This window comes from Diadema antillarum, unplaced genomic scaffold (genome assembly GCF_040938485.1).
Source record: "Diadema antillarum isolate AM-2024a unplaced genomic scaffold, OU_Dant_1.0 seq00001012_RagTag, whole genome shotgun sequence".
Lineage (NCBI taxonomy): Eukaryota > Metazoa > Echinodermata > Echinoidea > Diadematoida > Diadematidae > Diadema > Diadema antillarum.
In genome coordinates, this window is record NW_027271848.1 from 286,624 (window position 1) to 425,917 (window position 139,294).

The 139,294-nt window shown below is 38.1% G+C and overlaps 2 protein-coding genes across 2 annotated transcripts; one reads left to right on the forward strand and one right to left on the reverse strand.

Moving 5' to 3' along the window:
- Positions 1-40,023: 40,023 nt before the first annotated feature.
- LOC139742652 (protein retinal degeneration B-like) lies at positions 40,024-94,981 on the reverse strand. The gene is made up of 21 exons (XM_071653178.1): positions 94,855-94,981; positions 83,927-84,059; positions 82,983-83,186; positions 82,154-82,402; positions 81,255-81,432; positions 75,749-75,981; positions 69,284-69,382; positions 58,999-59,082; positions 58,332-58,617; positions 56,666-56,876; positions 53,922-54,540; positions 52,434-52,604; positions 50,595-50,732; positions 49,188-49,348; positions 46,981-47,097; positions 45,681-45,800; positions 44,875-45,023; positions 44,154-44,303; positions 43,228-43,411; positions 42,073-42,201; positions 40,024-41,315 (listed from the first exon to the last, which is right to left on the reverse strand). The coding sequence occupies exons 1-21, from the start codon at positions 94,930-94,932 to the stop codon at positions 41,028-41,030; spliced, it is 3,981 nt and encodes a 1,326-aa protein (XP_071509279.1). The 5' UTR covers positions 94,933-94,981; the 3' UTR covers positions 40,024-41,027.
- A 37,314-nt stretch (positions 94,982-132,295) lies between these two features.
- On the forward strand, positions 132,296-134,145 carry LOC139742657 (uncharacterized). The gene is made up of 2 exons (XM_071653185.1): positions 132,296-132,351; positions 133,584-134,145. The coding sequence occupies exons 1-2, from the start codon at positions 132,296-132,298 to the stop codon at positions 134,143-134,145; spliced, it is 618 nt and encodes a 205-aa protein (XP_071509286.1).
- Positions 134,146-139,294: the final 5,149 nt, after the last annotated feature.

Sequence of the window (139,294 nt, forward strand, 5' to 3'; positions counted from 1 at the left end):
GCGATATTTCTCTGCAGAAACAGTATGTAAGTAAAACAAATCAGACAGTGTAGTGCCTGAAGGGGCATTTTACGAAACATTTTGTCGGCTGTTTTTCTTTTTCAGACAAATTTGCTCTCAACCAATCAGATGAAAGGATTTCTGGAGCTTACAACAGTTTGTCGGAAGAAATGTCTGACAAAACACTTTGTGAAATGCCCCCTGATTGTCGATAGTTTTCACCATCATGATAGTAATGATTGTTAATTCCGAATTGAAAAAAGTGACCCAGTGGATAAGAGCTAACAAATTATCTCTTAATCTTTTGAAAACTAAGTATATGTTATTTAGTAATTCTATAGAAGTTTTACGTAAAGAGATTATTTTTGATGATACTCAATTAGAACGCGTATCTCATATAAAATTCCTTGGGATTACAGTAGACGATAAATTTTCATGGAGGCCACATATTATTAATATTAGTACAATAATTTCACGTAATATTGGTATCATTAATAGACTTAAGTTGCATATTCCATTGTCTTCTTTGCTGACGTTATATTTCTCTTTAATTTTACCTTATCTTAATTACGGTCTTTTAGCATGGGGGAACGCTCATCAAACTTTATTAGATAGATTACTGTTATTACAAAAAAGGGCACTTCGTGTTATTTGTGGCGTCCCGCCACGTTCCCATACAGATCCATTATTCACTGAATATAAGATTTCAAAAATTAAAGATTTGTATTTTTTTCAACTTAGACAGTTTATATTTAATTTCAACACAAATGTACTTCCCTGTATATTTAATTCAATGTTTACAAGGAACTAATTTTTCCATAATTATCCCACCAGACAATCTACTGAGTTTCATCTACCCCTTCTGAAAACATTATTGGCACAGAATACATAATTCATATACACAGGCCCTAGATTCTGGAATTCATTAAGTTGTGAAATAAAAACTTCTCCTTCTTTGTTTTCTTTTAAGCGTAAGTTGAAATCCTTTCTGTTAAACCATCTCTGATGTTCGTTTTTATTAACCAAGTCCCATCAACCACAGGGTTCACCATCCAACCATCAATCAATTAATCAGTGAACTCATTAATTCATGAAATAGCTATCATATTCTTTACACGGCTGTATGCAACCACCGGCTGTGTAAAGCATCTCTTCAATTCCCTCTTCAATTCCCTCTTTCGTTTCTTTGATTAGCGTGTAGGCATTCTCTTTCTTCCTTCCTTCCTTCCATTTTCCACCTTTCTGTCTAGTCGTGTCATGTTATTGTGTGTCTCCTGCTTTGTTCCGTCTTGTTTAAATTATACTTGTGTTAAGCATATTTGCAAATAAGTATTTTAGTGGGGCAGCTTTGCAAACTTTTTGTGCATTTTGTGATACAAGCACCAAATTTGGCACAAATGTACATTAACATATTGCAAACATTTTCAGATATTGGGCCACTTGGAATTCTCTCTTTATGTCCGCCATATTGGATTTCAAAATGGCCGCCATTTGAAATCTACACTTGCGACTATCTCTGGGTCTAATGCTGCTATTGACTCGATTCTGGTGTCTAAATGTATGTTTTTGGGGGCAAGATATCCAATGGTAACAATCTGCATTGCGTATTTTCACCAATGGGCCGCCATATTGGATTTCAAAATGGCCACCGTTTGAAATCTACATTTGCGATTATCTCTGGGACTATGCTGCTATTGACTCGATTCTGGTGTCTAAATGTATGTGGGGGGAGGGGGGAAGGAATCCAATGGTAACAATCTGCATTGCGTATTTTCACCAATGGGCCGCCATAATGGATTTCAAAATGGCCGCCATTTAAAATCTACATTTGCAATTATCTCTGGGTCTAATGCTGCTATTGACTCGATTCTGGTGTCTAAATGTATGTTTTGGGGGGCAAGGAATCCAATGGTGACAATCTGCATTGTGTATATTCCCCAATGGGCCGCCATATTGGATTTCAAAATGGCTGCTACTCGATCTACATTTGTCGTTATCTTAGGATCTAATGACTTGATTCTGGTGGTGGTGGTGGCAGTTGTTGTAGTGGTAGCTGTAGTGGCAGTAATGATAACAGAAATGTTACATTGTGTCATTCCAGGTTCATTGTGATGTATGCATGCCTGTAGACTGACAGTGCTGGTTTTTTGTTTTTGTCAAAGAGGTTCAGGATAGCTCATGCTGAGGGAACTTCACCATCAATATCACCGTACCTCACCACAACTGACTGGAAATTATGCCTCATATGTCAAGAAGACAAGATGGCGACACTGACCAAACCTGACCAATCAAAGAGGAAAGACATTGGTAGTGGGTAAAGTTTACTCGCATAGAACTTGCTCAAATTCAGTGAACTTTGAGAGCTTCGAGGATCATTTCACTTGGAAAGACTCAATGATGATCATGGCATTAAAGCTGCGATGGTTGCACACGGTGCACAATATCACCAGACGTGTATGCTCCAATACAACAACACAAAACTACAGAGGGCACAAAAGAGAGCACTCAAGAAAGAAGGACAGAGCGATGAGGAACAATCTTTATGCAAACGCATCAGGGCACATTCATGTTCATCGAGTACAGAGGTCCCAGAAACGTGTTTCTACTGTGGATAACCTACTGGGGCTAACAGTCTTTGGAAAGCTGCAACATTCTAAATGGACAGACGGGTAGAATTGCTTAGCCGTCTCAAGTGATGGGGACATGGTAGCGTTGGACGCCCAGTATCACCCACAGTGCCTTGGACTTTACAACTGCACCAGAAAGGTCCAGTCAACAGGACTACAGGACTCAGACTAAAAGCTTGCAATGTCGGCAGTTATGTTCGCTTAACTAGTCCTCCACATTGAAGAAATCAGACAAGATGAGGAGACGACACCAGTATTCAGATTGGCTGATCTTGTCCACCTCTATCAGCCCAGCACCAGCACCATCAACAGTTTGGAGTGTAGCTCGACACGAAAGTCCACTCCACACGACTGAAACAGAGACTGCTATAAATCTCAGTTTCCTGACATGCGGGCGCACGCCAAGGGGAGAGACATCCTGATGGCATTTAAAGAAGATCTCGGTGCTGCTCTTGACAAATCCTACTAGCTGGACAGTGATAGTGATGCAGTCCATCTTGCCCGTGCTGCACACGTTGTTCGCCATCACGTTTGGAGAAGCCAAGCCCTTCACAGGATTCCCTGAAGGATGTCAAGAAGAATCTGTGCCACCGTTGCTGCTTGCTCTAGTCAGTATGATCCTAGAGGAACCCAGCATCAAGGCCCATACCGCAGACACTAACCCTGCAGCACTTACCGCAGCCCAGATACTGATGTTCAACAGCATCAAACACAGGTGAACACGTGGCACCACATCATCCACCTGTGTCAAGCACAGTGTTGCACAGGAGACCCCACTTCCAACATATATAGGGATGATGTTTCTGCATGCTCATACACGCAAGAAGGAATTGGTCGACAGACTGACACACGTTGGCCAGAGCATCTCTCTCTCTCGTCATCTTGGGCTGCATTTCATGCCAGCCAATAGCCACCAGATGCTTGAGTCATCTGGCCCATGTCGCTGCTTCCACTCTTCCTGGAAAGTGCCCACTTTGTGGCCATGATCCGGCATTCAATGGATGTTGTGAAAAATGCTGCAGGACACCTGAATCCTGGACAGACACCTGTGGTCACCGTTGATCAGTTACTGTTTGCTTTGGTCAAGCAGATACAGTGGAAGTGGCAAGAGAGTTATGGTGAAGACCACATAGTGGTGATGTTTGGTGGTCTCCACATTGAGATGGCGGTACTGAAAACACTGAGGGACTGACTGCAAGGGAGTGATTGGGTGCAAGCACATGTACAAACTGAGATTACGATCGTGACAGCAGGGACAGCAGACTCATTCCTGCGAACATTTCATGTTTTGCGCACAAGAAGAGCACATCAAGTGACCGCAACAGCACCGTACATCCTGCAACACCATGCCTACAACCACTACTGTCTGGGAGAAATTAGGGACGCAGAGGACCTTCCTACGTTTGAAGACTGGTGTCGCCAGAGACGAGACAACATCCCCCAGTTTCGCTACTGGGCAACTGTGCTAGAACTAGAACTGTTGGTTCTAGTGTATGTGCGTTCTTTCAGGCAGGGAACATTGATGATGTACCTCGATGCTCTGACAGAGCTGGTCCCACCTATGCTAGGTGGATGCCAGAGCACCTAAAAGACATGGCCGAACTCACTACCAAACACCCAGACGTAGCCAGGAAATTCAGTGAAGGCTACTTCACAGTTCAGAAAACACAGAGGGTGTTCTCTTCAATCCCGATTGACCAGGCACATGAACAGGATAATGCCTGCATCAAAGGAGACAGTGGCACACAGTTGGGCTCACTGACAACCCTAGCTAGTGCCCTTCATCGCTGGATGGTTGCGGGAACGGAGGTTATTGCTAGGATGATCGAAGGATTCCAGGATGGGAACCAATACTGTAGACCGCAAACAGCAGACACACAAGACCAACAAGTTTCTGGGACCGTCTCTGTACTCAATAAACTTGAATGTGCCCTGGTGCATTTCCATAAAGATTGTTCCTCATCGCTCTGCCCTTCATTCTTGAGTGCTCTCTTTTGTGCCCTCTGTAGTTTGGTGTTGTTGTACTGAAGCCTGCACGTCTGGTGATATTGTGCACCGTGTTCAACCATCGCAGCTTCAATGCCATGATCATCATTGAGTCTTTCCAAGTGAAATGATCCTGCGAAGCTCCAAAAGTTCACTGAATTTGATCAAGTTCTCTGCGAGTGAACTATACCCACTACCAATGTCTTTCCTCTTTGATTGGTCAGATTTGGTCAATGTCTCCATCTTGTCTTCTTGACACATGAGGCACAACCTGCAGTCAGTTCGCTTGAGTTGTGGTGAGGTACGGTGATGTTGATGGTGAAGTTCGCTCAGCATGAGCTAGTGTGACCCTCTTGGACATGCATGGTGGAACTGTCTTGAACAAAAACCAGCACTGTCAGTCTACAGGAATGCATGGATCACGATGAACCTGGAATTACACCATGTAACATTTCTGGCATCATCAATGCCACTACAGCTACCACTACAACTACAACTACTACCATCACCACCAGAATCAAGCCATTAGATCCAAAGATAACAACAAATGTAGATCGAGAAGCGGCCATGTATAAAAGCATAAAAAAGCAAAAGCAAAAGCAAAAAAGTATAAAATGTAGATTTCAAATGGCGGCCATTTTGAAATCCAATATGGCGGCCCACTTGTAAAAATACGCAATGCAGATTGTTACCATTGGATTCCTTGCCCCCCCCCCAAAAAAAAAAAACCAACAACATACATTTAGACACCAGAATCGAGTCAATAGCAGCATTAGACCCAGAGGTAATCGCAAATGTAGATTTCAAATGGCGGCCATTTTGAAATCCAATATGGCGGCCCACTGGTGAAAATACGCAATGCAGATTGTCACCATTGGATTCCTTGCCCCCCAAAACATACATTTAGACACCAGAATCGAGTCAATAGCAGCATTAGACCCAGAGATAGTCGCAATCATTTTAAATGGCGGCCATTTTGAAATCCAATATGGCGGACATAAAGACAGAATTCCGAGTGGCCCAATATCTAAAAACGTTTGCAACATGTTAATGTGCATGTGTGCCAAATTTGGTGCTTGTATCACAAAATGCACAATTTCTTCAAATTTTCGAGCTAAACCGCCCCACTATTTCGTTAGAGTTTCTTGAGTGGTTCACAATCTACAAGCTTGCTTTTTAGTGGACCGCTCAGTTCTTCTTTTTTTTTTCCAACTGAAACATAGACTTGTATTATTTTGCTTATACATGCATATATATGTAACTTTATCATTGTATCATTTGATATCATTTCCAAGTTGTGTGTATACGATTGTGATAATAACCTAATTCATACTGTGTTGTGTTCTGTTGGATAAAGGAAAATGAAATAAAGTGAAATGAAAAAAAAAATGATTTGTAACCATATACGATTGCCCTACTTTGTGAATGAATGATATAACTTGACTTTGGGCTAAAAACACATTATGGGTACAAGTAGCTCGCCTAGTACCTCTTTGTCAATACCGTGTCCCCCGCGCTGTGCAAAAAATAAAAGACGAACAGCAGAACCGCCAGTGTCTCTGGCAAAGTATTGCTAACAAAATTTGTGTGCAGCGTATAAGGAGGCTAGACGTTCAACTATCATACAACTACTAGTAGATGAATCTATTTGTGTTCCAGAAACTTGCACTATTCATGTAATGTATCATTTCTTCATCGTCTGTTCAATAGGGTCCACTGTGTAATTTCACCGATGAGAAATCGGGCTTTCCATGGTTCTGCCGGAAGCCTCAAAACTTGTCCTGCAAACATCGGTTCGGGCATCGCCTCCGTCCACCTCCTGACGTGTGGAATGAAACGCGCTTCAATGACAGACACAGTCAACTCCCTTTTTTGAAGTAAGAAATAATGTATGCTTAATTAATAGTGCAAAAGATCTAGCAATTAACAACAAATCTAGATAAATATATGATAGATATAAACCTTTTCTTCTCAATTTTTTATTTCGATTTTGACAAGATGAAAGTGTAAAAACATGTACTTCATAACAAACAAACATATACGTCATATTCTAAAATGACAATTTCCTGAATAAAACTGTGCATTTTTCATTTTATGATTATTGTTATTGTTATTATTGTTTGATTGTGGGGTTTTTTGCCAACACAGAAATCTAAATTGCGGGAAAAGTCCTGCCTGATCTGTTAGAACCCGTGTTTTTGTGTTTGACCACCTCACCAGGAAATGTAAACACTCTTCACGAGAGAAGTCAATTTACTTCTTTTTTTTTTAGCATAGAGTATAACTCTCGTGCACACAAGACCAATCGCCTGGCGTCTTTCCCGAATAAAGATCTGTTTTGATCGAGCAGCTGAACGGTTTGTAAACAAAAGGCAAATGTCGAAAAACAAAGAACATTTATAGAAGTCTCCTCTTGCCCGTAAGCATTCACCAAACGTTCGCATAACGTCTCAAAAGATATGCGACAAGTTCGCAGATATGTCATAAAGTGATTGGTAGAATATCGCTGCTTCTGCTGAACATACGCGAGACATTCTCTAAACTTCAGGGTTTCAAAATATTTTGCGAGCATCGTGGATGTCTTGTGTAGGTCATGCGCGTAATGTTACGAGGCTTGACATTTCCAAGAGCAAATCACGAGCAATTCACGACCTAGAATGCAGAAAACGTTCTCAAGAAATACAAAAAGGTAAAAAAAAAAAATCCCCCAAAACTACCCACGAACCCACGAATAGGTGTCATACGTTTCCTAGTCCCCGGCGATCCTAGCAGGTTATGAAAACGAATGTTGGACTACGCCATTTTTTTCAACATCGCATCCTTCGAAAATTGTGCGCATGCTTTGTGAGGCTCCACACTGTCCTGAAATTGAGGAAAGATGGGCACACGATAAAGGAAATGTTCCATTTCGGCTCTGATTCTTCGTGAGGGCATCGTAAATCCATCGTATAACCGCCGGTGGAGTTTCTCAGGCTGCTAAAGTCAGTTGCTTGGGATATGTTTGTAGGTTAGCTTTAAATAAGGTTTGTTACACCCTTTGCACGAAAATTGAAAATTCCTTGATCGTGTGGCCATCCTGTGCCAATTTCTTGACAGTTTGAGGCCAGCCTTACAGTAAATGTGTGAAAGGTGGCGGCACTCGATCCAGTCCGCTGCGTGTCAATCAAATTGTTAATATTACGTTGTCATTTTCATCGTTAGGAACATAAGATTGACTGTTCACGTTTGGTTTTTCTGTGATCACGTATCTGTATCTTTGACAGGGCAAATATGAGGATTTCAGGAGCCATCCCTTCAATAGTAGTTCAGTCTCAACGAGGTAAAGGATTTCTTACAGTTTGGGTTTTAAAATTCTCAATGCTTTTCCTTTTTTGCTTCCCCGTTTTTGTTTTTGTTTTTGGTCATTATTTGTCTGTCTTGCCTTTGTGGGGGGGGGGGGGGGATTTCGTTGTTCCCAGCCTACGAGGACGGCACTCTAAAGACCCATTGGTGGATGGTGGATTACGCGGGGGGGGGGGGGGACAAATTGGGGACCAATTTTCGTTTTTCATTTATGTCATATCCAGTTTTGCCCCTGTTGGGACCCCAGGGAAGGAGGGGGGGGGGGCATGTAAAGAGGGGCAATTTCACATACAGTAGTTTGTTCAGCATCTACTGGAAAACATTTGGTCTATTTTGGCAGCCATTGTAACTTTGGTGAGCTCGGAGAGGAAAGAGATAGCGCCAAGAAAAGTATTGAAAGCAAACTCTCAACACTATAAAGAATGGCCCTAACGACTGCAAAATCATTGCTGGGTGATTTCTATGTAAAACGTTTGACACTTATGGCGCCATGGTATGCAGATTATTGATTTAAATGCGAGGTATTTAGCTTTAGTGGCTATAGTCTTGACAGGACGAGAATAGCAAAGAGGTTAAAAATACCGCAAGTGTAACATTTGGAACTGGAGGATAGCCGGATAGACATTTATAAATAGTGATATGCCAGGTAGAGATGATTTTTTGGTTATCTGATTTGTCCCTATAGAAGGTGCTTCTTCGGTGGTCCACAGCAGCGCTCTAGCTCGGCTGCCTTCTTGCCATCCCGCTGCTCTGGGTAGCCAAGCCGATGTCTCTGGCTTCTACTTGGGAGAGCACTGGTACTCCAGCACCTGTAAGATTCGTCATTTCTCAACGAAAGAAGCTTTAGAATGCCTACAAAGCAAAACAGTTTTTCTGCTCGGCGATTCGACCATCCGGCAACTCTTTAAATATTACGCCGAGACATTCAAACTAAAGACTAGCACTAAAGAGAAGTCGTCAAATTGGTACATCGGACCGATGAAGATGTTGGAAAATGACTATGATATAAACATAACTTATCGGTTTCATGGCTATCCGATCGCTCGTGCCAGAAACTGGGAGATAACAGCAAACATTGACTATGTAGTAAATGTCTTGAACAGTATCCGTGATTACGAAAATGTCACTATAATAGTTTTATCGTTGGGGGTGCACTTTATCAAACATCCGCCGGTAGTCTTTGAGGCTCGCATTCAATCTATCGTTGGTGCCATCCATCGCTTGCATGAGAGAAGTCCTCAGACTTTAATGCTCTTCAAAAGTGCAAATACCAGAGAGCACAAACTTGTCGAGCACTACGTGATGAATAGCGACTGGCTTACTCGGGACCTGGACTGGCGACTGAGAAGAATTATCTCCGAGGAAAATAATGTGGGTTCCATAGATGCATGGGATATGACTAATGCCCAATTTGATAAGCATGCCATACATCCACGCGGGCCACACGTACTGAATCTCAGCAATCAAATGCTGTCTTATATTTGTCCAGAGGTGAAATAGGGGCAAATAAGGCCTAGCAATGCTAATTGTAAAAAAGTTTGTATCAAAAGTATGGTATATCTCAATTAATATTCACATCTTTCGTCATGGGTGTATGGTATTGATACATTGTACGTCGTGCGTGGTCTCCGGCCATCATCACACTATGATGTATTTAAGCAATTCGTGTCAGGTCATACCAATTTGACCATTACTCAAATAAAATCTTGTCTCGAATGTGTTTCTTACTGTAATTAGTGTACATGAACATTTATAGAACGATATTGTTAATACACTTGTACTTGTACTAACTAGAACTGCACGAGGGATTATTAGTATTTGGAGTTCTACGGTCCAGTACTGGTGGCTGGTACATGCATCAATAGAACATCCACGAACTGTTATTCATTGCACTCCCGTTATAACGAAATCCTCGAAATTTCGTTATAATCGAACAGTAAAGTACATAAAGATATATAGATGATAATTTTTAGACCCGAGTTTTACCCCGCTGTAACGAGAATTTCAGAACTGAGACGAGGATTGTGTACATATTGTAGCGAATTTGGCCTTACGGGGTTGATTGTAGGCTCGTTTTCACAAAAATATATTGTGATCTTGCACATTACCATCACACCCTCACTCTGCACTCCGCACATCACTAACCATAAACACCCATCACAAACATCGCATAGCAGACAATCAACGACAGTGCTTACAACTACAAAGTTGACATCAAAGACTGAGTCATGGAAAATAACATACCGTTACTGTGTGTTTATTAAGCAGAGCCTGTGCAGTCGTCCTTCGAGAAGGCGGTATTACAGTTTACAAGCAAAGATACAAGCAATGTGTGCGATAGCAAGCCAAGCCACCAGAAAGTTTAGAAAACATATCTCCCAAACAGCTCTATCTACACCCCAGGGCAGAGCCCTTCTCCCTACAGCTCTGTGGCTATCTACTTTCACTATCTACTACTCTAACTCTAACTCTCCAACTATCTATCTCTCTCTTCCCTCTCCGAGCAGGGTCCTTTTATACCTCTTGCACTTAGACCTTTGTACCCGCTGCGTGTGTCCCTTGACACCATCTATACCCCGTACACACTTTCATGTGCACACACACTGCACACCCTGGGTTGGTCCATTATCTTGAAAGGGGTGTCTCTATACCAATTTTGTCACATTACCCCCAACCAAGTTTGAAACGTCCCCGTTTCAAAGAAATACAAAAATTATTGAAGACAAAATTGAGAACGTGTGCGAACGGTATACGGAACAAAACGGAGGAAAACAAAAGGCTATTTATGTCTCCTTTCTTCCACACTTCTTATCTGTAAACTGATAAGTAAAAATTATATAATCTATACCATCTTCAAAATCGACAAATATAATGGCAAATACTCTGAGGCTTAAAATGTCTTTGGCAAAGTTTCTAAACTTATATCATCGTGCATTAAAAATTACATTTACAAGGCACCAAATAATACAAAAGCATTGGCAATTTTGAAAAACAAATACGGGTGTCGTGCAGCTTATAACCTGTATGTGTAATAAACTATAACATATCATTATAACATACACAGACACAAACATTATCAATTTCTATATTTCTATAGAAAGGTACTGACATGCAAATCAAATACGAAGGGCAATTTCCTTCCTCTCGTTCCTCTTCGAATACGATTCCTGTTACATAAGTGCGATTGATTTCACAAAAGAGAGGTAATAAGCAAAAGTAAGTATAACTACTCATGTTACTTAAACAACACAATGACAACAAAAACTCGCACTCATCTATTTACATAATGAAAACAGCAATTATGAGCATCTGAGGTAACATGTCTCTTAACCTTAATACTGTCGCGGTTACAAAATTGAATGTTTAGTAAACCTTTACGGCTTGTAGCATCTGTTATTGCATTTTTTTTTTTTAGATTGCCATAACAACCAAAGGCAAAATCAAGTTCACAGATTACCTGAATGAAAGTATTTCAACTTCAATTTGTTATAAAAATAGGCAAGATGCCATACTTTCCATGCAAAGATATACTGCAAGCGGTCTATCTGTCTTACAGCGAAAAAATACAATTAAATCATCATAAACTGCACATGAACTTTGGTCAGAGAGTTTTGTGTACTGTACAATGGCATAAATTGAATACCATGGTTTGAATCACACACTGTGTCAGTGAAGTGAATTGCCTGCGTTTACTGTCGAGGAATGCGTCCAAACAGCATAACAACTTAATCTTAAATATATCAAAACACAATATAATATCATATTTGTTCTCTTTCAAAGAAAACAACATCAAGGTGCAAAGCGAAATAACATGAATTGAATCATATCAAAACAAGCAATATGCAGAAGTATACATTAACATACTTCATTCATTAACCTAAAATTTGTACAAAATAAGTGACAATGTCTATTTCCTCGGCACTAAAGCCTCCTTTGGCAAAAGTCATTCATATAGTACCTATCACACTTGGACAGTCATACCAATATATTGATATAAAATATCCACATGAATACACCTTGTTTTTGTTTTTCTTTTCTTTTCCTTCTTCAAGATTATGTGTAATAAAAACAAAACAAGGGCCCTCTTCATTACTTTGCGTACCTTATCAATTATTGTTTGTGCTTATCTTCTTTGAAAAATTACCATACATATCACCGACTGGTTTCTGACCTCATCCTTATAATTAACCAGGAAACAACAAAATATTCCCTTAATCTTTCATTCCATAATTGCATGGGACTGACTTATCCCAGTTGGCTGGTACATATACTGGATATGTATGAGTTGTTTCAAATCGCTTAATACAAATATTGCCCGAAAAATATTCTATGGTTTTGTGTTCGACAATAGATACTAAAATTCTATTCTCACATGCATTTTCATCTAGTGCTTTCCCGTTGTCATGGCGATCATCTAGCTCTGGCGAGGAATCTGTACCCGGTATTTGGTTGCTGGTTGAGTCGTCGACGGTGGGCTTGGGTAGGGCTGGTGGTGGGGAACCATCCTCGTCGGAAGAGCTGCCTGGGTCTGGTTCCACACTACTTAATTCGTGAAGCATCATTGCTAGGGGTTTTCCCGTCAGTGGTGGCGACGTCGAAATGGGGGAGCAGTACACAGAGATTGATACCGGGCTGCTCTGTTTCTCACTTGGCAATCTGGTGGTGGTTGGTCGTGGCGTCCGCCGTGGTGATTGGGGGGACCTGCTCCTGCCTCGACTGTGGAGATCTTCATGCACATGGTGGATGTGCCTCCTGAGATTACTGGACTTAGTTGATGAATACATGTAATTACATTGACGGCAGTCATACCCACCCTTATCGTGGTGGCATTCGGCGTTGCTTAGTAGGGGATTTCCTTCTTGCGCACAAATTGCACATTCTAATGAACGAACGTACATCAGCAGCCATACCGCTCCAGTAAAATCTACCCTTCACGTTTGCCAGCGTTTTCCTCTGCCCGAGGTGTGCACCCAACGGGCCGTTATGCACATCCCTAATAGCATCCATCCGGAGCTTCTCTGGCATAACAAGTTTTCCTCTTGATGGTTCTCCCGTCGTCGGATTCCCATCGACGACATAATACCCCATCATTAACTTCTAGCTGGCTCCACTGGGCCCAGTATGTTTTCACTGCTGCTGATTTCTGTGCAATCTCTCCCCACTCTGGCCTAGCCTGGTCCTTCTCTTTTAATTCTATTATCCACTGCATGGAATCATCAGCAAGCTGAGCTTCTCGCAAGTTTGCTGTGCTCATAGACAGTTGAGTAGCGATACCTCTGACACTTGATCCTACCTGCTCCTGCAAGGGAGGTGCAAGTTGAGTGTTCAGGATTCCAGTATCGTCTTCCTCTTCCTGTCTTCCACACTGCTTACATCTCATGCGAGACAGTCCATCAGCATTGGAGTGATTCCTGCCAGGTCTGTGTACGATATGAATGTCATACTCGGCGATCTGTTCAATCCATCTAGCCAATTGCCCTTCTGGGTTACGGAAGTGAAGGAGCCATTTTAAAGAGGCATGGTCAGTCCTTACCTTCACTTTCCTACCATACAAATACTGTCTGAATTGTTTCAGACCAGGAATGAGGGCTAGCAGCTCCTGTCTGGTACCAAAAGAGGTCGCTGTGGTTTAACATGTCCTTGCATGCCATGTGGAGCATGTGACATCATGGCCGAGCGACATTGGGTGCGGATTAAATTCTGGTAGCATTGATTTGTTCAGGTCCAATTGCGCTACATGCAAATCTTGGGGAGTCGATGAAATAGGGAACAACTGCTGTTGCTGCGGTGCAAAAGTAACATTCCTACCCATTGGAACTGTCGACGCATTTGAATCAAGTCCAACAGTTTCTCTTTGAGCATTGGGACTACCAGGTACATTGAATCTAACCTCAGAGTCCGTGTCATGACACTGAACCTGTGTCAACGTGTCAGGCCTTCGTGGACTTCCCACGGTTCCTCCTGAACACTCTGGGTTCATTTCAGTACCACCTTTCCTTCCCAACTCCTCCTGAGCTTGCACTTTCTGCCACTCCAGCAGGTCTTTTTCAAGTCGACACTGACTGATCTTTTCTTTTAGTTCAGCCAATTCCCTCTCAAGCTCCTCCACATGCCCTGTTTTCTTGTTCATGTTTGTTTCAAATCATATGAACTTTACAACATGAGTAACTTTGGAACACATCAGACAAGTAGATTATTGGCTATCACACAGTGACAGTGTCCACTTTTACCGACTTACATTGATAAACACATTTTGGCATCCATCGAAACATAACCAACACTTCCAAATTCATTGGTGTCCATTAGGGGATTTAGCGCACCACACTTTGCACACTACTCACTAGACAACAAGCTGTCAGTAATTTGATCCTGTAAACCAAAACTGAAAATCAAGCTTGCACAATGAGCTAGCAAATCGAGCTCATAATTCCAGCTCCCTATTTCAGCTCACAAATTAAGCTGACAAATTGAGCTCACAAATTGAGCTCGCAAGTCGAACTCCTTGATCAAGCTCACAAATCGAGCTCACAAATTGAGCTTGTCAAAACGAGCAGACAAATTGAGCCTGCATATTGAGCTTTGCCATCCAGCTCACAAATTGAGCCAGCTCAAATTTTGAGGTATGGGATCCCGCTCACAATTTGAACTGCGAAATGAGCTCACAATTTGAGCTGCGAAATGAGCTCACAATTTGAGCTGCGAAATGAGCTCACAATTTGAGCTGCGAAATGAGCTCACCATTTGAGCTAATCAATCCAGCTCACAAATAATCACTGTTGCACTTCGAGCTATTCAAACGAGCTAATAGCTCACAAACTGAGCTCTGACGTTGGGGTAGCTCACTCTACATATCGCTTGTGATATTGCATCAATTAGAGCCATCTATAGGCATCTTTCAGAGCACTTTGCTTCACTTCTGAGCACTTCCAATTCCATATCATATCCTTGTCGAGATGAGCTGAGGTATTTCAGTAATGTATCAAGATCCCACCGCTGCCACCATTTGTAGCGAATTTTTGGCCTTACGGGGTTGATTGTAGGCTCGTTTTCACAAAAATATATAGTGATCTTGCACATTACCATCACACCCTCACTCTGCACTCCGCACATCACTAACCATAAACACCCATCACAAACATCGCATAGCAGACAATCAACGACAGTGCTTACAACTACAAAGTTGACATAAAATACTGAGTCATGGAAAATAACATACCGTTACTGTGTGTTTATTAAGCAGAGCCTGTGCAGTCGTCCTCCGAGAAGGCGGTATTACAGTTTACAAGCAAAGATACAAGCAATGTGTGCGATAGCAAGCCAAGCCACCAGAAAGTTTAGAAAACATATCTCCCAAACAGCTCTATCTACACCCCAGGGCAGAGCCCTTCTCCCTACAGCTCTGTGGCTATCTACTTTCACTATCTACTACTCTAACTCTAACTCTCCAACTATCTATCTCTCTCTTCCCTCTCCGAGCAGGGTCCTTTTATACCTCTTGCACTTAGACCTTTGTACCCGCTGCGTGTGTCCCTTGACACTAGAGGATCACATTACTCATCAGTGCATCTGCCCTTCTCTTTCAACCTGCAGATACCGTGTTCATTGTTGGCTATAGCACCTGAAGGTACGCAGCTCTGAAACAAAGAGACAGAGTTCTTATTTATGAACACGGTATTCTGAACATTGTTCTAACTTTGGTTTGTTTTCGCGTTCCTACGTTCAGCGTTGTTATTATGGATTTTACTCTTTTGCCTACGGAACTTTATGGACCTACATTTGTATTCCCAGCGTTATTATTACCACACCGCGGTATTACTGGATCAGTCTTTGTCACGTTTTGGACTCTTGACATTTTCTTCATGCCAAAGACTTGGGGGGAGATAGAGGATTACATTACTCATCAGTGCATCTGCCCTTCTCTTTCAACCTGCAGATACCGTGTTCATTGTTGGCTATAGCACCTGAAGGTACGCAGCTCTGAAACAAAGAGACAGAGTTCTTATTTAGACACCATCTATACCCCGTACACACTTTCATGTGCACACACACTGCACACCCTGGGTTGGTCCATTATCTTGAAAGGGGTGTCTCTATACCAATTTTGTCACAATATACAACATACAGTGCTAAGTAGAGGATCAGTAGGGAAAGTGAAGAGCAAGCTAGCTAGCTAGTGAGCTCAGTCAAATGTCTATTGCATATTTTGTCCTAGCTCGTACACAGCTGCAAGAAATGAATTATTATTCACATCTTTACTGCAATATGACTCTTGTTTGGATACATCATTTTAACACTGAAACAAAAGCACGCATAATTGGGGTCCATTGAGTCTCAAATATCGGATTGTTCAGCTGCCTCTACACGTGTTAGGTGCACACAATATTCTAATACTCGCACACTTTCAGAAATTCTACATGAGGGTTCCGTATGACATTTGCTCCTGCGACAATTGCTCGCATGAAATACCTGCACGCTAAGCCAAACATAAAGCTTACCCACAAACATAACCTTAATCCTAATCTTAACATCGAAATAAACCTTAAACCCTCATCACAACCCTAACCCTAAGTCCTTGAAGAAAATAAGACCGGAGCAATTACCGCAGGAGCAAATGTGTCATCCTACAAGAGATCTGTTCACTGTGAAGGTGCTGTCTCCTACAAAAGAAGCAATCTAAGACCTCGGAACAGATGGAAATTTCAGTAATTTTTAAGCCTTTGTTGTTGAAAGGCCAAGTGAAGAACGTCAATGAAGCTAGAACCTTGCATGAATAATAAGCCCTAACTTCAAGGCGTCAGGCCTGGAGGATAGCTATATCTTCGAGAATAAGCTCGTATCTAAGCTAAATGTACCTTAAAATTAGTTCGAAAATAGCTATCCATGAGATATCTCAAGGTTAGCGCTCCATGAGGAGCCGCAAGGAATCTTCACTCGTAGTTAAGCATTGTGTGGACATAACTTGTTGATAGGAACTTGTACATAAGTGTATAGTTACGGGGGGCAGTGAGCCTATCCTCAAGGATGGCTACCTTCGAGGAGAAACTTCGTCGTGTGAACGGGCGTCGTAGGCATTGGGCCAGAGTTTATCCTCGAAGTTAGCTGTATCCTCGAGGTTACGGATCACCGTCTGTACGTACATAGAGAAACATAAAATAGGAAGATCAGAGACATATTTTTCTTGTGCAACACCTACCGAATACTGTACAGACGGCAATGACTCGAAAATACTGACTTTGAAAAACACTCAACAAAGAAAGTGTGCACCAGATCATTTCTGGTGCACAATACTATTCTAAAAAAAATAATTAGAAAATAAAAAAAAATAAAATGCAAAAGCTCCCTCGTAATGAAGGGGGAGGGATATACCCGCTCTACCAAGTGTTCAGCAACCGCCTATACAGTGGCAGAGACGTCATGCATAATATCATTATAAACTATTTGCTTATCTAGTAATATGATATTAATTTTGACACTGTGATTCAGACATACACTGTATATCTATAGGCCTACTGTACTTTTTTTTTTCTGATCACGTACATTGTGTATTGACATTTTCTGTCATATATTACTGAAGAGAAATTCGATTCACGTGTGTTATCACATTGAAAAAAAAAAATAAAATGGACTGCATGGCGTATAGGTTTACACCGAGTTAGACAGGAAGCTTCCTGTTCAACTACTAACAGGGACTTAGAATTCCTCAAATTATGAAATATAATTGGTGAACATTTCTATTTTTGTTTTCCTTTATATATAACACGATGACTTCTGCTCCGAGTATCTCTCCCTTTTGGATTATTTACAAGGTACAAGAACTTGTGCTATTACTTTTGATGTCATATTGATACACAGGTGTACATGTATACGAGAAGTATGACATAAAATTGAATTGAATTGAATTGAACTGAATTGAATTCTTTCCTTAGTTTACCTTGGCAAGAGCTTGCTAGCTATTTGGTGGGAGGTATTACATTCTTCGCTGTGAATACGATATATATTAGTATTAAAATCAGGGCGAGTCCTCGCTCTATCTGTGGGAAACCCGCTTTAATGAATAAAAACGGTCGTGGTGAAAGATGATAATAATAAAAAAAAAAATACCAACCACTGCTTCAGCCACCCGGCCATTTATGCGTCATTTCCTTATACAGCTGTCCTAGTGTTGATTAATCACGTGTTAAAGATAAAAGCACATCTAATTCAAGTGCGCTCATACATCCTCTATACTAGTATCCTATACTTGCTCAACAGGCAACAGCTTAACATTCTTCGCTATACAATCAGCAACAATGGGCATGGAACTAAACCTTTTTTCTTTTTTTTCTTTTTTTTTTTGCAAACAGCAGCGAGAAGATATTCACGCACCTTTTTAATGTAATCTGTGGGTGCCTTTTCCCTTGGTTTGCAATGCGTGGAATTGGTAAACATGCAAAAGCGTATACTCTCTGTCTCTCTTTCTCTCTCTCTCTCTTTCTGTTTTTATAAGTGCACATAAATGATATTGTGAATGTTTTATGTGTTAAACATTGTCATTGTTTCTCTTTTCTTCATTCAACAAGCACACACATTTCGTACTATTAAAAAAATGATCATAATTAACATTGTCATTGGTGTTATTACAGCAGTCACCATGATTATTACCATTCACGTTATCAATGATATCATTACCACAAGCATTTGTAACTTTTAAAGTGATTGAAAGCATCATACTTTAATCATCATCACTTTATACTGATATGTGATAGTAAGAGTTTCCTTTCTTCACCTCCAAAACTTTCACCGTGTTGGTCGTTAGTAAAAAACAAACAAACAAACAAAACAAAAAAACAATAGTCATAACAGATGGGAATTCATGTTTCAATTGATTTTGATTGATAATATTTTTTGTAATGTTTTAACTCTCCCAGATTCTTCTATAATTTTGTCTGATATTACTGATCATTTTCCTGTTATGACGCATTTTAAGTATAATCATATTAATGTTAAGTCATTTCATCGTCAGGAAAGGCGTAGAGTAACTCAAGAAAACTTGTTTTCTTTTTGTGCTTCTTTAGATAAGGCTAATTGGGAATGTGTGTTTGATACAGATGACATTAATTTGTCTTTGAATAATTTTTTTGATGTTTTGAATAATCATTTGGATATATGTATTCCCAAAAGAAAATACAAACGGGGGGATTATAAAACAACACCAAGGCTTCCCTGGATTACAAAGTCCATTTTGCGATCTATTAACAGAAAAAATAAATTGTTTTATTCATTTAAGATGAAAAGTACTGAGCAAGCACGTTTGAAATACACATCATATAAAAATACCCTCACAAAAATATTACGTATATAAAAGAAAAAATATTATCACAAGCAATTGCAGAGATATAGATATGATATAAAAAGTACGTGGAATGTGTTAAAACAAGCTATGAATACATCTACCGAAATCTCTGGTATATCAAAAATTCGATTTGATGACAAGATTACTGATAATTCTCAAGATATTGTAAATATTTTCAATAAATATTTTACAACTATTGGAGAAGATATTGCTCAAGAAATTCCCAATACTGATAAACATTTTACTGATTTTTTGAATCAGTATAATACACATTCTATATTCTTTACTCCTACCACTAGGTATGAGGTTATTGATATTGTTTCTGGTTTGAAAAATAAAAAAAGTGCAGGTTATGATGATATAAGCAATATGATTTTAAAAGGAGCAATATATTCTATTGTGGATCCTTTGGTGTATATTTTCAATTTGTCAATGTCAAACGGTCAGTTTCCGGAACAAATGAAAATAGCAAAAGTTATTCCTATATTTAAGAATGGTGACAACCTGGATATTAGTAATTATAGACCTATTTCTTTATTATCTTGTATATCAAAAATCTTAGAGAAAATTATATATAAAAGAACAATGAATTTTTTGAAGACGCATTGTGTTCTGACAAACTCCCAGTTTGGTTTTCGAGAAAAGCATAGCACCTCTCATGCATTTTTGAATTTTATTGATAAAGTAGCACATGCTTTAGATAATCACTCTCATTTGATCGGTATCTTCCTGGACTTCTCCAAGGCCTTCGACACTATTAATCATAATATATTGCTTTATAAGTTGTCCCACTATGGTATACGTGGGAAGGCCTTGGAGTGGTTCAGGAGTTATCTAACTGATCGTAAACAATATGTTTCAATAAACAATTATAACTCTGATATGAGAGAATTAATGTGTGGCGTGCCACAAGGTAGTATATTGGGGCCGTTGTTGTTTATTGTTTATATTAATGATTTATGTGCTTCCTCCCAAGTGTTATCATTCATACTTTTCGCCGATGACTCAAATGTGTTTTATTCACATGAAGATCCAAATATTCTTGTGCACACAGTAAATGCGGAGTTACAAAATTTACGAGATTGGATACGAGCTAATAAGCTGTCCCTGAATATCAATAAAACCAAGTATATGTTTTTTAGTAACACTTTAGATAATTTGAATATGGATATTTATTTTGATGACACTGTTTTAGAAAGTGTTTCATATACAAAATTTCTTGGAATCACAGTAGATGATAAACTTTCTTGGAAATTTCATATAGATTATGTTTGTAAAATTATTTCGCGCAATATAGGCGTCATTAACAGGTTCAAATTGTTTCTTCCCCAACATTCATTATTCATACTGTATTCGTCTTTGATACTACCTTATTTAAATTACGGAATCTTGGCATGGGGAAACACGCATCAAACATTATTAGATAGGGTTTTATTGTTACAAAAGAAGGCACTTCGAATCATTTGTAATGCCGCTCCTTGCTCTCATACAGCTTCTTTGTTTTCTGAAAATAAGATTCTGAAAATTAAGGATTTGTTTTTATTTCATTTAGGACAATTTATGTATAGTTATAATAATAACTGTCTTCCGCTTATATTCGATTATATGTTTCCTCGTAACCTGACATACCATAGTTACCCAACAAGACAGTCTAATGAATTTCATTTGCCCCTGCTTAGAACGGTTTTAGCTCAGCAGACATTTATATATACAGGCCCAAGATTCTGGAACTCCCTTAGTCCAGACATAAAAAATGCTCCTTCTTTGTTTTCATTCAAAAAAAGATTGAAATCATTCCTTCTTAAGTCTTATAATGTAACAGAAAGAAATTAATTTTGTTTGTTTATCTTTTTCAGTAAGTAGGTTTTGTAAGCACCAGGATGCTATTGATTTTTCATAGGCTTGTTAGGTCGCGTCTTTCGCGGAATTCCGCATCGCATCCCCTGTTTTTCTTATTGCAAACTTACGTGCCTTCACAGAACAGATAATGTGTTCTGCTATCAGCAATTCCATACAATTGTATATATCACTTTCTCGTCGCTTTTAATGCTCTACACTTCTATGTATGGCTAATAGTCTCTGTTGATTTGATCTTGAATGTACCGATTGATCTAGGCTTTTTCTTCTTAGTTGTCTCGTCTCTTTACTTGTATTTATGCTTCTTCCCTTTCCCCTTTTCCACTTCTTTTTTCATCCCGCACACTTGTAGTTAAGTTTTCACCTTCTTTTTTTTTTCTTCCTGTGAGGTGCCCACGTTGTACAAGCATATATAGTCTTTTGAGTGGGTACCTCCATTTTTTTTTGGCAGAATGTATAAATATGTCTGTATGAAAAATGCCTAAATTTGTAATGATTATTGACAAATGTTATCCTTTGCTATCTATGTATCATTCCTTCAAACGTATGTCGAATCTATATTTTTTGTACATTCTGTTGAAAGAAGTGAAAATAAAACCTTTGAATTGAATTGAATTATATCACAATCGTATACATACAACTTGCAAATGATATCAAATGATACAATAATAAAGTTACATATACATGCATGTATACTTGCAAAAATAATACAAGGTTATGTTTCAGTTGAGAAAAAAAAAGAACTGAGCGGTCCACTAAAAAGCAAGCTTGTAGATTGTGAACCACTCAGAAAAATCGGTAAATTATCGGTTGGGCTATTACCACTTGGTCTAATCACCAGGTGGGCTAACACTATTCGGGCTAAACCCAATTGGGCTACAACCACTTCGTCTATTTCCCATTAAATTTTCGTCTAATTTCCACTTGGTCTAATATCCAGTTCGTCTAATGACCTGTTCGGCTAATACCACTTAGTCTAATTCTCAGTTAGTCTAACACCACTTGGTCTAATTTCCACTTTGGCTAATTACCACTACGTCTAATTTCCACTCCGTCTAATTTCCACATGGTCTAATATTCACTTCGTCTACATGCCACTTGGTCTAATATTCATTTGGGCTACTCCCATTTCGGCTATTACCACTTGGTCTACATATGACTTAGTCCAACTTCCATTTCGTCTAATTGTCATTTGGTCTAATTACCACTTAGTCTAATTACCACTTGGACTAATCGTCACTTGGTCTAATTTCCATTTCGTCTAATTCTCACTTACTAGTTCTAATGCCACTTGGTCTAAATAAGAAACATAACCATAGATTTAAAGAAGGAAGTGTTAACAACCGTTACATATTATACAACTCTATGATACACACACACGCATGCGTGTGTTTTTATCTTACAGCCATCTTACAGCAACCTAATACACAACTGATCATTGCAGAGTTGAGCGGAAGGTGGGTGCGGGAGGGGGGGTATCCCCTTCCTACACCAGGGACTTTTTCAAAAATCTGTCTACAAGACTTGTATTTCAGAGCATCCAAAATGGCATATTGCGCTTTATAAATTGTTTTTGACGGAACCACAGGCGTAAATGTACAGTGCGTCCCAATAAAAAGGAAACCGGAATTGTCAGTTATTTTCCCAGTAAAATAGAACAGTTTTATTCATGTCATATAATATATATCATCATAAAGTTTATATCTTCCTCTTTTAATATGACACTTAAAGTCTATTCATTGACGAGCAAGGAGAGTTTAAAATTTGAATGTCAAAATCAAGTTGCACAGTATAGATCAGGGGCGGATCCAGGAATTCTGTAAAGGGGGGGGGGCGTGACTGATATTTCTGGTGCCACTTCCGGGTTTCATTTCATTGTTTTTCTTTTTATTTCTTTTGTTTTTTACGAAAAATAAAGGGGGAGGGCGTGCGCCGGTTGCGCCCCCCCCCCTCTGGATCCGCCACTGTAGATGGTCATCAAGATTTGAAAGGATGCTGCAACGTTTGTTAACAAAGGGAGGGATCATTTTTGAATTAGCAATTCTTTCACCAAATTTCTCAATGAGAATGAATACGGTTTTAAGTACAAGAGCTTACAAGCTTTCATTGTAGCTAACAATACAGCAAAGAGTTTTCCTTGTAGGAGCCATGAGGGGTAGAGCACAGATGTGCGCGCAGATGGACAGGCATGGTGGACATGTTGAGCGACCTTAATCATGTGGGACTGTTTCAAGTCGATAAAACACGCAAAAAATGCATCAAATTGCACCATTTACAACATCAAAATGCAAAAAGTTCTCACCGTGGGAGGGGGATCCCCCTCCCACACCTCTCCCCCCCCCCCCAGCTTGCTTCGCTCCCTCGCATCTAACCGCTCCCCCTAAGATCAAATTCTTGCTACACCGGTGATGGGCCCCACTGATTAGTACGGCCTTCACAGTAATCTCGCTCAGGCAGAGCAAGAGCTAAAATACCACTATTTACTCATTCAATGGTATACTAATATTTCATTTTCTTACTTATTTTCTTTTTTAAGAAAATCCAATACTTCACCAAAAGTGTGCACCATATCGCTGAATTTCAGGTCTGGAAATGCAAAATCTTCCTCGTGTGGGAGGGGGGATACCCCCTCCCACAATCTCCCCTCGCTTGGTCGCTCCGCTCCCTCGCACAGATATTCCAAAAAGAAAAAAAGGTCTTCATACTTTTAAGGTCTGGTTTTCCACCGAAAGTCATCTGACAAGCAAAATAGATATTTCATATTTCATATTTTTGCTGCCACTTTCCTCCCACTTTACATTTCATGCAAAAGAGTGGGACATTCGATCCCTGTAAAGTGTGTGTGTGTGTGGCGGGGGGGGGGGGGCACCAAGCTTTTCTCTCCCCCCCCCCCCCCCCTTCCCCCCACGGTGCGCCGGTCCGGTTATGGGCTTGTAATTGTGGTGATGGTGACTATCGCCGATCATCCCCTACTCCTCAGTACAAATTTACGCCGTTGCTATAGGGCCTACTACTAAATATTGGAAAAAATGAATGAATTAGAGTAAATAATTCAAGCCCAATTAATACACGCATTTAAATTGTGGGCTTTCACCTGGACCCTTTCAAGAAAAAAGATAAGTAACCATTTCACCTATTTACGCAATATTGAACTTGAAATATAAATCTGTTTTTGAGCCAACTTAATTACCATATTAATCGACACCTACTAGGTGTTTCAAAAAACATTTTCCACTTTTGATCATTAATAATTCTGAAACTGTTCATTCGATAACACTGTCATTGATATGAGTAATAGCTGAATAGTGTACAATTTTGTTGAAGGTAATTTGAATGTGAAAGCATAAATCAGTTTCATTGAATCTAAGATTTATTTTGAAGTAAGGTTTCAGATTTTGGTCAAATTTCAACCCTCTGTACAAAAATGAACTTTACACAGAAACCAATGATGTGTATGTGAGTGTGTGCTGACAATGGCCCTGAACAATGGACATGCCTGAACCACCTGTTCTCTGGGCGTCAGTCTGGCGCTCCCTGGCACAGGAATGCTTAATCAATAGCCGGGTTCGCACGTACAAATTAGCGGGATGACGATCGCGATGCAAATCTCGAGATTTGTATCCCGCTAATTGGTGTACGTGTGAACCCGGCTAATAATTCATGTTGATTGCCCTGGGCACTGCTAGTCTGAATTCATGCACGGTAAAGGATAAAATGCATGCACATGGAAAAAGTAAGGACATGTTTCCATGTGCTTGCAAACACCGCATTTCATTCCAGCTGGCAATCATTTTCAAATTTTGCTTCACATATCACTAAATTTGGGATATAATTAAGCATAAATGATCTTAAGTTCCTCATTTCTATACAACTGTCTACTAATTAAATAGTGTGACAAATTTTTGCTTTTTCGATAAAAAGAGATCATTTTTGGTAAAGAGTTCAGCAGCATTTATCATTCATTGGGACGATTTGTTTCACAGTAGATTTGTTTAAGGCTCCATATACACAAGTTATTAGTGTATACTCTAATTGATTTTCTTTGCTTCCTGTCACCATGTTTACGATAGAACAGAAGGTATTCATTGTAATTTCGTTTTTTCAGAAGTAGTTTGGAGAGCACTGTCGCGACTCAAAGACAGTATCGGCAGGTGTTTGACTTTACATAGATACTGCCAGAGGCTGAATAAAGACTAGTTGTGACAGTGGAATTTCTCATAAATAAATAATGAAGCATTCATACCCTGGCCATTGTTCAGGACCATTGTCAGGGTGTTAACCACACACTCCCATACACACCCATTGACCCCTGTGCAAAGTGAAATTTTGTACAGAGGGTTGAAAATTGAGCAAAATCTGGAACCTAACTGTGAAATTAATCATGGATTTCATGAAACTGATTTATGCTTTCATATTTAAACTACCTTCAACCAAATTGTACAGTATTCAGCTATCACTCATATCAATGACAGTGTTATCTGATATATAGTTTATGAATTATTAAGAATCAAAAGTGGGAAATGTTTTTTGAAACACCTAGTAGAATCAGTAGTCTAGAATATGTGGTAGCCCAACTGGTCATTAGCCAAAGTGGGAATTAGACCAAATGATGATTAGACGAACTGGCAATTAGACCAAGTGGCTATTAGACTAAATGAAAATAGACCAAGTGAGAATTAGCCCAAGTGGTTATTAGACCAACTGGTTATTAGACCAAGTGGGAAAAGACCAACTGGCAATTGACCAACTGGTGTTAGACCAACTGAACATTAGACGAACTGATATTAGACCAAGTGCAATTAGACCTAGTGGCAAAAAATATATATACATTAGACCAACTGGCAATTAGACTAAATGGGAATTAGACAAAGTGACGATTAGCCCTATAGTGGTCATTAGACCAACTGGCTATTAGACCATGTGGCAGGTAGACCAAGTGAGAAGTGGACCAAATGGGTTTAGCCCGAATGGTGTTAGCCCAACTGATGATTAGACCAAGTGGGAATAGACCAAGCGGCAAAAAACCAAAAAAAAAAAAACTAATGAAATTCTATTTTGCATATGCTTAGCACAAGTATAATTTAAGACAAGACGGAACAAAATAGGAGACACACAGCAACATGACACGACTAGACAGAATAGATGGAAAAATGGAAGGAAGGAAGAAAGAGAATGCCTACATGCTGATAGAGGAAACGAAAGAGGGAGTTGAAGACGTGCTTCAAACAGCTGGTGGCTGCACACAGCCGTGCAGAGATTACGATGGCTATTTCATTATAATGAATTCAGAGATTAATTGATTGATGGTTGGTTGATGAACCCTGTGGTTGGTGGGACTTGGTTAATGAAAACGAAACATCAGAGAGGGTTTAACAGAAAGGATTTCAACTTCCGCTTAAAAGAATACAAAGATGGAAAACTTTTTATTTCGCAACTTAATGAATTTGAGAATCTAGGGCCTGTGTATAAAAATGTATTCTGAGCCAATAATGTTCTGAAAAGGGGTAAGGGAAACTCATTAGATTGCCTAGTGGGATAATTATGGAAAAACTGATTCCGTGTAAACATTGAATTGAATATACAGGGAAGTGCATTTGCGTTGAAATTAAACATAAACTGACCACGTTGAAAAAAAAATACAAGTCTTTGATTTTTTAAATCTTATATTTGGTGAATAATGGATCTATATGGGAACGTGGCGGGACGCCACAAATAACACGAAGTGCCCTTTTTTTGTAGTAACAGTAGTCTATCTAATAAAGTTTGATGGGCGCTACCCCATGCTAAAAGTCCGAAATTAAGATAATATGAAATGAGAGAGTAAAATGTCATCATGAAAACTTTGTATACATCTATCAAAAAATATGAAATAGTGGAAACATACGGGAAACTAGAAATGTCGCTAGGCGACTGATGCCTCCGCCATAATGCATGATTCTCCCAATAGGCGTATAGTACAATGTCCTCACAATGTGTGATCCATGACAGTTTCACATAACTGGCAAAATATTGAAATGACAGGTTTGTCAGAAATGTCTTGAACTGGGTTTGCTTTAATTTTCTAAGAGTGCAGGTACACATATTTGGGGAATTGAGAATTTTTACTTGAATTCTGACAGACCTTTTTATAAGTTTATGCATTGAGTAATTTCCAAGGTATGAAGAAAGAGTGTAATGACTGTACAAAATGGATTTTTTTTTGGGGGGGGATTGAAACCTGGCCTTTGACCCTTAACCTTTGACCTTTGACCTTCTGGCTGGAAATTTTCAAGAGAATCTCCATTAGGTAATGCATGTAATAAGTTTTGAAACTAATAATGCAAGCATTGCATATACTAGTATATGAGGGAAATAGTAAAATTTTGAGGAGTTGACCTTGACCTTTGACCCCTGACTATTGATCCATGGCCCCTAAATTCCCTAGATAATCCCTGCCAGTCGGTACATGCGTATGTACCAAGTTCCACGAAGAAACATTGAACCATTTGTGAGAAAAGTGATATCGCAACATTTTCACCTAACCTTTGACCTTTTGACCTTTGACCTTATGACGTGAAACTCTCTCTGGAGAATCTTTACGCAGTAGTACATGTCCACACCAAGTTTCAAGAAAATACCTTTGGGCATTGCATAGATATGGGGGGCATTGCATAGATATGGGGGAAATTGCAACATTTGTAGCATTTGACCTTGACCTTTTGACCTTTGACCTCTTGCCAATGTCACTAAAATCATATCAACTAATTGTCCCATCATACATCATCCTTGGACCAAGTTTGGTGAAAGCTGCTTCATCCAGTTTTGAGTTATCACGTAAACAGATAAATTTTAGGATTTGACCTTGATCTTTGACCTTTGACCTCTGTCCGATTTCACTGAAAAACTAATCAAGTAATTGTCCCATCATACATCATCCTCCAACAAAGTTTGGTGAAATTAACTCCATCCAGTCTTGAGTTATCGCGTAAACGGATACAATTTCATGATTTGACCTTGACCTTTGACCTTTGACCTTTAGCCGATTTCACCCAAAATCTAATCAAATAATTGCCCCATCATACTCCATACTTGGACCAAGTTTGGTAAAATTCCAGTAAATATTACTCAAGTTATCGCGTAAACGAAAGCGGACGGACGGACGTACGGACGTACGGACGTACGTACGGACGGACGGACAACCCGAAAACATAATGCCTCCGGCACCACTTCGTGGCGGAGGCATAAAAAAAAGGAATCATATAACTGGAATCACTGTAGTTATTTGTATTTTGGAACAAGTAGTATTATGAAATACCATGTTTATGATTATAACCTAACTGAATGTAATAGCACTAATCTGTGTATTTTGTAACAACTTGAATGAAAATTAAATCGCTGGTCATTACAACATTTCACTCACCTGCACGCTCATGTGTGTATGTGTGTTTGTGTGCTTGCGTTCATGAAAGGTTTAGGTTAGAATTTCTATATGCATACACAAACCTCAATGCATGCATGTTGGACAAATTCTGGAAACAGAACAGCTAAAATAATTGCTTGATCAAATGAATCAAATCGGCGAATGAATCCTTTAGTTTTTTATCATTGTAGTATTGTAAGTAACAACACTCGGAGAGGAAGATGTTTTTCTTAATATGTTAATTTTTTATATGTTTATGTTTTTCTTAATATGTTAAAAAAAGGTGTACAGTCCTCCAGTAAATGGGTTCGGTTTCTTTCGCGAGTTTCTGAAAACTGAACGTCAGAGTGGCGTAATTTCCACGCTTACTTTTCAAGGCTTGCTCTTTGTAGTAATAGCAAGCAAAGACTACAGAGTCGCGAGGAAAATATTTTGATGAGCATCCATAAACATTGATGATGTAATTTTTATTTTCATAAGCACCCTTCTAAAAGTCAATACAACAAATCTTACAAGGGAAATCTATTCCAAAATATGAGGTTATGACATGGTCAGCTCACTCATTTGCATATCCATATCCACTGTACAAGAAGTGTTTTGTAAACATTAGCAAAATTTCAAAATTTCACAACTTCCTTATTTTTCATCCGATTTCAGTAATTTTTTTTTTTTACAGTTGAATTTGTGAGATTTAACTCTTTTTTATCAGGCTAACTTATTTTTGGACTGGATTTCCTCTTTAACTGGGTGCCCGGCGCGAGAATTTTAGCAATGAGGCATGTTAGCATGCAATCTAGGTCAACACAAACAGGTCAATCTATACTTGATCGAACAACATTGCCAAAGTATTTGAAAAAATATATATATATGAAGAGTTTGTTTGCAAAAACCGATAAGTCCATTTTCGAAGATTTTGAAGTACGGTCTTTGTCATAAAGTACAAAATAATACCTTTCAAATGATATATTGGTCACTGCATATAAAGGTACATTTTTGAAGTTATGGTCAAAAGAAGCAAAAATGTTCTTATTATTCTCTTTATTTCTCTTGACCTTTAATCGCAAATATCTCCATTTGGCAAATATGGACTTATTGGTTTTTGCGAACAAACTCTTCATATCTTACACACGCTATATACACACTCATTGCTGAACTGCAAAACAATTAATCGTAATACTATATTGATGAAAAAAAGTGTATTCCTACCTCCTTCATATGCCCCCTCCCCGGCCTTTATCATCAGGATGAGCCATAAATGACGTACAAAATGGTTATTGTTAGACACAACTCAAAGGGGGAGAAAATATAGAAACAAATGTGTACTGACCCCCTCCCCCTTTTTTTGAAAGAATCCTAGGTACTCCCCTGGCCATGATACAGTAGTGGGATAGATCAGTCCCAACCATCATAACTATACGCGACAGAAAGGGCGTACAGGCAGCCCTCCCATTTCCCCACCTTCGCCAAAAATTATTTCATTTTCATTTCAACGAACCTTTTTTATTTTTTCCTCTCTATTCAATTGCTATTCAGACTAACAATCCATATTTCAGTTTCGGAAAAACAAAACTTTCTCTGTATTCTAGGACAAACGAATTCTGTATTATTTTCAGATTCAACATTCGGACTGATGACAAAGTATAATTATATCTCCGATTGCGAACCCTCAGAATAACGCAATCTATTTCATTTTCGGATCAACAAACTTTTTCTTTTTCCTGGCTAACGAACAATCGTAATAGAGCACCTTATTCAATTTTTGAATTAACCGACCTTTGGAATAATGAACATCACCCATTAGATATCGCAAACACATTATCACACTAAGTGAAGCACAAGACATTTGGACAACATTTCACTATTTCATGACAACTACAACAACAACAAAATCATGTGACATCCATGCTTTGTTTCTCCATTTTATTATGTTCAATAAAAGTGCCATTACACTTCTTATCTTTGCACATCAACATACAAGAAACAATATATTACTTCAATAATTTGTGTAAATATATTAATTTTGGTTTATTTCCCTTAGCTAGTGACTGCCTTGAATGCTTTTACATATGAGTGTCCTACATCGATTCGGACGTCAATGAAAACACAAATCAAATAATGCAATATCACAGTCAAACTTGCAGCTACACATACATGTGAAATGAAAAGAATAGACATGAAAAGACAGGTTCTGGTGTCAGAAGAGAGATTTCCCTCTCAAAAAACGTTGGTTTCTCCTCATATCTAATGATGTTGGAGCAACAGACAAGGGAAATTGTGAGCAAAGTCAGACTTGCACTGAGAAAGTTTTGTCTAACAGTTGGAATAACTGAAAATCATCAAATACTACTGTCAAGAAAAGGAGCCAACATGCCTTCCCTAGACATGTTACAGCTTACCTCTAGTACATATTTAGCAAAGTTAGAAAAGAAAGATGTTATATAACATCAAGATCACTAGCACTTCATATACAACACAAATGAGAATTGTTCTGCAAGGGAATCCCTAGTCATCTTAGTCATAATATAGCTGGTATTTCCAACAAGGCCATCGCACCACAAACCAGACAATTTGGCAAATTTTGAAAAAGTACAGATTCTTCTCTGTTCGTCTGAATTTGCACTGAATTTTCCCCGACTTGTGATTTCTGTCCAATCAAAATAGCCTAAAATTTCTCTCGTGTGTTAAAGTGAAAAAGAAGAAAAACTTTCAGTCCACAGATTGTTCACTCCATTTTCACACAGTGATCATCTGATTACATAAATAATACTGTCGCAACTGAAATTTCTGTTTTTGTTTCGTTTTAGCATTATATAGTCAGATTCTTAATACTTGCATTGTCCATTAAATTTCTGTGTGTCAAATATTGACGCTATCCCTAGCTCAATCTCCCTGTAATCATCCCCTTGTTTGAAAAAAATGTGCACAATTTCATTAATTTTCCGCTTATTTGTGGATAGGATTGATTCTGGATATGCACCCAGGTAAAGGAATCGCCCGACAATCCCCCCCCCCCCCCTCTTATTTTTCCCCCGGGGAGGGGGAGGGGGAAGAGGAGGTGGACTTGTATAGATATTTAAATTACCTTTGCAGAAATTCAGAGTTCCTCATAACACCAGAACATGTCTTACCATCAAAACAAATCTGAGTGCATCCAAACGCCCAGAACATATATATGCACATCTCAACTTAGGTGAACACACACACACAATAAAAATAAAAACCAAAGTAAACTACTTTCTTTGCAACAGCAGAGCAACAAAATATTCTTCTTAAAAAATATCATCAAAGTACAAGAATGCACTCTCCTGTATAATCATAATCTCGTAGTATTTGTTCACAGAGCGCAAGCACAGCTTGAGCGTCATATATGAATGCAGAATTTAAAAAAAAAAAAAGAAGAAAAGTATGGCCTGCACATGAAATCACAACTTTCAATAAATGATGTTAAGTCAAATGGTGTGAGTCCAAGCCACAGCGACGATCTAAAGTGCATTGACCCACACAAAGTTGACAGTCATTTCCAGGGGAAGGAACCCAAACAAACAGACAAGGCCATGGATCACAGCAATGATCGCAGTGAACCAACAAACAAAGAGAAGTCATGGGAGCAATAATGCGACCACACGTCTCTTACTGACATAATAAATATCTACCCAAAGATCAGCTCTTCTGGTATCATGGATACATCATTATTACATTATAATGGCAGCTTGGAATCGGACATCATCACAAGACATGCATGGGGACCAAGATACACGAGCTTTGGGGAATTTACTCTGACTGATATTTCTACATTTGTTGAATTTACACCCTCCTCTGGTACCCAATTGGGTTAGCGGTATAAAGACACCACCAATTTTGTAATTAGCAGCTGTGAAAGGTGCATAGGCCAAATTCTATTCTGACTGAATTGATATAGTGCAGTAATTCCAATGATTTCTCAACGCACTCACAAAAACTACATCCACATCTTTTATGGGGTGTAGTATGGGGTCAGAACATAATGTGCTATCCACTACACATACATACAAACACTCCGAGCACTACTCTCTAAAGAAAGAAGAGTGAAAATGTTCACTCTTGAAGGAGTGAATGACAGAAAAGAGTGAGTTTTGAGTGAAATTGGAGTGAAAATTATTTAAAAAGTTCATTTTCACTAATTTTGGAGTGACCTCAAGGATCACTCGAAAATTTTGGAGTGATCCCTGAGGTCACTCCAAAATTAGTTAAAATGAGCATTTTCACTCAAAATTCACTCCAATTTCACTCAAAACTCACTCTTTTCTGTTATTCACTCCTTCAAGAGTGAAAATTTTCTCTCTTCTTTTTTTTTTTTTAGAGAGAGTACGGGCGGAAATACGCAATTTGATTCAGTGTTGAATTGCAATATTACACAGGTCTTTTGCGGATAAAAAAAAAATTGAGGTCACCATAAAATAGGCAAGCTTCTCGACAATACAAATACACACAAACCTTATCTCTGCTTCCACAATCACGTACAGTATTTAAATACATAAAATAAGTTATGCTGTGAAAATCGGTGCAAAATGGCCCAACACAGAGTGCCAATTGAGAAGGTACACAATATTCGATGACATAGAAGAGAAGAAACTCTGAGTGATAAATAGTACTTTTGTCAAAAAGAGAATGTTATATTCATATCTGACTAAAAAAAAAATACACTATTCAATCTAGCGATATTACAATACAGACAGCTCGGAAACTACACCAAAGCCTAATTTCATTGCAAAACAGTCAAATGTAGCTATACCATCTTCAACAGTTTTTCTGGGAGAAAGAAAAAAAGAAGAAGCAATCAAGTGTTTACTTTTGAATGAATTCTGTACACATTAAGCATTTAAAAAACTTGTTTTAAGAAGGAAAATGCTGATAAATATTTCATCACAGCAGATGTCTGGTTGCATACCTGGAGAGATGAAACAAGCACACGATGACACAAAACTCACAGTGAAGTATATCAAATATACAGATTGCCTTAAGTTGTCACTCTCTTCTTCCATTTGAGCTCTCCCTAGCAAGAACATTATTTACAAAAAATGTTTCTGAAACATGCATATGAAGGCCTCATCATCAAGCCATTAAGACCCTGTCAGTGCCACAAAGAATCAAATACAGAAATAATCCACAGCTGACCGCCAAATCCTTGCCATTATCAAGCTAGTTTACACCTTACAAATTTGAGGGGACGTACTATTTAAAATCACGCATGGGAAAGGACTGTTCTAGAAGGTTCTGGAGTTCTGAATGTTTATTATAGCCAATAACAGGGGCAGATCCAGGAATTCCATAAAGGAGAGGGGCCTTTACAATATCAAAGGGGGTGCACGCCCCCCATTTTTTTCCTGGTTATTTCTTTTGATCTACGAAAAAATAAAGAGGGGGCGCGCACCCAGTGCCACTTCCTCTGGATCTGCCACTGAATTGTACAAACTGGTCTCACCTGACAAAATACAACAAAATACAACAAAACAAAAATGAAATAAAAAAAAATATAATGAATGGCTGAAATGCTTAGAAAAAGAGTGATCGGCCAATACCCATGGGGTAGAAAGAAACACCCCCAAAAAATATAAACTTAATAAAAATGGGGTGGGGGACAAAATAAATCTGTATCCTTAGTATAAACGAGTGACCATGAGATATGGTGTAAAGTCTCGATCCATAGCACATAACTATATTATAGTCCAGAGCCAAACAGCCTCTTTCAAGCACAAAAATAAGCAATAAATACCATACAACACTGCAGTAGATGGACCTCTATTTGTGCACTTTAAGAAAAACACAAAATTTAAACATGTCCAAATTTGTGACTGTTCACTGCATTCATGGGCACATACCTGAAGACAAATACACGTACAGTTCAATAAATAGATAATACACAGTTTGGGTGTCTGAATGTCCAAGTTATGAAACTGTACACAAGATTTTGGAGATTCCCTCAAAATGCAAAGAACAACCATTGGAGAGTTTGAAGAAGCTACACACAGAAGACACTTCATTTTTTCTCGACATCTGTCTTCAATTTTGCAATATCTCTAACGGAAACCACAAATATGATAGGAGTACATGATTTTTGGAAGTATTTTGAATCAATTTTTACATCTGGCATTCTGAATTGCATTAGGGATAGGATAATGTGAAGTACAGCAGCACTTGTAGCAGCCAAAAAGTGGGGGAATATAGGGGAGATTCTACTGCAGCTAAGGCTCTGCACTAAATGGGGTTCTAGCGATATAAAAGATGCTCTAAGACCATGCACATCTTTAAAAAAGAAGACAATAAACAAATAAATAGATAAAAGATTATGTCCACCTCAGCAAACCTTGGCACATAACTCTGTCTGATCTCAAGAGATCCAACTCTGTAAATGTTGCAGTTAATGACTCAAGTTCACAAGAACATAATTATTATTGTGGAAAATGAAAAAAAAAGACAGAAAAAAAAGTTAACACACTTGTGAAAAAAAGTGAAGTAGTGACATGAAACCAAACAATAACGCATAATGTAAGCAAATGTCTACATGCAGGTACAGGAACTTGTTATACTTCCCAATGCTATCAATGACACTTCCTTCTTCCAACATATCACATCTTCCTGCATGTTAAGCTTCATGAGAAATAGAAGAAGCATTGAAACGATGTCACACACCCGTTTGTGACCTTGTACATATACACCCTAGAAATAACACTTGCCATTGCACCTTTTTAGCGTTGACTAGCCGCCAGTGACGGAAAGTTTCTAAATGTCTACTCCATGAAAAACGCAATGTTGGAGGAAGAAAAAAAACAACAGATAATCCACAACTTCTACACTACCATAGTACCGAGCATTTCTTAACAAATAGCCATGCCATAATGAGAGTGGGTATATTTTTTGTCCATATTGAAGAAGTTTACAATATATACAATCTTATTAACAATTGTACAACTTTTACACTTTGAAAATGTGTGCAAAAAAAGGAAAACAATTTTTTGCTCAAGCAATGCTTTTGGCATATGAAGATTAGACAGAGCAGACACAATATTCAAATATCTGTGGTGTATGCACGCATACGTCACACAAGTATGCACATCATCATGTACATTTGAGACAGCATGAATTACATGTGCTATGTTGTCATGGCAACACAGGCCATGCAGACCATGCTCAGATCTCTTGATGACAGACAGAAGTAATCACATGGTGCACTATACCTAATATAACATTTATTCACAATCACAAGTAAATTTCTGCCACATACTTTCTCTGTACACACTCAACTCTACCAGACTCCATAATCTCACCCACATAAAGTTCTAGCCTCTTGATATCGCAACATCTTTCTACAGACCTCACAAGTGACCTTCTGCACATACTACTATGTCTGTGACAATGGGCATCTAAGCACCACATCTTCCATGTAGAAGCAGAAGGATGTTAGTTCCATTTGATAAAACTTGCAAGGTGCATCTCTTGCCCCTCACTCTGGCTTCAACTGACACGTACTTCTGCCCCTGGCTGCTGGAGCTAAAACCTCTTCACTCTTCAAGAAATGGGATTTGAAAGTGGACATTGTACCTCAAATATGTTAACAACACTGGCAACTCACAAAACAGTATTATATCCTCAATTCTACACACATCATTAACACACAAACAGACATGCAAACCATAAAACCCTGCTTATGATGTATCATAGTTTTCTTGCTAATTTCCCTTCCTCATCTTCATTTCTATTTTTTAAATCTCAGTCATGCTTCCTTCTTCACAAAATACAATTCACCTGTTTTCTTCTTCCCATTAAAGGAGTCATCATAAATGATTTGTAATATATCTTAAATCTCTGCCAAGGCATTCAATTTGCATACAATATATACATAGTATTTGCAAGATTTTTGTTTTTCTTTTTACAGTTTAAGTCGTTGGTAGAATACAAAGACATTGACGGAACTATGCAGCAAAAGATGCTTGTTTTCCATGCCTGACAGTGTTATGGTTTGAACACAAACCTTCACTGCACAAGACTTTGCTACTCACACAACAAATACAACAGTACTTGAGTGCCTACGTAAGGCATGTCTTCCCGTAGATATGACTTTTAAATATTCTGTGTTTTCAGCTGTCATAGAAACTAGTGTATAGAGAGTGGGACACAACAAAAATAGTTTTCTAAATCTCAAATTCACTCACTGTGCGGGAATGAAATAGCACACCTTAGCCCCAGAGGTATTAGGTAACTTACACATTCCAAACAGACACGGCCTGTGAATCTAAATTCAACTGCAGTCCCCCCCCCCCCAAAAAAAAAAAAAAAAAAATCTCTTTCCAGTTTTTATCTTCTTTATCGCACACTAAGTTGTCACTGCAGTAACACTAGTCAGAGGTCAAGTCTTCCTCTTGTGAAATATTTCTAAAGTATCTCACATTCCTTTCCATTCATGTTTTCATGCCATATTTTACAACAAATCCTCTACAGTCAAAGGTTGGTTTGGTTTAATCTCATATTTACTCACAAAATTCCACTTCCACTGAAATGGTAGCCCCGTGGCAGTTACAGTGTGACATGTGGTCCCACACATTAAACTCCATGTAACTTTACAACCGACTAAATTTCTGATCTCTTGTTTAATCAGGATAGTTGCTACATGGGAGCATGGACACATCTACATGTACCTAATCACTAGTATTGAATAGTACTCATGTGTCAAAAGTGACAAACCGTTGTGTGAAAATTCCCCTATCGATTTTAAAGGGGGAAATCAATTGTGTCAAAGCCAACACTGGAATCACAAAACATGTATGTGATAGATAGAAGAGTTGTTACAGTTTACAGTAAAAAGAAAAAAGGAAATCTTTATCACTACAGATGCACAAATATTTTGATTCATTTTGGAATGGTGCAGTCATAAAAACATACATTCTGTATCTCACCTTATCAAAATCCAACGTGACACCACAAAACAGCTGAACCCCACAAATTTTGGCAAAATCTTACTTCACATGGAGACAAATTTCAAGGCTTGTAATTGTTCGGAGTTGCAGAGTGCTGAAATGATGAGTATGCACCAGTAGATCGAGATACACTGACTCTGCACGACAAAATATTTGGTCGGCAATTTCTTCCTTCTTCACAAACTATACGTCTCTATCTTTTGCTTTAAGAATATATTCCACACCAATATAATTTCATGTGTTTTTTTAATAAATTCATTTGTGTGTTTCAGGGAAACTTTGGTGTTGATCATCAGTCTACATTGTTTCTGTCTAAGTCATATATTCTAAAACCATATTGGATATAGGTTTGGTCCTTCACAGGCAAATGACTGTTAAATTTTAGGACAAGCCACTCAACTGTGAACATTTTGCAACAATGCACCAATGACTAGAATGTTGATCAGCTGTGTAAAGTTACACAACTGTGAAAATGCTTGGATTATACTTCAAAACCTCACTCCATGTTTATCAAATTCACAAGACAGACACTACTACATCACTACAGTGCAAACACTGGCTAAAAAATGCTAGGCAGGAAATATTTAACATTACCACAATGATGTCGGTGTGCGTCACTACCCTAACATTGACTGCTGGTGATGGGAAATTCAGAAAAAAAAAAAAGAAGAAAGATGAGAAAAAGGGTATCCAGCATCCCAATTATAAAAGGTAGACGTCTGAGAGGCTCTCTTTTTTTTTTCTTGCCACTCCAAACCATGCCATACAATAAGGATTTTGCATTCACTATTGGCAGAGAAATGGGAAAAGGTAATCCAGTCTCGTCCATTTCAGGGATGGTCAAAGCCGTGCAAAGCCTAATATGAACTCCACCCACACTGGAAGCAGTATAAGATGTCTAATTAGTCCACCCCGCAGCTGATATTTTTGTTCATACTGCATAAATGCAATAAGACCGTGGGCTTCCATGCATGTACGAGGTTCGATTCCCCGCCTGGCAGTAGTGACCTTCAGCAAGGCACTTTTATCCTCATTGCTAAGTTTTTCGGAGGAGATTTGAAGCAGTCGTTCCCTTGTGTTGGACAGCATTACCCTGGCATTATGCATAGAAAAGAACCCACTACACTTCTCTTGCAAAGAGTAGGCTGAAGTGGCCAAATGCTAAAAAGACTGGCCGATATCTGCAATAAATTTTTTAATGGAAGGAGGCAGTTTACCCTCAAGATAAAGAAGAGGAAGAAGAATATAGTACTAATACCCCTACCTTATACTATGTGTGGACAACAGCCACAGTAAATTTTGCTCAAGAGGAAATTTCATGAAAGCAGTGACTATGGCCATGGTAGGTCATCAAACAGACATGTAACAAAGGACTAGGAACTCATTCTTTGAAATGACTTTGGAAACAATTTGATGCCTACTGCATACATGTTTTGTACATTTGTCAAGGGGAAGCAGATCTTTACTTTTGCCTCATAGATGCCACCCACACAAATGTGCATCTCCTTTCACTGTTTAACATTGGTGAATTCCTGGCCATAACACCTTAGAATGCAAGTGATCAGACCTACTCATTACTTAACCTTCCCCAGTAAAACAGTTGATTAATTGTGATAGAGGTGCTTAAACTTCTCTTACATGTTGCTTAAACTTTTCTGGTCTGTCATTAAAATATTTTCTTTACAAAAGAGAAAAAAAGAAAGGAAAAGATAAAAAGATGACATTTTAAAGATACGTTCTACCAAAAGATAGAAAATGGAAACTTCCTGGCAAGGTTATTCTAATGAAATACATGTAATAATAATGCACATTATACTCCCCTAAATAACAAAGGATAAGGGTTTGGTATGATTGTGCCTTATTTAGTGAAAACTAGGTAGATTTATTTTTCTATGCAGATTTCTTGTTTTGCTTCATAAGCCTTGAGGTAAGGTTCTGCAGAAAACATTTCCAACTCTCTCGCACTGTCATGGCATGACCCTTGGCATACTCGATGGTACAGTCGTCAAGGGCAGCAAGTGTTACCACGTATTGCCAAGCTGGTAACGAAGACTATGTCCCAAAATAGAAAACTATGTCCAAAGAGAATTAACCCGTTGAGGACTGGCGGATTTTTCGACAACACACATTGCCCATAGATGCCTATCCGAGTATACTCGGGACCAGTCTTGAACAGGTTAAATAAGAATTCTATCACTGGAAGTAAAGTTTTATTATACCTCTGCTAGCCTACATCAAGGCTGCCGAACATTCACACGACAAAACCACAAGGGTTCCAAGGAGCAATTAGGAAGATGATTGCATGTTATGTGCATCTCACTGGGCAAAAATAACCCCAAAATAATCCCAAAATCGGGGGAGGGAGGAGGGGGGAGGGGGGAGTACATTATGACATCAAGAAATAGTAAATCTTTTGGGGACGGCTCCTTTAGAATCAGGGAGACTCAACAGCTTCGCTAGGTTGATATCCAATATTGTGTTCACAGACCCTCTGATTCAACGAGGTATAATCGATATCTTTTCCTTTGTCTTTGCAATGAGATGTCAAAATCGCCATATCAAAAAAATGTCTGCTCTGCCTCAGTTTCAATGCGGGAGCTTTGTACACATACATTCATACATTACTCCTTCATGCCCCTACACTGAACCACTTCCCAACATCAATGCTTAGAATACATGTTATACATCTCTGTAATTACACTAAAAATATATTTGTATTCAATCTATAACTTTCTCTTGCAAATGATATATCTCTCTGCTCTTTAGCAAATATACAAAAAAAAATTTATCGATGTCATGTGATCGTTATCTTATATTTTTTTTTGTTGCTATTTGATCATCACATTAAAACACACAAGCAGACTAGTGTAATTTGCAAAACAAAATAGTACAATCCTTTAGATTACACTCTATTCACAATTAACTTAAATATGGAATGATTTGACACATAGATCTCACAATGTCTGTTTGCTGGTAAAGCTAATCCTTCTCGCAGTGTCTTCAAAGAACACCTAACATCACACTTTGCATTAGATGTACAGCTTGGTCTTCCATCTGTCAATCTTAGTATTCTTTCCTTCGTCTTTCTGATCTCCTGCGGATAAAAAACCCAGAGATAAATACAGGCTGCAGTCTTATCTGATTACTCTCGGAGCATCAAAGGTCTCAGACCTCTCACCCCACGTCGTCCCCTGGCCAATTAGCCTCCGACAGAGAGTGGAGTTTTCATTCCGAGTGGCGGCAGCATGGATGAATTTTTATCGACAAACCGAATCCATCATCACGTTTCATTTCTTCATCAAAAGAAGGACACTGTCCTGTTTTTGGGGTGATTTCGGCAGCTTTTTGGCAGCTTTCAATCACAGGCGGTTCCAATTGCACTCCAGATAAAAGCAGAAAACTGCTACTTAAATCTCTTCCAAAATGTCTGATTCCTCGATAATCGATTCCGACCGATGGCTGGACTCCATCCATTGCACGTTGCATTCTCAAAATAAAAAAGCAACACATGCAGCAGGCAATGCCGTCTGATCTCAGACCTCAAACTTGACGGATCCCTGTGTGGCCCGGCTCAGCGTGCGCCCGACGCTGCCGCCAGTGGTTGTGGGGCTGGACCCCGCCCCGATTCCCGTGGGGCCGACGCCCCCGGCCCCGTGGTAGGACGCCGTCCTGGTGGCGGGCTGCTTGGCTGCACGCACCGGCTTGGAGCGTCCCGGCAGGCTGAAGCAGCCCTTGCGCAGCACCACCCTGGCATTGCCGACAGCCGGACGAGAGCAACGGCTCAGGCCATCTAGGTGTGCTGCATAGCCATCACTCAGGATCTATGAGAGAGAAAGATAGGGAAGAGATGGTGAGGCAGATAAAGACAAACAAACAGAAAGAGAAACAGAGAGATTATATTTCACGAAAGAACAGAGATATATATTTCACGAAAGAACAGAGAGATATATATTTCACGAAAGAACAGAGATATATATATTTCACGAAAGAACAGAGATATATATTTCAAGAAAGAACAGAGATATATATTTCATGAAAGAACAGAGATATATATTTCACGAAAGAACAGAGAGGAAGAAAAAAATATGAGGAACCTTGTATCACATATGACATCTTCACAAAAATATGACTGGTGGAAATCAGGATTACTACAAACATTAGAACCCTACTACTATCTTTTTAGAAGGCAGCTTGTTACATGTATCCTCCATTTAAAACCTCCTACCTACTTCAATACCCATTGTTCAATTATTACTACTGCTATTATTACTATTATCATTATTCATTTATCTGTTCATTCACGTATTCATTTATTTATTTATCTGGCATTTCAATATAAATACAAATGAAAATATTCATCAATTAATTAATATAACACAATATTTTGAATTCACTCCACATGAATTTGTTTAAATTTTGCAACACTTACCATAAAGCAATTCACTTACAGATGTAAATATTTGAGATAGTTTGCAATCATACAATTGTGTTCATGACTGTACATAATTTTGCTGGAAATGAAAAATCAATGAGATGACGAAAGACTGGATTCAGCTAGGAAGATTATATGATACTCACCACGGCTTGGTTCTGGTATTTCTTGGAGACCTTGCCGACAATGTAGATCTGGGATGGTTTCAGGCCAATGCTGGAGTAGATTGGGATGTCTTTGCTGGAACCGTATGCAGCATGGATTATTATCTTGTTCTGCAACAGAGAATAAGGATAAGTGGAAAATTTGACACATGAAATTCAGTGCCTCAATGACAGAGGGATGGCTGAATGCATGAAAATGGATGGGAGAGGCAAATAAAGGATTCAATACAAAAATAGACATATCAGTCAATTAATATAGACTAAATCAATGTATGGAGCATGATATTAATGATTATTATCAAATGAGCGAGTGACTACATGAATCAATGAATAAGCGAATTAATGACTGCATGAATGAATGAATGTACAAATGAGTGATTGGTTGAATGAAGCAAATGATGGAACAAAGACTGAATGAATGAATATCAACCCGTTGAGGACAAGTCCTGAGTATACTCAGGCATGGGTCTATGGAAAATGCATGTAGTAGCAAAATCAGTCCTGTCCTCAACAGTTAAAAATGGAGAATGCATATGGTTAGTTACCATCACAACATCAATGTAGAGTAGAACAAATATCTGCCTTAAAATATGTAATAAGTTCTCTAAATGGTATAAGGGCCAGAAGGAACTAATAAATTGAACTTATGCTGGTCTCCAGATACACATCTTCTTGACAAAAAGCCTGAGACTCCAACTCTCAAAAATTTGAGGCCATTTTCTCAAAATCTCCCACTTTTCCTCTGTAGTTTACATTTCTCCCGCTCTAGCTGAGTGTCTCCTGCTTAAAATCTAGCTTTATCCCATCCAACTGTTAGTTTTGTCATGTTCAAAAGCAAAGGCTAAGATAGCATGAGAGAGCACCTAGAACACTCGAGATTCAAGAGCCTGGACCCCTGCCCCAAGGGATGTCGCACTTAGCACTCATGATATGTACTGCATGTAAGAGTGCATGTTCGTAAGATTAGAGTCCCCAGTTTGCTAGAGGGTTTGGGCAGGAGAATCTCCAGTTTAAGAGATGTTTTGGGTTTGGAGTCTCTAAGAAGGTGTGCGAGACAGAAAGAGAGGAAAGAAAAGAAGAGAGAGAAAAGGGAGAAAGAGTAAAAAGAAATTTGGGGTGTTCCCCTTGGAGCCCGACCTGCTCGATGAGTCCCTTGAGGTAGTTGGCCTTCTGGCGGAGAGGGTCCGTAGTGATGCTGTCACAGAAGGAGACGGCGCCGTGGGGAAAGTTGTGCTGGGCCAACCAAGAGACCACCTTCTGTTTCTGCATGCTGGGCCTTGCCGTCACGTAGATGATCAGGTAGTTCAGCTCCTGCCAGTGCCTGTAGGGCGCCATCACAGTCACCACGAAGGACAGTCATGAAAGTGGGTAAAAAATATATTTAGTGGCATGAATGAAACTAGAGACATCAATTCTATTGTTTGTTAAGCTTTTTTCCTTCCCACCTATTTCCAACTCATGTTTGGTAGGTAGATTATTTTTAACAACAAGAATACAAAAAAGCTGCAGTGTCTAATGCGTGCTTTATTACTAGTGACTATCTGTTAAGTGTGTAAGTATAATATTGTCGACAAAGTGAGAGCAATTACAATGCCAACTATATTGTTTTCAACTCATTTGCATCTTCAAGGAATGCACTGCATTAATAAAAAACAAAGCCAAAGTACGTAAAACAATACTTGAAATTTGATGATGCTATCTACACGCTTACTAGGCATAAAGCTCATACAATATCACACATCAGAAGCAAATAGCATTCCTGACTTGCTGATGAATGAACACTTGGGAAACCGTATCACGGCAATTACAATGAAAATCATAAGACAACAGCAAATAATATAGACACATAAATAAAGTTTAATTCAGACATGAAATATACAGATAAAGTATTCTTTACCTTCTTGCCTAGCTACCTGTAGGCTACCACTTAAACAGGTTAAACAGGTAAAAAACACGGTTTTACTCCAAATACTGACATCAACAGTTTGTTACTGATGGACACTTCCCAAGGTTAAAAGGACGGTCCACTCACACTGACCGCTCAAAGCATACATATGCCTCACCTGACTACATCGACGGCCCCCGCCCTGACCTTGGGGTCACGACCCATGATGGAGACGCTGGCGGTGAAAGACCCGTCGATGCTGAACACGACACATTCAGTATTGGGTGGGACTACAGTCAAGTAGGCATCGGATGACGTGTGGTCACCTCTGTGAACAGTGAAAAGATGCACAAACACACAACAGGTCAATTCTGTGTCCAGATATTTTTCAGTTTATTTGTGGGTTGTTGTTTCTTTGTTTTTTGGCAAACCCAAGGACTCAGTAACAAGGTTCCTATTGAATACAATTCATACCTTTGAACACAATCTGAAATCATAAGAATTGATATGTCTGTCAATTAAAAAAAACAAGTCAAACAAAGAACCCTGAATGCATGTAAATGAATAAGAGACAATTCAGTTCACTTCGTTATTATTTCCATAAGCCTAAACTTACAATGAAATCAATTTCTTGAGGTATAATACACCAAAACAATCTACAATCTACAGAAGTTGAATCAATGACTGCAACACAGAGAATCATACTCTTTGAACAAAGAAACAGACATCTCAATAGGTTCATTCTTTCATATGCTCAGATATAAGTAGCAAATCCTCATTACCATTCAAAATCATCTTTAGAGGAAAGCAATAGCTTCTAATGGTCCAGACCAGGACATTGAGACAAAAGCACCACAAGTGGATTGATTGACCACTAGGGAATTCTCCCCAGTACACACCTCACTACCATCTTGACCGGATAGATGCCCTGGCCGAGTCTTCTGGACTCTGGAATGGTGTAGGAGACCCTCCCGTTGCTACTGGTCACTTCGGTGGCAAAATGCACCCACTCACCGGATGGGGGCTGGGTCATGATGTGAATGTCCACCTGGCAAAAAATGAAAACACCACAAATTAATGTGGATGCCAGGGAAACCAACTTGAACAGTGGAAATCTATTGCTCCTTGCAGTATAATTTCTCAGGGCTGAAACAGGAGTAATGGATAATCCTATTCAGTCATTTCCTTTATCTTTCAGTTTAGCATGTGGTCACTTTTGCTTCCAAAAAATGAGGTTTTGCAAATGATGGAAAGTATTTCAACGTGAGCTTGATGATGACATATCTTAAAAGCTAATGACCAAGTCAAATGCACACTACACTTAAGATTTTTGCTTCAAAAATGCACAATAGCTGAGTCGGAATGTCAGCAGCATTGTCAATGTAGAATTTTAACAAAATGTGTGATACAGTCACAAACGATGGACTATGAATGTTTCACTTTACATAAAGCTCTCAAACAATGGATTTGAGCAGGAAATTTACAACTGCCAGAATTGTTTTCTACCGTGTCATTGGCTAGTTTACTAACACACCTACACCAACACACACATACTTATGGAGGTAAAGTAACACATTGTACATACAGTGTAAATACATGGGTATATGGAGAGGCACATCTAGATAAACAGATACATGGATAGATAGAAGGACAAATGGATAAAGAGAAGAAGAAGAGTACGAGGATGATCAATGAAGTAACCAACCTTTTCCCCAGTGAGAGTGACCATGTCCAAGGTGCTGTACATAAATCTACCAACTAGTGTTTGAGGAGCCCCCTCCATGACTACTACATCCTTGGCCCTGTGGTTCGGGTTCACACTTTGCTGTGGAAGACAAAACACAACATTTCATCCACACTACGGCATACTAGCAAAGCAGATGTGAACTGAAGGGTTCCATGACATTTGCTCCTCCGACAACTGCTCCATTAAAATATGTGCACGCTTAGCCAAAGGTGAGTTCTACCCAGTCATAACCCTTGCCCTAATCCTAATCCTCACATCAAACTAAACCTAAAACCCTATCAAATCTATAACCCTAGCCCTAAAGTCCTTGGAAAAAATTAGACCGGAGCAATTGTCGCAGGAGAAAATGTTGTGTCACCGAACTGAAGTGACTCATACATGTACATCAGTCAAGGAATTTCCAACTACATTTCAGTTTGCACTGTTACTACAAATTAATCATTGCACCACAAGACTCAAGTCTTAGACTGTCACATAACTACATTGTAGTTTGCATCATTTGATATAGAGTGTGAAAAACTTCAGTTTGCGGAACAGAACAAAACTTACCTTTACATTCTATCAGTGTTTACCAATTTACATGTACTTTGGAGATTTAATTCCTGATGAAAAATAGATCGGTAACATCATTTTCGCATCTACATAATTCATCCTGCTCTCAATTTGACATTTGTTGCAAGGCCATTGTGTTACTGCCATGAACAGGCTTCACTTCTTACAGTGTTGTGGCTGCCTGGTATCAGCAAGTCATATATTCAAATCTCAGGCCGATTCTTTGTTTTTCACTAGGTTATATATAATATACAGATCAAAGAAACAAATCATACTTACTGAGAGCTACAGCAAATATGTCTGTCTTTGATGATTTTACTTCAGGTTCTTATGATAATTTGATCATTTTGCTATGCTTCAATATGGACATGAAGAATTTTATCACAAAACGAGCTAAATCCATTCTTGGTAAGTTTAGATATTTGTGATTAAAGCTGCTAAAAAACAAATAAAATAATAAGAAAATTTAGGAGAGTCTTAATAATAACTTATACAATATTCCTTAATATGTTACAAGTGAGGTATCTATACTGGAAGGGTTTAATTTTCCTCTGATGATGGACTTACTTTGAAATGTTTAAAAATGGTGTTTAGACCATTTTGCAACAAAAGTTTTTCATTAATCAATAAGGTCATAAATAAAACAGAAAAATCTGATATCTGTCAAGAAAACTTTGTTTTGTTTTGTTTTTGGTTATGTGACTACCTTCATCTTGACTGACGTCCTCTTCCTCTGCCACTTCTCCCTGGGCTGGGCTGGTACAAAGTTTGCCATCACTGACCCATCTCCCCCATGGCCACTGATGCTGTCGCTATGGAACACCTGGAAGACAGGAAAATATAACAATAACTAGAGAAGCACTCTGAGAGCGCAGACCTCCGCCAAGCATGCAGCTCATTTCCACCACTGATCTTGTTCTTCCATAGAGATATCAGTGATTTCCACCCATATGTACTTATAGCATGCTGAAAGTGTTTATAGTGTGCTGAAAGACGCCGAATTTCCCAATATAGAAGCTTCTGTTACGTCATAAACCCTCAGCTGCACGGCGCGCCTCGCCCTAGCAGAAACTAGAGCACGCACTTTAGTGCGTGCATGCAAACCTCAAATATGCGCAGCCTGAACTCCCAAGTTCATTAACCCTACCTGCCAAAATATCAAAAATCCTTCATAAATTCCCCAAAAATTCTTGGATCACTACCAAAAGTCAATCGTTTGTTACTTGTGTCATTCTCAACCTTTCCTGCAAGTTTCATCCCAACCGTTAACTACTTTTTGAGTTATTTTGCACATGGACAAACTAACTAACTAACTAACGAACATATATTGTACACACAAACCAACGGTAATGAAAACATAACCTCCTCCCTTGGCGGAGGTAATAATAATAATAATAATAATAACAATAATAATAACAATAATAATAACAATAATAATAATAATAATAATAATAATAATATTAATAATAATAATAATAATAATAATAATAATAACAATGATAATAATAATAATAATAATAATAATAATGATAATAATAATAATAATAATAATAATAATAATAATGATCATAATAATAATAATGATCATAATAATAATAATGTCTTATTTATCAGGGTAGCCTCTTCAGTATTGCCACTGCTCTACAAGAGGGCCCTGCCATTATAATTACCCTAGCGTTGCCAGGCACCTATTTATACACCTGGGTCAAAAGGGACATACAGGTTTGTAGTGGGTTAAAACATCTTGTCCAGGGATGTAAGCACTGGGCAGAAATCAAATTCGAGTCCTCCGATTCAGAGTCGGGAGTCTCATCCACTACATCACAGTGCCCCTAATACACAATGATTCACTCAGCATTTAGAATCAGCAATTCCTTTATAACATGTAGAAACACATCAAGCTACGTTATCACCACATACAGTTCTCACTACATGTGAAAGTAGAATATGCTATAAAGAGAAGTAGAACTCTGCAGATCATATTTCCTTTCACACACTTGAATTTCTATAGTCAGCGACAAGCAAACTTAGGGTGCTAATATACCACACACTCTGTACTACTTGTATTCCACAGTTTACTTTCAGTTCATTTTCTCTATGTGCAATTTGTTCTGCATCACACATAAACATGCAATTCTGCATTAGAAAATTGGAAGAGCTTGCCTCACTGTCGTCGTAGGGAAAAAAAAAAAAGAACGCACAAACCACAAATGCAAACACGCTCAGGGGAACGGACACTTAAGGAAAGCTGTCACACTATGGAACCATCACAAGAGAAATCTATTGACAGTATCTAGTTATTAAGTTTATACCCCTGCTTCAAAAACTCTACAGACATTGGTTTTTTCCATACACCACAATAGGCAAATTTACAGCTTAACATGTTAAATCTTAGACTGATGGTTTGTATACAATACTTGCAGATGGCTACTATAAAAGTGAAAACATAGTTCTGGTAAGGGTTTGAGAACCAGTTTCTGATCGCTACATATTTTATACATAGGCACATGTTCAGTTTGTATGCGCGCCAAAGAAGTTCTTTGATGTGTATGTTGTATCGGCCCATAACTGCGACCAGCCAGAACGTGAAGCACTCCCAGAATACAACACTGTACAATCCAGAGGGACAACTCGGCCTTGCTGTGATGGCGGGGCCGAGGTGTCCCTGAGTCTGAGTTTTAACCAGACCCCCCTCGCGTAAGTTCTCAGTTTTGATCAATATTTCACATTTTTGTCATTACCCAACAAATATCTTATTACACCATTATTCCACACATTTCTTAGGCATAAGTGTATATTTTGGAGCAAAATTGGACAATTCTGCAGGTGTCTTAGAACCATGTTTTGCTTTTCATTGTTCAATCATGACACAAACATTTTTCTACTGTCTTTCCAAGTGTGACCCCTCATTACCTGTCTGAGAATGAATGCAATCGTGTCGGTCGACTCCCAGTAACTGGCATGGAACAGATGTGGGAGGGCGCCCGTCGGGAATGCTTGTAGAGCCTCGGGACAGTAGAGGGCATAGTCCAACCTCTTGCTACCCCACCATTTTGATGTGATTGCATTGACAGCTAAAATAAATGCATAAATAAATTTCATAACTGCCATGTTTAGTTGAAGGGGTGGTACAATGTATTGGTGCTGGTATTTCCATGCATTGCAAAATTCACATCTCAGATTTTGTACAAACATACTGCCTTGCAAATAAATTGTGTATATTCAATGCATGTCTTTTTCCAGGAATTTTTGCTTCAATTTATTCACTACTTTAATATTGCATCAATCAAATGCTTCACTTGAATGTGAATAAAAACAGCAAATGAAATTTCAGTACAATTGTCAATTATTCGAAAACATATTCACATACATCATGATACAATGATAATTTCTAAAGAATAAAGTAAGCAAAGTGTTCAAGAATGAATGTATACAAATTTACACACACACACACACACACACACACACACACACACACACACACACAGATATGCATACAAGTCAACTTTCCACTGACTCTTACTTTACAAAGAATATAACAGCAAGTCATTGTTGATTCATATACTGCAGCTGCCCATACAAACTGTATCTAAATGTTTTAAACAGTTGATACTGATATGGCTTTTGGGTGGGAAAAACAGGATATGTGGGCTATCTCTCTAACTGTACTTCTTCCTGAAGTACCTGGATTTCTTTTCCTCCCCATACATTCACACTAGTAAACTGTTTCCATACTAAACGGCTTAGATAGGTGTCAAAAACTATCAATGCCTGACTGGCTCATTTTCTCATTGTAAATAATTCATGGCAAGACACATTTTTAAACTAGAAAAATGAAGGTTTGGACATTATATATCATCACATCAGGTTTGATACATTTCTTTTATGCAAACAAACTTAAAGGCATTATTTATCATTTGCAGATAAAACAAAAATCTAACATTAGTGCTTCAAAATAGTTCTAAAATATGAGTTAGGGGTAGAAACAAGCAATGTAAAAAACATTAATCGGTATAATCAATATTAAGTAATAGTGTATTGTTAAATATACAAAATGTGAACAAGATCTATGATACAATTATCTCTAGAATAAGTCATCTACAGTAACATATGGTTTACTGAGAAAAATAGTGAACTTTCCTTACATTTTTTTTTTTTTTTTTTGGGAGGGGGGAGAAAAGAATGACATATACACACATAATTAATAAGAGTTCCGTGTTGGGTCACTAAACTATCACCTCAACAAGCCATCCTGGGCAACTGCACTAAAAGAAGTATAAGAGGAGAGAAGTAAGTATCTAAAGTTAGTGGAATAATTACTGTGTAATGCTGGTCCAGAGAGGACACCCTCCGTCTCTCCCGCCTCGCTGGCCGAGCTCGCCACGCTGGCGTGCCTCCTAGCGAACCCATCGGCTCTTCCCTCAGAGAACAGCAGCATGTTAGCAGTGATGGCATCAACTAGAGTGAGAGATAGGAGAGGAATGGGGAGAGATATGAATATAGACAGATTGATAGATATATAACAGACAGATAAATAGATAGATAGATACATACATACATACATACATGCATACATACATACATACAGAGAGAGAGAGAGATGGATAGACAGACAGATAGATAGATAGAAAGATGAGTAGATAGATAAATAGAAAGTGGTTAGATAGATGGATATGAAGAGTTTGTTCGCAAAAACCGATAAGTCCATATTTGCCAAATGGAGATATTTGCGATTAAAGGTCAAGAAAAATAGAGAGAATAATAAGAAAATTTTTGCTTCTTTTGACCATAACTTAAAAAATGTACCTTACTATGTAGTGACCAATATATCATTTAAAAGGGATTATTTTGTACTTTATGACAGAGACCGTACTTCAAAATATTCAAAAATGGACTTATCGGTTTTTGCGAACAAACTTTTCATATATAGATAAATAAAAAGACAACACAAATAGATCGACAGAAAAGATACATACATACATACATACATACATACATACATACAAAGAGCAAGAGATAGATAGATAGAAAGATAGGTACATAGATAGATAGATAGATAGACAGATAGATAATTAGATCCTACAGATAGATAATTAGATAGATAGATAGATAGATAGATAGATAGATAGATAGATAGATAGATAGATAGACAGATAGAGAGACAGACAGACAGACAGAAAACGGATAGAAAAACAAGAGAAATAGAAAGACAGAAAGATAGAATAGACTGACAGAAACTTGGATAGACAGATAATAGATATATAGATAGACAGGTAGACAGGTAAATAGAGAAAGAGAGAGAGAGAGAGAGAGAGAGAGAGAGAGAGAGACAGGATGAGAAAGACATATATATTTGTACCGTGAGAAAGAAAGGCAGTAAAATCATTTCTCTATTCATGAAAACCATGGCCTCAATGTAGAAACCAAAACTAACACTTTACAGAGATTACAGTACAGATGGTAACATTAAGAATTCAAATAGCTCATTGACCAATAGCCTGATAGTTACGGCAAAATTATTGCACCTACGTAAAGAGCATGATAATGCAAATCAGAATAGGTAGAAAACTACATCAGCTATTGTCCTTAACGAGATTACATTATCTGAAGCAAGAGAAGTATATTTCTCTCCACCCCAGCAACATTGAAACTACATGTACTCTTAGATTATAGTCTTCCCCACAAAATTACAGATGAAGACAGTCATGGACATCTTATAATAAATTGTAGCCACAGCCAGTATTTTCTAGACCAAGTTATACCCTGCTGCTACGTAGCAAGAGCAAAAATCCCAGTATAGAGACACACATATCGTAAATAGAACACTTGAAATATTCCCTTAAAATGACAAAAATGTTACTTTTTCAGGCTGGACAATCATCATTACCATAAATGTAAAACTGGATTTAACTTTTGAACATCAATCAATGTCCCTCATTATGGGAACGTGGTGTATCTGTAGTCTACTTTGATGAAAATCAGTAATCTATTTGTTGTTCACACAAGAATATGCATATGTGAAATTTTTAAGATGATATTAAATTAGTGCAGGAAATTCTCACAGCATACAATATAATTTAATGAGTAAAAAGAAAAAACCAAAACCGACAACAATACACAAAAACAAAAACAGAAAGCGTAAAAGTGGGATGCACTCACTCAACCCGCTCCGTCGCCCATCACCAAGGGGGTACTTCTGGTACCTCTCCACCGAGAAGGGCGTGACCAGGGAGAACTTGCTGTGTAGGAGGGGCTCGAGGCGGGCCGCTGAGGGGTCTGTCCGGTGGAACAGGTTGTACAACTGGCTGCAGACTGGCTTTATGGGCTGGGCTAAAAGATTCAGGAAAACAAATTTTTTTTAATAAATTTAAGCAAATATCTAAAATCAACAAAATCAAGATGATAGAGGACAAATATTATAACAATTAATTATGTTTCATATTTGGCATTATTATTACAAATTTGAAACTGAAATTTTGCAATGGACTTGGCATTAAGACTTGGTTATGTCTGTCAGAGTGAACAAATGTGCATTTGAACATGGACTATTACAGACCAATAACATATAGCATTTGATATCAGCTTGCAAAGTGAAAAAAAAAATCTGATGGATTCAAAATAGTATAACTCCTGCTTAAAGGGACTGTACAGTACTGGTTGAGGTGGGGATTCATGTTTTGAACATTCCTATGTGACATAATGAGAAACCTCTTATGAAATATTAAAGAGCATGAAATCTTAAGAAGGATTCAATGTTTATTTGATGAAAATTGGTTTTCAAATGGCTGAGATATCCAAAAAGTTGATAATAATAAAAGGCGACAGGCCACAACTTTATTAGGATCTCTTTGTTTCACCTTGTTTTTGGATATCTCAGCCATTTCAAAACCGATTTTCATCAAATAAACTTTTGATACCTCTGAGAATTGCATGCTCTTTGACATCTCAGGGAGTGGTTTCTGAATATCTCGCAAAACGTTAAAAGCTAAATCCTCACCTCAACCAGAACTGTACATACCCTTTAAACTGGGCATATCATTAGATGAAAGGACATACAACTTACTGTATACACCATATGTATATATATATAGCGAGTCTAAATTTTCACAAATCGGGACTACCGAACGATTTCATGAGTGGTTAAATTTCCGATCACAGACTACTGTACTGAACGAAGAAATGTATACGCGCACATCACATTCATATCAGGATCAGAGCCAATATTTTTGCGTGTCTTTAAATTTGTGAAGAGCATTTGACTTGCCAAATTTGTAAAAACTAAAAACTTGCAAAATATTTGCCATACAGTACTCCATGGGTAGAGGGCAACATAAAAAGGTACAACTGGTCAACCTAATTTCTGACACCACTGAAAGACATTGGAAGATAATTCTTGTTCTCTTTTTTAACATGAATAACGGAGGGGGGGGGGTTCTCCATACTTTTCTTTTATTGAATTTGAAGCGTCACTGAATAATCAAGAAATTCTCAGAAAATTCAAACACCCACAAGAGCCATTCACTATTTCTACAGTAATTTTAATGACATGAAGCACAAATTACAGTCATTGATTTTGAAAGATGGAAAACTATGAACAACTACGGGAATGAATAAAGGGGAAAAAAAGGAGAAGAGAAGAGTGATTACCAGGTCTGAAGTCTTGAAGGGACCTCCTGTAAGCCAGCACCATGCCCAGTGGTGAACCAAACATGAAGAAGTGAGTCACCTCAAACTCCACCTTGGGTACGATCATGTCAGAGGTCATACTGACCTGGGAGCAGAGGCTGATACGACGGCCATCGGGGCCGACGTCGACCCCACAGCCTTGGAACGAATCCCTCGTGGAGAAGGTGGGGTTGGAGAAGCGCTTGGCACGCTCGTACAGCACGCCGGTCGGAGAGCGCCCTCCGGCGGCCGCAGCGGCATCGTGCATCGACTGCAGGTTGTTGGTGCTCATGCTGGTGTGCTTGCGGGGGGTGTCGTACTCGGACGAGCGCAGCATCTCCACGGCGGTGTTGCTGGGGCATTTGTGAGGGGGCGGCGGGGACATCGACGCCGCCGACTGGGCACTGTTGGGGGTGGGGGAGCTGCTAGGGACCGGACTACCAGTGGGGGTGGATGGGGCTGGGGGAGAGATAGGGGCATCATAGAAGCTGCTGCAGTGGCTACTGGTCGGTGATAGATACTGGTGGCCATGCATCAGGGTACCCCTGGACAAGGCGTCATATCCCAGAATGGACCCCATACAATCTGCCACTACACACACCTGCAAAACAGAATATAGGAAGAAAATATTGATCATTTCACATACGAGGTATGTCAGAAAAGTTCCAGGGCTGGTGTCATAAAGGATCTGATGGCTGCAGAGAGTTAAGATCACAGTTACAATGTACATACTCCAAATAGATTGCTTTGAAGGTGAAACCTCTTAGTTTGAAGTTTGGGTTTGATATAAATCTTTTATGACACCAGTCCTGGAACTGTTCTGACACACCTCGAAAGTAACTGAGAGCTAATTTCATGAACGATAGTAATTAAAGGCTTTCAATTCCAAGGTGAGACAGCGCAAACAATTGACAAATTGTTCTTTTAAATGACAGTGTGGAAATCTTCAATACCACAATGTAGTAGAAACTTCTCACAGTGATGAATACTGGATGAAGCAAAGTCTTTTCTCTGTGCAACTAGAAGATGCCTTGATCGTTCAAATACTCCATGTGACCATGCATCACAAAACCAACCAAAAGTGTTACCACCTGATTATCTGTGAGGACTCAAAACAGGTGAAATGGGTCAGCCTTGCCAAATCTTGGTTGTTGTTTTTTTTAATACATTCTGAAAAAGTTATTCTTCTGTACATTTTGAAAGTTTGGGATCATTAAACGAATGGGAAATTGTCTTTTTGCAGTTTTTCTAGCAAAATTTGAATTATCCGACTTAAGGGCTTTTTACACTTGTACATTTTTCCTTAGCCCCACCGTTGGTACGGGACTATCCTTAGCCCACTTTCTTTTTACACTGTCTCGTTTTTGCCAAAGTGGGCTAGCCCCACCGATAGTCCGGTACTATCTGGCCCTGCAAAATTGGTAGGGTTAGCACCGCAATTGCTGTGCCAAGCAAGTGAGTGTAAACAGAACGAAAAAATAATCCGGGGCTAAGCGACGGAGACAAAGTCCGACCCCCACTGACCAATCAGAAACGAGGTCATCAAGTGCTGCCGGTGCGTGCGTGTACGTGTACAGTGCACAGCGTAATCATGAATATTCATGTGGTTTGGAAAGTCCGGGGCTAAGAAATACGAGTGTAAAAAGGTCAGTTTTCTCCTTAGCCCCGGACAAGAGATAGTACGGGACTAATTGGCCAGTGTAAAAAGCTGAAAAAATTGGTACGGGACTAACGATAGTCCTGGGTCAGAGAAAGTCCGGGGTTAAGAAACACAAGTGTAAAAAGCCCTTTAGGCTTCCTCATATTTACAAGTTTTGGAGCACAAGAAACTCTTCAAACTATCTTCACTTTCAACTCTAATAACCTAGGAAGGATGTTGCAATGAAAACAGCGGTCATGAACCTACACAATGTACTTCAGACTGTGGGAATTTTCAGTTTCGTTCGATAATTCTTCAAAAGTGGTTGCTATGGAGTTTTGTATCGTATTCTTTGTTCCATTCATTGCACAGAGCACAACTGAGTGAGACTAAGCACTTGAATACTGTAGTAGACCCTACACTTCAAAGCCTCTTTTAACAGTAAACACACTTTTCCAAAGTGTGTACTTTCTTTCAAATCTTTGGATGGGTTGTAATAGGAAACTAAGTCTATTTGCATTGAATTACATGTCACTTCAAAGCTTAGAGTCAGCTCTTTTAGAATCTGCCCTTAACTAATAATCTGAATTTGGAGACATTTTTTTTTGATTTTATGATGCAGGGTCACATTTAATACAGAGTAAATTGATTAAAAAGAAAAAAAAAAAGTTTTACTAAAGGATAGTTTGAGGTAACTATTGGAGACACTGTAACCAATGCCATCTACTGACAAACTTAGGTCGAATTGGAAGGACTTGTTGAAAGAAAGGAGATCCTCCAACAGGGCAGCCTGTTACATGCTACTGTGATACCTGTCACAGGCACATGCTGATACTAAACAATGTTATCAAATAAGTTTTTGTTTTGCATCTGACATTCAAAAATTGGGAAGAACTTTGCCAAATAAGCCGAAAATATCCTCCAAAGCACATATAATCTAAGAAGAGCTTTATTCAAAGCTTTTTTTTTTTAATTTGTAAAGCCCGTAGAGATGCTGCCAGTACAAACGAAGAACTATTACGTAAGTTTCCGATTCACAAATTGGCAACACTTTAAAAGATGTTGCCATGGAAACGAAGCTTCTTACTTGTCCCTGGAATCTGTGCCCTTCTTCTGTCTTGATGAACTCCTGGTACGCAGCGTTCATCCTCGACACTGTCGTTGTCACGGCCTCCACGTAGTCCGGGGTCGACGTCGCCATGATGGACAGTGCTCCGATGGGCACAAAGTCACCCGTATTGGTCTGGAGTTTGTTGTCGAAGGCTGATGAGCTACTGTCCCCACCACATGGCCCTAGGCTAGAGGGGTTGAAATAGTCAATTCTCAAATGTTATCTTGCTCTGAGTAAATGCATCACAGCAGCATGAGAAGTACCCCCTGTTCACACTAAACCTCGCATCTCGAGGACAGTCATCAGAGATCTTATCTTATTCACGACTGACCGTCCAAACTGCTATCTTGACTATCCCCGAGCTGTGGGAGCTATTGGGGCTTGGGGCAAGCCCTGCTACTTGAAAACAGACTTCGCGCATGCGCACATTTGATGAATACAGCTAGGGCCAAGGTCACTCTCCCCCAAGCCTAGACTTGCCTCACAGGGGACGGGGAGATGACACTATGGTTTTGGAGGGGAAAGTCCAGCACCACGGACTTTCCTTGCAGGGACTAGAGTGAACGCAGGGGGCAATGACACTATTTTTCTTGACTTTACAACAATGCAGGAGAAAAGTGTTTCAAAGTTAACTTCACTCATCATCATAATGAGATATAAAACAGATACAAAACCCATACTATTCAATTTCCAAGGACATCATACAAATGAATCCTCTATTTAATCACAATTCTTGCCAATATCAAGGCTTTTAATGGTTTGAATGATCTCAATCTCTCTAACCAAGATGCAAAACAGATACATGAACATCAATAGATAAAAATGTACTTTGAGTGTTTACAGATCAAATAAAAACAGTCCGCTCTCCAGAGAAAACCTTCAATCCTTCTGATATCGTTTCACGGCAAGTCTCCAATTCTTTTAATTTGTGCATTCTCTTCTCAAACAGAAACATAAAACCTGCCTAAATTAGTCCTACCTTAAGACTAATAAATCACAATCAATTCATACTGCTTTTCTTTCATTTCCTCCTCTGATCCCACAAACATCCCATTTCACACTGACTTTATTACCCATTTCACATTGTAATCATTAGCCATTTCACCCTTTCACCCACACAGTCACCAGGGCTCGACACTAACGGTGGCCCGGCGGCCCCGGGCCACCAAAAATGAAAGTCGGGCCACCAAATTTCAAAAAAAGGGCAAATTTGGTGGCCCGCCTCGGGCCACCAAAAGTTTTTGAAAAGTATGTCAATAAATTCGTAACTTTTTGCGCCGGAAATTAGCATTTAAATTTGTTCAAAGGATGGATGAAAAGGACTGAATGAATGCCTGAGAGTGAGTGTTGCAAGTTTGTTGAAGTTTATTTATGAGTAGATATGTCCAACTTCTAATTCTTACTATCATAAATCTTAAATATTTGACTCTTAAAAAAAAAAAGGACTTTTAATGTTTGTTGTTGTTGTTGTTTTTTTTTCGGGACACCAAATTTTTCTCTCGGGCCACCAAAAATTTGAAATTTAGCATTTTGGTGGCCCCATCGGGCCACCAAACAAAAAAGTTAGTGTCGAGCCATGCAGTCACTTTGGGACTGAATGGGTGGAGAAAGGAGCCATGCAGCACACAGCGGGAAGACAAACCTGGTAATGAGGCTGACCGCCTCATGGCACGTGGACGGACAGGTGACTAGCTTGACCGCAATCCTGCCCTGCGCCATAGGGAAGTGCGCCCTCACCACAGCGTCGAAGGCCATCCTGAAGGTGTTGATGTCACTGCTCTTTGCGCCGGACTCCTGCATGCCGTCGAGCACGTTGCCACCGTGTAGCACCAGGAAGAGTACGGTGATGTCTGAGGGCATGCTGCCCCCATCACCCATGTGCAGGTGGGAGGCCCCACCCTCCTCAGATGCAAAGTGAACACCGCCCCCTGTGTTGCAAATTAAAAAGAAAAATACAGAAACCCCGGTCAATATCAAGGAACTCTTTTGTATCTTTGTTGGCCCTCACTCCAAGGTACAAAAGCTAGCTATCAAATATGGAAAATCTATCCAGAGTATGAGCTTAGTGCTAGGTGAGCATATCTGTCAATGATTGCAAAAGAGGAATCAATTTTCAGATGCTTGACTATGATAGCCAATAATCAGTCCAGGTGTATTTTAATTCAATTTGATCTTTCTCTCCTGAATTTTATGTGTTTGGAGTCTTGGCAGGATGTGACAAAAAGTCACAAAAACGCCTACCATCTACCATCTTGTCTTGGCTAACTCAATACAAGACACCATGGAAGAAGATGATGGGCGTGTCTTACCTTCCATGGCAACAGGACTGAGGACATCCTCTGAGCTCCAGTGAGACAGCATCGGGCCATCCTCCTCCTGGTCTTCTTGCCAGTCTGTATTGGTATCAAGCAGAGACGAGGGCAGCATGTCATCTATTGAATCCCTGTGAGCGCAACATGGCCTAACCTAGCTTCAAGGCTTTTAGTTTAATTTTCCCCCTCTCAATATCTCTCAATAAAATGCAGTTCATTTGGCTGATAGCAATGTAGATTCACATACAGATGACTACTACTTCATCGTACAAGGTGCCACAAGAATTTTGATAGTAGTGAAGCTGAAGTTTGTTAGCTCCACTGAATCTATGCAGCACTGCATTATTTCTGCTTTTCAAGTAATGGCGGCCACCTGAAAACTATAGCATGCAGCACTATAAACCAACCTGTGAAAATAGAGTGGCACTCATACACTGTTGAGACTTCATAGAAGCTATTGTATGTGCTGTGTCATGGAGAACATGGATTGAAGGCTATGCTACTCTAACACATGCCATCTACTTCATTGATGCTTGAGAGAGTGGGCGAAGCATGAAATGAGGCTGGTACTGGTATATGAATTTTAATACGGCATGTAACTAAAATTCTTCAATTTCCGGCCAAACCAACCAACAAACAAACAATGGAGTCTGTAGTTGTATTTCCCACTGAAGCATTTGTCGAGTCCCATACTTATTAAAGAATGTAAAACCAATTAAGAAAACACAGTGTAAACTTGAGCTTGTAGCTCAGGTGCCACCATCCATTCAACATAAAATCCATCCCATCCCGTTCTATGCTCGTTAATGCTATGTGGTCTGTAAATTCTTAATTTAGCACATTGACTGCTCTAGATTGGCAAAAGGACACAAGTAACAAAAGTGACACTTCTTATACAAATGCTATGGACATACTCAAGAATACAGAACCTGCATGAAATATGCCGTTCCTGTGCACCAATTTAAAGTATCAATAAAAGCTATTTGATATCTCTTATTTGGATGATTTGTTACTTGCTTCCTTTTGCCACCAATATTGATGTCAGTCAAGAGTAAGAAAAGATTATTCTGCTGGTCATGTGACTTTTCATTGGCACACAACACTGCAAACTTATACTGCCTTCATGTCGTCAACTAATGAAATGCAAACTGCAAGCCATAACACAGCTTGGGGTTAGTTGTTAGTGGTTGAGAGAGTACCTAGAAATGTTAATTTGTTTATTAAAGCAGTAAGACATGCAATTTTTTTTTGTTTAGATACCATGCCATTTCCTCTGTAAAATCCAGACAAAATTCTTTGGGCATTTGGTTTGTGCAAGCTAATCAATATAAATATTCATGAGCAAGTTCATTTGACCTCTGGTTTTTATTTTAAACAAAACTTAGCATATACAATTCACACAAACACACACACACACACACACACACACACACACACACACACACACACACAAACAGGTACAGACATCCACATCAACCTCCGATATGCCAGCCTGCTCGGCTCTGCTACCATTATTGTCAGCACTGCTGACTGAGGAGATGGTTTTTGAACAACTGAAATAATGATAATTCATAAGCGGCATTTGTGAAATACTTCAATTCAAATACATTTCAAGGCACAGGCACTGTGTCTCTGTTCTGGGCAAAGCAAATAATGCTGATCATGTGTGCTGCAGAGACTTCCAAAAAAATGATCTTGGGTTAACTCTTTTTCATTTCTATACAAAGGTTACTATGAAACCTTACCAATTCCCTTCAGCAAAAGGAATAAAATCTTTGGAAGATTGCAGATTAGAGAATCAAATTTTGATGTGAGTATGCACAAACTTCAAGCATGACCAGAAATTACAAATCTTGAGATATTAAAAGCAATGCATTCATACGAATCGTACTATCATCGAATGAGGAGTGGAGCAACTCTTTGTGGTTACTGTCACCCTGCACAAGCATTTCAAAAAGTTTGAAGAACTTCAATTAACTTGCCATGGAATTTCTCATACCCCTGAATACCAACCTGTACTAAGTGTTGCCACAACCTAATGGGATAAATTCTTGATCAATATCTTGATCAATATCTTGATCAATATCATAGCTTTCATGCAAAGTAAAGTGTTAACAAGTCTGCAGATGTCTTCAAACTGAAAAGGAGACTAAATCTCACTCTCCATACTATTGTCTGATTGAGATTGCTACAAAAAGCTGGTTTCCCATGGCAACAAAGATGAGGGCTATGACTGCAATGTAAATGAAGACAATCAACAAAATTAGACATGACAACTACCGGCAAATATCTATACTAGAGTCTAATGGAACAGCCAAAATTATACTAATCACCATGAGAGCCTGATAAAGTTGTGGAGTATATATTTTTTTATCTTAATAACTTTAGAAATTCTAGACTCTATGCTCTTCAGCCATATATAATTTAACCCTCTTTTAAAAAAAAGCAAACTTTACAAAAGTGTTAAAAAACAACAACAACAATATGATTGCCAGCCTCCATTAGATACAGAGAGGTTTAGGAACTGAAGGTTAGATGCTTTTAGGCATATTGGGATTAGGCATTGAAATTCATTAGAAGGACAATTCAGCTTACGGCAGCTAAATGCTTCACGAGAAATGCTTCAGGAGAAAAGCAGAGCATCTGACATCAAATTATCCAAGGGCTTTGAAGTTCATATGGGAAATACAATCAATTGTACACCTGGTTTTCAAATTTTGATCTTTCATCTCCAGCTTCACACTTTTCATTAAGATTGCTTTGTTTGACAATTTGGGAGGATTTAAGGTTGTTGACTTCATCAGACTCATATGGTGAGAGGGTCACAGACGTATGACAAGAATTGTTTGGTTGTTTTGATTTCAACCGTCTCTGACAGTGTTGGAAGAAGAAAAACTACAGACAATTACAGGCTAGAACAAGCCTATGGATTGAGAAGCTTGATCTGTGCTGTTCATCTAATTGAAGTAGAGTGTGCTGAGAGGTAAGGGTCTTACAGTTAAAGGCATTTGAAATTGGCACCAGTAATATGCTGGAAGAGAGGGCAAATTGCTCATATTGACCGACGACATTCTGTAGTCACTGGGATCTGATCTCAAACTTACAACACAAACCTTTTTGAGTGGGAAAATTCATTTTGAAATGACTTTTGAATCATTCTCATAAAGGGCAAATCTGATGCTCAAGCATAAAAAGAATTTTCATATATACCACACAAAACTCATTTCCACTGAAAATATATCAAAGTATGTTACTGATATAATCATGAACTTTTTAGTTGTATGCCTGCGAGATAGAATCATGCGGGTTAGTTGCATTTGAAGAACTGCAATTTATCTCTACCTTAGGGCATGTTAGCAGTGAAAAAGTACATCAAAGTTTGATATGATGGAGCCACAGTTCAAGGAAACAAATCAAATTGATTGATAAGTTTACCTTCATCAGCCATATCAATATGCCTACCACATTGTACTACTCCTTCTCATACCTCTTAACTTGACAGTTTAAAGTCATATTTTGGTTTCATTCAGGATGGAAGACAATCCTCATAAAACACAGATACAAGCAGCAATATCTTTTTTTTTAATTTCTTACAAGGGAAAGAGAACAAACATTGCTATGTTATGTGAAAAATTGAAGTACCATTTAAGTGCCATTAAAGTTGCCACTTCCAGTTATCACCTTTGTACAGCACAGTGTGTATTATCTACTCTCTGGAATTATTGAAGTCTTTAATCATGTCATTCACTCCTATAATTTCACATCTTACAATATGTAATGTCATTTATCTCTGATTCATAGTACAGACATGCTATCCTGGCCACGCACTGTACGCAAAAATTTTAAAAGGTGAATACAAGTAACAAGATTTGTAAATATTTGTTTTAACCTTGTGGAAACAGACTGAATGGTCTTTACAAAAGAATTCGAAGAAAGTGATATTTTTCCGTTTTTAATGTATTGCAAAATTACACTATAGCTTTTATGTATTGTTTCAATCCATCAGTGCAAAGATATAAATCTGTTACAGAGCATCCTCATGAAAAAGACATTTCTTTTATAAGTTTGAAGAATCAGTATTTTCAGGTCATCAAAAAACTCCACACTTCACACAAAAGAGTGGTCATTGTAACTGTGAATCAAGCCACAATTCATGGTGGCCCTGTCACAGAGAGAGAGAGAGAGAGAGAGAGAGCAAAAGATCAATTGAGTGTGGCACATCAAGTACATGTATTGAAATACTATTGTGGATTGAAAGTGGCAAAGATGGCACCATCACAGTGAGCTAAAGATGTGCTATGGTATCCTTTAATCCCCAAAAACAAATGCAATCACATGACACTCAGTGGTATCACCAACTCCAACGTCAACCAGTACTCATTTAGTGACCAGCAGCTGAGAAGTTAGGGATGTTAAAAGAAGATTACTACCGATGGAAACAAACAAAACCCATAAAGAAAAGATGAAACGCGAGAAAGCAATGCTGATATGAGTATTTGAATTCAAATATGTGTGAATATAATATACATATATGGTGGTTAAGATGCACTTTCCTTCAACATTATCAGAACTGGAATCGGATTCATCAAGTTTGAAGTGTACGGACACTGGAGACTCTAGATGGAGAAAAACATGTGGATAAAATCAGCACAAGACAACACAAAAATACAACTATTGATACAAAATGCTTGATATCAAATTTTTAAAACTTTTCTGGGGGTTCCTTTCTAGTTGTTTTGGGGTTTGGGGCTACATGCTGAATTCCACTTCCCTAAGCAGTGATTCACACTGCCCAAAACTTTCTTTCTGTAATGAAAATGTAGGATTTTAGTACAATCCTTAAATCCATATCTATGATTAAGGATCTTATTTATGCAAATTTTTGCAGTGGTTTCCTAAATCCATGAATGTGTTTATATAGAAAATGCACTGTGTGATATTGGCTTTTGTCTTCCTTGGTAGCAGACAGACAAACAAATACATACTTTTATGCTTGTATTGTTAACTTAATGACTCTGGGCTGCTACATGTATTTTCAGTCAATAAACCATGCCAATTACATTTGAATCTAAATTCAATTCAACACTCCTCCATTCTGTATGAAGTCAATATTACATACCTACAGAAAATCTTACAAAAAACCTAATGGCATATCTATATAATACAAACACTCATATTTATATGTGTACCCAAATCACAAGATATATCCCCCCCCCCTTTTTTTCTAACAGCTTGAGGGGTTCAATATTTTATGTCAGCCATTGTAATGAAATGACACAGTTTCAAAAACCGGATATTGTCAGAACAACGCAGACAGAACTAATGACTTTGGTTTCATTTTCTATCAACCAACTGTCTTCCTCCAGAGCCCGGTGGTATTGCTGATCACAGGCAATTAAACCCGTCAAGCAGCTGCCACTTTCGCACCGGGCGCACACCGTGCCGGCGTCACGTAATCTACCCTGCCATGCACACACCACAGAAACCGACCCACTTGACGCGCATAGATGCAAGAGTGTTCATATTTCCATCATTCGAGGATCAAAAAAAAAAAATCCATAACTGATGTTTCACGGTTGTGCAGAATGCTAAACAAGAGCCAATCATCTGTGAAGTGTTCTAGAAACTTTTAAAGCAGGAGAATGTTCTGCATTCTGTGAAGCATAACCTACATTTAGAAGCCTTTAGGGTCATCTTGGGCACTAACAGATATTTTCCTCTGCTTACAAAATGAAAGTGATCAGATGCTTTTCAATTTACGTGAATATTATATGCCAGTTTGGAGATAGTGTATGTGCACATTGGTACAATTGACCTAGAGTTCTTTTTTTCTCAGTTGGTTAGGCACTTTATTTGTTTTAAATAAACATGACAATGAGTAAGTGTGCCTGACATAAGAATTTTTGAAATTCATCAAGCATATTCAAACAAAGAATGATTTTGCGTAGACCAGGTAACCAGAATGGTCCCTCAATGAACATTTAATGGGCAAGCTCCATTTTGTTGCTTTGTATTGACTGCATCAATTTCAACAAACTTCTTCTATTTCTTTATATCAAAATTGTCAAACTGTGATTTTAAACTATATTGTAAAGGAAATCTCCATTTCCAAGCCCTAGGCTTTTGCGTGATTTCCTCTTTTGACTCACACATCTCTGTAAATATTTTGAATGTGATTTGATGAAATGAATAAATTGAATTGAAATTGAAATTGAAATACCAGGCTTGCTGTCAGATGGATGTGCTGACAGGCACTACCCCTCAATATTACATATCAGTGAATTTAGAATCCTATTACTTTAAACAATGGATCAAGACATAAAAAATGATAAGCACCTGAAAACACAATCCTAAATCATAAATACATGTTCTAGCTCAAGGCACATACATTCATTATTTTAGACATTTGAAAACATAATCTTACTACACAAACACTGGCTTGAGAGATACATGTACCGGTACACCAATCACACACACAAATCAACACAATCCTCTATTCATAAAATCCAGAGCAGTGACAATCTACACTCCACATTCCATGACAGTCCTACCCTTTATCTGTCACTTGGTCCCCCTGCCCCCTGCCCCCCCTCCCCACCCCCGCCCCCTTCCAGAATACTGACACTACAGGCCTACTTTATTGCACACTGCATTACGGCGCTCACATGGCCAGCCACTATAATGAAATCAGCTGCACTGCAAAGCAAAAATTACTCATAAAGTCAAAGTAATAAAATTATTCCCCATCATGCCAGGCCTCATTACCTTCAGGAGGCAGCACCTATCTCCTCCCCCCCCCCCCCCCATCCCTCTCACCTTCCCCCCCCCCCATCCCCTCCTCCCCCATCTTTACCCACTCTCTTCCCTTGAGCGTAACATACCGTATGTCTAAAAGAAAAAATACAATGGGATCCTCCACAATGATAACTTAAAAATTAGTGAATCAATCAAGATGCAATTTCAGGATATAATGACACTATAACTTATTACCCACATCTTGCAGAAAACCCCATCTGATTTGCTTCAGTGGTCAAAGAGAAATGAGGATTTTTGTTATAAGCATGTCAGGAATCCCTTCCCTCCAAGTTCTGTCCAATGTGTTGACACATTAATAACATGCAGTTCCAAGTGCATCTAAGCGCTAAACTTGGAAGAATCAGACCCATGGCTTGCTTTACAAGAATCCACATTTCTCTGTGACCACTTTCCCAAACTGAATGGGGTTTTCTGCAAACTATAGCTAAGATGTTATATTTCAAGACTCTGAAATAGCATTCAGACAGTTTAATCATAATGGAAGTTATCAATGCGAAAATCCAATTGTAATTTTGGTTGGGACATTCTGTACAGAGATGCCAAGTTTCTCTACTGGCTGGGAGTAAGAAACTGCGATTTTGTGAAGCAACTGAAGGAGACGAGGGTATTGTGCATTCCCAATCAACTCTTTATGTGCCACGTTCGTACGTCCGACTCAGTTGATAGCATGCCAAGTTCACATATTTTACTCAAACGCAAAAACCCGCTAAAACTGATCGATAAATCGCCAAATGCCACAGTGCGATGAATGGTTCACTCGCAATCCCGTTCTTGTCATATGTACGTCTTGCAATGTGTGGCAATTGAATGTTCAGGGGTGTTTTCAATTCTCCCTATCGCATATAGCTCTCCGAATCTGAACGCATATGGCGCTCTAATTTTTTTTAGCTTTAATTATTGGGATATAAACTTCCGGTTATGAACGCGCGATGTGTAACTGTACGCTTCTATGCACATTGAATGCTGAAGTACTAGTATTCACAGTTCATATTTAATTCTGTCTTATAATCTGTCGAATAATAGAGTTATTTTCTAATCTGTAACATTACATTTCATGAATGGGATTCTTCTGCAAAGCGGCCCAATGCTGGGCCATTGATGCAAAACAACAAAATTATGGAAAATATCTATAGATGAAGGACATGACGTGGGTAAACCGCAAAACCGGGGGTGTACATTCCAAGAGCGATCGATCAGATATCGGTATCGCAAGGTGATATCGCTTGATATCGGCTATACAGTAGATATGTGATGAGGAGAATTAAATTCTGATCATACATACAAGTATTTTCCATGCTTGTATGAATACTGTAAAACCAACAATTTTCACATGCTTGAAACTTTCACCAATTTCGTGAGGAGCCAAGATTCACAATTTAAGTACAATGCATGAAAGAGTGTTTTTTTTTTCTACACAATGCATTGAATGCTAGTGGCAATTTGTGACAAACTCTCATGCTGCAAATATGTCTGGTCTTACAGCAGCTTTTATAAAACACGCATACACACTAACATAATTTGGCACAAAATGCAGTTTCACATTTTCAAGTACTAAAGAAAATCTAAAGATAACAAATATATGTTATCAAAATGGAAGATGGGCTGAATTTCTTGACATTAGGCAAGCTAACAAGATAAATGCCGCGATCTTACTGATTTTATGGATTATATAAATCTAACCTGTTCCCATCTAATATTTCTTCCATAGATGACTTGCTGTGAGAGGCAGAGTTGCCAATTTGATAAGAAAAGAAATCAATATACGTTCCCTAGTAAAACTCCCCCTAGAACTGATGGGTCAAAGCTATAGTTTTACTCCCACCAACCAACATCCATGCAGAGCACCCATCACAGATTAACCTTGAGTCCAAAACCATGAGTATGATAATTATCATTACCATTGGGGAATATTTCACAACGCGATAGATGGGTTTATGGAGAGCAGAGTAATGTTGATATATGATGCAATAAATGTAATAGATATGGATAATGTCAATGAATGCATGAAATGAATTCAAATTGAATATCACCAATAGGTATGTCGTAAAACCAGAAATTTTCTCTGCATGAAATTTTTGCAAATTTCACAAGCAGTGAAGGTTCGCCAAATCAAAACTGCTGCAAAACTTCTTGTCTACACTGTGCAATATGCCAGTGGCAATTCCCCAAAATTTCATGCTGTATATATTTCTGGTTTTACAATATACAAGTACCTATTGTATGTTCTACACTTATTTTACATGCAAGCATGTACTTAAAACCACACCCCCGAAGTTGACTGAAATGTACGTATAGACCTTTGGCAAATTAGGATTTTTATGTTGTTGTGGAATAGTCTCAGGACATAATTCATTGGTGAAATGTTTTGTCACCTGTACACTCAAATACTCTTCATAATGCCCATTGGCACAGACTATCCACAACGGCAAGGAATCACTGTCTTTATACCCCTACAGAATAAAGATTAAGATTATTTCTCTCATATCATTTAACTTAAATATAAAATTAGAAAGGCATTAAAATCGGTTTGAAATGAAACACAACACATATAATTATGGCAAGTAGCAACCACAACCAGTTCAATCCTTTAAGATGCATTTATCACTCATTTATGTGACTGCATTATCCTTTCCAGCACTTGTTAAAAATATTTTGTTAACATGACACTTCAATTTTAAGAAGCCGTATTTTTTTCCAAGGTCACTTTTTATCACAATACAGTTGAACCTCTCGTATCCGGACAAGTCGGGACCGGGGCTCATCCGGATAAGGGATTTGGCCGGATACGGGAGACTCAATGCTTTATACATGTACATATACATACACATGTACTGATGTAGCCCATTGTAGTACCACATGTAGTAATGTGTATACTGCAACCTTTTCATTGTTACATTTGGGGATGTTTCGGGATGTTGAAATGTCTGAAGGTAAGCAATTTGGAAGGAAATTTGATGCAATGTATGTTAATCATATTGGAAGTAATATGTAATTCATGTGTGTTTGGGTAGGAGTTCTCAAGGAATTGGGAATCCCCCTTTCTTCCCGTAATTATTTTAAAAAAATCACGGCGAGATTGCGTCCGGATAATAGAGAGATCCGGATAAAGGGAGGCCGGATAATAGAGGTTCAACTGTAACTAAATTTTCTTAAAATCTGTTTCTAAAGCTTTGTACCTAAAACACAGGACTGATACTGTGAATGGTACATCCACATATATTTTGAAACCTGCTTTGACCTGTAATAAAGTGGATCAGTTTATACATATCATATCTCAAGCATGCTCTCTACTCAAATGTTGCCATGGCAACCCCAAAGATTGCCTGAGGCTTTCCCATGTCTTGCCTGACTTAGCAACACAAGAAAATAATGATAACTGCTACCATTTCAATAGCAAGGTTTTTGTTTTGTTTTTTTCTAATCAGGTTTCTAGAGTTTTACGCTAGTCCATGGCTTCACAGCTCACCTTTTGCATCAAAGAATTCTTCGTCTGAGCTGTCGGAGTCCTGCTGTATGCTGTCCATGTGCCAGTGGGCTAGCATGTGAGTATTGGACTCCCTTGAACCTACGGTGGCATCAGAAAGCAGAAAACACTTGAGATCAGGGTATGAAGGTGGCACGCTTAAAAAGTTGGTAAGATACTTCTATAATCTTTATACTTCGGTTATTTTTCACATAATCATTGTCTTTAATTTGCATCTATTACATTGGTCACTGCCCAGAATAAACATACAGCTGTACGGTTTACACAGTTACACACAGTAATCATACTACAGGCAGAATGAATTATCACTACACACCACACAATAATCATCCAACAGATCACATACTACTTTTGGACAATATGAAAAACACGAGTGTATGTGTTTGATAAACTGAACACAATTCTCCATAGTTTGTCAGGAATCTCACTTCCAGAAGAAGTCTTTAACTCTTTCTGTGTCAACAAGCCAAATGTGCAAAAATATCACACACAATTCTATAGGCAGGAAAATAATGGGGCAAGCAGAGTGTTAATGATGTTGCATCTCAACTCATTCACGCTTACAGCTGTTTACCACTATGTTCAATAAATACCAAGCCAATACACCAGCTTAACAAAGAATACCTGATCATCATTTTTAAAAGACGAAGTACCTACATATGATTTTAAGAGACAGAGGACTACAAGTTTTCAATGACTATATGACCCTATTGAATTTCAACATTGAAGAAAGAAAAATTCAACTTTGGAATATCTAAAACAAAGAATGCACCATGTATATCAAGATTCCACTGAAATTTCAAGTTTTTCTAGTTTATATTCACATATTACGGCATCGTATGATAATAGACTTTTACGAGGGCATTATTTGTGAATATTTCACATTTCAATCAGGCAAATATTTGCGTAATTCCCTCCCTGTAGAAATATATAACACAAGAACATATGTTAAGATGGATAGATTATGTCTTAATCTTACTGCTAGCGTGCCAACGCACACACCCTAGTGTTTGGCCAAGAGATTTACAAGCTTTTAGTAACTATGGTACGTGTGCGACATTGTTGTATGACTCAAGCTCCTGTGCAAATATTTAGTGGCTTGCTCCATAGACTACAGGAGATGTTGCTTTTAGATGTCTTTGTCGAATCTTTCTTGTATAATGGCAATTGCCTCAAAATATAGATGGTTTTATCAATATCAACCCTGTACTATTGTTCGTATTTTATTGTTTGCAAAAAGTGCTGTAAATGGGCAACATTTCTATCATACAAAACCATGAGAATGAAAAATAGTGTTTATTTTTCTAAAAATTCTTGTAATTCTTCCCTGTATAGTATCTGGAAGCTCAAAATAGTTATTGCTTTTAATATATGCACACACATACACACAAACACAACTTTACACAGCACAACGTTAGATATGATACACGTTGGACAACGCCCATCTATCTTTGCAGTATATTCACAGAAGGTTTAATTTAGCAATGATAGTCTATGTAAGTCTGTGTCTGTGTGTGTGTGTGTGTGTGTGTGTGTGTGTGTGTGTATGTCTGTGTGTGTGTGTGTGGGGGGGGTAAGAGACAATCAGGGACACTGTCAGTGCTAGTGGGAGACAAAATAGAGAGAGAGAGAGAAAAGGGAAAGGTAAAAGAAATCCATCAGGTGAATGTCACGTTGCCATGACAATTACAAAGCCAGTGACGTCAAGCACAATTATCCCTGGGCGACAAGAGAGATAGAGAGAGAGAGATAGAGGGAGAGATGGAGAGAGAGGGAGAGATGGAAGAAAATGGCAAAGCAGGACAGAGTGGGGACACACAGTACATAATTTACACACAGACACACACATACAACACACTGGCAGAGCTATAATATACCGTTACAAGAGAATGCGCTAGGAGAAGCACAGTTCGCGCTATGGCTGGTCATCCAGGTTGAGCGAGAAAAGGATATTACGGTTCGAGTCTTTCCTGTTTTTTCACACAAGAACTCACAATCAGGGCGAAAAATGGGGCATGTGGAAATCAGCTTGCTTTTTCATGCCAGCTGAACAGTGGTTGCAAGTCCCAGTCATCCAGAATGAACGACATCTAGGAAAAAATATTCCTGCAGACTCTTCTGGTCTTTCACTGTACAGAGAGAATACGGACTGATGCAGACTACTTTTCCATACTCAAAGAAAGCATTCCATTCATTGTTTTCACCTGGGACATAAACATCACAATTTGTTTTTCTTTTTGTTTGTTTTTTTTCTTGTTCTCTTGACAGAAGGGATAATTCATAAAGTACCTTGGCATTAGTTTGTTTTGACAGGAGGTATAGCCCGGACGGATTGTATCAAGTTATAAGCAAACATGTTTATGGAAATATAAGAGAGTAGTACCTGAGAATGGAAGAGATCCTGAAAAGTCTGCACTACACATAGAAAATAGACACAAATAAAGCAAGCCCAGATACACAATGCATCCACAAACAAGCAAATAACAAACAAACATGTTGTCAAAGACCTTCAAACATGAACCAACTCGGTGTGTATGGCTTTATAATAGATTCTCTGGCAATTATGAAAAAGCCAGACATGACCATATAGCAAACATTACACTAGAAGACAAAATATACCCTGCCCACTCATAGCTACCTTACTGCATTAATACAGTACCCTATACCTCTGTCATCACACCCTTGAAATATTTTTTCAAATGCAAAGCTCACATTAAAACACATGCAAAGATTATGTACATGAACACAGTCCATGGGATTATACTGAAATTTGAATGTATGACACAAAACACCTGTTTTTTCATTGAGAAGAAGACGAAGGGTTAACACTGACCCCTAGTTGTGCTAATCTAGCAAATTGTTGGACCCACAAAGCAACAGTTTTGAACTCCTTTTTACATTGGCAACACTTTCAGGCTTTTTTGATAATACCAAAACCATTATACAACTTGTACACTGAAGTATCATTTAAGTATGAGACTTACGTCTGCTAGATTACATGATAAAGGTCATGTTACAATGGAGTTAGCTTCGAGAATAAATGGCTTTCTACCTTCAGCATGAAAAACAACTTAGACAAACATATGTTGCTGCTTTTCCACTAATTCATGCTTTTTCAATTTCATGCTTTTTTTTTGGGGGGGGGGGGGGGCTAAAGGTGAGTGACATTATCAAAGGAAGTTAAGGTGTACATCTTTTAGCCTTTTTTTATTGTTGTTCCTCATATTACTATTATTGATAAGCATTTGTGTTCAAATGGAAGAGAGACCCCTCTTCTGTGATTGATGGATTACCTTCTCACTGTGACAGTTTTGGAACAAAATACCTGACCTACCCCCCCCCCCCCCCCCCATCCACTAATCTTTGTCTTCAAGTTTAATTTTTGGGGGCTTAAAATGTAAATTTTAAGGAGTATACAAAGAAGAAAGACTTTAAACAGACTAGTTGATCACCTGGTTCTGTTAATCGAACGATCGCATTATTAATAATTATTTTCCAAATACATCTTGAACGACAGTGATATGCAATGCGCGCACACAATCACCGATCGACATGAAATCTTGATACAATTTGTAAAAACTTATGCGTATAGTTAGAACGTGCACCCTTCAGTACTGGGGCTTACGGAGCAGAACTTAAACATACGGAGCACAAGTGCCAACGGAGATATGATCTTACTTATCGAAATATGCATACCTTCAGGGGCTATCACAGGTGAATTATGGCTGTCTTTTTGTGTGTTTTAGTTGTCCACAAATTTGATTTCCAGGGTATTTCACACTTTCAGTCTATCCCTCTCTTTCTCTAGCCCTTCAGCTTTCTATCAATCTCTCCATATTACTCTCCTGTAAGAATATATCATAATTGTCGAATTCAGGAAAAACATGCCTTTTTATGTAATATGTAACACTCTATGGTTATCTTATTTTTTCCCATTTCTTTAGTGTTTTTGAAAAATAAATTGCACATTTATAGATATTTATAGCAAAGTCTCCTCAGGCTTCAGAAAATAGTCTCCATTCCAAGGTGGCCATTAAAGATGAAAAATAAAATAATACACACAAAATATGGGAGACTGAAGCCACATAAAAGGCTGAAAGTAAGGCCAACAAGTCTACGTCAACAGGAACTACATAATACAGGACTTTGAAAGTTGAGTTTTGCATTTATAAGTCAAAGTTGCATAAGTTGGACTCAGCCTAAAGACACATCATTTTTTTTTTGACCAAACTGTGCAAGGCATGTATCATTTACACTTCTCAAGTTGAATTTGCAGAAGTTGAACTATCTTTTCATTTCCTTATTATTTTTATTATTTTGTGGTTACTCACCCAATTTATGCAGATTTTACCTGTATTTTTGGCACATAATTTTGCATCACTCCATGTGGCGATATTTCTACGTCTACATTAAACCTACTACCTTTGCAGTCATTTTCAGAGGCATTTTCTTTAAATACGCAATACAAACATATCACCATGGTCTGGACGTTCTCCCTTCGTATCATCTACAATAGCACTACCTCTGTGCATTGTTCATGAGGTAGCTTAATAGCAGTAAGAGCTATTTCCCCCAAAGTCCATGGTATCCAAAAGTTATACTAACAATAGTAGTTTAGCTTCTAATGAAGAATTCCTGCATCTCTGTACCATGATTAGGACAGTTGCAGTACTGGCACAATATGGTAATCTTCACTAAAGGTGACCAAGTACTTGGAGAATTGGTGGGTTAAACAGTTAGCCTCATACCATATACCGGTAGAAATAAAATCAACAATTCAAGCATTAATCATTGTTGTTGATGATGTTGTTTTTATCAAAGCTGTCATTACCAATTATATATGTTTTTTTCTATCTCATATTCTTATCTCATACTATTATTTATGAGAAATTTATCGCAGTGTATTAGATTATAATATCATTAGAACTTGGATATCAGAATTATTAGAATTCTTAGAATATCAGTAATTAGCCAATAATAGCACCAATTTTCAGCCTTGTCTATACATTATGCAGATCCTGCTCTGAGTCTGAATACCAGGCAAACAACAGACTGGGCTTCCAATGAGAAAACAGTCACTGGGCATTACTCTAATGGCTGCTTCACATCAACTGATTTAATTTTGATGGGCAAAGTGGCAATGGGAAATAACAAAGAGCCATGAGATGCTGGTCGTTGGCTCCGTACGCAAATTACCGCCGCCGATACCGAGTGCACGTTGCGACTTTACAAAGTACAAGTGCCCGACTGCAACGTGTAGTGGAAGGTTTTGACATGAGAATTCTAGAGGCCCAATGAGTCTAAATGATTGAGTTATGGTCAGATCATAATATCAAAATACACCAAGGATGGGGGGGGGGGGGGGGTGAGGGGCTCTTAGTAACTTCTACGATATTCCTTATGCCATGTCATATGATTTGAAAAAAAGAACACTCCTCAAAAGTCGCACGTAATATAAACTTCTTTGTGTTACAGCAGTTTGGGTGGAAAATCTGATTAAAGCTATTCTGACATAAAGTAATTTCTACTGCTGGAATTTGGTCAAAATTGACTTTACTGTGCATGAGGTATGCTTAACATTTTAATAGCAGAAAAAAAAAAGTCACAAATTTGATTTCAATGATGAATACTGCAAAGAAATTCATGGTCAGAACAACATATGATGAAATAACAAAAATATTAAACATTATAGTCATTGAAGAGGTTTCCATTCAAAAAACATGTTTACCACAGGAGCTCTCATTTGCAAAGTATTTTGGGATTCCAAATCTATCAACTGAAAAAAAAAATCATTCCCTTCAACAATGTTACCTCTCTACGTCAACATGAAGTAAACACAGTCTCACCATAACCATGACATACAAAGACAGACACTTTCTACATCATGACATGTGAAATTGTATGATGCTTTGACTCTGTAAAGAACGCCATCATGCAAAGCATTGTTGTCCTCTGTTGCCTATTAAAGCTAAAACACAGTTCTCAGAATGACTTTTATATTCAACCACTTGGAATAGAGCAAAACTATGCAATTTCTGGAGGCATTTAGAAATGAAGTTTTACCTTTAAGGGTGAATTAGGGTCTCAAGATTGATACATGGAACTGCAGCACTAATTACAGTTTGCTTAACTAGTTACAATACTAAACTTGGAGTAGGGTTTTTAAAATGCTGTTTTTGTTGCTTTTGGAGTACCAATGACACTATAACGCGGCACTGCATGAAAAGTATGAGGTTGGTAAATACATTGTGCCTCTGATGAAGATTCTGCTAGGATAGAAAGCTCAGGCCCTTTTGGCCCCATATTACTCCACTGGCTTGCCACTATTGGATAAGCAGTTCTCAGCAGATTTTTTTTCTTTTTTTTTTTTGGCTACACTTGTATACAAGTAAACAATGTCCTAGGAAGAAAAAGAAAATGCCATAAACTTGTGACCTTTGACCTCACCTCTGCTTTCAGACGACAGCCGACTAGATAACCTCCTCTTTGCCTTGGCTGCTGCGCTCTTTGCCGAGCCTTCCGTCAGCTTGGGTGAGAACACCGCCTCCTCCAGGCCAAAGTCGCTACCCACAGAGTCCAGCCTCCCGTCATCAAGGCGACTCTCTGACTCTGACTCCGAGGCGGTGGTCGCCGAGCCGTTGCTGTGCTCGAAGCGCTTCCTCGACGCCATGCTGTCGATTCTGGCAGAGTGGGAGGGAAAGATTTACAACAAAAACTGTTTTAACACGATGAAATGCCACACATGGGTACTACGAGGATCCTGAGAAGGCAAAAACGTATTAGGGTTTCCCCAGACTACTTATATCATTAGAATATTTGAGAGTGAAATACATTTTAGCAAACAAAAGGAAACCAAAACCCAAGTAATATATGTGGTTTGAGTAAAATTAGCAACATTAATGGAACACATCAGTGAATGTTTGAGGAAAATTGGACAATCGATGCAAAAGTTATGAATTTTTAAAGTTTTGGTGATGGAACCGCTGGATGAGGAGACTACTGGAGGCTATGATGTCATGTGTGGACAACAATATAAAGAAAATATAACGGGAATTCCACAAAAATTCCCTTTTCTAGCATAATGAAAGAGCACTTGACTTACTGCTTTCAGAAAGCAGGGGGGAATAATTGCTACCCTTAACATATATGTCAGTATCACGTTGATGGAATGTGTAATTTTCATAAAACATGAATTTTGAAAATAAAATTTTTTAGGGGGTTTTGGTTTCCTTCAAGAAAGGCTAAACAATGTTTACATCCTGCAAATAAATGAGGTAGGGGCAGTCAAATACATCTTAAAGATGACAATACTCTGGACTTGCAATTTAAGCACAATGCCAGCAGTAGGTCAAAAGTAGTCATATAATGTGGTGTCTTGCTACATAGAATCATCATCACAATATCCCAACATCAGTGGCACTAGAATCATTTAGAAGCATGGCACTCAGATGCGAAATTGTGTCTGAAGTATTTACTCCCTGTAGAGTGGATCAGAAAGTGAAACCACACATTTCCTCTACTTGTTAAAACATGCACACACATAAAGGTATAATGCAGGCCTAAATGCCACAGTCAAAAAATGAAAACTGGTGCTAGAACATGAAGATTGCTCAAAATCACGATGTGCATAAAATCACTATGTTACTCATTTTCATCAATGATACTGTATTTACCACTGAACGATCATCAAATACCACAGATTCTACCAGCATTTACAGAGCTTGGTGCTATATTTCATCTACTTCTTTGTGGGAGGGTAAGGGAAATAAACCTGATAGCTGCAATGCAACAGTAACATTAAACAGCATACTGAGTAGTTTATGATAAATAGCAAATATGTATTCCGGCAGTCATTCACTCTCATAAAAATTGAAGTGTGGAAAAAATTCTTTGATAACACGCCAGCTTTTTAAGAAAGCAGGAAATACTGATTCTTATCTATATAGAAAAAAAAATAACTCTTGAATTAATGACACATATATACATACAGATATTTTTTTTTTTTTTTTTTTTTTTAAGTAGGGAGTGTATATCCTACGAATTCCCTGTAGGCCTACTATGTACATTAAACATAGAATTTGAATCTAAACTTCTGACTTATGAAAGGGCAAGACATGTGAATGCGTAAATGTCTAAACATTATTTAGACATTAATATAAGAAAGGATAAATAGGATATTAAATAAGAATTAATAGGATGACATCATAAAGCTGACTGAGTACAGTGGAACCAGAAATATTCACAACACGAAACTTCTGCGAAATGGAGCCGATGGACTATTTTGTGGCATGAAACTTTTTCAAGAAGCAAGTGGCATTCAATGTACTGTGTAGTCATGAACTGTCCATTTTACTAATGCAAATCTTGGCTCCTCGCAAAAGTCACAAAAGTTTGATGCATGCACAAATTTCTGGTTTTACAGATTGTATCAACAATCATAATACTCCTGCACATAATGAGAATTCTAATTAGGTAGATACTGTGCATGTGGTAGACATAACATTAGTATGTACCAAGAGAAAGCTGACATTTATACATGATCATCCAGACTTAGTAAAATAGATGATTTATTTCTTGATGTTTCTTGTCCAGACATGTTGGGAGATTTTTTTTTCATTTTAGTGTGCTTTTCACTCTCTCTCTCTCTCTCTCTCTTCAAGGGGGTGGGGATATTGGAGGTTGAACTTACCATTCTGCTAGCGCATTTCCATTGTGTATGATATACATGCTCATTATATTGGGAGTTAACCAAAATATTGCTATCTATTTCAGTAAATGTAGCTCACAAGCAAGCTCACATGCAAGGAGTGCAAGTTACATAAAAGTCGACCAGCAAACCACCTCTGCTTGCATTTCTGTGTTTAATTAACAATGTTAGATAATAATAATAATGACATTCAGCAGTCAAGTTAAACCACATAATGAATATATTCACAAGACTCTTTGATATTATACCCTTGTGATATACATCACACTTTGCTTGCAAATTATCATATCCATGAGGTTCAATAACATATTCTTAGGATCAATATCAGGAAAATGTTGACAAGCACTATCAATGCAGGTGACAATTTGTAACCTTTTGGTTGTGTATTATGCAACCAGAATAATGTAAAGGGCAGTAGAATTATCAGTACGGTAAGTGAACTATTAAAAGGACCCATACAAATCATTTTCAAATACATCTCCCCTGAATGAACAAATGCAGTCAACCAACATAACTTGCAAGTTAACTGGTCCAAAAAGTTCTTTATCAGAATATGACAGTGTACTTTTGGTAGAAAAAACATGAAATCAGGGAAATAAAGTAAACTGGTAAAGTTACATGAAGGTGGGAGAAAATGCACCAACTTTAAAGATGAAACTGTAAGCGCTGACATTTACTGCAAGTTTGCATGCAAATGTGACCCCATAGTGACTGAAATATGTCAAGTGTGTACACATGAAATGGTGCACTTCATCCCAGTACCAAACTTGTTTCTTCCTTTGCTTGCTGTTGTTTTTAATATGTTAGATAAACAGGGCACACACTGTACATGGATAAGCTACATACAGCTGAGTGGCTTTTGAATTGTGCTGACTTGGTTTAATGAAAATCAATGGGATTATTTTGGATCCCACATCTAGAGGAGTACAGTTGAACCTCTCGTATCCGGACAAGTCGGGACCGGGGCTCATCCGGATAAGGGATTTGGCCGGATACGGGAGACTCAATGCTTTATACATACATACACATGTACTGATGTAGCCCATTGTAGTACCACATGTAGTAATGTGTATACTGCAACCTTTGCATTGTTACACTCAGTAACAGACCCCAAAATAGAGGTTTGTGTTTGCAAGAATGAAATCATTTTCTTTTATAAATTCTTGGGATGATTTACCTAAATAATTATTAAGAAATGTATCAAGTATATGTAATTCACGTGTGTTTGTGTAGGAGTTCTCATGGAGTTGGGAATCCCCCTTTTCTTCCCGTGATTATTAAAAAAAAAAAAAATCACGGCGAGATTGCGTCCGTATAATAGAGAGATCTGGATAAAGGGAGGCCGGATAATAGAGGTTCAACTGTACTTGAAGGAAGTAACCAATCAATTACTGGCAAACTAAGTGTGAAAACCTCTGAACTATAATGCACACAACACACACACACTTACATAATCATGTACAAGACACTATAGGGCATCTCTTCAGGTACCAATGCATTGTACATTCCAGTCTTATGCACACTTTATTTTTATATACTGCACTTTTTATTAAACAACCCCCCCAAAAAACCCACATATTTCTTAGGATTTAATGGAGGCTCAATTGAAATAAGAAGCGCAGAATGTGTTCACAATAACCTTTAGTGACCGAAAATGTTTGAAAGAAACATAATGAACATGATTAAATCATAGCTGTGTGGTCAAACGTTCATGTAGAGAATACAATCTGGGGCTTGCTTGTGACCCACAAACTTAAGAATGTCATTTCTTGCAGCTTGCAAGATTGCAGGCCAAACCCCAAAACCAAAATTAACAAAATAGAAGTGTTCTCAACAAAGGGACTTGTATGCACTTATGACTTTCTTCCATTTGACATCAAAGTACTGGAGAAAATACTGTATATATTATTTATATTGGGCACATTCGTAAGTCATACCACCAATCTTTTGATACTTGTGACAGTACATATGGGTCTGTCATCTGTTCTCTTCTTCAGGACAGAATTACAAAGAAAAAAGAAAGAAAGAAATAAAGAAAAATGTACCATCAGCCAACAGTAAAATGGGTGTTAAATCTCCATTGACATTGTACTGTAGAACTAACCCTTGAAAGTTTTATCCTGCGAACATGGTCAGGATGTCACCCTAACAACACAGGATATTGGAGAAGAGCTTTGATAGACCCTGAGAGCACCAGATACTGACCAGATACTGACCACACACTGACCAGATACTGACCACATAATGGACAGGACACCTGTTGAGGAAGTACATGTACTTTCTGTCATGCAGTAATCTTCACTATAGACTAGAGAGAATCAATGCAGATTAAAGGGAGTCCTACGCTGTGTGCTAATAGACATTGTTACATCAATCAATTGTCAGTCAAGTGTGAAATCCACATGGTGATCCACTACACATTTGACACAAGCCAAATGCACGAAGGTCCATTGTACTGGCACTGTTGATGGGTGCAGGGAAAATGAAAGTAACTGGGGAAGGTAATATTACCTGACATGTTTGCTGATGTACTAATATCCATATATGTTCTTGTCATCACAACTCTGAGCATTACCATCTGTAGCCTAACTACAGGTATTATCTTCATCATCTTCAATATCACCATCATTACCACCACTGCCATCACCATTACTATCATCACCATCACCATCATCACCATCATTGCCATCATCATCATCACAATCATCACCATCACCATCATTATCACCACCATCACCACCATCACCATCATCACCATCATCACCATCAACATCATCATCATCATCATCACCATCATCACCATCATCATCATCATCACCATCATTGCCATCATCATCACCATCACCATCACCATCACCATCACCATCACCATCACCATCACCACCATCACCATCACCACCATCATCACCATCAACATCATCATCATCATCATCACCATCATCACCATCATCATCATCATCACCATCATTGCCATCATCATCACCATCACCATCACCATCACCATCACCATCACCATCACCACCATCACCATCATTGCCATCACTATCACCATCACCATCATCACCATCACCACCATCACCAACACCACCATCACCATCACCATCACCCCACCATCACCAACACCGCCAACACCACCATCACAATCACCAACACCATCATCACCATCAACACTACCATCACTGTTTTCCATTAAAACATGTCATGATAATACAGAGGAAACCTTTATGGTGAGAAAGTGCGGCTTACCTATTGAGGACATTCTGGACGGGGATCTCCTCGTCCATGTGAGCCTCAGCCATTCTCTCCTGCAGCTCTTGGGCCGCCTCCCGCTCCAGCTGCCTGATGTCATCGATGCTGAGCCCATACCACTCATCCTGCCAGCACCACGCCTGTCGGTGGGCCATCAGCATTGTCTTCTTCAGGGCTGCAGGTGTGGAATGGTAGTTGGACACAAATTTTAAGATATCATCTCACAGATCACGATGCATAAAAACTTCAGGGTAATTTATAACACACAAACCCTGCTTAATCATCACACAGTCATGTATATACTACAAATTTTGCATTTGAAACACTTCACTAATTGGCGCTTGTAAGACAATTTCGTGCATGGCTGAACTCAGCATCACAAATCACATGTAGGAATGAGATATGAGTAATTAACACTGTTGCTGTCATGGCAACTCTTGTCAATCCATGGTCACCAAAAATATCAGTGTGATGGCCCTGAGAGGCTTAAAGGGACGGATCAACTTAACCAAAACACTTGCTAACCAGCAAGCTGAGAACATCATCGTCTTTAGAGTAGAACACTTGGGAATAATTTTTTTTTTTTTAAGTAGGCCTCATGGAATGATAGGATACGTAAAGCAAAAAGTGTGATGCAAAATTTGGTCAGAGGAAAGTGGGTGCTTCATGTGAAACTTAAACTCTGAGAATGTATTGAAATGCTCACACACAGAAAGCAATTGGGACATCTATGAAGAGACATATGACTATTCAAAAATACTATACATAAAGTCGTGTAACACAGCATTCCCCCTTTTATCTTTCATACCTTCTATGTACACTCAGTCTGAAAAAAAAATGAAAAGAAAAAGAAATCAGGAGAAAAAAAGAAAAGAAATAATGTTTGTAGCACTTACCCACATCATGAATAAACTTCTCTATCCTATTCTGCATGCCCCAGTACCGAAACTCCACGCGACACAGCTTGTAGGCACACATCACGTTGGTGCAGCCGCTGTGGGGCACAAACTCGTAGTTTGCATCCAGCTGCCGCCAGTCCTCATTCAGCGGACCACGCCCCGTCTTCTTAGACTGGAAGGTACGCGGATCTTCCTCTTTGGTATAGTCGCTGCTACTGATGGGATCATTTACAAAGTCAATCAGATCTGATACCAGACACAGGTGGAGAAAGAGAGAGGGGCAAAAATGAAACACGACATATTCTTTTTTGATGGCATGATTCGGTGAAACTTTTTGATACACTGTTCTTTTGTGTGTGGTTTGCATTTTGACATAACCTTAAATACCTCCATTAAAATGTCAGTTTTAATACTACTGTACTTCCAAACAAATAAAGCATTTACTAAAAAGGAAGAATAATCTGTAACGTGAATTTACCCCTATTTGGCAGCGCCATGAAGTATTCATGATCTGATGTATGCAATATCATCCAAATGAGCGATTTTCTATAAACATGTCTACACATTTCAAATTCTTGCATAATGCAGACTGTCACACTAACCTGAAGAAACAGTGATCTCGTCCACTTTCTCAACTGTGTTTTTGTTTTTCAGTTGGCTGTGCACAATTATTATGATTTTGCATTATTATCATTTTTAGCAAAAGTGAGAGAGGATCCATGATTGCTCATTCCTGGAAAATGATTAAAAAAAGCAGGTGTGATGGACACGGCTGACAAAGAGCTGACCTCTTGACATTTGAAGTCATGCAATCGGAGGGAATTACCTATAAATCTACTCTTGGCTTCTGCGCTGGACAGGTTAAAGACATTGTCCTGATGGCCAGCATCTGGCAGATACTTGGTCTCTACTTCTAGCGAGAACTTCTCAATAAAGGGGCAGGTGTAGCGGGTCTTGGTGTAGGGGTAAGCATTCCAAGACTCCTCCTCCACGCGGAGAGCAGTTTTGGGTAATATTGCACGAAACCATCCTGGAAAGGGAAAAAGTGATAAAACCAATCAATGATGAGGGCAGTAGGACACTTGAAATGCTGCAATCAAACTACCTAAGTCATGGGGAATTTTGCTGCAGACATTAGTCATCTTGTAAGATTCCATCAAATTGGCAACTCTGAATTTCACTTATATCTTGTATTTAAGAGAGAGATTAGAGGAACTAGACAATGTCATCATATCTGCTTAAAGAAAAAAAGAATCAGAAAAACATTTTCTAATGATTGCCAACTTGAGAGAGAAACAGTAACATTTATTCTTTAAGAATGAATATCTTATGAATTTAGAATCGGTGATAAATTCAGCAAATAAAAAGCTTTGGAAAAATCTGCAAATAAACAAATATATATGAACAACAAAGAGTTTGTCAGAAACAAGATTTTGACTATATCTCATGACAAACAAACAATGAATTGTAAAATTTGTAATAAAAAAGGCACAAAACTATAGAAATGCATTTACTTGTTTATTTGTTTGTTTGCTTGTTTATTTGTTTGTTTGCACAACAAAATCTATTTGAATCTATGAGCCATGGGCTTATCAAACAAAGAGTTGTGACAAAAACCTTTCTCATGATGAAAGCGACCTGTCTGACAATATTATGTGCAAAAGAGGACAACATTCTTCTATCTACCAGCCACACCCTACTCCACTGCACCCATTGCACATACACTTAATGTACACCCACTCCTCTTCTCCACCCAGATCCCAGCCTTACCTGGCAGATGGCTACCTATATGGTAGACTTTGTGGGTGTACTGCCCACTCCCACCTGGGCCATCCTCATACGGCTGGTTGATGAGAATCTCCACTCCACTCCCAGCTCCTTTGCTCTCTTGCCGAGACTTTTTCTGCCAGAAAACAAAGAATGAAACAATAAAAAGAAAAGGTGGTGGGAATAAATCATCTGCAAATCTCTTATTTCCAATATTTTCATTTGAATTGCATTACAGAATCAGTACCAGATTTAAATGATTTGGTGATTGACTTTCCCTGCAGCAATGTGAACGTTTATGGTTTAGTGGATGAGACCACAGGCTCTACATCATGAGGTCTGTGGTTCAAGCACCCTAGCAGTTGTGGTCATGCTCCCAGGCTAGGAACTCTATCCTCATGGCATAGCAGTTGTGAGGGGACTGGTGGTCTCATGGTATAGGATGTGTAGTTTGCTCAAAGCATTTGAGTGCTTCCTTATCCCATTGAGGACATGCAGATTTCACTACAACACGCATTTCCCATCTTAGACACTTGCCGAGTATACTTATGACTCATCCTCAATGGGTTAATAGCCATGTAAAACAAGTCCAAACATGACAAACAGCAAATAAAAGACGAATCAATTATATGAAATAATCCACTAATCTTTCATCAGATCTCTTGGCCCAAGAATAGCATCAATTCTTGCCTGGCTTTGAGCATCCTCCAACCATAACAAACCCTTCTTTTCTAGCTATACACTCACAACTTGGTGCACTGCTTGAGACAAGGTTATAACATATAATGGCAACGTGCAGTGCATTTTGGGATCAAAGTCTGGATAGAACAACAACAACAACAACAACAAACAAACAAACAAAACCAACAAAGAACAAGCATCATATCTGTTTTCTCTATACACTCATATTTCTGCCGAGTCAAAATTTCAACTCTCAATTCGAGTCAAAAATTTTTCACTCCGATCCGTGTAAATTTAACACCAACCGTGTACTTCTGACTCAAATCTGAGTTATCGTTTTGGTTATCGGACTTTTTACACCTGCGCAGAGTCACATCAGAAATACCCAGCACGGTGTACATGACATATGCACGCTACAATTGGACAAAACATGTCATGTGTCCTATGTGACGAAATACCCCCGCGAAAAAAAAAGCGTCATTTCTCGACGATCCGCCGCGGCCGTGAGATGTCTTGCAACTTTTTGTCTTCAAGATGAACAATTTTGCATGCACTTTTCTAGAGGAATGCGGAATGGAGATATACATCTAATAGGAGTTTTCATCGTTGAGTACCCATCTCATTCACAACACTCATATAAATAATTGCCTGAAACATGGTCTAAACAGTCAGTTTTATTTAGGGCAAAATGAACTTTCGATACGGACACATTGACTGGTAATGGCGTAGCCGTAGGTGGCCGTACGGTAGCTCATACCTTTTGTACGTAGCCCTGGGCTATATGCTATACGTTAGAACCAATCTACAATAGATGTGAACCTACATGTACCTAGCTACACCTCCACTGTACATGCATAAAATACACATACATTGTACGATCTTGACTGCTAATTCGAGCTACCGTACGGCCGTGTCGAAAGTTCATTTTGCCCTAAATAAAACTGACTGTTTAGACCATGTTTCAGGCAATTATTTATATGAGTGTTGTGAATGAGGTGGGTACTCACCGATGAAAACTCCTGTGTATTCCTCCATTCCGCATTCCTCTAGAAAAGTCCACTGCGACCAAATCCGAGTCATTACTACACCAAAATGGGTTACTAATACAATGCGGGAAATGACACCGTATCAGAGAGAAATTGTGATCTTTTAATTCGTAGATCCGTGTCATTTTGCTGGAATAGATTGCACCTAACTGACCCCATTTCCGAGTCAAATATGACACTTTCCGAGTTAATTTGACGCCACAGAAATGACTCGGAAAGTGACTTGGAATCCGAGTGAAATCATTTGACTCGGAAGTCCGAGTAGCTTTCACTCGGAAGGGGTTGACTCCCAGCTGGCGCCATTTCCGAGTCACATTTCACACTTTCCGAGTTATTTTTGACGCCGCAGAAATAAGAGTGTACCAGACATACAACCGTACTTTCACCCGCTGAGGACGGGATGACTTTGCTACAACACGCCTTTCCCATAGAACTCTGCCCGAGTATACTCCGGACTCGTCCTCAACGGGTTAAATATCATTGAAGTAGACAATGGCCTTAAGGCAAGATAACTGTAATTTTCTTCACCACACTCCTCAGATGTGTGATGATAATAAACTAAATTGCAAAATTGATATTTAAAAAAAAACAATATTCTGCTTTTCTTGAAATAATTTTTTTTTACCAACTATGAACTGGGATTCTCATCTATTTTGATTAAAAAAGATATAAAATTCTTATCTCAATGATGATGATAATAATGAGATGAATGTACATAGATGATGTATACAGAAGTATACAGATCCAACATCAATCTGTATGCATTGTTTTTTATATGACTTTTCCCATACAAGTAATTTTTACAATACAACATGCATTAATTAAACAACTGCTACAACAGTTTATAAAACAAACAGAAGATCCCACAGTTTATGTTTTGAATAAGCTCTAGAAGACACGTTCAATATCCTTACTGCAGTGCTATAACAAGTAACAGGACAAACAAACACAAACAAACACTCTACATATTCTCTTTACACTCTTTAAAACGCACACAGGGGAAAGACAAAAAAGTGTGCATACCGGCAAGCAAACCTGATCCATGGGAAAAGCACAGAATCTCAGAAGAGGGGAAAATCTCTGCATAATGCAGACCATTAGAAGGTATTTCATCTATTTATAGAAGGGAAATTATAATTTTGTGATCAAGGGTACATCGAGATGCATCAGTAATGCAGTATGGATACACCAAGTACTTTGTGAAACAGACTCACGGGTTGAACTAAATCACCATCTTCTGCCCAGATGGGAGGAAAAAAGTCAGGCATACCACTGTGCTATAAACATGAACATCCACACAAAAAAGAAAAACTAACAAGTACTTGTAACATGTTTTGTCTTGTGTGTGTGTGTGTGCGTGTGTGCGTGTGTGTGTGTGTGTGTGTGTGTGTTTACCTGTACAGCTACCTTACAGTGTTAAAGGGATGGTATAGTACTGGTGGAGATGATGATTGAGCTTTTAACTCTTTGCGAGATACTAGGACACTATTTATGAAATGATACAGAACATACCACTCTAAAAATGAGGAATTCAAAGTTTATTTGATGAAAATCACTTTTTAATTAATGTCAATGTCAATGTTTGTTTCTTCATAGATGAAGTCAATACTTCCAGGTATTCACATGATGGGCATACAACTCAAACAGACTACTAGTGTGTATTGAATCTTTACCTTAAAATATTTTCTGCCCCAATTCCCACTGATAAATAACACTTTCATCTGGGAATCTCGTGAGTTTGTTTCTTTTAGATATAAATGGGGACTTTTTTGCCTACATTAATTGCATGCACGTGTGTGTGTGTGTGTGTGTGTGTAAAGAGAGGGCAAGTCATGGTTTTAATCTGGGACATTCTAAGGTAGCAGAGATGCCAACTTCTTGACATATGGAATATCCCCCAAAATCAGATTTTTGAGAGGAAAATCAGATTTTCATGAAATCTTGACACCATCACTAGCCCCTTGGCTCTGGGCAAGTGAAATGTCAGAAAAAATGTTCCTCGGTAAGAACAGACATCTAAAAATGTCGCTACTTCATCAACATTGATGAGAAAATTGTAAAGCATAACTGTGCATTTCCCGCCCATTTAGGCTCGTCTTTCAATGCTTTTGTAGGGGTTGCAGGTATTTAGTGGTATATCTTTCTATATGATAATATTTTCTGTAGTTTTCTGAGGTTGATATTGGCTTCATTTTGAATTTTACTCAAGTTTAATACTTGAAAGATGTAAAGTCGTACTTTCAGGAGGCATTATCATATTATCATATTTCACACTGTTTATTGGACTAAATACTATAAAATCGTATTGGCTGGCATATCTGAGGTAGCCATGAACGACTTAATTGCAACCAAGTATCCACAAATGCTGTCAAACACAAATTACAATATTCATTACCAGAACCAAAAAAGTTCCCAAATCTTTTATTCTGCTGCCACAGAACTTGTGTGGCTTAGCTGACTTGGCTGACTTGCACCCCTGACTCTTGCCTGACATAGCAACAAGGAATAACTGCATCTTGTCCACTGGACTGCTTACTACTGGACAACTAGAAGAGAAATGCCAGCAGATTTGGAAATGCTGTGTCTGAGACTGAGTTTTCATAGAACTCAAATTTTATGAAGACAGTCCAACCTCAATCATCTGGCCATGTTCATGTAACGAAGATGGAAAAATAAGAATGATTTCAAACTCAATATAACCTCCTACAAAACTCATTTACCTAGAATCGTTCAAAAAAAAGAAATATGTTATGAATTTTGCACTATTAATGTTTCAATTTCTGTTTAAAAAAGGACTATAATTGTAAGTAATTCCAAGTAGATTGGCATAGATTACATCACTCTTGTGGTGTGCACTACCAATCTAGCTACCACTGGGTCTGCAGCTACATACAGTACAATGTGCATAACATTGTTTCTTCCAGAAATATCCGGCCAAATCGCTTTAGATCCATATGAGTGCTAGTCCCAACATGGCCGGATAAAAGTGGTCAGACTGTACCTTTAAAGAGCAAAGGCTATATCACATAACAGAAAGCATGGTGGTTCATCTGATAACATCTTGTAGGCCCACATTGCAGCAACCGTTGAGCAGCAACATGTTGAGTGTAATTCTCTAGATGTATTAAAATGTACTTTGATGGAACAGGCTTTCAAGTAGTTTCTAACTCTACACAATAGATCTCAAGAAAAAACACAGAAAGGAAAAATGCACTACCCTAATTGGAATGTATACATTACATCAGTCAACTGGCCTACAATATTGTACAATCAGGAAGTTGTCGACCAATCTGTTTTGTTGTAAACTAATTGACAAATTGACTGAATGTCCTACATCGACATCAATAAGCTCTGAATTTTACAATCAGTGATTAGTACTAGCCACGATAAAAGAAATCATGAGCGTACATACGCGGGCAGGATTTGAACCTACGACCTCCTCATCACTGAACAGGCGTCTTATCACTAGACCACCGAGCTTCCGCCAGACAGCCAGTGCTGGTTGTAATCCCTATAGCATGCAGCAGGTACCGCATAATTATTTAAATTGATGAAATTCATAATATTGAACAGTCTGTTTTGTTTCAGTGGTCTTTCCATCTTTTGTTAAGATTTCCCTCCCTCTCATCCCCTTCCTCTCTATCTCTCCCTCTCTTCCTCCCCCCCCCCCCTTTCTTTCCACATCACTCCCTCAACCAGTAATCATCGTACATCAGATACCAAGGAATATCAAAATGTAACATTATCAAGACAGGACCTGTCGATAACGATCGCCAAATGCAGACATTAATAAACGCATCAACTGTCATTTCCTGGCCGACCAAATTCAATACGTCCGGTTCTGCTCCCATGAATCGCAAACAATGATCAAAATGACGGGGGAGAAAAGGTACAGGTGCTCCCTCAATGTGGACATAATTCAATACCTCACTATGACACTTGTGACAGAATACAGGACCGACACAACTCAACTACCGGTGCTTGACTGCAGTATGTCACATTTGATTTAGCTGCTTCAAAGGACGATTCATTCCCTACCAGTCAAAAAGAAGTCTGAAAAGAAAGAGCAAAAACTTTCTAGCACAACTGTGGAAGTTTTATCAAGATCAGATAAAAATTAGGAAAGTTAAGAAATTATGAAGTTTTGCTCATTTTCACGGAACAATTCTTGCACAGTCAATACAAATACGCAAATGAATGGATTATGCCACTGCCTAACAATGTTTGTACATAAAAATTGAAATTTTTAGGCTTTTGGGGGACCTCAAATATAAGTATGCCTTAGCCTAAAGCCCTATTATACTACGGCAATACGCAAAATATTTCGCAAGGTTTTTATTTTCACGGATTATGTGAGTCGGGTGCCAGTGGCAAATTTAAAAACATGCGAAAATATCGACTCTGATCGCAACATGAATGTGACATGCATGCACACATTTCTACGTTCAGTGCCAAACTCCACAATCGAGAATTTAACCGCTTGTAAAATCCTCAATAAGTCCCGATTCGCGGAAAATTAGACTCGCTAAATATATGGCGTAGACAGTAACTGAATAATGACCATTTTGAAGTTATTCAGCTATGAATTATATTATGATTTTCAATCTTATGGCTTTTTGTACAAAATCAATGGAAAATTGTGAGGCTATGCCATCATCAGCTATTAACAAGTTTTGCACATTCATATAAATTTACAAAACTGTTAGAAGAACTATACTGAATCCTGAAAATTTCTTCACTTCCTTATATCAATCTAATTTTGATAAATGGGTCATTCCATGGGGTTGGGTCTTCTCTAGATTTTCATGTTGTGTAGGGAATAAAAGTCATATTCTGAAAAATTTATCAAATAATTGTCCGTGGTTTGCAGTTATTCTTGGAGAGAAATGTGTGAAGAATTATTTGATGAAAAAAAAACAAGCCTGTGTACAAATGTATTTTGTCTATGACTGTTTCACTAATGATGTCCCATGGTTTTTTGTGGTTTATGTTGTGACATAAAGATATGCCATTTTCATGGCAATGTAAAACAGGAATATACAACCTTTCAGCATTATGCCTATCATAATTAAGAGAGGCAAGGTGACTTTTACAAAGACTATAAGGCACATAAACATTTGTAACAAAATAAGAACACCAGAGCATCTTCAAGCAACCTCATACCTATGTTACAAACGATGTCCATGGCAATTTTTGTTGTAACATAGGTATAGCATGGTTTTACATACACTTCCAATCATAATATGATTAGAAACTTTATTTCTATAATGAGATTTATATTTCAGGAGTATTCTTGTCCAAAAATTAGCATCAAAATCCTCCAAATAAACGAGAAAATACGGAACATATCACTGTACTTCAGTGCGATGTCCGGCCTCTTCGTGTAACGTAGGTAAGGAAAGACGCGTCTCGCAATAAAAAGAAGAGCTACTAACTTCAGCAGTCGTATTCATGTCACTGGCAGTCCTCCCCCAATGGCAGAAAAACTACTCACAGCCAATATACACCTACCTGGACAGCACAAGATCTGTTTTTCTGCCGTTGTCCATGTAACGTAGGTACAGGAGTTTTAATGTTTCTGATGTCAATTGGTAAGCTTTTACGCTATTTTACGAAAATAATAACATTTGTCATATTCTGTAACTCTATTAGAGGAAAAAAAACGACATCTAAACCTCTGAACTGGCCAAAAATACTGTGGACGATGATACTGTAGTCCCACATACTGAGATATTTGTTACAGGTTCATGTTCATAATTTTGATTGCCAAATTTTCCGTCCATGCCGGTCTCTGCAAAAGGAGCATATATTCCTCTCTTAGAAAACCATTCAAAAGTATATCAGTGTATCATCACTGCAATATTAAATTGTTTTACCTCCCGATTATTGTGAATTTTTGGACCCTTTTGTCATTAGGTATCTACCAAGGTAGACGTGCTAGAGTTAGTATTAATCACTATATACTAGTTGGAAAACGTAGATGTCCAGACTGCATCTGAACTAGAGAAATAGAGTTTGCCTTATTTTGCTGGTGATATTGAGGGAACTAGGAGCTGTGAAATTCTTTCTCTTTAACAGATTTACTTCGAAAATGTCAATGTTTTCCTTCCAAGATTTCACTGACCTGTTAGATGCTCTGATGAAGTTGTTAACATTTCACAAGGATTCACCATTTCCATTCCATATTCACCCACTGTGAAGTCTCAAAGCTAAAATGCCAGTGTCCTATTCAGTTTGGGTGGGTAGTGGGTAGGAAAGGCTTCAATAAAATTATGAACCCCAATCAAAATTGGACTATTATTGCTCTACACTATCATTCAAAAAGAGGGCGACAATTTCGATGGGGGATGAATATAAAATAGGGCCTAGTATTATTTTGGGAGTCTATTAAGGACCATAACCGTAAACGTAACCCTGACCCTAGCTAGCCCTAACCTTAGCTAGGACACTGGGGGCAGCGACCTGCCCTTCCTACAGTGTAGCTTGCATCTGAAAACAAGTTTTTAGCATAGAGTATGAAAATGATATTTTCCTATGTTTTACATGCTATATTATTAATATTTACATCATTTTAAGCATAACCCATTTTTTTTTTTCAATTTTGGTGGGAGATACACATGGAACTCTAGCTAATGGGTATGCCAAGAGGTAGAAATGTAAGCAAAATTGTTAAAATTATTTAATTTCATTCATAAACACACAGATACATCAACAGGAATATATAGTCAACCCCGACAAAAATTTTCTTTTAATTTTTTTGTTCTATTTCTCTTTACACCTTTTGTTCAGTTTTTTGATGAATCTGCCATGGCTCCTCCTCTACCACCGCTACGTGTTAAACTACATGAAAGAGTGAAAAGGACACATCCACAGCACTCCACAAACAGAGAGGAAGCCGACAAAGCAACACCCAAGAAGAGCGAATGTAACAAACTAGACAAGAAGAAAACTGCACAGAGGGAAAATGGACAGAAGAAAAACAAAAATGGAGGGCTAAATGGACATTGGACAAAAGAGCAGAAATTAATTTCAAACAAAGAACATGGAAAAGACAAGAAGACTTGTCTGATTTCTCTTTATTAGTTTTCTTAGTTAGTTGCCAACTAGTTGATGATGTTGTTAGTGTATATTAGGTCAAATTGTGTAAAGCTTCACTTTCTTCTTCTTCTTCTGATTAAGTCTGCCTTCTTTCATATCAGAGTTACAAAGAATTGAAGTCTGTGTAACATAGGTATTGTTCCACAGGTGTGCAGTAGATATAATTCCAAAGAACTGTTACAATAGTGTTATTTGTGGGAACATACATAAAGTCTATATGTGTAGGTTTTAACATCTCACACCACAATAAAGGAAATCAGTTGATATGTCGTAGTGTACCTATGTTACAAAGACATACTGTCCGTGTAACATAGGTAGTACACCGTGGGCGAGGTTGTTGTCTGAAAACCCCTGATTATAACAATAAAATCATGTTTTCACTTGAATACCCATACAAATCACTTGCTTCAATTGTGGTGCTTTTAAGAATATTGTCATTGTATCACTCTTGATGAAAAAGTTTAACCTTTGATTGAAATTGTTGATGGTTTGTAGAAAAAAACATGTTAATAAAAGTGGCTTGCAGTTGACATCAGAACATACAATCTTACTAATAATGATCTCATGCGCCTGTTACATAACATGTTGATGTGCTATGGACGAAAAAAACGTGGATGTGTTCATTGTTATCATTTCAGAACACAAAATGATGAAGGATGTCAACAAATGAAGTCCGTGTAACATAGGTATTTTGCCATACCTGTTTACCCATGCTGACTGAAAGTGTGCGAAGTAATAAACAGATTTCTAGTGGAATATGTTGAAGAATGGGAGTAACAAATCAGGGGGGAAAAGGAAATTTCAATTTACCCAACTTGAATTTTCAACTTGTATGTCACAATTTCAGTCCCAACCCCATGGAATTGCCCAAATCTGAAATAGTTACAATGTCTGCTTGTAAATAGTTTGTCATTAAGAAAAAAAAAATCAAGTCATTTCTGGCCCAGAATTGTCCTTTAAAGGGGATCGTATCCACTGGTCATTAGAAATAACATGGTAAGGGCTGTCTTAGTGACCACTCTTTTGTTGTTGTTCTTTTAGATTTGTGGAGCTCTCTGCCCGGTGGGCAATTTGCTCCAAAAAATATATTTATTCAAAATACCCTTAAATTCAATTATAAAAACCTACACTACTTCTAATCATTTACAAAAAACTAATCACATTTATTCTTTAAATTTACAAATGATATATTTACATAGGAAGAAAAGGTAGGCAGGTCATCTGCCTACTCCTGCACCGAAATGCAGGGATACGCCGTTCCCGTCGGCAAGCAGGTAGAGGACCCGCCCGCCGACGCCGGTGAAGTCAGTGAAGCTGGTGACCACTCTTTTGTAATGGCCATCTGTCTATTAAGACCTCTAAATCTTTTTTCAAAATGGTTGGGAAAGAATAGATTTTTTTTTCTAAACATACCTCTGTTCACAGGGAAATTCTATCCAGATATCATGCTGTTTTGTATGAAAACATAAAAAATGAGAGAAGTATATTCCCAGTGATAATTTGGGGGGAAATGACACATAATAAAAAAAAGTTATGAATTTGAGAATAAGACAAATTTGCAACTCTGAATGCTCCAAGCAGTGAGCAGCTCTCCATAGATCTATTTGTTTTGCACACAAAATTTATAGAAATTTCATTTTCATCAAACATAATGTTTTGGGATGCCATGCATATAAAACGTTAGCTGTATTGAGGTACTTTTGTAATTTGATCTTTTCTTACCCTACCACATTGACACTTGGGATTACCCTTTAAAAAATAGAGTCATATACAGAGTGATACACATTTTTTTTTAACGCACACTCGAAAACATACTGCATTTAAAATGTAAACACATATGCATACAAACATGAGTAAAAATATACAAAACACACACATACATGCATGCTTACATACATACACACATACTTGTACACACATTTCACCTGGAACAAGATACACAGTAATTTCTGCAAGAGGACATTCCCTAGCAAAAAATGAAAATAAAAATAAAAATAAAAATGAGAAAATGGATTTTCAATACATCAATATTCCAGCTAATGCCCTTCCACCATGCACTCAAAGGGCAAATCGTTAAAGCAGCAAGTTAGTATACGTGGAACTAACCTGTATCATGTAGAGCTGGGCAATCCTGTACTCTTCCACACTCAGTGGTAGTGGTATACGGTACTCCTTGATCAGCATGGTGATCAGATCTCGCCTCTTCCCTACCACATCAGATCATTGGGGTCTCTGGTGGGAGAAGACGTAGAGACTGGTTAAGAAATAGCTGTCTGCTTTGAAGGAGTGAAGACACTGAATATGGGCATATCAACATACACGTACACTGCCACGGAAAAACAGCAGTTATTGCATATTTCAGTTTTTCGCTGGAAGTTGCTAAGTGCAACTTTGTGTCAGAGCAAATGGCAAGAATAATAAAACCCTTCTAAGGAGTTTTGAGACTCCATTGTCCTATTCTGTTGTTTACTTGTTTGGGGGGGGGGGGTGGTTTAAATGCTCACTCCACAGTTTTAAAAATTTATTTCATGTTTGGTCAAGTGACATTCCCCCTTGGTGCAGGGAATCTTCTGACCACCTGCCTACAGTGTAAATGGTACATCAAACAAACTCTGGTTTTCATTGCAACTGATTGACAAATTGCCCTACATCGACGTAAATAAGCACTGAATTGATCAGTGTATTAGTAGTAGCCATGATAAAAAATCATGGGCGTAGAGGTCATAGGTTCGAATCCTGCTCGAGTATGTACGCCCATGATTTTTTATCATGGTTACTACTAAAACACTAATCAATTCAGTGCTTATTTACGTCGATGTAGGGCAATTTGTCAATCAGTTGCAATGAAAACATCTCGACGGAAGAAATTCATGAATTTGAATAAACTCTGGTTTGTCCTATTCCATTTTTTGCAATGCATTATATATGCCCCTACTCTCACTAACAAGAGCCAGTCCATACTGAAAGGACTTTGACACAACAATCTGTAACTCCAAGAAATGTTTAATGATCAGAAAATAAGTTAGCAATTCATTTTGAGTTTGTATAAAGAACTACACAAACACAATTCCCATTCGTTTAGGCAGTTTTCTTCCTGCAAAAAAACCCATACAATATTTTTGTAAAGTACTTACATGTATGTGAAATGCAGATTTGGTTACAAGAAAAACATGTGAAAATGACACTGGCACGCATCCTATGACTTTACTTTAAAAAAAAGACAACATCAATCAAATTTCAAAGATATATATCTCAGGGATAGTATGTGATGCTGTGAGTTGCAACTGATGATGTTATGCTCCCTATCCATATTATCTCCCTTTCTCCCACCCCCTCTCCCTCCCCCTTCCTGTTTTCTCTCTACATTTCTCCCTACTTGTCTTTCTTCCTTTCTTTTTTTATGCAGAATTTCTCCATTGTTCAAGTAAAGTGCAGAGTGGGTATAAATAATGAAAGAATCATGATTTTTCATTCTTGTTTCACAGTGCTAAAAAAAAAGAAATAATAAAAAACAAATCCATTCCAGTGCTTGGGTAGGTGCACTTTATTAAGGTGCATCATCAGTTGTACTGTAAACCAGAAATATTTGTGGCATGGCATTTTCGCACATTGGAGCCGACAGCATTTTTCGTGGCATGAAATTTTAGTACATTGCCACTGCCTTTCAATACATATAGTGCAGACAAGGACTCAGACATGCATTTTAATTTCTCGAATCTTGGCTCTCACGAAATTCGTGAAATTAAAATGTACACCAAAATGTCTGGTTTTACAGAAATCACTAGATGTGCAAGGCCATAATCTGACAGAAGAAGTCACTGGCTGCTTACAACAGGCTTGGGAAATCATCACTAATACACTAAAGACATTGCTACGCTTAAACTATATTAAGTTGCAGAGTAAGCCCTGAGATTCATGTAATTATTTCTAAAGGACCAGTCAAATATATTTCGCTTTTATATACCTTGTTACAGTGCTATGCAATCTGAGCTGAGTTTCTGCAACATCACAGTATGTTTACAGTTATCTTTTTTGAATACATTTTTTTTTTCTCACTGAAATGTAATACCTAGCGCATCCTGTTTGTGCTAATTTCAGCACTGAAAACTGATGACTTGATAAACTGCGAAGAGGTAATTACCGGTATGATGATGTCCTATTACAGGGAGGTGATATTACTTCAGCTTGGTTCGTGCAAAACTGTTACCAAAATTATATCATATCCTTCACGTACATGTACATCAGAGTACATATGTGGATGTACAGAAAACAGCTGAGGACTAGTCCCGAGGTACACTCGGGCAAGTGTCTATGGGAAATGCATGTTGTAGTAAAATCAGTCTTTCCTCAATGGGTTAATGTGCAGAACTTTCCTCACGGACATTAATCAGCACTATAAATGTGGCATTGAGGGTGGGGTGCCCTCACAAAGCATAAAAATGACGAATTCTTTCCCTCCAAGTTCTGTCCATTGTGTTCACACATTAAAGGGACTGTACAGTACTGGTTGAGGTAGGGATTCATGTTTTGAACATTCCTATTAAAAGTGAGATAATGAAAAGCCTCTTATGAAATATAAAAGAGCATGTAATTTTAAGAAGGGTTCAACGTTTATTTGATGATAACTGGTTTTCAAATGGCTGAGATATCCAAAAAAGTGCTAATAATAAAAGGCGACATGCCAAAACTTTATTAGTACAGCATCTCTTTGTTTCACCTTGTTTTTGGATATCTCAGCCATTTCAAAACCTATTTTCATCGAAAAAACTTTTGATACCCCTTAGAACTGCATGCTCTTTGACATCTCATATAGTGGTTTCTGAATATCTCACAAAACGTTAAAAGCTAAATCTTCACCTCGACCAGCACTGTACACACCCTTTAATATGCAGTTCCAAGAGCATCCAAGTACTAAACTTGGAAGAAACAGACCCATATGACATGCTTTACAACGATCCACATTTCTCTGTCACCACTAAACCAAATTGAATGGGGTTTTCAGCAAAATATAGGTAAAACATTATATTTTTAGACCCTGAAATAGGATTTAGACAATTTAATCATATTGAAAATTATCAAAGTGGAAATCCGATTGTATTATTATTATTTTTTTTTTTTGGGGGGGGGGGGAATACTGTAGAGGAAGTTGAGTTACTGTAGTTACTCCAGCTGCTTTGACGGATGTTTCCATGACGCTAGTGTCATCTTGGGTCACAGAGTTAAAGCTGCTGGTACAATGACTGTCACTGGTAGTGTGATGGGTAGCAGGCATTAAAATTTCCCCAAGGATTAAATCCTCCATACTAGGTGATCAAATCAAAAGTTTAACTGCCAACCCCCAACAACAACAAAAAAAAGAACTACAACCCTTCACTTGGTAAAAATGTTGCAATAGAGCCACTGAATGGACATGGGTAAGGTAATACTACAGTGTATTAGAAGGGTCAATTCATTTTAGTTACCAAACACTAATGTTTATTGACAGTACATTACTTTTTATGGCACTTTTCCTTGAACATTACCTTCTAGTTGTCATAAACAATGATGACAACAGGGAAATAAACACGGAAACTCACACATCAGATAATATTGTTGCACTAGAGTATGTTTACAAATTCAATGCGGGATTTAAATGCACAATAAACTCATGCACTTTCATGCATATTGAAAATTTATAGTTAGATTTAGAACATTACATTTGAGGTATGAGTGTGTTCCAAACATTAGTGTCACAGAGACTCCAACCCTCCCGTTTTCGACGGGAGATCTCCCGCCGAAAGCCCATTTTCGCAAAATAACCCGTTCTCCCGTTTGAGATTTGATTTCTCCCGCCCTGGCTCTGTGTCTCCCAGTGGAAAGGATTTCTTACTTATTGCTATCGTATGTTGAAAAAATAAGCCTTAGATACCACCAGAGAACATTCTAAAACCCTAGGAACTTCGCGCTTTGCACACATCAACTTGGAGTCTCCCGTTTGTTAGGGGTTTTGGGCAGGAGAATCTCCAGATCAGAAGGTGCTTGGGGTTGGAGTCTCTGGTGTCAGCTACAACTGCTCTACATCGTATTTCTGTCATAATCGGGCACCTTTGACTTGGTTACCATGCTATGGTTACATGGTTAACACTGACTCTGGGGTAAATTGAGCATGCTGCATCAAAAGTAGTAAGACAACACAACAATAATACACCAAGCATTTAAAGCCAGTTCAGAGCCAGAAGGCAATTAGTGCTGCACAAAGTCATGGTGTTGACAGCCTTCTGCTTCTCAACTTTTGGTTTAGTAGCTGCCTCTGCGCACAAGAGCAAACATTTGTTGCATTGTGATGCAAAAATATATTCAATTTGTTACCTTTTACACACATTGAACAGATAAAATTATCAAAACAAAATCCCCCCCAAAATGAAAAAAAAAAAAAATAAATGAATAAATAAATAAATAACAGTTGCCACAACGTGACCCTGGACATCTGAATGTGCAGATCTACTGATGTCATGAGTTACATTGTGGGATTGAAAAAAGAAAAATGAGTTTCTCTTCACACAAACCGCTCTGGGCGAATTTTTGCAATGTTTTCGACTGCCACTACCTCACTCCCCCCCCCCCCCCAAAAAAAAAAAAAAATCAAGTGGATTTATTTTTGCATCATGATGATTAACACATTTTTGTGTCCACTCACACATATCAACATTTTTCACATCGCATTGCAAAACTCGAGTTTTAAAAAGCTTTGGGTGTATGCGAGCAATATAGCCATGGTAAGATTTGAGCATTCCCAAATCTGTGTTGTTTTTTGTTTGTTTTTTATTGCCCTCGTATCATCTTTGGAAAGCGAATACTGTGGTACACAGTACAATGTATCTATCAAAATCTTTGCCCTGACTTGTTGACCCAGCATTTTTAAGACATTATTCAGGCATGCACGCAATATGCCCACTTTACTGGCACATCGAGTGGGATGGCTAAACTAAATGTATCCAGTGTCATGGTAAGATGTGGATATTCCTGAATCACATTTTGCCAGGTTTTCTTTTTTTTTTCTTACCCTCCATGCATAATGTTGGAAAATTGATACTGTGAAATATATCAAAATCTTTGCTCCAGCTTGCCAACCCAGGATCATTAAGACATAATCTAGGCATGTATGCAACATGCCTACTTTAATACCACATTGAGCTATATGGCAAAACTTATCCTCCCCCCTCTTCCCCTCCTCCTCCTCCCCCCCCCCCCCCCCCCCATGCACCACCCTCTTCATCCCAATACCATCTCTTCCACATGCCGTCCAATACTCTAGTCCCCCCCCCCCCCCCTACCCACCTCTCCTGCCCCTGTTCCCCAAAGTATATTAGTGCCAGAATGGCCTGCTCATTACAGCTGAATGCTATGCCAAACAAGTTGGATGGCCAGCAATAACGGGCAGACCGGGGTAATGGCTCTACCATCTCCCATTGTTATGATACTCAATGGTTATCCCAAAGGGGGGGCTGCCACGGCGATGATGCTATGGGTACGCCTGTTTCTCCATCTGCGGCATATCCACTTGCACAGCCATCTTATCTCATAAAAATTGCTCATATTCCGCCTTTAGCTTATTACAGTTGCTGTTACAGGTTGGCTTGGCTGTCTTCATTTTTCCTACGCTACTGTACATGCTCAGACCATAGACTGAAAACAATGATAATTTCTAATTCATATGAAATGCATAATAAAAGTTTGTACATTTACATAATTTGCATCTCCCTCCCTATGGTGCAGTCAGTAAAACATTCTTCTTCTTTTTCTTTTTTTTGGGGGGGGGCATACATATACATGTACATATTTCTTTTGTAATCATTGTATTCTGCACCTATTCATGAATCCATTTTTGGCAATGTTCACAACTAAAATCCATTTTTTGTGAACAATGAATGTGGGTTGGAAGAACAAACACATACAATGTAGATCTGCATAACTCATATTAAATAGCAAGTGAAAGACACAGATGTGATCATGATCTTTTCCCACTTCGACCCAATGTATGCTCTTTTGTACAGTTTAAAACTCTTGTTTGTAACAAATGCCCCATTCATGATTGAAAGATCTCATTCAGATGATCAAAAATTGAGCAAAACAAATTCATCACTCTTTTCTATACCATCCTCTCTCATCTCTCTATCTCTTTCTTTCTTGTATGTTTCTATGTTTATAAACACATACACAATGCACACACAAATACACAAACACAAACCCAAGCACACAAACACAAACACAAGCACACAAACACAAATACAAGCACACACAAACACAAACACAAACACAAACACCCATACACATACACACAAACTTCATAGTCTTGCACACATGAACTTGTGCATCTCAGCATGAATAAAAAAAAAAAAAAAAATCCCGCCGTCCACATAATATCTGGCAATGAACGCTGAACCACGGCAGAGAGAAGATGCGTTGCCGCCGGAGACAGAGAGAGAGAGGGAGAGAGACGGAGTGAGACCACCCACGCATTATGTAAATCAGTCTCATAGAGAGATTAGGTCTTACCTCTCACTATCACTGAGGATTACAAGAAAGCCATGCAGCAACTTGTTGTCTGTACGTGTAAGTATGTGTGCATGTGCGTGTGTGTGTGTGTGTGTGTGTGTGTGTGTGTGTGTGTGGGTGAGTGTGTGTGTGTTTGTGTATGTGTGTGTGTGTGTGTGTGTGTGTGTGTGTGTGTATGTGCATGTGTGTTCATAAAGACATCATGGATGCTAATAATTCTTTCTAATGTGGACAGTCTTTAAATGATCATACTTTACATTTGGTACAGTTGTATATTTAAATGAGGAGCAGAAACACATATCATATACAATATTAAAAGGAAATAAAAACATTATTTTTCGCAAAGCTTCCAAGGGCAAAAAAGGAGGGGTTATCCCTGCCAAAAGTAACATACTCTGTTAAAGCATTTTTTAAGATCTCTTTTAATAATGAAAACCCGAAATAATGAACAGATTTTATAAAGCCATCATTCATCACTACAGCAAAAACAAACACAAACATTTTTTTTTTAATTCCAGCAGACTAACCCAACACTGAACATTGTATTTTTTTTTTGTATTTTGTAGAAAATTTTGGTTGCATCATAGATGACTGACAAACTTAATGAAGATCCCGCACCTGAACCTCGGGGGGGGGGGGGGGGGGGGGGGATCTTCTGCATGAACACAAATTCATTTGTTTCCATTCTAAATTGGCAAAACAGAACTATTCACAGGATGAAACTGTGATTAGATTCTCCTGGCATCAGTGAATTGTTGACTTACATGTATGCATTACATGGCTAATCCATACAATTCCATTTTTGTTATGTGCTTATGTAAAAACACACAACAACATTCATTATATTCTGTGCTCAATTAATGGGCGAAGCCCTCGTAGATTTTTATTTTCTGTTGAAAACATATATGGCATTCAGAAATCAACATTTTTATGATTATTTCCTATAGACTCAGATAAATTTCTGGGGTTTAAAAATACCTTCAAAAATGATTTATTCCACATGAACAGATTTTTCCATAGTGATAGTAAGTCAAAGGTAAGAGCAAGTTGTCATCTTATTCCAAATCATGTCATTTTCCTGGTCATGATCTGTTATACATTATACTTTGTACTCTGGCTCATTACATTTCATATGTTTATATGAGGGCTTACTGTCAGCATACAAACATCATACACAGTGTACATAAAATTCTAGCAGTGTCAGTGTGTGTGATATGTCGAATTTTTCGAATTATCGAATTATCCACAATGTTTTCGAATTATCCACAATGTTTACTTACTTCAAATCACTTGAGTTTTATGATAATGTGTAATTATTGCAAGTTGCTACAATTATTGTATATTCTTTTCATCCTACATAGTTTTACGCACCTGATTTTCTGTTAACAAAAAAAGAAGTGATGTTTGTATTATGTTCTTGTCAAAAAATGAAATAAAACATTGAATTGAATTGAATGTCAATGAATAATACTATTACCCTTCTGTCTGAAACATGTAAGAAACTGGGGAATCACAAAATGTGTACACTGAATTCTAGGTGCAATTTTTCTTCTTTTCTTGTAACCGGTGTCTAAAATTGCTGGAATTGTTGTGAATTTTCTGATATAGATTTGCTATTATTTCATTTAATAAAATTACAGCAATTTTTTTTCAGGCAAAATATTTTTAAGGGCTCCCTATATTTCTTTTCTTTTTTCAGTTTCCAACACCTTGTGCATCTTTGACATGAGATTTTATGGTAGGGCTTTAAATAGCAAAAGGAGAATGTGACATTCTGTTTGCTGTTTATCTCCACTTGAGATATTGTATCCTGATGAATTTTATAAGCCTTTCATAACTGTATAAATTGGTAAATAAGTTATGTACTTCAGTATGGTAGCAATTGACCATGTATGTGGAATTATACACATAGGATGCATGCTATACAAAATGATGCAATAGACTAAATTTTATGCAAATTAATGATACAGAAATGTATATTCTCTAGTAAGAGGTCTCTACGGTAACCCATTTGCAACAAGATTCTGATACCCCATACACATTGTACAGGGTCTATCAGGTTCTTAAAGGCAAAAAGGTAACCTGGCAAAACAATATTGTATATCTTTAATGACAATTTCTAATGACATTAAGCAGTGACATGACATGTGCCATTACAAATCAGACATTATTATTTGTTTTAGAATATTTGTAAACTTTCGTATACTTTAGTTGTATCTCTTGCATACCTGTATTTTGCAAACTCTTTCTTATTTACTTTGGAATGATTTTTTCTCTATGCAGGTGATAAAACTCTTTACTCATATGCACCCAATTGATAACAGTCCCATATTTTAGTTTAACCCATTGAGGATGAGTCCTGAGTATGTACTCATTGGGCAAGTGTCTACTGTCCTCAATGGGTTTTAAAGATCACCAATACAATTACCAAGCTACTAATGAAGTCTATGAATACCTTGCAGAGGATGATCCAAGTTTACTATGACACACATTTCCCATAGACACCTACTGTCTTCAACAGGATGAGAACAAATGGAATCCCTTACTCCTTAACCAATTGAGGGCAGGCTGATTTTGCTGCAACATGCATTTCCCATAGACACCTGCCCTCGGGAGTATACTCGGGACTTGTCTTCAACACATTAAAAAAAACACAGAAATGGAAAAATGCTTCAATTGACTGGTACTCATTCACAGTGGGATAATCCTCTCCCTCTCTCTCTCTCTCTCTGAATCCTACAATCGAACTACAAATGGACTTATTAGGCACAGTCAGACTGGCAAAAGATCGAAGAAAAGTTAAAGATTGCAAAGTCTTCGCGATTTTTTGTCGTGCGGTCACACTGGCAGCCAAACTTTTCAATTTTTGGATCGAGAAGTTTGGGTCATCGGTGCACGCGCAAGAAAGAAGAAAGAGCGCTCCGTCAGATGGCTAGTAATTGTGACGTAACAATGCACATCTGTACATGGCAATGGCCTCTTGCTTCGGAGACACTGCCCGCAAACAGGTGGTGGATTGGTCACGTGAAAAATATCGCGAAGTTTCAGGTGCTAGCGGTCACACTGCCAAAAGATCAAGAAGTTTGTCGGGGGTGAGGGTAATATCCCTGGTTGGAGAGGGAAGTTTCGCGAGAAGTTTTGCGGGAAGTTTTGCGGAAAGATTGAGGTCACACTGGCAAAACTTAGAGATCTTAAAGATCGCGAACTTAATTTTCTCGATCTTTTGCCAATCTAACCACATCTAGAGAGTGCAGACTTCCATCAAGTAGTGTATATGCTGAAGATGTCCCCATTTCCCAATGATAATGACTCCTTCAAAAATGAAAAACAAAATACTACATTGTAGATCCAGATGGTGATACAGATCACAACCAAAATTTAATCATCAATTCCTTGTGTCATTATCTGCTTCTAGTGAAAATTTCATACAAATCCATCCATAACTTTTTGATTTATTTTGGTAGCATTTAATCCAATGCCAGCAAAAACATAAACTCCTTGGCAGAGGTGATAAAGACCTCACAAAATACACAAGCTATTGTTTCTGTTCAATTGACTTTAACTGCGAGAATTCATTGGGATAAAATCATCCAACTTTCAGTGCTCAAAATGTGTATATCATGAGAGATAATTCCTGCATGTGCTGTTCAAAATCAATTTCCCTGAAAGAAGCTCCAGACTCCTTCCTCTCAACACACCTACTTCACCTTTGATCTCTCCAGTACACTCGAGAAACAATCAAATCCCGAGAAACCGGCAGAATGTTGATTTAGGTGGCCAAGGACTAAACAAACCAGGAAAGCAGAAAGGTAGCAATTTCATACTCACAAGTTCTCTGCTATTCCTTCAAGGAAAAAAAAATTGTTCCAAAACAAATCACCATTTTGATAACAGATGACAGCACGGCGACATAATATCCATCAATAAACACCATGCGAGAACTACATCCATATCCATGATCGTCGGGCTGCAAGCCGGTACGACGGCCGAACGCGGTCAAGGCGCAAAAAATAGCGACAAATGCTGGTTTATACCTCTTCTCAATATCTGGCTGGATTTGGCTTTCTTTTAATATTGTAAACGGCCTTTTCCCATGATGATGCCTTCAGGATGAAAACCTCCGCAAAATTGGAAGAGAAAATCTGGCCACATCAGTATGAGGGATATGCATCCAACGAGAAGTCAGTGAATTTTATTGTTTTTTTTTCCACTTCCAATTGCCACGACCAACAACATATGGCACCACGATTTATCTCCATGATTCCAACACCGCACTGTGAGAGCAATAGGAGGGGAAACAGGCCAAGAGAACTGATGCTCACTGCGCCGTGTGGAGGCACACATACGCACACACACACAGACAATAACACACACACATACACACGCACATACACAGACACAAACAAACACATGCAAGAACCAGTACATAAAACTGCACACACACACACACACATATCAAAACTGCACACCCATGCACGCACACACAAAAACTGACACATGATAAGAGAGAAAAAAAAAACATATATCTTCAGAAAAAGAAGGGGAGAGAGAAAAAGATATCTTTAGAGGAGCAGAGAGAAAGAGACAGAGAGTGAGACATATAAATATATCTTTAGAGGAAGAGAAAAAGAGAGGCAGAGAGAGAGAGAGAAAGAAACACACACATACTAGTATATCTTTGGAAGAAGAAAGAGAGAGAGAAAGATGCATATGAGCTTGTGTATGCAGGAGAAAGCTGCTGTTCTGGAGTACACCCTCCAATCTGCATGTAGCACAAAGGCACAGAGCAGGGACATGCTGTTCTGTGTCTTTACTGTGTACACACACACACACACACACACACACAGAGTGCTGTGTGTATGTCTGCCATGCGTGTTGTGATGATGCACAGTCTCTTGCCCCAGTGTGTGCAGTCGTATGCATGTCACTCAGTCACAGTGCATGTGTACTTGAGTTTGGCTGCCTGCTAGCTGAAGCTGGCTAGGGTGAACACACAAATTCCCCCTCTCCCTTTCTACCCCTCTCTCTCCCTCTCTTTTGATTTCTCTTTCTTATCTCTATATCTCTTTTATTCCTCTTTCCTTCTTTCTTCCTTTTTTCTTCCCTCTATCTCTCAAACACTTCTTCATCTGATCTGCAGAAGAAAGCAAGCGAGCCATTTTCACCTCCCAACATTCTTATCTTTTGAAGATATGAAACTACTCACAGGGTAAAATTTTGAAATACATGCATGCACAATTCACATATCCCTAAGTACCCTACACTTCACATATTTTGCAATGTTTTAAAACAGCAAATTTGGTAGTCTACTGATATTCACAAATAAACTGTATATCATCTCCACAGTCGAAAATCACTATAACTTCACATCATGAATGGGATAATACATGTACTTTCAAATCTCTCATCAATACGATGTATTTCTACATCGTGAATTATTGTTTGCGTATGATTACCGTAAAACCACTTGTGACACTATCTTCCAAGGCCCACTCAGAAACATTACTGCTTGAAAAAAAATAACAATCTGACTCAAACAGTACATCCAATAGCTCTATTAAATATGCAGGCATATGCATTAGGTTAAAAATTTTCGAAATGAGGTCATTATCTTGATTTATAACACACAAATTTCTCAATGCAGCCAAATTAGCTGATCATATGTTGTTGTTGTTTTAAAGGAAGAAGAGAAAGAGAGAAAAAATGGGGCCCTTAGCTGATAATACAAACCAAACATGTTTTGCTCCAATCCAACATGGTGTACATCTCTTCACTTTCTTTCTTCTCAAATCAGCCGATAAGCAATCTTCTCTTCTTCGGTATTAAGTAACATTTGATAAGATTGAAACAAACGTGCGACTCAAATGGCAATCAAAACTCATCAGCTTACAATATAAATACACTGTACAGTAATGCCAACATGAGCATCAGATTCTACTGATGAAATACTGTACATACATTCCATCTGTACCTCTATAGGAATAAGAGTTGTATAACATGTGTGCGACAAACATTATTGCTTTCCTTTTTCATCTCAAAATACTCCATTGAAACAACTCATTATCCTGGCAAATCAGGGCTCCATTTCATAGAAAGTTGATATGATAGCAACTCTTGCTGGAACGGCAATTGTCATGGTAATGACTAGAATCCAGCTTCCTGATTGGCTGTTGCGAATGGAAGTTGCCATTCCAGCAAGAGTTGCTATCCTAACATGTTTTATAAAATGGGGCCCAGGTCAGCCAGACAAGTTTCTTGGCAGACCCTTTCGATGTATTGCAAGCAAATTCCAAGTGGTGAAAGATGAATTTTGAGCAAAAAAGGAAAGGAAAGTTTTCCCTTTAAACAGGTACAACACATCCTCTGAAGGTATTCAATTTGTGGGAACTGAAAAACATGCTTACATTGTACATTTATAAGCCCATCTTGACTACAATTTGTATATAATTTCCCTCCATTGTGAAGATTGAATATTTTCAACTCAAGCTGACACAAGGACGTCTATGATTTTCAGCAATTATTCAACGTACAGTTTTCTTGGTAAACATAGTGATAAACTAAAACAATACAGACTAAAGGAAAATAAGGAATGAAAGCTATGCTGAAAAACAGAATGTGCATGGTCTCAAGCATTTTTCCCATGAGCCTTGAGTCCAAGGCCAAGGCTGTTGCACTTGAGGGGCTAATACTGATTGATCCCCAGATAAAGCTGATCTATGTTTAATCCTATCACAGTTTGGATGAATGTTAATTCAAGGCTACAAGCACTTTTTTCCACTCTTCTCTTCATGGTGGTATACAAGAAGAACATCAGCAAATTTCCATATTTTTTGTTTTTGTTTAATACACTGGAATGCCCTATGAGATTAAAGGGATCATATACTTTTGGTTGAGACAGTTTAATTATCTTCAGGTTTCTAACATTTTTTTGGTGAGATAATGAGAAACCTTTTATGAAATATGAAAGAACATGTAATTCCTAGAGGAATTCATAATTTATTTGATGAAAATTCGTTTTGAGATGGCTGAGATATCCAAAACAAAGCAATCCTAATAAAAGGTGGGACCAACCTTTGATTATTATCGCTTTGTCTTACTTTGTTTTTGGATGTCTCAGGAACTCCAAAACCGATTTTCATCAAATAAACTTTGAATTCATCTTAGAATGGTATGGCCTGTACTATTTCATAACTGGTTTCTTGGTATCTCACAAAAAGGTAAAAGCCCAATTCTCTTCTCCACCAATACTATACCATCCTTTTAAGCTCTTTTAAAGTTCTAATCACAGGTAGGCATGAATTATGAAAACATGGGGAAATATGAAAATATACTACCTAGAGAACTTTTCGTACCGATACCACGGCAAAAACAACAATAAACATGTAGGTTTCTCGGTCATCCTATGCAACGGAATACATTCATCGTTACTGTCATCCTCGCGATCACCAGCAGTAGTATCCATAGCAACAATGACACAAGCAGTGCTAGCATTCCTACTATTGGCAGCAGAAGACAAATATCAAAATAGGCGCTGTCAGATTGGCAAAAGATCGAGAAGTTTAAGATCGCGATCTTTAAGATCTCTCAAACTCAAACTCTATCTCTCAAACACTTACATGTACATGTGCTTCATCTGATCTGCAGAAGAAAGCAAGCGAGCCATTTTCACCTCCCAATATTCTTATCTTTTGAAGATATGAAACTACTCACAGGGTAAGATTTTGAAATACATGCATGCACAATTCACATATCCCCAAGTACCCTACACTTCACATATTTTGCAATGCTTTAAAACAGCAATTGGTAGTTTACTGATATTCACAAATAAACTGTATATCATCTCCACAGTCGAAAATCACTAACTTCACATCATGAATGGGATAATACATGTACTTTCAAATCTCTCATTAATACCAAGTATTTCTACATTGTGAATTATTGTTTGTGTATGATTACCGTAAACCACTTGTGACACTATCTTCCAAGGCCCAATCAGAAAACATTACTGCTTGAAAAAAAAAAAAATCTGACTCAAACAGTACATCCAATAGCTTTATTAAATATGCATGCATACAATGTATATGCATTAGCTTAAAATTTTTCAAAACGAGGTCATTATCTTGATTTATAACACACAAATTTCTCAAAGCAGCCAAATTAGCTAATCATACAAACCAAACATGTTTTGCTCCAATCCAACATGGTGTACATCTCTTCACTTTCTTTCTTCTCAAAACAGCCGATATAAGCAATCTTCTCTTCTCCCGTATTAAGTAACATTTGATAAGATTGAAACAAACATGTGACTCAAATGGCAATCAAAACTCATCAGCTTACAATATAAATACACTGTACAGTAATGCCAACATGAGTATCAGATTCTACTGATGAAATACTGTACATACATTCCATCTACCTCTATAGAAATAAGAGTTGTATAACATGTGTGCGACAAACATTATTGCTTTCCCTTTTCATCTCAAAATACTCCATTGAAACAACTCATTATCCTGGCAAATCAGGGCTCCATTTCATAGAAAGTTGATATGATAGCAACTCTTGCTGGAACGGCAATTGTCATGGTAACGACAAGAATCCAGCTTCCTGATTGGCTGTTGCAAATGGAAGTTGCCATTCCAGCAAGAGTTGCTTTGATCCTAACATGTTTTATAAAATGGGGCCCAGGTCAGTCAGACAAGTTTCTCGGCAGACCCTTTCAATGTATTGCAAGCAAATTCCAAGTGGTGAAAGATGAATTTTGTGCAAAAATGGAAAGGAAAGTTTTCCTTTAAACAGGTACAACACATCCTCTGAAGGTATTCAATTCATGGGAACTGAAAAACATGCTTAGATTCATATGCCTATCTTGACTAAAATTTATACATTTCCCTCCATTGTGAAGATTAAATTTTTCAACTCGAGCTCATGCAAGGACATCTATGATTTTGAACAATTATTCAAAATACAGTTTTCCTGATAAACATAGTGATAAACTAAAACTAAATGTGCATGGTCTCAAGTATTGTACCCATGAGCATCGAGCCCAAGGCCAAGGCTGTTGCACTTGAGGGGCTAATACGGATTGATCCCCAGATAAAGCTGATGTTTAATCCAATCACAGTTTGGATGAATGCAAATTCAAGGCTATGAGCACCTTTTTCCACTCCTCTCAGTCTCTACATGGTGGTATACAAAAAGAACATTTGTTATAGCAAATATCCATGTTTTTGTATTCATACACGAGAATGCTTTATGAGATGAACCTCTTTAAGTTCTAATCACAGGTAGGCATGAATTATGAAAACATGGGGAAGTATGAAAATATACTACCTAGAGAACTTTTTGTACCCAATACCACGGCAAAAACAACAACAAACATGTAGGTTTCTTGGTCATCCTATGCAACAGAAAACTCTCTTCGTTACTGTCAACCTCGCGATCACCAGCAGTAGTATCCATAGCAACAATGACACAAGCAGTGCTAGCATTCCTACTATTGGCAGCAGAAGACAAGTATCAAAACGATGGACTTTTACAATAAAGTACAATATATTTAGAGCATCTAAGAAATTAACTATGAATAAATGCAAAAATGGTACAAAACTTGTAAAAAGAGCACATAAAGATAGAACATATTACGTGTTAAAATAACAAAGACTAGCCATTCCTTTTGGTGGTTACATACAAATATGTGACCGTGCACCTCAAAACGAACATAAAGTCGCACACATTGATTTTGCGTGAGGACTGAAAAATAAGTGAAATGGGTCAACCTAGCCGAACTTGACTTTTTCATATTTTCTGAAAGAGCGGGTCTTCTTTTACATTATGCTAAAATTTGGTATCATAAAACGAGCAGGAAAGTGTGTTTTTTTTTAGCAGTTTATCTCGAACATTTTTGGTAGAATAGTGAGATTAGGTGTGTTTTTAGAGTTCCCTTTTTCATTTCTGAAAAACCTTGTCAACACTCTTCACTTTCAACTCTAATAACTTTTGAAAGGATAGTGCTACTGCTTTGAAAGTTGGCATTAATTACGGACAGAATGTGTTCATGAGGCATGCTTAATTTCATTTTAATCTGATAATCCCTTCATTGTTGTTACTCTGGTGGTTTACTTCCTGTTTTTTGTCCCATTCATCGCACAGCCAGCATGGTTTGGTAAGGATTAAGCGCTTGATTAGACACTGTACTTCAGAGCCTCTTTTCTCAGTTCACACTTTTCCTGAGTTTGTGCTTTCTTTCCAATATTTAGATAGGTTAGGAGAGTCCATTTGATTTGAGGTATACATCATTTTAAAGCTTAAGGTCTGCTCTTTCAGAATATGTTCTTAACTAAAAATTCATGTCTGGCGATTTTTTGTTTGTTTTGAGGTGCAGGGTCACATATGTAATTTGTACACAGTAAATTTGATGAAATCACGTAAATTATGTCTTTATCCTTTTCAAGGGGTTTTAGCTCAAATATTCACCATATACAATACCTCAGGGCTTTCACCTAATTATCTACAATCCTTTCAGGACTATTCAAGTGAATATTATGCAAGCCATATCTTCCTCTATCAAATTGGGCACTAAAGTCTTGTCCCTTCAAACGAAAACAGTCCCGGAAGAGAATGAGTTTATGTCACAATATTAAAGGGAAGCAAATATATTGTCAATTCAAAATATGAAGGTTTGCAGATAATCTTCAGTACGGAATCACCCATATGGTCGATAATACATGGACCTCCTTTCCAGTGTATAAAACACAGGTAGAGAAATGAAACTGATGCCAGACAAGAAGATAGATACATACCATAGCAATGATTCCAGTCCCCATGGAGAACAACTGCTGGAAAGTTGCAAACAAAGATCTGTCGGAGAGAGTCTGGGATGTCACCTTTGCCCTTCAGAGTTCATTTACACCGCATTCATATCCTTGACGGTGCCACTCTTCTTCCTCCAGAAAAAAAAAAAACCCTGAGAAACTCCGCCTCAATGTTTGTCCTTCTACAAACTCCCCTCCCCCTTTCTTGCGACGGGAAAATTGAGACTTCGACGGCCTGAATATTTTTGACGGATAATCACCACTTTGCCTGGCTAACCCCACTCGGAGGCAGACCGAAAAGTACAAGTAACGCTTGCTTGCCCGGCGGGCCTACGGGCATGCATTTCCCGTGATGCTCTGCAGATTTTTCCTGGAAATGGGCCACGCACATCGCATCTCAAGCGGTTATCAAATGTTTCATTTCCGATGTTGTCGGGCGAATAAAGTTCCTGGAAATGTGGTGGGTGATGGGGGAGTCCTTTCCTTGATCAACGACTCATGCTAAGTAGCTTGATGGCGCTATGCAACGAGGGAAGAAGATCCAATAAGACCTGTTGACATAAACAGAGAGAGGAAGAATAGAGCATGAATAAATACAACCAGGGGGTGATACTATAGGAAGTACATCAGGCTAAAATTACTGTATGCTTGGCCTGCAAATGTCCTTATGTAACTCATACAAAGAGAAGCTAGCAGGCTAATCATCACAGCTGAGTGACAGATTTGTCTTCAATTTTTTTTTTTTTGGCCATTAATCTGTAGATTTTCTTGGAATTTACGCACATATTTCCTCCAAGTTCAGGAAGTTCCAAGAGAAATCTTTCAAGTTGCGGTGAAACTCCTCGAGGCAGAGTTACTGGTGCATAGAATCTTCCAAGAATTCTTTTAATAAACAAAAAAAAAGAAAAAGCCTGTAAGTAAACAAAATTTGGGGTAAAACAACCCAGAAGTTCATACCAGATTACACAAAACCTCATTACAATGACTGTTTGCAAAATACAGTACTTACATGATACACATGAGATAGTCACTCATGCTGCTGTACAACAGTTATATACAGATGTAATCAGCCATTATCCTGTTAGTACATGCAGGTACTGCTACCTTTTACACTCTCATATGATCTGATATGAAGAGTGTGATCACAAAACAGGTTAAATGCATTTTTTAACATTTTAAAGTATGTCTATCAGCATATAGAACAAAATCACACATTTTTGTGATACCTATTAAAAGTTACTACTTGTTGCATAACAAGGAACATTTTGAAATTACAATTAATGAACTAAAACTGAAAAGAATGGAATGAACCTGTTCCTTATGGGAACCTTGTAGACTAGGTTCAGTACAGTCAACTCATATACATATGTACGGAAACCTGTTATACTAGGTTCCCAAAATAAAGACAAGAGTGTCTGCATTAGTGGCCTTAATTCATGTTTATTTGTGTTATGCTGCCCAGAAAAATTGTTTTGATAAGAAGATTATAGTTACATGTACTTCTATCAATATCTGTTCTTTTACTGCATTTGGGGGGGGGGGCATTGAAGACTCTCTGAGAATTGCAGAAGGACCAGGAAAACTCATTTTGAAATCAAACTCTTCATATGTCACAGAATATCTACCTGGAATTAATCATTTTGGTATGGCAATTTGAATTCCATTGCTGTGGAAATTTGCAGTTCAAAACAGTTGCCAGCTAACTTTCGTTTGTTTTATGATAATCACTCTGCAGAACAGTGAAAAACCACTGAATGCTAAAGCACTCCTACGGACATGTTGTTCTTTTCATTATCACTATATCTTGCATACACTATGAAAAGGGAGATAATGAGGCACACACTGCTTCATCAAGCACATCAAGCATTATAAGGCAATTAGCCCAGGCAAACCTCAGATGATTGATACACATATTATACCTCTGAGCTTGTTATTTACAGTAGCTGACATTAAGCTTGGTGTTTTTCTCAGACTTTTTAAATGCCAAAAGCTTTAAAAGCAAATGGTGGCTGGTGGTGCTCCTGCATGGTAAATTTCATTATTTCACATTGATATCAAATCCTTTGCATAACAAACAAAATATTTTTACATATACAATATGCCATAATCTTTAATTTAAATTAAAATATTCATTTACACGATAGAAAATCTTTTTTTCCTCCATATGCAGTGTACATTCTGGAAAGATGCAGTTCCCCAACCCCCAGCGAAGAATGCTAAATTATATAGTTTTATACAATTATACCACAAAATGGTAGTATAACGGTAAATTTTTTTAAGCTCTCTTTTTGAGGTTGGCTTGCTTCTGAAGCGGATCTCCCCTCATAGATATCTATAAAGTATTTTCTTGGTTTTCTTATGGCTTGTCCTCCTCCATGCTTCACATATACTGTATGTTTTAAGATTATTCATGTCTCAGTACATGTTAGAAAAAAAAATATTGTGTCTGTGTATCATCCAATGAAATATGTTTGTTGATTTGAAAGCATCAATAAAACATAATTGAAATATTAAAATAAATGGTACTCAAAGACATTAATGACTGCATAGTTGAAATTAAAACTAGTGATCCTGTCTGTGTTTTCTGTTGGCAAACTTTCAAAGTGATTTACTTTTTTTTTTGGAAGTGTATAGAAGGCAGCAGAATAGCGCTAATAATATCTGACAGCGTTTACAGGACAGTGCACCGTGGCTGGTTTTGGTGCTGTGAAATACATCAAACATTCCGCTGCCATCAAAAACTCCCGCCCATATATTGACTGTCTCACAGAGAAATTTGCTCCGCCGCACAGACGGCATTGAGACAAATTCACCGGCTAATTCCTATCCACACATCCCCCACACGCCCCCTCTTGACCGACGTGTGAACTTTTCATCCACCCAGGCAGGCCTCGTATTCACTGCTGCGACACGGCCCCACCAAGCAGCCTGTTTTCACTGAACTGTTTTAACCCAAACATACAGTAAATACATCAATTTGATGTGGGCTTTATAAAAGAGACCTCCGGATGATTTGTAGACTTTTGCATCTGAACATGCTTACACTGGACAGAATTTCAGAATTTATAGCGACTGGGATTAGGAACAAGATTGTTTTTAAAATTTCTAACAAATCACAATGAATAATAAAGGATGATGACATACCCACTTTGATAAGATTGTGTGATTGGGTGCTCAAGGAAGCAGAACAAACGAAGAAAGGCTGCATTCATTCTACACAGATTTATTTGTATTGTATAAAGCAAGTGGTATTGTAATGGAATAATATCGTTACATTATTGGAATATGTTTAATAGCCTTCTACGTTATCATCCCTGCTCAGTGTAATTACGAGTTTTCACAGTATTGGTTTATCTGCTCATACACTACAATAAATTCCACAAATCTATAAAACACAGTGCTCTCGATTTATTAAAGTATACTGCAGGGTGTGAATTGTCTGGAATGGCCCTATAAGCTACTGTTTCCTTTGTCTTTTACATTTTGTAGTTCTCTTTCTCTCTAATCATATGATTCTCTTTCTCTGGTTTTCTCTCTTTTAAACTATCTCTCTCTCTCTCTCTTTCTTGATTTTATGATTCTTTCTTTTATCTTCTTTCAAACTATATATCTCCCTCTCTCTCTCTCTTGATATATGATTCTTTCTTTTATCTTCCTTCCTACAGCCTGTAAGCATTATCCTTTGAAGTGGTTTCTTCATGGCAAGTATTAAGTTTAGTGTCTCTCCCTGTATGTATTACTGTATGTCTCTCTCTGTGTCTCTCTCTGTGTCTCTCAACTTTCCTCTGTTTGGTCACGTTACCCTCTCTTCCATTCTACACTTTTTCTCAGCTCTGTCTCCGTCTTATCAGTCAATTTATCATTTAATGACAATGATTGTACTACATCTGTATTTTACCCTCTGTCTGCCCGACTGTAAGGCTCTATCTCTCCATGTTTGCCTATCTCTTTCTCTGCTCATACATCTATCTCTTTCTGTGGATAAATATACATATATATATATATATATATATATATATATACCTGATATATATATATAATATATATATTTATATGATATATATATGTTTTATATATATATATATATATATATATATGTTATATATTTGTCTCTTTCTGTACATATATAGATCTATATATTGTCTGTCTGTCTCTCTCTCTCTCTCTCTCTATCTCTCTCTTCAGTCTTTCTCTCTCCTTTTCTCTCCTTGTCTTTTCCCCTCTCTCACTTCTAAACTGTCCTTTCCATGTTCCCACCTAATTGCCTTTACCCGTCAGTTAACAAATATTCTGATTGGAAGCAAACTTGAAGAGTACATGAATGTATCGAATACTTCTGTCTCAGGAAACTAATCAAGACATCAAAACTGTGGTGCTCAAATTTGACGTAGCATATGATGCTGGATGCATGCAATGTGCACATAAAACTTTAACAATAGGAATTGTCCAGGACATGTTTTGTGAACGCAATAAAAAGGAGTGTAACTATTCAATATGAATTCACTGTAAATCACATTACTGGTAGACATTATCTTTTCTAAACCACATTATGGACATACTGATATTCATATTCCTTTTACAAACTCACAAATGTCCCATTGCATGCATATTGTATTGCAGGTATCATTCAACCTGCACATATCACTGAAGATGTTCCTACAGCTGTACATTCATATCTTCTTCTGATAATGCCAGATCACATCATGCCTACACACATCAACAACTGAAAATAATATTTCTGAGCTTGCAATTTATCTATCAACACTTGTTAGCAATTCTGAATCTTTGGGCAATCTGTACAATTTTATGAAACACAGTGCCACATTATGTGTATTACATACATATCAGATAATGAGTGCACTTCCTGCAGGCGTGTGATCTTCATAAGATATACTGTAAAAGTGGATATTTTTGCCATTAAGGAAATTTTTTGTGCATTTCATGCTAGATGAATAGCGTGAAAATACAGCATGCACACTTTTTGCTTGTTTTATAACTATTTCATATCTTGATTCTGTAGAACTAAACGCACCTGAAATATATCTTACCCAGATGAGCAGAAAAAGATAAAATAAAATAAGATATTAAAGAGATATACTCAAGCAAAAATTACCACTGCTGCAGTAAAGCAAAATATAAACTTGTAAAGGTAAATCTGTGATTTCGGCAAACTCCTACAAATGTTTGTATATCATATAATATACTTTACGAAGTTTAAAACACTCAGTCAATATCACACCGTATTCTTCATCTGTTTCACGTTTGACAGAGTTGTTTTGAATGAACAATCTCAGCTCATACAGGCTGCACATTCCAAGATAACAACCTAGCATTGACCAATCAGGTGCAAATACTGCAGTTGTAACCATGGTAACTGTAATCCCTACCAATCACTGTATGATTGTCCACCTCTTCACGAAACAGACTACGTAAAAAATAAATAGTATTAACGACTGTCAGAGGCTTCTGAGTTTCAACTAACAGAATGTGAACACCAAGATTATCATGTCTTTTGACTAAATTCTACCACCCTAGATACACTTGCTGTAAGAGACATTCTTGCTAGAAATTAATTTTGGGAGCATACATTTTATCATTACAACTGACTGCTGCATGACATTAGATCAGGGACCAATAGTTATCTATCAAAAGGATGGATACATTGTCTAGGAAAGGAATAACAGTAGACCTTCATATGAAAATTTTCACAATACTGAATAAATTTAGCACAACCATATTCAAGGTCCTGTTTACCTTTGGGAGCTGCTCAGTGATTTAAAAAAAAATGTTCAAGATATCACTTTTGATGCATATGTGTAGGTCAGTTGTATCACAAAACATCCTACTGTATAAAAATTTTGCAATAAAGCCTAAAATATAAGGAGATATCACTATTTTCCTTATTAAACCATTACTGTAGATGGCTTAGTCTGGAAGCTATTTTTTATTATAACTACATTTGTTCACATTTTGTATATTTAGCAATACTGAAAATTGATTATACTGGTTCAAACTTTTACATCTTGGTTGTTTCCATCCCTGACTCACATTTTTTCACATATTCACTTATTTTGAAGCAATAATGCTAGGTTTTTGTTTCATCTGCAAATGGTAAAAATTATAGTGCCTTTAATCAAAATTCCTTTTTTTCCCATGATCAGTGCTTCACTCTGAATGCACAAAGTGGTGCTTTGCAACTCTGGATTTTTGCAAGTTTCGCTCTAAAAATGTCACTTCTCACCTGAGAATAAGGGGAGAGGCACTGATTGGTTTAAGGCAGATCAAATATATTCCCTTTCTCAGATTTCTGTGCCTCATGAGGCCCAGGTTTACACACAATGAATTTAAATGGCGCAGACTGGATTTGGGAGCGTGCTGCATCAGAGTTGTGGTCATTCAACTCTACGGGCAGAGAATCTGCACCGCTGCGCTTTGCATTTAAAACTCAGTGCAGTGTACTTTGGATTGTGCAGCCAAGTAGCAGCAAAGATCACTCACAACCTAGGTAAACGCAATTTGTCTTCCGTCCACTATGAGCTGCATGACCACGTGACTTCAGCCGTCAATTTAACACTGAATACAAGTACTGAATATCCAACATACATTCTATACGTACACTTAAGTAAAAGTTCATACCTCATCTCCAATTTCTGCAAAAAAAAAAAGAAAAAGAAAAAGATTTTTCATGACTCTGTGGGAAACAACTCAAAGGATATCATATTTCCTAAGCATACATATATATAACCCTCTGTAGTAAAAGAGGTCACATACATTTCTGGTTTCTAGATATGATAAAAATTTGTAAAAATTTCCTGTATATTCACCTTTTTCCTCAAAGAGAATAAGCTTTGAAGCATTGATTTTATGCATCTGGCCAATCTCTGTGAACTTGATGTTGACTTCACAGACTACAATATATATATATTTTTTTACTTTACTTTAAAGCAAGAACTTTTGACGGCATGAAATTTGTGCGGATTGGAGCTGGTGGCTTTTTTTGCAGCATGAAATTTTCGTGAATTGCCACAGGCATTCAATGCATAAACCAGAACTTTTGCATGCATTTTCATTTCACAAACCTTCGCTCTCACAAAATTGGCAAAATTAAAATGCACACGAAAAATTCTGGTAACCAGTTTATTTTGCATGCTATTTTTTCACCAGTTTGGTATACATCGTGAAAAACCGTCCACAATGTTTACAATAACCTCTCCTTCCTCGAAATTAACTGCACAAGAGTTTGACTTTGGGTTAAAAACAGAACAAAAAGCATCCACAAAGAATTATAATAAATGGGCCAATTATGATTATCATCACAATACAAGAAAATGAGCGGAGTGAACGCTGCTAATCAGTCAAAAGAAAGGAGCCAAGTAAAAAAATGCTGTACCGGTAATTAATATTTGACGCTGTGTCCCCATCATTAACCAGAGAATGATTGAAGGAAGCACGGGAGAGTACTGGAGTGACATTGACTTCATTAATCATGACAGAAGCTTTTATTAGCTGCCACCTCACCACACACAGACGGACAGCAAATATATCAACACTAACAGAGTATACACGTCTACATTACTGTGCTACCACGGTGTGAAAACAGTCTGCCGTCATTTTGACGGAGTGCTTGGTGCATGCGTGTGTGTTTGTGTGCAAGTGTGTGTGTTTGTGTGTGTGTGCATAATGGGAGTTTGTATGTCAGTCGTGCTTGTGCGTTTTTCTAGCGATGTAGCTCAGTTTGCACAAATGGATTGTCTAGCCCTGTGTTAAATGTGCATGTTTGTGAATATTATCTGATGCTGTATACTTACACTTTTCAATATATTGTGCATTCCAAAATAAATGTATCTGAAGAAATGTTGAGTATTTGTCTACAGAGGTATATGTTTCTCCATGTAACATGAGACCTCTATTACAAACTTTGCATCAGAGTGTGGGTGCATGTGTGTGTGTTTATACATGATGTGTGACTTTAAAGCATAATATGAATGTGTTTATGTGCTTTTCAGCAAGCTCTGTACAATTCCTTTTTCCCCAGTGCCATGAACTCTGGCATTTACAGAGCTTGGCAAAGACAGAGATAGGGCGAGAGACAGACGGACACGGAATGGAGGATGGAGTGTGTGTGTGTCTGTGTGTGTGTGTGTCTCTTTGTGTCTGTGTGTGACTGTGTGCATGGGTAAAGCATCAGATTCTCTTGTCAGGAGAAGAGAGCAATGGTAAGAGATAATGAATGCATGCATCCCGTTCGTTCGTTCGTTCGTTCAGCCGGGTCACAACTGATAAGACACTCTCTCGACTTCTCGGCTCTAACGCTCCCTCTCTCTCTCTTTCCATCTCTTTTTCTCTCCCTTTCTCTCTCCTTCCTTCTCTCTTTCTCTCTCCTTCTCTGATGCCAGCTGACAGTTGAAGACGCAATAGTGTCAAAACCACTGTAAACAACTGCATGTGCCACAATGGAAGCTCTCTGTACATATAATATGTCCACTCTGGCCTCCGTGGGAGGTGATTTACCTCTGCACAGAATCTGTACTGTGGGTGACTTTAAAATACTTTTCGCTGAGACACGAAAGGAAGTCTATGTTGAATGGGGAAGGTAGTGTCAGCACATGCATCATTTTCACATCTTGGTGTCAACCATACGAAGTTACCAAGAAAAGCAACAAGTGCTTTAACAAATGCATTGCAATATATACATAGTTGTACATTTGTATATCCGATACAAGTAAAATTAAATGTTGTTTGTGTGTGTATACGTGTGCATGGTACTTTAATTTTTTTCTTTTCAATTTGTTTTTCGTCAACACGCACTTTTTTTGATGGGGTAGGGGGTTATGTGTATAGAAACTTTATTGCACAATTTTGTGATGAGTCTCAAAGAGAAACAGAAACATTTTTAGTAGTATAACAGCAAAATCACTGTTCCAAAACTTCTGGATTTTTTTGTAAGTTTCCTTTACATAATCTTAAAGATGAAACTTTTTACACTGAAAGCAAAGGTAACTTTATATAAAATTCCTGAATCTGGTCATTGTCAATTCATCCATATGTTGTAGAACATCCTTTCTATAAGCCAACTTTAGCACATTCCTTCATGGTATTAACCACCATCTTCCGCCAATCTTGGGTAAAATCATAAAATGTTTGTATTTTAATGTTTACACTATGAAGTCTTCCTTGAAGGGAGATTAAATTCCAGACTTAAAGGACAAGTTCACCTTCATAAACATAAGGATTGAGAGAGTGTAGCAATATTAGTAGAACACATCATTGAAAGTTTGAGGAAAATCAGACAATCCGTTCAAAAGTTATGAATTTTTGAAGTTTTTTTTGCAGTACCCGCTGGATGAGAAGACTACTGCAATGTATGAATAACTTAGATGTCACATGCGTACAACAATATAAGGAAAATATAAAGAGAATTTCACAAAATTCCATCTTTTGAAAAAAGTACACATTCCCCTGACTCGTTACCGATAAATGTTATGGGTAATATTATTCCCCCTGCCTTTAGAAAGAGGCAAGTCAATTGCTCTTTTATTATGCGAAAAAAGTGAAAATATGTTGAATTTTCTTTTATATTTTCTTTATACTGTTGTACGCATATGACTCACAAGCTGTAGTAGTCTCCTCATCCAGCGGTTCCAACACAAAAATTTAAAAAATTCATAACTTTTGCATCGATTGTCCAATTTTCCTCAAACTTTCACTGATGTGTTCTACTAATATTGTTGCATTTTCTCAATCCTTATGTTTATGAAGGTGAACTTGTCCTTTAAATTGACTTTCACAAGAAGAGTTACATTCAAAGAGAATGTTTGGTTTCAGTTTCACTACATCAGAAAAAAAGAAGAAATAGCAATTTTCAGAGTCTCTCATGATTTCTGATAACAATGACATGAATGGCCAACATTTCCCATCATTTTATACATGAATGCAAATCAGCTGAGTGACAATCAGCCCTATTAGGCAATCAAAAATTCTCTCTTTAAATGATTCTTATAAGAATTCTGATAGTAATAGTATCTTGAATTACAGACCTTTCAAATGCTTGAACATATCGTCTGTTGAGAATGAGAAAGGCGTTAAGTTGTCATGAACACTATGGGTTTAGTGACGACTTAATGCCTTTATCATTCTCAAGCGACGATATATATTAGAGTCCTTTCAGACAATGGCAAAATCTCCCTTATGATCATGCTTATGAATCATACTTTAATACAAGTAATCTTGATTTTAAGTTTTAGAGCTTCCTGATCTGTCAATCAAACTTGCAAAGTGCATAGTAGCTAGAGGAGCACAGGCAAATTGCATTACATTTCCACGGTCTGTGAGCGGAAGTAAATGTAGGGTCAAGCTAAATGTAGTACAGTTCCCCCTCCTAAATACTGTAAGGCAATTTGAGGTCTTGCCTTTCAGACAGTTATTAGTGCGCACCATAAATCAAGCAAATCAAGATTTTAAAACATTGCCGGACATCAATTTGTTAATAATCAAGATTCTAGAACTGTGATCACATTACATATATGAGAGATACATATATACAACTGTAGTTGTGTGGTGATAACATCCCCTCTCCCCTCCCCCTTTCAGACACAAGAAATGTCTCAATTACACTTGCAATTGTTCTCATACAGTAGATATAATCATGGTGACGAGAGAGATTTTCTGTTGTCTGAAAGAAGGAAATGTTATCATCTCACTATTCTCTCTCTCTCAAACACACACATTTTTGAATAAAACTTTCACAATCATCAGAATTGGCAACTGTGCAGTAGCCATAAGTTCCTTTAAAAAATAGAGACAGAGAGGAAAATCAATCAGCACTGATTAATCGATACAACCACAAACTACTTGACGCAAAATATATTATTTTTTCTAGCTTAAAGATAATAAAAAGTTTTGGTACCTCAAAAGTGTCCTTGAATTTCCTTGTCTTAGTTTGTGTTTCAGGTTAAAGTACCTTTCATATAACTAACACTGTGAGACTTACTCGCCCCAAAGTGCTCTCATGTCGTAGTAATCATGCAATTAACTGCGACCAGCAGCCCCATACGCATAGCGACCAGCAGTCCCATACGCATAGCGTAATTGGGCTTCGCATTGTAGCATTCAGGATCATGACAGATTTAGTATCGCAGAGTAAATGTCAACTTAAAATCCCATAAATTCTTCAATTTGAAGACTTACCAATTAAGTTGAAGTATTGAAAACTGGCTTAGGGCAACGTTTGGTTCTGCCTATAGTCCCTTTCTGTTCGAATTGATGACTGAATATGACTCGGTCGACAGGACCTTAAATAGGAGGAAATACATACAGTACACTGAATACTACAGCCAGTGCATGCGAACACATCACATGCACACAAATTTCAAATCCATGAACGGATAAGATGTTTGTGTGCGCATGCGCTGGCCATGGTATCCAGTGTATGTACTAGTAGCTCTCCCAAGGTCCTCTCGACCGAGTCACATTCAGTCATCAATTCGAACAGAAAGGGGCTATTGGCAGAACCAAACGTTATTCGAAGCCTGTTTTCAATACTTCAACTTAATTGGTAAGTCTTCAAATCGAAGAAATTTTTGGATTTTAAGTTGACATTTACCCGCGATACTAATTCTGTCATGATCCTGAATGCTACAATGCGAAGCCCCATTACGCTATGCGTATGGGGCTGCTGGTCGCAGTTAGCTATGCGTACAATGGGCTGCACGCTGCTGATCGCAGTCAGTGGTTTCGTACAATATTTATCGACGCTGTACAGCGTTGGCTCTGGTACGAAACCATTATTGCATGATTACTAAGACATGAGAGCACTTTGGGGCGAGTAATTCTCACAGACAACGTACTTTAACCTTAAACACAAACCAAGACAAGGAAATTCAGGGAAGCTTTTGAGGTACCAAAACTTTTTATTATCTTTAACTTATGTTGAAAACATTATAAGTATGCAAGTCTATAGATGGAAAACTGATGAATTGAAGATATCATCAACTAATATAATTGGCATATTTTTTAATGTAACAATAATCTAAATAATAAAAATGTGTGAGATTTGAACTATAACCTACATGGTACACTGCATTTTCACTGGATTTTTACATTCAGTACTGATTGGATATTGCTACATTTAAGTCAGAAACAACATAGTTTCTCCTTAAAAACAATGTTGAGTTATCAGAGCCAAGCAATCTCTGAAAACAGGAAAGTGCCCAGGAATGACATCTGAGCTATGTGGTAGATTATTCCATTTGCATCACCAGTTATCTTCCTATAGTAGGAGAGCCATGTTATTGATAGTGAGGAAACGGAAAGTTCACTGATAGGGATGTTTGCAGATTATTTAAAGCTTGGAAAATCATCATCTTTGTAAATCTTTATCGCTTTTGGAAGGCCTCTGAAACACATGGCTAATGTGAATTCAAAAATATTAATCATGTTGCCTGTCCCTTGTCCAGGTTCAGCAACATGTTTTTCTATTACACACAAATGTCAATAGAATTTTGAGGTGAAATGAAGGACTTCACGAATACTTTCATCTTCCCAAAATGTGACGAATGTACCTTCCAATGACAAGGAACAAAATGTTGAGAAAATGTTTACAACTGTATGTAATTTTCTTCCTAATCATAGGGTATATCATAAGGAAATGGTAAGTTGTCGCATTTATAGTTGTAACAAGGAAGCCTACTTTTCCCAATTTGCCTGCATGTTTCAATTTCCATGCAATACCAAACAACATCAACCGTGAAAGAACTCTATAATGTGGTGCAATGTTAATAAACAGATCAAGTGATAAACTTGGGTGTTACATTTTGTAGATACATACATACATACATATGTACATACTGGCCCAGGTATTAGAGTACATTCTGACATTATACTTGCAACTCGCACTTTTCACGCTCATACATTGTATACACGTATCATAGACCTGCAAGACAAATGTTTTGATTAAATATCTCTGCTTTTCCTCGCAACATTTACAGTTGTATTTGTTTCATCATTCGCTGTTCATTCACTATTTTGTATGTATTTTGCTTTAGTGCATCAATGCTATTCACTGGATGATATTCTTGCTACACAATCTACAAGTAACTATGTGCATGACCTTGATGAATCTTCCAGCAGAAAACAGTTTGTTTTTTTTTTTCCTGGCCGAATACATCAAAAGGGAAAACAAATCCTCAGACTCTTGCTCCTGGGGGGCGTTTCATCAACGAGTTCGTCGGAGTTTTCACTGACAAATTTGCTATCAGCCAATCAGACGCAAGGATTTACACTGACAACTGTTAAAAGCTAATGAAATCCTTGGTCTGATTGGCTGATAGCAAATTTGTCGGTGAAAACTCCGACGAACTTGTTGATGAAACGCCCCCCTGATAGTGCACGACCCAGCTCTAATACAGCGACAAACACACAGGGGTAGACTTCCCTAGCAACCACACTCGTATAATTTATAGAAGCCAGACCTCAATTATCGCATTTAGAGTAAAACGCCGCTCCATGTTTAAGCTCACTCCTTTGATTGGAGGACAATTCAGCAAACAAAATTAGCATAACTTTCATTCATATTTGATATGAAACGCATACAAACGTGTACATAACAGATTTCCCTAGTTCCAATTTTTGCATTTGACAGTCTTATTGGTCAGAACACGTTCTTCAGATGGGATGATGATGCCATTATTGACAGCACTGACCTGTGCACGAATCTTTACTAAATTTGTTTTAACTTGAAAGTACAAAAGAAAAAGCCATGCAAAATGTTTGAAGTTTTTCCAAATTACTGGTGAGATTATGCACTACAAAGTTACCACAATGACATCTACATTGTAATGGGAAGAGGGGTTGCAGTTGCAAATTATGAAAAAGAAAACCCTATAGATGCAGTCATGATTTCCATCAATCAACAAACCAGTGGAGAATGGTGAAGTGGAGTGACATCATTTCCTGGGAATCTAAGCTGCATGTAAGATGCAGGTACAGTGTTGTGAAATGTTGTATTTTCTTACTTTCAAGATACTCAACTATCATTGTGAACATGGCTCTACTCTGTCTAGTATGTGTAATGGATCAGCCACCTTTAGGTAAACATTGAAAAAAGTTATATTTTAATAATTCTTCTCGTCAAGACAGGGTGGATTTTAGGGTAAACAGCTATGACATTCTTGCAACATTTGGTATACATTGGCAGTCACATTTAACCCACATCCCCAGAAAAAAAAAATGGAGCAAGTCACATACAAGTACATCTACTGTCAAATTTTGAAGTGTAGCTTCTCACCTGGTTCACAAGCATCAAAACTACAACAGGTATGAGCACGCATATTATGCTCAACTGTACGTTCTGTTATTACTGTTACAGGTTTCATATTACTATAAATAGTCCTTTGTTCTTGCTCATGATGTGAATGTAGTAAAAATATACTGCAAAAATATTATCCCTCATAACGTCTTGTGAAGAAGACAATGACCCACAAAGACAATGGAAGGAAGGGGAACTTTGCATGACACAAAGAAAGCAGCTCAATGTGAAGAGCCCTCAGCTCCCTGCCTGATACTGAAAGATATTATTAGATAAATCTCTTCCAGTTCTTTGTTCCCAGAATAGCCTATTACAGCTGTATTACATTGCATGGTGTGAGTTACAAGCTTTCTTTGCTTTTCAAATCAATCCACAAGCAACATAGTCAGAGTTTTCTTAATTCTGACCCTTTTAATTGACAGTTTCATGAACATACATCTTAACCCATTGAGGACGGCTGATTTTGCTACAACACACATTTCCCATGTAGACACTTGCCCGAGTTCATGTGTATACTCAGGATTCGTCCTCACAAGTGTGTCATAATTAATGCAGGACAGACAGAGCTAGGCAATCAATGCAGGTCATGTTTAGGTATAAAACTATCTGTTCATGGAATCTGATAGAAATTTAACCCCTTAGGCACCCAAAGGTTCCAACAAATACTTCAATCAGCTAATCACAGAAGGATCAAGCATTGAAATTTGCACTATCAATGGACTAGTGTACTGTACAGTGTGATAAATGATCAATACATTTGTACCTTAAACTCAATTTCTCACAATCACATCACTTTTTTTCCCCAATATTTAGTCCCTTCAAATATACCAAAAACAGAATTTGGTGGTAAAGTACTGCAAAACATACTATGTATTTTGGAAAAAAAGAAAAGAAAAAAAAAGTAGTGCCTCCAGTGTGTGGTAACATTTCTGCACTTGAAAGTAGAAATCTTTTAAAAAAGCAAAGGTACAGATTGAGATATGTATACATTTCACTAAGTACTAATTTGTGCTTCCAAAGGTCTCCAGCTCTGTACGACACTAAAGCAATATTTTGGCTAGCCACACGGACAAGTAACTTAAGAATTTGACGATTTTTAGCTAGTCTGACGTGATTTTGGGTGGCCAATGGAGAGCAGACCATCGCCAATTTTGAACCCTGATGAGTTTCATATGCTTTGTTTGTGAGAAGATTTGCACAATTTGTATTTGTTTTGTTTTGCTCATCTGGCCAAACCACAACCTGTACATGTAGATAATATGAAAATAATTTTAAGCAAACATTTGCAACACAGTTGTCCACAGGTAGACCCTATATGACAATACGACATGATCTCATAGCATAGATGTCTAGTTGTGCAGCCATCGCCAGTGTACACAATACAGATTACTTTCAATTGTGTTTTGACAAGGAAAACTTGAGCTACTGGTTGTGATGACTGTTCGTGAACAGGAAATGTCTGATCGTATTTCAAATGTATCATATGACAGTGCAAAATAAGCAAGGTATGCAACCATTTCATTTGGTAGAACCCTGCCTTGCTTGTCTTGGCTTGGTCTATTCACTAACTGTTTTATACACATATTAAATGCTTTACAGTTGTAATTGTATGGCAACATTGACATTGGCACACTGTCACTATATTTCAGTCATTTGCACAAACTCTCCTCCAGCACAGTTGTAGCTTTTCACTATGTGGTACATGCAAACAGCAGTTATTTGTTATATTCTGCCAAATGCGAGGCGACCAATCAAACGAACAGAGTGCTCTGGCTACAGCTGAGCTATCCACACTACAGGATACTGGCAGTCTGGCACAGAGCTACAGTAGCTAGCTCAGAGCTGAAAGCCCCACTTCGTTGAACATGTAGTGCACGGAGACGCAGCGGGCGCGGCCCGGTGTCGTGGGGCAGAGCACAACTAGTCGCAGTAGGACGTGCCAGCTTCGTCCCCATGCACGATAACCATACGCCGGTACATTTCTAGTCTAACGTTAATCGTATACTCACGATGCAACGGGGAATTTTGCGCAGACAGGGCACAATTGAACACTCACCAGTTACAAATCTAGCAGTATGAAAACTGCTATAATCCTCCTTGTCACAGTTCGCATGTAAAATCAAACAGTTTTAGGCAAACAGCAGAGTCCGTATGAATGTTCGTCGTCTCGCATCCATCCAGCCATAACCTCGTACAGTATTGTACCTGTGTTGTTTACTGACGTCACATTTGCGAGCGGTGTGGCTTTGCCTTTACCCTACCGGAGATCAGGAAAACATGCGCAGCTCTAGCTGAATAGATAAGCCTCTCTGGTACATTACTAGTTTTTTTTTTTTTACCGCAACACATTTTATTGACTCGACATTGTACAACAGCAAAACTGTCACTAACAGCATTAGTCTAAGCGGATTTTCTATCACTCCTCATGCAGGGCATACATCAAGTGAATACAATTCAAAAAGGGCTTTAAAGTCCGATGATTTTGCTGAAGGCACAGCAACTAAAGTTTGAATGGACGGACACAAGATGTAAAACATTGGGTCATTAATGCGTCACTGTGGGTGGTCAAGCAGATTGAGTACGGATTAGGATTAGAGATAATCACCACATCAATCCATGCTTAGTATAGCGCTCAACATACAACACTTTGGCATATATTACACTTGTAATGGACCTAGAATTCATTTATGTTTGCAAATAAACTTTCTTTGATACGTGCAACGTCCTCTTCCCCTGTATTCCGGACCTGCAGTGACATATTTTTTTAAAGATAAAACAATAATTTTCAGGCAATTGGGGAAAAAAAATAAAACAAAAAACTTAATATTCAAAATTTCGAAAATATAAGGAGAACTTTTTATTCACGAATCATTACACTAATGTAGACCTATGATCAATTTAATGTAAACGTTCTGACGATTATCACACAGGCCCCCTATCCAAATTATTATTTTAATTTATATCATATAGGCATATACAGTATATAATAAGAGTGGTTTTGTCTTTATATTGCGATGCAATAAACAAGCAGCAAAAATTACATTTTGACTATCTATGGAAAAGAGAAATCCACAAAAAACAAAGCTTGTAAATTTGGTGAATTGTTCTAGAAGATAAGTTCATCTCAAGATCAAAGACTCCATGCATGTATGAAAATCTTGACATGACGTCAGACGAAACGGACAGACAGAAAAAACTATAACAAGGACAAGAACGAAAACAAGGACGGATGCAATATCGCATTGCAAATGAACAACAAAAAACAATCAAACAAACAAACAAACAACACACACACACACACACACACACTCACACACACACACACACACACACACACATGTCATGAGTTCCCCCGTGGAGACATTGAATTATGCGAGCTCCCTCGATCGTGGATATACATTCACTTATGAGCTCCCTCTTTGAGACATTAAATTATATCTTATAACAACGTTTGATTTGTCTAAGATTTATTATGGTCTGATTTTATGTCAGTATTGTCCGAAGGGATTTTTTTTTTTTAGTAGGGTCCCATTTTTTCCTCTCTTCTTCTTTTTTTTTTCAAAAACAACAACAACACACTGCCGGTACTAATAAATTGTCAGGGGTCTGGTTTGATTAATGAGGGAGACTGGGGGTGAAGCGAGTTCAGTTCTCTCTGGGTGCTTTTGGTATTTCAGGACCAGTGTCGGAAGTAAAATATATTGTAGGCCTACTATTCCACGACCAATGTCGGAAGTAACATATATTGTACCAACAGAAAGCTATATCAAAGAAAACACACACACTGCGCACTCAAACACACAGCCAAAAACATGCACATAGATCCTTTGAATAATAATCAAGAATGGATTTAGCAAATACACATTCAAGGAAAGGGAAATCTGAAAGAGTGCACTCAGTATAGGGCGATATATATATATATATATATATATATATATATATATATATATATATTTCTCTTTTTTTGGGGGGGGGGGTAAAATTTTGGTTACCCAGTACATGTAATTCCATTTGCTGCCCTCTATAGACAGGAATTCTATAACACTGTGTATGATGTCAGTCAAAAAACAAAAACAGAGAAACTATAAAAAGGAATTTCACAATACATGTACTCAGTTCTTAGGGAAAAGAAGATAATTCCTCTGTTATTCGTCAGAAATCATAACCATTAGAAAATGAAGGAGGACATGGCACCTAGCCAGTTATACCCAGAATGATTCGTCAGTTGTATACTCTCGTTCAGTCATTCCTTACTCATTTATTAATTCATTCTTCAATATCTTGTGTGTGTGTGTGTGTGTGTGTGTGTGTGTGTGTGTGTGTGTGTGTGTGTGTGTGTGTGTGTGTGTGTGTGTGTGTGTGTGTGTGTGTGTGTTGTTAACTGTGTTTAACGATGCGAATATTTTATTTTTAGGTTTTACAGGAATACCAGTTTAGATTAACTATCTAATCATTATTGAATGGAAATGAATCAATGCAAAGTGAAATAAAAAGCGTGTGTGCATTTATCTCCATGGAGTGCATTTACGATGGCGGCAAACGTCAGAGCAACGCCATTCATAATCATTTCTGCAGAGGCTGAAACTATATATAAGAAAAAGAAATTACTGTGGATTACTGGTATGCTGTGACACATAAATGTGTCCACATTTTGTTAATGCTGACTGCTCCTTCTGTACATCGATACGGTTGAACTTGAAGATAAAGGTGATTTCAGACAAGTTTTGATCTGTACATCCAGACCACTTACATTTAGGCCTATACTATAATAGAGGCCTATTAAGAATTCAAGGCTCATCGATATAGGCCTCGCTATACTGAGCTATTCAGACCTTAACCCCATAGGATTGTGCGCGCATCAATAGAACGAAAACAAACAAACACCCCCCCCCCCCCCAAAAAAAAAAAAAAAAAAAAACCAAACAAACCAACCAACAACAACAACAACAACAAACAAAACAAAAAAAAAACCAAGGTTCTTGCAGTTGATCGTTTTACCACAAGATCTATCCTAAGAATTATACCAAAATAGATTCATCAATTTTCGAGTAATTTCGCTAACAGACAAACAAGCAAACGACGGTAAAAACATATCATCCTCAGTGGAGTCGACTTAGATTGCTTGTTTTCATTTCCCATGGCTGTATAGTGGTCTTGAAGGGGTTCTGTATCAGGATGTGGATTTGCCAGTAAAATGCAAAAATATTGTACATAAATCATTGTGCTACACAACATTCGTTGTTATTTTGAACATGCAATAATACCCCGCGCTTCAGCTGCCGGAGTCGATGCGAGGTTGAAGGAAGTGGTCCTCTGATTCAAAGTTCAGTTATTGCAATTCCCCGTGTTCCAGTAATACATGCATGAACATAAGCGCGACACAAAGTCGTAATAAATCCCCTTCTCAAACGTATACAGGTCTATAATATTCTTATTTTTCGAAATGCATGTACCTCCCTGAAATTTTGATGGGGATACAGATGCACGTACTTGGCTAACTGTCGGCACATAGTTAAGGCACCCTATAGAGCATAACATTACCTTAGGTACCTATACTTGCCTACTGTGGACTTGGCATGTACAAGTATGTGTAGGGCCATAGAGATATAATTATCTCTATATGAGTATATTATGTAGTACAAGACTAGTGTACTAAGTAAACCGATACAACTCTACGAGTACAATTGACCATGATTATGACGTCATTCCAGGATGCGCAATGAACGCGCGCTCGCGTTGCCTAGATATAAATTGGGGCTTGTGTGACGTTTCTTGAAGTGTAACAAAACAGGAAGACCGTGGTCATGCAAGTGTATATTAGACAAAACTCTTCCTGTAGTGTTTTTTAAAACTCCATTGATATCTTTCATACAAATTTTCACGTGAACCAGGAAATAACATGCAAGCAATAAATGCCAAGAAGAATCCAAATTATGTTCATGTGGACGAAATTTGGTGAGTATCATTTATCATATCCCATGCCATTATAATTATACTGGCTATTGTGCGAACGATGTAAGCCAATCGTAAAAACACTTTTACCAATATCATATGCGGAATGAAACTTAACAAGGGTGGAAGTCATTGTCGGAGAAAAAAAAAACCGATTTGATACATGCATTAAGAAGCTCTTGTTAATGATACCCCACGCTGCGGCAGTGCATGCACGGCGTGCCCATGTCAGGAGGTAATGGATTAAACATGACTGTACCTAATAAGAAAATCCACTCCAATACGATGCATATACAGCCTAACAGAACGGACATTTATCAGAAGAAAATGAAAGTAATGTGGAATTCAAAGTCATTTCAGCATTTTTTTTTTCATGAAACAGCGATATCGGTCACAATCACGAAAATCAGACAAGATGAAGACCCCAGCACAAAAATATCTCCGTTTTCCAGAATTTTTGATAGCTCTATCTATGTTGACCTTGTTACATCGGACTTACCCCCTTTGCTTTATGTTTGTTTGTTTGTTTGTTTGTTTTACATCTGACCTTTTCACTCTAGCCTCTGTAATATACACATATAAATTTGCATAATATTTTAGGACAACAGGCGTTTTAACTTTTAACATCCTAATCTCTGACAACTTTACATCTATAGCACTTGTACCTCTCCCAGAATGTTTTTTACCCGCCACCTGCAAATCTTCCTAATTCTTTTTTTCCCGTTATCTTCAAAGGGCTATCATGCAACCTATCACGAAGATGGGAAGAGTTTAATTGTCACCAAACGGGCTTAGTCCAAAACAGGGCAAAATAAAACATTTCCCCTGATATCTCACTTCGTGTTACATATAACAAAGAATATTCTTCAAGTTATGATAAAAATCCCGTATTTCTTGTCATTCATTTTCTTTGTTTTTTAGCCGCTTTTATTGCAAATAATCTCATATGAACAAGAATGGAATCAACTCGTTTTCCGATTAAACCCTTAAATTTGACTTATATGCTTCCTTTGAGTTGGATCGTGGCCCTACTCAGAGACTGCAATGACGTCATAAAAAGAAGGTCTTAGAATTTTTCACGTGTGTTTGAATGACCACTGACACGTAACTGAACTTGGTAGACCATTACACTCAGTCATTGATCGTTGTATGAGAAACGACAAACTAACTTGTCGAGTTTTCCTTTTGGAGGGCATAAATATTAAACACCTCTCATTTTATTACAATATCTACAGGAAAGATCACGTGAGACATGAATACCAGGCTTGGAGTAATTGGCCGGATAAATGGGGGTTCATCACCCGAGAATACACGCGCCTGAACAAGCGCCTTACCGGCCAGCGCGTCTCGCCCGACCCCGAAGACGCGCACTTCTATGCCAACTGCCGCAGTCAGACGCCGCCCAGCGCGTCCAGCCAAATCACGCCGTTAGTCCAATCGGATTCCCCGACCGTCACAAGCTGCGGCAGGCCGCTCAAGAGGTCGTCGGCGCACAACAATCTTCCTTCCATCTCTAGCGGTCGTCCAACGCCGCGAAGGTCGAAGAGGTTGTCGCCCTCATCGCCGACATCGACGAAGACGACGTCAACAGGAATAGAAGGAGATTCCGTACGCAGGAAGTTGCCGGTCATCGTAAAGCCTCAAGCTGCATCGTCGTCGCCCAGATTCGCCCGAACAACCGCCGCGCTGATTGGTTGGAAGCATGACTGTAAGCTGGAAAACTTCGGGAAAGTGCCGAATGCCAGGGGTCAGATGGGAATCCTGAAGAAATTCAATTGGCCTATGCAGGGAATCTAACATCCGCTGAAATGCACCATAACCATTATCAAGGAAAGATGAATTTACATGTCACAAAGATATCTCTACCGAAAATCATCACGTTAATTTCTTATTTTCATTTTTTTTTTTTGGTCAAAGAAACATCATCGAAACTCTTTTGACATGGCATCTACTACGATTTGAGAAAACAAAAGTTAATCTCGAAACTGCAGATCACTGCTATGTAAGTCGAAATCATGATTATATGACATTACTGCGAATGCCTTCACGGGTCCGCAGTTTTCAAATATTGCAACCTTGTGTGCATCCAAGTAAGCACAATGTATGAGACCATGATGGTTGCCTCGTCGATTTGCCTTTGCGTAATTTATCTCGACACGAAATAACATTAAATCAACCCTTCGGCCATCTCTGCCCTCATGGGATGAAAGAAAGGAACAGAGAAGAAAAGAAACACGGCTGGAATGGAAGTAAAGCAAACTTGCCTTATGTCTACCTGACAGTCAATCTAGAGAGGAAGTTTGATCAAGATTTGCCCGTTCTTCAAAATTTAAAATGTTTCACTTTATTTTAGGTATTGGACGGATTTGATGAGCCCAGGGGGTTGACATGACAGTTACTATTGTCTTTCCTGTTTTCGACATGGGCGCTGGGAAGATGAAAGAATAGATGAATAAATGCGCTGGAATCATTGCAGCCGCACACAAACTCAAAAACTTATCACTTTTGAGAGCGTTATTAATTTTTGTTCCATATGTCATAACTTCCTACACAGCGTACCGGCAAAACAGAAATTACACAAACGTGCACGATCCCTGTAGATCGGATTTCTCGATGTTTTGTATTTTTCAAAAGTACCCTCCCCTCAAAAGAGGAAGAAGTATATTAAGTAGAAGACGATGATGGAGAAGAAGAAGAAGAAGAAGAAGAAGAAGAAGAAGAAGAAGAAGAAGAAGAAGAAGAAGAAGAAGAAGAAGAAGAAGAAGAAGAAGAAGAAGAAGAAGAAGAAGAAGAAGAAGCTATGATTAAATCATGTTAATGCTGGGTCGAGATCATAATTGGTTGAGAAGTTGTTACTGCGAATTTTCTCTATGTAGCGCCATCTACGTTTTACATGTGGGTTCACTCCCAGAGGAACACAAAACTGTGACTATGAAAGGAAGATGGAATGGAAAGGCCCCATAGAGAGTGACATCTTAATCTAGGAAAAAAATCGGGTCTTTATAAGAGGCAGCTCCCCGAATAAAAGCCTGTTTGCACAAGGAAAGTGCAAATAACTTAATGTCCCCCCCCCCTTGATTTTAAAGCAAGTCACCTATTGTGAAACTTTTTAAGCAAGGTAAGACATAATGAGTGCAATGTAAAGTACATATACATGTACCTCCATCTTTCTGACACAGCACATTTTAATGGTAAAGTGACTTCGACATATCTCCTGCAAAACACTTGTCTTACTTTGTAAATTTCTCAGACTTGTCTGAAAGAATAATCTTAAAACTGCTTTTATGTACAGGAACATGTAAGACCTGGAAATATTGTGAGGCTTACAGCAAATATTCCTTTCTTTTGAGCAAACAATGAATAAGTGTCCACTTATCATGTTTGTTACTGTTTCATAACTGTTTGTTTTATTGCTTCACTTTTTTCCTTCTTGTGTGTGTGGCCCACAGGAAGATGTGTCTACAGAATTAAACTGAGTTTGAACACAATCCTTGCCATCTGCATACATTCCTCTCTCTACACATACAATCATGGGTACTTGTGTTACAGCTTACTGGTAATTCCCTGGGCTGACACAACACTATTTCTCATCTTTATTTTCTCACTGCTACTTTTGCTACGAGTGCACATTAACTGTGCTAAAGCATAATCCCAACCAAGTTGACTTGCACATACATGTATGTATATGACAAAATAAAATGGACAAAATTCTGCATACATGTATGGATGAATGGACAGATATATAACAAATAGATATGGATAGATAAATAGATGGATGGATAGATAGATAGATAGATAGATAGATAGATAGATAGATAGATAGATTAATTGATACGTAAGTGGATAGAGGGACACAGATATAAATTCTAATATAATCAATTATTGATGATAAATGTACTGTAGTTGAATATGCAATACAACAAATTGTAGTCTGTGGCGATGCATTACCCGATGACAGTTTATTCTCTGATATATTTTGATATGGTACAATTTGACAAGCGTACAATTTCTTTCATAAACATTGCCAAGATAAACATAAAAATACATATTGTATACATAATGTACTATAAATCATAGATAAGCCACCCTCTTATAAAATGGGATGAGTGGCCAGTTCTGGTAGCAAAACAAAATAAAAAATAATGCATAAATAATTACATTTATGCCTGAATAAGCTACATACATGTATCATAAAAAGTCATGTAAACGAACCCAAGTCCATTAGATATATATGTCTCCTGGGAGTAATCTTCACCTTTTTGATGGACAAATCGACCATCTTCTTTAGCAAAAAGTTTTTCATTCAAATCTCTCATTTGTCACACTGGCAATCACACACCAATGCCTCAATTAGCATGTTTCACACTAAGTCTGAACCTATTATCATTAACACATCAGGTTCCAGAAAATTATAGAGAGATACAATGTATTTACTTATAAACTCACAAAAGGCTGAAACTCCCAGTGACTGGTGGGGAACAACTGATAATCCCCCCCCCCCCCCCAGGTAATGCATGAGTGTTACCAGCATCTCATGTTTATTTAACTATACAGTGTTTGCTTATATGCTGTACTATTCTTTATCTTGGTTGCAGAAATTAAAAACGGATCCTCAAATTGAAGACACAATAAGTTAATGTGTCTGTCTCAAATTGGCAAATGTTGTTGCTGTTTTTTACCTTGAATATGTGCAGAGTTAATAAATTACACTGGTTTTATTTGATCTTTCTCTGATACTCTTGTAATAACAGGTACATAGTAAAATTTGCAGAGTTGTCAATTTAATGAACAAGTGATTTCACTGAAAACAAACCTTGTATATACAGCTAAGTCCAGTAGTTTTAATGTTTCCACCTTCTAAGAAAAGCCATGTTTTACAGCGAGATCCACATCTGTTATGATGTGCTCTTCATAAGCTACTGTAAAAGTGGAAATTTTCACGGTGTGGAAATTTTCATGCATTTTGCACAACCAGACGCTAGCGCAAAAATAAAGGCACATGAATATTTTTGCATGCCATATGTTCCAGTAGTTAATGTCCTGATACGGAATTAAAAACACGCGAAATCCATCTTACCCGCCGAGCGCGAAAAATTACTCTCGCGAAAATATCCACTTTTACAGTACTCCATGACTGCGGGTCAAACTCCTATTTGAGTTAAATCACTTTTTTTCCCCCCACCAACACATGTTGAACAGCATCAAAAACCAGACGCATCATCTTCTCACACTTTGAGGCTGGAAAAGAGAATGAGAAGCTGGAAAGACAAAATGTACATTGCACGGCAACTGCCAACGAAAATTTCCATTGAAGCAACTCGATACTCCCTCCCGTTGTTGCTGAAATATTCACCTTGAAATGTGAGCACTGAAAACGCTTTGAAAATTAACTTTGCTAGAAGCAGCTTGTCTGCTAATATTCTATCTACAGTTGTTGTATAACATCACAATTAGTTTAATCCAGGATCAAAAATGATAAAGTAATATTTCAAGAGAATTGCATGTCAGGTAATGTAGTTAGCCTTTACTGCTTGTCCTTGGAGAAGAGTTCTTTAATGTAATTATATCACTGCACCTCATTGTAACTTTCAAAGAGATTTGCTTTAGGGCAGACTTTTAAATGACTGTCTAGTCCGCCAATCATAGGTCTGGTTGGGTCTGCCCACACTTTACACGTCAAACATTTGATCACAAATTACAAATGATTTAAGCCACGACACCCAAAACAAGGGAGTTGTTTAAACACTACATGACAAGTACAATTCTGAAAAGTGTAACGCATGACATTTGGTGTACCAATGTGACCAAAAAAAAAAAAAAAAAAAATGAAATGAATGAAATTGCTTTACTTCAAGTCCACTTGAAGATTTCCTCATACTTTAAGTTACAAAAACAAAGAACAATCTATGGAAATGTCCATTCTCAGTGGCTAGACCAATGTCAGTAAAAAGCTTTGTCTTTATCAATATACCATATAGTAACTCCACAATTACAGATGGATTACTGAAGACAGCAGGTACCATCACCAGAGATATGGGGGACTGCAGATAGTCAAGAAGCTATCGCCACTGCTTCTACAAAGGTGAAGCTGTTAGACAAGTGGTACTGTGATGGAATTACACTGCTACTCTATACAGGAATATGTGAGCCATCAGCTTCGTTCGGTGTATTATGTTTTGGGTTTTGCAGTTTTGGTTTCTCTGCTCCAGGACCACAATAAATTCTGCAAATCTATACATGGGACTATTGACTCATGTACTACATGTGAAATTACACTTATATTGTCTCGAATGTCCCTTTAATGGTATGTACATCTCTTCTCTGATGAGAATGTAAAAAGTTGGGAGGGACAGTCATATCATGTACTTGATTATTGCTCTTCATTCTTGTCTGTAAGTGTATTCTTTGTACTACACAAAATCATCTTTAGGACCAAAAATAATGGCAGATGGAACAAGTAGATTTTGGTGGAAGAACAAACCTTATTTAGTGAGAATTTCCTACTTGTTTCTATGTGGTCTGGAGGAAGATGTCAACACAGGAGAAATGACATACTTTGACATCCATCACTTCAGCCAATCAAAACAAAGGATTTCACACATGCCCTCCTACTGTTGAATATTCATAATACATATTTGTGATTCCCCAAATTATGCTTGAATCCACTACAAAGACTCACTGTGAATGTACCCAAATTATATAAGTAGTCATGACAACAAGCACAATTTCTGCCAACTGATTAGCTATTGCAGGAGATATGATACCTACAGTCAGTAACAAAATGTCGTTCACACATCACAGCATGGCATCTTGTGCCCATGCTTACAGTCACTGAACATGGGGAAACTGTCAAACAAATTGCATTGACTGTACACCAGTCCTTCATTTTGCCTGGAGTTTGCATACAGACTTGCACACTTCTTTTTCATACGACCATGGTAATCTG

Excerpts from the sequence above, each read along its gene's own strand:
- LOC139742652 (XM_071653178.1), bottom strand. The coding sequence starts at position 94,932 with ATGCTGATCAAGGAGTACCGTATACCACTACCACTGAGTGTGGAAGAG. Across the intron at positions 59,083-69,283 it reads AGAATTCTTTGATGCAAAAG|ACTGGCAAGAAGACCAGGAG; the intron begins GTGAGCTGTGAA and ends ATACCAATACAG. Across the intron at positions 58,618-58,998 it reads CAGTCCTGTTGCCATGGAAG|GGGGCGGTGTTCACTTTGCA; the intron begins GTAAGACACGCC and ends TTTGCAACACAG.
- LOC139742657 (XM_071653185.1), top strand. The coding sequence starts at position 132,296 with ATGCAAGCAATAAATGCCAAGAAGAATCCAAATTATGTTCATGTGGAC. Across the intron at positions 132,352-133,583 it reads GTTCATGTGGACGAAATTTG|GAAAGATCACGTGAGACATG; the intron begins GTGAGTATCATT and ends CAATATCTACAG.